This window comes from Salmo salar, chromosome ssa28 (assembly GCF_905237065.1).
Source record: "Salmo salar chromosome ssa28, Ssal_v3.1, whole genome shotgun sequence".
Lineage (NCBI taxonomy): Eukaryota > Metazoa > Chordata > Actinopteri > Salmoniformes > Salmonidae > Salmo > Salmo salar.
Window position 1 is genome coordinate 19,812,243 of NC_059469.1, and position 108,653 is coordinate 19,920,895.

At 41.8% G+C, this 108,653-nt stretch overlaps 4 protein-coding genes and 1 long non-coding RNA gene across 9 annotated transcripts; 3 read left to right on the top strand and 2 right to left on the bottom strand.

Moving 5' to 3' along the window:
• Nucleotides 1–30,236: 30,236 nt before the first annotated feature.
• LOC106589656 (ras-related protein Rab-4A) lies at nt 30,237–35,768 on the top strand. Of its 2 annotated transcripts, none has more exons than XM_014179897.2 (8): nt 30,237–30,421; nt 30,856–30,936; nt 31,105–31,219; nt 31,993–32,055; nt 32,375–32,529; nt 32,956–33,051; nt 33,233–33,377; nt 34,638–35,768. In XM_014179897.2, the coding sequence occupies exons 1-7, from the start codon at nt 30,406–30,408 to the stop codon at nt 33,346–33,348; spliced, it is 642 nt and encodes a 213-aa protein (XP_014035372.1). In that variant the 5' UTR covers nt 30,237–30,405; the 3' UTR covers nt 33,349–33,377; nt 34,638–35,768. The 2 variants fall into 2 exon arrangements, with proteins under 2 accessions (XP_014035372.1, XP_014035373.1); XM_014179898.2 differs by having other exon boundaries at nt 33,236–33,377.
• Nucleotides 35,769–54,236: 18,468 nt separating this feature from the next.
• On the bottom strand, nt 54,237–57,326 carry LOC106589658 (actin, alpha skeletal muscle 2). The gene is made up of 7 exons (XM_014179900.2): nt 57,164–57,326; nt 56,214–56,350; nt 55,727–56,051; nt 55,440–55,601; nt 55,114–55,305; nt 54,834–55,015; nt 54,237–54,709 (listed from the first exon to the last, which is right to left on the bottom strand). Exons 2-7 carry the CDS (start codon nt 56,340–56,342, stop codon nt 54,566–54,568), a joined length of 1,134 nt encoding a protein of 377 aa, XP_014035375.1. The 5' UTR covers nt 56,343–56,350; nt 57,164–57,326; the 3' UTR covers nt 54,237–54,565.
• Nucleotides 57,327–57,339: 13 nt separating this feature from the next.
• On the top strand, nt 57,340–72,461 carry LOC106589659 (uncharacterized). 4 transcript variants are annotated; one of them, XR_006762527.1, is made up of 6 exons: nt 57,353–57,598; nt 58,544–58,601; nt 59,302–59,353; nt 63,226–63,319; nt 71,415–71,572; nt 72,210–72,461. It is a non-coding gene; the product is annotated as an uncharacterized lncRNA (long non-coding RNA). The 4 variants fall into 4 exon arrangements; XR_001324870.2 differs by lacking the exon at nt 59,302–59,353; XR_006762528.1 differs by lacking the exons at nt 58,544–58,601; nt 59,302–59,353 and having other exon boundaries at nt 57,340–57,598; nt 71,371–71,572.
• A 2,412-nt stretch (nt 72,462–74,873) lies between these two features.
• On the bottom strand, nt 74,874–82,429 carry LOC106589657 (ATP-binding cassette, sub-family B (MDR/TAP), member 10). The gene is made up of 13 exons (XM_014179899.2): nt 81,486–82,429; nt 81,061–81,261; nt 80,707–80,909; nt 80,036–80,170; nt 79,722–79,868; nt 79,359–79,494; nt 79,096–79,191; nt 78,741–78,950; nt 78,556–78,635; nt 78,263–78,443; nt 78,004–78,047; nt 77,873–77,907; nt 74,874–77,688 (listed from the first exon to the last, which is right to left on the bottom strand). Exons 1-13 carry the CDS (start codon nt 81,910–81,912, stop codon nt 77,436–77,438), a joined length of 2,148 nt encoding a protein of 715 aa, XP_014035374.1. The 5' UTR covers nt 81,913–82,429; the 3' UTR covers nt 74,874–77,435.
• A 1,804-nt stretch (nt 82,430–84,233) lies between these two features.
• On the top strand, nt 84,234–101,858 carry LOC100286441 (URB2 ribosome biogenesis homolog). Its single transcript, XM_014179901.2, has 10 exons — nt 84,234–84,319; nt 85,046–85,185; nt 85,304–85,480; nt 86,086–89,425; nt 89,805–89,965; nt 90,290–90,400; nt 91,303–91,545; nt 98,272–98,368; nt 100,153–100,292; nt 101,350–101,858. The coding sequence occupies exons 2-10, from the start codon at nt 85,060–85,062 to the stop codon at nt 101,545–101,547; spliced, it is 4,593 nt and encodes a 1,530-aa protein (XP_014035376.1). The 5' UTR covers nt 84,234–84,319; nt 85,046–85,059; the 3' UTR covers nt 101,548–101,858.
• Nucleotides 101,859–108,653: the final 6,795 nt, after the last annotated feature.

A 108,653-nucleotide genomic window follows, 5' to 3' on the forward strand; every position in this document is an offset into this window, starting at 1 on the left:
AAATATAGTTTTGTAACTTGCCTGTTGAAGTGAATGTAATGGTTTTGAACAACATCGTAATTGTATAACTTCGTACTCGACAGAAAATGCATGTCGAGTGTAAAATTAAATGATAGCGGTGCATTCCTTTGATCTAGAAATGAAAAATGTGTTAACTCCTGAACATTTTTATTTTTTGAAAAAGACACTCCTGACAATATCCTAAGGGTTTAGTGAATTTTATGTTGTAACTGTGATGTTTAAGAACTTTGTAATTGTTGTACTGTAAATGTTAGAAAAGCTGCGAGCTTAGGGCTAGCTCCGGTTAGCTTTTGGCTAGCTCCGGTTATCTGTTTGCTAGCTCCGTTCAGTTGGTTGCTAGCAACAGTTAGCGCTATGCTAGCTTGTTCAGTAATTTTTCAATAATTAGCATTAATGTCACTTGCAATAGCCTCATCTTTCTATTCACCCTTCTTACACTGGTTGAATGTATTTTGAACATGGGTATAAAGTAACTTCTAATGAGGTAAACCAATCTTTAAAGGCTTTCATGTTTTAGAGTCTCCTATGGGGCTATAGTGGGTAACAGTCAACTACATCATTTTAACCTAAACAGGTGTATTGAAGTTAAGAGTAAATGTGTTTGGGGTATAAATGTAAAGAATTTTAGGATGTGAATTGGATTGGAATTTAATATTTTTGTTGTGTAAATTGATGTACAGTCGAGGCCAAAAGAATGAGACAAATATTAATTTTCACAAAGTCTGCTGCCTTAGTTTGTATGATGGCAATTTGCATATACTCCAGAATGTTATGAAGAGTGATCAGATGAATTGCAATTCATTGCAAAGTCCCTCTTTGCCATGCAAATGAACTGAATCCCCCAAAAACATTTCCACTGCATTTCAGCCCTGTCACAAAAGGACCAGCTGATATCATGTCAGTGATTCTCTCGTTAACACAGGTGTGAGTGTTGATGAGGACAAGGCTGGAGATCACTCTGTCATGCTGATTGAGTTCGAATAACAGACTGGAAGCTTCAAAAGGAGGGTGGTGCTTGGAATCATTGTTCTTCCTCTGTCAATCATGGTTACCTGCAAAGAAACACGTGCCGTCATCATTGCTTTGCACAAAAAGGGCTTCACAGGCAAGGATATTTTTGCCAGTAAGATTGCACCTAAATCAACCATTTATCGGATCCTCAAGAACTTCAAGAAGAGCGGTTCAATTGTTGTGAAGAAGGCTTCAGGGCGCCCAAGAAAGTTCAGCAAGCGCCAGGACCGTCTCCTAAAGTTGATTCAGCTGCGGGATCAGGGCACCACCAGTACAGAGCTTGCTCAGGAATGGCAGCAGGCAGGTGTGAGTGCATCTGCACACACAGTGAGGCAAAGACTTTTGGAGGATGGCCTGATGTCAAGAAGGGCAGCAAAGAAGCCACTTCTCTCCAGGAAAAACATCAGGGACAGACTGATATTCTGCAAAAGGTACAGGGATTGGACTGCTGAGGACTGGGGTAAAGTCAATCCCCTTTCCGATTGTTTGGGGCATCCGGAAAAAAGCTTGTCCGGAGAAGACAAGGTGAGCGCTACCATCAGTCCTGTGTCATGCCAACAGTAAAGCATCCTGAGACCATTCATGGGTGGGGTTGCTTCTCAGCCAAGGGAGTGTGTTCACTCACAATTTTGCCTAAGAACACAGCCATGAATAAAGAATGGTACCAACACATCCTCCGAGAGCAACTTCTCCCAACCATCCAGGAACAGTTTGGTGACAAACAATGCCTTTTCCAGCATGATGGAGCACCTTGCCATAAGGCAAAAGTGATAACTAAGTGGCTCGGGGAACAAAACATCGATATTTTGGGTCCATGGCCAGGAAAATCCCTAGATACTTAATCCCATAGAGAACTTGTGGTCAAACACCCAAAGGCGGGTGGACAAACAAAAACACACAAATTCTGACAAACTCCAAGCATTGGTTATGCAAGAATGGGCTGCCATCAGTCAGGATGTGGCCCAGAAGTTAATTGACAGCATGCCAGGGTGGATTGCAGAGGTCTTGAAAAAGAAGGGTCAACACTGCAAATATTGACTCTTTGCATCAACTTCATGTAATTGTCAATAAAAGCCTTTGACACTTATGAAATGCTTGTAATTATACTTCAGTATTCCATAGTACCATCTGACAAAAATATCTAAAGACACTGAAGCAGCAAACTTTGTGAAAATTAATATTTATGTCATTCTCCAAACTTTTGTCCACAACTTTATTTTTTTATATGTTTATGGAATAATATGTCAGGGATTTATGAGAAAAATTATTAAATACACTTAGCAAAACAAAACTTTGTGTTTGGTACTTGAGAGAACCTTTAAAAGAGAAGCAACAATTTTCTGTTTCATCATTTATCCTGTTTTAAAGGATCTATTATCTGCTGCACCAGACCCACAACTGGGACCTGTAAAACAAGGCACTCCAGCTTTGAAGATAGGGCAGCAGATGTGTTGTCATGTCATTTGGAGGGGGTAAAGAAAACTCTCTATAGAGTGCACTAGTGTGCGTGTGAGTGCGTGTGAGTGCGTGTGTGCAGAGGCGTCATGCCCATAGGGGGCACAGGGGCACTTGTAATGGCCTTGGCAAACTGCCATCTCTTTCAACCACCACCAACATAATTGGGTCCAGGCTTTTCAATTGTGTGGGACAGTATCCACTTGAAATCATGAAAGAAAGGCCTTAGCATTGCCACTAGCGGTTCTGGGGGGGGGCATTTTCTAAAGGGACGGCTTTAGGCGGAACACAACAGTATCATACCACATGCGAAACGATATGACAACAATAACGTCTAATGTAACTGGCCCCTCTTAACAGAACAACTGGCCCCGGCTTGGCCCCCCCAGTTGAAATGGTCTAGAACTGCCACTGAGCATTGCCCTGTCCTACTTGAGTTCACTGTGTTTGACAATTCCATGTAACAGACAATATGCCATATAACAATAATGTGTTTAGCACAACCACATTACCTGGATTGCAGTTGAGATTATATATAAAAAAATACATAGTGCACGTCATCAACGCTGTTCGAGATTCTGTGCAGATTATTAAAGCCATTGTGAAGATCTCCAGACCTGCGACCTTTGCATCCATGATTACATAAGAATACATTTATAGTTACAGTAACCTCAAAATATGGCCGTGGATGTTACTCATTTTAAGTTTCAATAAAAACTGTTACATTTGTTTGTAAGATAGCCTTAACTTTAGGCTATTTACTGTATTACAAATGTCATATTGAATTGTGTTTGGTAAATATCAACATTTAAAGAAGATGTATCTCATGCTTGGATAGTTTCGTCTGAGCCACTGGCTTAAAACCTCTTAAGGATCCGCCCTTTTTTTTAAATGTTCGCCTAAAATGACATACCCAAATCTAACTGCCTGTAGCTCAGGCATTGAAACAAGGATATGCATATTCTTGATACCATTTGAAAGGAAATGCTTAAGTTTGTGGAAATGTGAAATGAATGTAGGAGAATATAACACATTAGATCTGGTAAAAGAAAATACAAAGAAAAAAAACAACAATTGTTTTGTATTTCTTTTGTACCATCATTTTTGTGATGCAAGAGAAAGGCCATAATGTATTATTCCAGCCCAGGCGCAATTTAGATTTTGGCCAAAATCAGAACTGTCTATGTCCTGGGAAATGTTCTTGTTACTTACAACCTCATGCTAATCGCATTAGCTAACGTTAGCTCAACTGTCCCGTGGGGGAACCACCGATCCTGAAGAAGTTTTAATCCTATTCTTTAACTTACATTTTTTGTTTAGTTGGAGATGTGAATCCAACATATCAACTTGTCGACAAGATAATAGGCTATTTACTGTATTGCAAAAGTGATATTGAATTGTGTTTGGTTGTCAACACAACCAAATATCAACACTTAAAAGGACATGTATCCTTTGTGCCACTGACTTAGTCTGGCTTTAATTCCAGTTTGTCTACAAATTCAAAATTGTTGTGTTGGATTCAAGTCTCCATCTCAACTAAAAATCTAAGTTACAGAATAGGACTAAATCAAATCAAACTTTAAATGCACTTTAACATAGATTTTTGGTTGAGATGGAGACATGAATCCAACATTTATATTATTAACTTGAACATTACATGTGAAATAAACAAAACCTGCAAACTCTAGGCATATGGGGCGGCAGGGTAGTCTAGTGGTTAAAGCGTTGGACTAGTAACCGAAAGGTTACAAGATCAAATCCCAGTGCTGACGAGGCAGTTAATCCACTGTTCATTGGCCATCATTGAAAATAAGAATTTGTTCATCACAAGATGCCAAGCCTCTTCCACCCTCTTGTTCATTCCATACCTGAAAAATGTAAATTGCATCTCACGCTTTTACACTTGTCTTTCCATCACGAAGGTAAACAACTCGCTGACCTTGCCCGCTCCATAGCAAGCTGCTCTATCAGCACTGCATGATTGGAGAAGCAATTCAATGTTGAGCTAAATAAAAATATGGTTTCAGATGTCTAAAAAGGAACGATATAAACCATTACTTCATTTGCTGGTCGGAACAGTGGAGCGGAACAAAATAAATAATGGTTCTGTTCAGAATGTAATAATTGGAAAATAACTTCAGTTCCAACCTCTGCTAAATATTATTATTGACAATATATGACTCTTAAATCTACCCTTTTGAATGACTTCGATAGCAACAGTGATTCTATTTAGTTATTAGTAGATCTTTGTCATGTTGTCTAATGATTGGAGACAGGCGCAGGAATAGGTAATAGGGTTTTTTATTTTCTCCAGCCAAACAAATGAGCGAGGTGTCAACCTCTAAATAATACACGGGACGAGACCCGTAAATTAAGTGCGCAATAACACGTAGCATGGAAGCCGATATAATAGCACAGATACTCACAGGACCAACGGACATGGTAACAATAACCGACAAGGACAATGGGGAACAGAGGGCACATATAAAAACTCAGCAAAAAAAGAAATGTCCTCTCACTGTCAACTGCGTTTATTTTCAGCAAACTTAACATGTGTAAATATTTGTATGAACATTACAAGATTCAACAACTGAGACATAAACTGAACAAGTTCTACAGATGTGACTAACAGAAATTGAATAATGTGTCCCTGAACAAATGCATCGCCTCCTCATCTCCTCCTCATGGACTGCACCAGATTTGACAGTTCTTGCTGTGAGATGTTACCCCACTCTTCCACCAAGGCACCTGCAAGTTCCCGGACATTTCTGGGGGGAATGGCCCTAGCCCTCACCCTCCGATCCAACAGGTCCCAGACGTGGTCAATGGGATTGAGATCCGGGCTCTTCGCTGGCCATGGCAGATCACTGACATTCCTGTCTTACAGGAAATCACGCACAGAAGGAGCAGTATGGCTGGTGGCATTGTCATGCTGGAGGGTCATGTCAGGATGAGCCTGCAGCAAGGGTACCACATGAGGGAGGAGGAGCGACGGTGGGTTTGTGCCCATAGGCGACATTGTTGCCGGTGATGTCTGGTGAGTACCTGCCTTACAACAAGCCTACAAGCCCTCAGTCCAGCCTCTCTCAGCCTATTGTGGACGGTCTGAGCACTGATGGAGGGGTTGTGCGTTCCTGGTGTAGCTCTGGCAGTTGTTGTTGCCATCCTGTACCTGTCCCGCAGGTGTGATGTTCGGATGTACCAATCCTGTGCAGGTGTTGTTACACGTGGTCTGCCACTGCGAGGATGATCAGCTGTCCGTCCTGTCTCCCTGTAGCGCTGTCTTGGGCGTCTCACAGTACGGATATTGCAATTTATTGCCCTAGCCACATCTGCAGTCCTCATGCCTCCTTGCAGCATGCCTACGGCACGTTCACGCAGATGAGCAGGGACCCTTGGCATCTTTCTTTTGGTGTTTTCAGAGTCAGTAGAAAGGCCTCTTTAGTGTCCTACGTTTTCATAACTGTGACCTTAATTGCCTACCGTCTGTAAGCTGTTAGTGTCTTAACAACCGTTCCACAGGTGCATGTTCATTAATTTTGTATGGTTCATTGAACAAGCATGGGAAACAGTGTTTAAACCCTTTACAATGAAGATCTGTGAAGTTATTTGGATTTTTACAAATGATCTTTGAAAGACAGGGTCCTGAAGAAGGGACGTTTTCTTTTTTTGCTGAGTTTACAATTACTAATCAGGGGGAATGGGAACCAGGTGTGCGTAATGAGACAAGACAGTCCGGGGTTGGTGGTAATGAATCCATTTCAGTGACGCCTAGAAGGCCGGTGACGTAGACCTCCGGAGCTGGTGAATGAAATGAGCACCAGTATTGGGGGGATCCGTGACAATCTTATCATTCACACAATAGTACATTGTTAGTAGTCAGTTGTAAATATTAAAGCTAAGCAGGTCTGGGCATGGTTAAAACTCTGGATGGGAGACCAAATTGATGGCTGTCGATTGATCAGCTCTCTAGTAGGAGGTGCTGTTCAGCTTGTTTTTTTTCAGATAGTGGATATAATGTTGAAGATCTGACGTTGTTTCAAAAGGTGCAAATTCAACATATTTTATACAAGGTTTGTCTATGTTGAAAATTGGTTACCATGATGCCATAATCCTGTGGTTAAAATTTCACCCTCAAAACACTTTTTTCAAATCCAATCTATTTTCCATATAGATTCCATGTCACAATACGTTGGTAAATTACGTTGAAACAACATTGATTCAACCAGTTTGTGCCCAGTGGGAAACCCCTGGTTACTGTATGATAATTAAGGCTCAGTTTAACGGACCATTGCCCCTTTTGAGATGTGACTGATCAGTCTGTAAAGGTCAGAGTGAGTTTTAAAAGTAAAATCATCTAGACATCAAAAAAAGAGAGAGGGAGAAGGAGAGAGCGTTTATCAAATCAGCTGGTCTGCAGTCATTTGGGCTTTTGCCAATACATTTATTTTGTTGCCAAGAGCATGGTTTCTAAGAAAACGGTTATCAAATCTTCAAACGCCACTAATAATGGTGCACAGCTGTTTTGCAAAGAACATTTGATGATTAATTTATTAAACAAGAAATCTCTTTAAAAAATATATCTATCTTTATCCCTTTTGCCCCCCAAGCTCCCTCCCCTTTTCCTAATAAACTGTGGGGAACCTCAAATGTTGTTTGTCTTGGATGTGATGATTACATAGACTTGAGGTTGTTTATTTCTAATGTGTGACGTGTGCATGTTTACTGTATAAGGGGAACAGTTGGACTGTGTCCCACACCCTTTTTAACAGCTTGCCCTAGCCTTTATGATGTCACTATGTCTACTTTATCTTAAACCTGTCCTTTGTCATGCTGTCTCAGCAGTCAGCCCAATAAAACTTCTGTAAGCTTGTTATAGTTTATCATCCCCAGAGAAACGAGGTGAGGATTCTAACATATTCACCTTTTTAAGTAGAAAAGTGTCTCAATGTGTATACACAAAGTGCTGCTGGGAAATGAAGACAAGAAAATGACACTGAGAAGAGAAAACAGACCCCCTCCGGGTTTCTTATTAAGTTGTGGCCTAGAAACCAGATGTAACCAGCCTGTCGACCCCCCCGTCCCTCCCCGTATATTCCCACTACCCCAGTCAGAGTCAAGGCAGTGGGCCAGAACCTTTGTCTTGTTTTCCAACTTTGTGAGCCGACACAAATTGGAAAACAGGCAAGGCTGTTGAGGGAAAGGCGAATCACCTACTTTCTCATCCTGTAACCTCATAGCTTATGGCTCTCACATCCTCAAAAAATAGGCTCTGCAACAAAACAAGCAAGAGTTAAAAAAATAGGCGATCCTATTTGCATTCCATGAAAATAGTTTGCCCATGACATACATATTTTAAAATCACCATATAATGCCTCCGTAACTTGAGCAGGAATTATTTTCAATTAAAGATTATTGCTTGGAACTATTGTTGTAATGACAATACAATGCATTAAAGAAGATGAATTACATTATAATACTGACTGAGACTGCTGTGTTTTGTCTTGAAAACTCTATCTGATCCTTTTACCCCATATGGCCAGCAAGTGGTTTACGATCGGTTGCCCCCATGTTCTTACTGGCTAATACTTTAAGCCACTGAGCCTCCATTAGACTGTCAGTGGGGAACTGATGACCCTGGTATTGAATGACTGATCTTGTGCTGATGAAAGGCAGGCAGGCATTGGAAAGGTTTTAATACATCATGGGACTATGTGAGTTGAATTTACAGTTTGAGCTGAATTTGACCGCAAGTGTGGGAGGAGTACATTACAACCTCCTGGAGTTGCCTTGACATCAACATGTTCAGTTTGGTTTCTATATGGGTCAGTGATCAGACTTCAAGCTCAAAAGGAGCAAACCTGATACTGTGAGCCTTACCAATAGAAAATGAAGTATGAAAAAACATATTTCAATTACTCTAGCACAGTAGTACCTTGGGTCAATAAAACAAAATTGAAATGTCAATGCTTTCAATTATCATATTTCCATGCAGATAAGTATGGTTGTATACAGATACATACAGAAACAGACTACAAGCAATACCAGCTTAAAAATGTCCACATCACTGGCACATTTACTGGAAGTTGGACCTCTCAACGATGAATCTTTCCATTCTGTTCCTTTGATCCCATGATTTGTCATAAGTATCATTCTTTTCCATGGGCTGCACCCAGCTCCTCTCTTTTCGTGACTTTGCCCAGCACAGTGTGAGGGGAAGGGAGCTGCAGGCAGCTGTTATTTGCAAAGATATTGCAATGACATAACCAGGAGAACTGCGATGGGGCCACGGTTGGGAGGCAGGGGAGGGCTGCTGGGCGCATTGGATGAAAAGATCCCTCAGGGGACACAGACATTGTCTGGAGGCTGCTGCACATGTCATTGCAGTCTTCACAAACGGATGTATTCCAACACTGCTCACAGGACCCAATCTTCTATCTGCAATGAGGTGGCTAATACAGTCATTCCACTGTTGTTTGCTATCTAATTGGGACATTTTTATCTGGTGGTGGTTTGTTGTTCATCAAAATAAAGAGAGGGGTTTTGTAGATGCCTGTTGAAACCTGAAAGAGAAAAAAACAACATCCTGTATTTTTATGGTGTCTTGTCTTCTTTCAAGTGTCGACTGTGATGTGTCTAAATTTAATTTCACCCTCTGGTTTTATGAACATTGATCTACTATGACCTGTGGGGTGAGAAACCTGCTGGCGTGATAGACTGATTATACACAAGGATACCCTCTTCTCTTTATTTCTTTTTTTTTTTTACAGATAAAAGCGTTTGCTTTGTCACATAGCATGCGATTGACACGACAAAGGAAAATTTACACTCCATCTTGTTGGAAAAGAGATATGCTTATCACAAGTGTGCATTAGACAGGTCTCTGTGCGAACAAACCCCTCTGTATGTCTGCTATGTGGTGCCTTAGTAAAATGGGGTTGAACTTAGGAGAAGGAGGAAAAGTTGAAAACAAATTGTATGGTTTACTGAAACCATCAACATCTCAGTCAAAACCACTTCAGGGAATAATAAAGATGTCTGTGATTATATTCTGGAATCAATTGTGCAATAGTCTGTCTGTTTGTTAAAGGGAGTTTGTAAAAACAAAGGAAACCTCACAAGTTGAATGTTCTTCATGCCACTGAATATTTGTTATTCACTGTGTATTTATTCCTATGTATTTATTGTCACTATTTCTACTTTTTATTAGATTTTTATCTTTAACTCTGCATTGTTGGAAAAGGACCCGTAAGTAAGCATTTCACTATTGGTCTACACCTGTTGTTTTTCGAAGCATGTGACAAATAACATTTGATTTGATTTTATCCATATTCATCCAAAATTCTCTGTGGCCCCAAGGTTGTCTCATGATCAGTCTTATCAAATTGCATTGCTAAGTCATGGTTACACTAACATCATAAAATTGAGAAATCACTAATGTTTTTGTATGTGAACAGATCAGGTCATAAAGTCGCAATAGTTTCTAAAATAAAGTCACAAAATCATTTCCAAAGAAGAACGCTTCCGTTTCATGTTAAAGAACTGAATGTTGTAAATTACAAGTCTGTTTCAGGGCATAACATCATAATTTCATAAATAGCCTACATCATCAATTATTATTCTTTTTTTTAATTCACCTTTATTTAACCAGGTAGACCAGTTGAGAACAAGTTCTCACTTACAACTGCGACCTGGCCAAGATAAAGCAAAGCAGTGTGACAAAAACAACAACACAGAGTTACACATTGGATAAACAAACGTACAGTCAATAACACAAAATAAATATCTATATACAGTGTGTGCAAATGTAGTAAGATTAGGGAGGTAAGGCAATAAATAGGCCATAGTGGCAAAATAATTACAATTTAGCATTAACACTGGAGTGATGGATGTGCAGATGAGGATGTGAAAGTAGAGATACTGGGGTGCAAAAGAGCAACAACCAAAATATAACGATATGGATACCCGGGCCAGGTCGATTAGAAAGGCCTGCTCACTGAAGTGTTTAGGGAGCGTTTGACAGTGATGAGGGGTGGTCGTTTGACTGCAGACCCAATACGGACGCAGGCAATGAGACAGTGATCGCTGAGATCCTGGTTGATCAGGATGATATCTATGAGGGTGCCCATGTTTACAGATTTAGGGTTGTACCTGGTAGGTTCCTTTATAATTTGTGTGAGATTGAGGGCATCTAGGTTAGATTGTAGGACGGCCGGGGTGTCAATATGGTATACGAGAGCTCTATTTGACTATGTAATAATCTGTAGAAATGTATATTAGATGTGTTTTCATGTACCATCTGACCCCTTTTGGAACATGTTTATGTTTTACAAGACATTGTTTATTACATTATCATCAAGACACAGTCTACACATCTTGCCCACTCTTGTGTTTGTGTGTTTTGGAGTGAGAGTCAGAGAGCGGAAAGCTTAGGACATGACATAATCTGCCAAGCACGTCCACAACAGATCTGTTAGATGTTTTTATTTCCACATACTCCATCTTATCTCCTGTATCCAACACACACACCCTGCCATGCCCTGTACTTCCACCCAACCCCTCATCCCCTCCCAGCCTAATACAGTCAGGCTGATAAGTGGGACGGACATTCCAACAACACGACTCAGGATTTGTTCTCCCAACGGATTGGAAGTTGAAAAAGCAACAGTGGTGCTCTTCAAAATATCAGCCACTCAGTCAACGCGCCATCTCTGCCTGAGGCTCTGCTCTCCAAGAAACCCAGCCTGGTCTCATAGACTACACGTAACATAGTAAATATAAATCGGGACACACAAATTGGTATGATAAGTCATGTTTTGTATGGTTACATAAAACAGATTAAGATAAAAACAAAAATAGGGGGGTTGGTAGCGGTGGATAGGTAGGCGTATAACGCGAAAGTGTAGCAACACAAAGGTTGTGAGTTCGAATCTTATCACAGATAATTTCAGCATCTTAGCTAATTAGCAACCTTTCAATGACTTACTACTTTTTAGCTACTTTGCATGTTAGCTAACCCTTCCCCTTACCTTAACCCTTTAACCTAACCTTAACCCTATTTTTTTATTTATGATTTATCTAGGCAAGTCAGTTAAGAACAAATTCTTATTTACAATGACAGCCTACCCCGGCCAAACCGGGCCAATTGTGCACCACCCTATGGGACTCCTAATCACGGCCAGATATGATACAGCCTGGATTTGAACCAGAGACTGTAGTGACAGCACTTGCACCTCTAGGCAGTGCCTTAAAATGCTGCACCACTCGGGAGCTCTAACCCCAACCTGATTAACATTATCCAGCTACCTAACGTTAGCCAACTAGCTAGCTAGAACTCGTAACATATCATATGTTTTGCAAAGTCGTAACATATATGATTTTGTAATTCGGAACATATGATATGAAATGGGTGATGGACATCCACAAATTAATACATGCCATATCAAACGTAACATATCCTACTAAATTGAGTCTCGGATTTACATATAGAACAATACGAAATGCTCTGAGACCAGGTTGAGAAACCAGCTCCATTTGCTTGGTAAGACAAGAAACACTGGGGGGAAAGCAGAAGACAACTGAGCTTCATGAAAAAAAGCAGCAGTTTATAAAGACAGCATTTCAACAAATCATGAGACACTAGTTCCAATGACTGATGAGTCCACTGCAAACTAGACACACATTTTATCCAATAAATGCAAGAGGTGAGGCCAATAACAGACAGCCATCCTCACACATTCTTGTAATTTTATTTAACTAGGCAAGTCAGTTTAGAACAAATTATTATTTACAATGACAGCCTAGGAACAGTGGGTTAACTGCCTCGTTCAGGGGCAGAACAACAGATTTTTACCTTGTCAGCTCAGGGATTCGATCTAGCAACCTTTCAGTTACTGGCATACCGCTCTAACCTCTAGGCTACCTGCCACCCCATAATGGGAGGGTGGAGCCCGTAACATGTGCCACATGTGCCACATTGGGGACAGAGGATGGTTAGCCATGAATGGAGGGAAATGAAGGCAGGCTGTGATGTTGTAGACCCTCTAATCTCATCATCTTCGTTGTCTACTGTTTCCATGTCATCTTTATGCTCCGTTGACTCCACCAGGCTCTCCCCTAACGCTCCCTTAACGTTTCCCTCTTAAGATTCTAATTACAGCACAATGGTCCTGTTCCCCCAGCCTCACTCCCCCTAACGCTTAATGAAATCTGAAAGGTCAGTGCGTTCTGCAGTGTGACGCTCTTTAACGTGTTCGCATGGAAGTGGCAGCGAGGACTTTGTAGTCTCAACGGCAGAGCAGCACATCTGCTGTGCTTCAGGGGTAGATTGAACCCAATGGAAGCCTCTGAGCCTCTTTCCTACTCTTTACAGCAGTTATAGATTTATTTATTTGACCATTTAAAACACAATACAACCAGACATGTGGATAATGCATTTACAATAATCGAGAACAACACAAAAAAGTTAGAAAACGTAATTTCATTGGGGTCTCCTTAAATAAATTATTTAAAAAATGCATGAACTTAAACCTAGTTGCCTAGGTCTAGGCTACACAGTAGACCTAGCCTACTAGGCATCATTTGGTTACACATATAACACATAACAAAACAAATGACGACATTGTCATTGCCTAGAGCACTACATACAGACATAAAAATTAAACAAATCTATTGCTCGATCATTAGTCAGCTTTGACATTGTTTTAAAATGAAGTTATGGTTGGCATGGCTTTGAGTTACTGTGGTAGTTTGTTCTATTCAACAGCGCCGGTATGTAAAAAGGTGTTCTGACCAGATAGATTCTTAAATTTAAAACATGCAATATCAGAGTCTCTGGCTCTGGTGTTGTATTGGTGAACATCTCTAATATCAGTAAAATAATGAATAATTACTACTATTACTATACATTTCTGTACTGAATGAAATATTACCACTACCATGTCTATCTTATTTCCAAAACACAATTCAACACAATCACAATTGCTTTTTTGTCATTTAATCATTTTAAACATCTTTTAACACAGGCTTAACACCTAACAAACACTTTGTACTTTTTAAAACACTTTTAACATAGGCCAGGCCCTGTTGTCACCTCATATCCCAGCGATAATGCCTTTCATTATGCCTGGGAAGAAAACACTTTCCTTTGCTCAATTTGCCATTGGAGCAGGTAGCGTTCTCCTGGCGGCATCCAAACCCAGATTTGGCCAGAATGGTGAAGCGCGATTCATCACTCCACAGAACGGGTTTCCACTGTTTTAGAGTCCAATGGCGGCGAGCTTTACACCACTCTAGCCGACACTTGGCATTGCGCATGGTAATCTTAGGCTTGTGTGCGGCTGCTCAGCCATAGAAACCCATTTCATGAGCTCCCGGCGAACACTTCTTGCGCTGACGTTGCTTCCAGAGGCAGTTTGGAACTTGTTAGTGAGTGTTGCAACCAAGGACCGACGATTTTTACGCACTACACGCTTCAGCACGCTGTGGTTCCGTTGTGTGAGCTTGTGTGGCCTACCACTTCGTGGCTGAGCCATTGTTGCTCCTAGACGTTTCCACTTCACAATAACAGCACTTACAGTTGACAGCTCGAGCAAGGCAGGAATTTGACGAACTGACTTGTTGGAAAGGTGGCATCCATGTTATGACAGTGCCACGTTGAAAGTTACTGAGCTCTTCAGTAAGGCCATTTTACTGCCATTGTTTGTATATGGAGATTGCATGGCTGTGTGCTCGATTTTATGCACCTGTCAGCAACGGGTGTGGCTGAAACAGCCGAATCCACTAATTTGAAGGGGTGTCCACATACTTTTGTATATATAGTGTATGTTACATTTGGTATGTACTGGTTTGGTATGTATTAATTTGTGGATGTCCATCACCCATTTTGCATGATATGTTATGAATTACAATTCATATTATATGTTACAAATTTGCAAAACCTATAATGTGTAACAAATTTGCCGAATGTAGGATATGTTACGAATTCTAGCTATGTGGCTAACGTTAGCTAGGCTAGGGGTTAGGGTTTAAGGTTACATTTAGGAGTTAAGGTTAGCTAAAAGGGTTAGGGGAAGGGTTAGCTAAAAGGGTTAAGGTTAGGGTAAGGGTTCGCTAACATGCTAAGTAGTTGCAAAGCAGCTAAAAAGTAGTAAGTCATTGAAAAGTTGCTAATTAGCTAAAGTGCTAAAGTTGTCTGTGATAAGATTTGAACTCGCAACATTTGGGTTGATAGACATTTGCGTTATACTCACAGTCATCCACTCCGAAGTAACCATCTGTCTTTTGTAACCATACCAAACGTAACATATCATGCTAATTTAAGTGTCCTGAATTGACGTTTACTATGTTATGTCTAGTTTATGAGACCAGGCTGCCTCTACCTAAGTCAGGCCCTTTTCACACTGCAGATCTCCCATTCTAAAAAAGGGTCTCAATAGGGCCACCAGTGCAACAATTGACTTGTGGATCAGTAGGTTGACAGCTGCACCTGCACCATTTCGTATTCACATCTCAGATCAGGCGGCCCTTGCTTGGTCACCTTTTTTTGCGCAGTGACCAGTGTTCAACTTAATACACATTGTTCATTGCAGGGGGCAATTTATCATGGTGTCCTTGGTCCTCTTGAGAGTTGAGGGGGTTGGTGTGGTAGACAGACAGGGCAGGGGCCATTCCTGTTATTGTGGAACCCTCAGCTGGACTTTGTAACGGGCTCAGGCTTGCTGATAATGATGACACACAAACTAGATATTCCATCCCCCGACCCCTTCAAACACAGGGTGTGACATGACAGTGACAGGATGGAAATCTACCCAGGCTGGAGTTTTACAAAACAGCTCACATGACAACTTCCTGTCCGACCTCTTAGGATTAGCAGTGTCAGGGTTCCCTTCAGGGCCCAGAATGCTCTCTGTGACCCACAGCAGACATGCCAAGTGATTCTTAGCTCTCTTTGTGTGTGTTTAGTGAACGCTGACGCGATCAAAAAGAGCTAAGTCCCACCCCCTTGCCCTCCTCCATGGGTTAGTCTCTCGCTGCTCTCTGTCCACTGCCTCCCAGGCTGTCCGTCCCCCAATATTGATGTGAGGGGGAACAATGGCAAACTCTGTGTACCATGAAGGACTGTGGAGGCATCGCCGCCTGAAAGAAGGCATTCAACTTGGGGCTTACAGAGCAGTAGGAGGGAATGTTTCTTTGTTTCTTCATTTTTTTTCTGGTAATGTAACTCTGTGCCAATTTAATGGACATACAGTAGGAATTGATTAAAATGGCCATGTACTGTACAGTACATGCATAAGTGCTAAAACGTACTGTACTTGCAGTTTGCCAGAATGAACCTCTAAGCTACAAATCTACTGGTCATCATAGCACATCTAATCCGAGTGCTTATATGTATTACATAATAAAATATATCATACATCTCATAAGGTCTTTAAGGCAGATAGTGTATTATAATGGACTTTGTGACTGAGAGGCCCACAGATTACAGTGACTATGCACATCAAGTCTTATTTGCTTTTATCTGTCTTGAGCATATTCAGCAGACTCTTACCTTCTAGCTGAGTGGCCTAGAGGAAAGCATTTCAGTCATAATTCTCTCTAAATCTGGACTGTTCTGGGCTTGAGAGGGGATGTACTTCCTCGACAAGGTTGTTATCCAAGTAGGTTTAAACAAAATGACACACTACTGGTTTAGAGTGATCTTGACACCACACCATTTCAAGTCATTGTAAAATTACAATATTAATGTCCAGGCATTACAAACTGTGCTAGGCCTCAGCTCCACATCAGTTCCACAGGAGCCATTCTTCTGTAGGGTAAATACAGGTAAATACCATTAGAGTTGGCCAGTTTCCCTGTGGGATACACAGTGGACCAGTATATCCCAGCAGGGATCAGCCATTTCTGCAGGCAGCTCAACTGAGAGCCATCATTGTTAATATACTGCCAGGAGTCTCAAGGTCTCCCCCAGTTTAAGTAACAAGTACTGTTTTGTTCAATGTGGTATCGAATTACCACGAGTCATCTATCTTGCATGGATGGTGTCTTTTCTCAAATCAGTCTCAACTCTTAAACATGGCCAAACAACGATCATTCTTTAGCTAGGTTGTTTGGAATGTCTGTCACAATGCTGATACGGTATTGTTGACTGTCTGGTCCCTTGTGGCCATCTGTTGTTGAGAGCTGGTTGTTTTGGAGGGGCTATTTGTTTAAAGGGAGAAAGTCCATTGGTGTGTTTATTTTCACACAATTATTTCAAAAACATTTCTACAGTAACCCTAACTACAGATGGCTTACAGTATTATGGTACAGTACCCAAGTCTGTGTGGTGAATGAGAGAAAATATCAAACATACTAACATACCATCTAAAGAAATGATATTAGTTAGTTATATTTATACACACACACACACACACACACACACACACACACACACACACACACACACACACACACACACACACACACACACACACACACACACACACACACACACACACACACACACACAGAGAACAAAAATATAAATGTAACTTGCAACAATTTGAAAAGATTTTACTGAGTTACAGTTCATATAAGGAAATCAGTCATTAGGCCCTAATCTATGGATTTCACATGACTTGGCAGGGGTGCAGCCATGGGGGAGCAAGGCCCAGCCAATCACTATGAGTTTTTCCCCACAAAAGGGCTTTATTCCAGACAGAAATACTCCTCAGTTTCATCAGCTGTCCGGGTGGCTGGTCTCAGACGATCCCGCAGGTGAAGAAGCCGGATGTAGAGGTCCTGGGCTGGCGTGGTTACACATGGTCTGCGGTGGTGAGGCCAGTTGGGCGCACTGCCAAATTCTCTAAAACGACATTGGAAGCGGCTTATGGTAGAGAAATTAACATTCAATTATCTGGCAACAACTCTGGTGGACATTGCTATAGTCAGCATCCCAATTGCACACTCCCTCAACTTGAGACATCTGTTGTATTGTGTTGTGTGACAAAACTGCACATTTTAGTGGCCTTTTATTATCCCCAGCACAAGGTGGACCTGTGTAATGATCATGCTGTTTAATCAGCTTCTGGATATGCCACACCTGTCAGGTGGATGGATTATCTTGGCAAAGAAGAAATGCTCACTAACAGGGATGTAAACACATTTGTGCACCAAATCTGAGAGACATAAGCTTTTTGTGCATATGGAAAATGTCTTGGATCTTTGATATCAGCTCAGGAAACATGGGACCAACACTTTACATGTTGCTTTTATATTTTTTCTCAGTATATAGTTACATAAATTGGCCTACACAGGTAAAGGAACATAATTTACACCTCCATTCCCTTGCTCTGTTGCTCTTTGTCTGTAGCTGGAATGTATTATCATATCTCAATTTAGATAATAGACCAAAAATAGATGTGACAAATAGGAGCATAGACATTGTCCACCGCCCAGTCATTACCATTGTCTGTGTGCTCTACCCCAGGGTCTGACCTGACATGCACACAGATGCTAGCCTCTCTAATCACTGATTCGCAGAATAAAAACAATCCCACATTTTGGAACAACATCCTGGCTCTGAGTGTGTGATGACATTTTTAGATTCCAAGGACAGTTTATTTCCCCTCTTCCTGGTTTCTATTGTTTTCTAGTGATGCCATTGGTCCTCAGGGAGGAGCATGTTCCATGGTGTTAAGACCAGCTTACAAGTTGTAAAAGGGAAGGCCTCCGATTTGATTTTCTGAATCTACAGTAGGCCTTCTTTATAGGCTGTTCACTGTTGCCACAGTATGGCAGAAAGCTAGTAGTTTAATGTATCAACATGCTGGTTGTAATATGGCCAAACTGCAGCATGAAGTAGGAGTCAACATGATACATTTTCCACTAGAAATTGATAGCGTCAAACTATTTTCTGTTGCAATGAGAAAATAGAGGTCAGGAGGTAGAATGAGCAGGAGGGGAAATGATTGGTCATCAGGATGTAAAACTACTGACTGACTGAGGTCCTGCCTGGTGGGGTCCTATGCTAAGTCCAGGGAATAAAGTCTGTTGATTGGATAATAAATAATGATTTGGCGTGGCGTTAACCTGTTTGGGATAGGGGGCAGTATTTTCACGGCCGGATAAAAAACGTACCCGATTTTATCTGGTTATTACTCCTGCCCAGAAACTAGAATATGCATATAATTAGTAGATTTGGATAGAAAACACTCTAAAGTTTCTAAAACTATTTGAATGGTGTCTGTGAGTATAACAGAACTCATATGGCAGGCCAAAACCTGAGAAGATTCCAAACAGGAAGTGCCCTGTCTGACAATTTATTGTCCTTCTGTAGCATCTCTATCGAAAATACAGCATCTGTGCTGTAACGTGACATTTTCTAAGGCTTCCATTGGCTCTCAGAAGGCGCCAGAAAGTGTAATGGGGTGTCTGCTGTCTCTGGGCGAAGAACAGCAGGATAATTTGTTAGTGGTCAGCCTGGGAACAGTGACACTGGAGATGCGCGTCCACGAGACTACTCCATTTTTTTCTTTCAGCCTTTGAATGAATACAACATCACCCGGTTGGAATATTATCACTATTTTACGAGAAAAATAGCATAAAAAAATATTTTAAACAGCGTTTCACATGCTTCGAATTACAGTAAATGGAATATTTTGAATTTTTTGGTCACAAAATGCGCTCGCGCGTCACCCTTCGCATAGTGACCTGAACGCACGAACAAAACGGAGCTATTTGAATATAACTATGGATTATTTGGAACCAAAACAACATTTGTTGTTGAAGTAGAAGTCCTGGGAGTGCATTCTGACGAAGAACAGCAAAGGTAATCCAAGTTTTCTTATAGTAATTCTGAGTTTAGTGAGCACCAAACGTGGTGGGTGTCAAATTAGCTAGCCTGTGATGGCCGAGCTATCTACTCAGAATATTGCAAAATGTGCTTTCGCCGAAAAGCTATTTTAAAATCTGACACCGCGATTGCATAAAGGAGTTCTGTATCTATAATTCTTAAAATAATTGTTATGTTTTTTGTGAACGTTTATCATGAGTAATTTAGTAAATTCACCGGAAGTTTGCGGTGGGTATGCTAGTTCTGAACAAAACATGCTAATGTAAAAAGCTGGTTTTTGACATAAATATGAACTTGATTGAACAAAACATGCATGTATTGTATAACATAATGTCCTAGGAGTGTCATCTGATGAAGATCATCAAAGGTTGGTGCTGCATTTAGCTGTGGTTTTGGTTTTTGTGACATATGCTTGCTTTGAAAATGGCTGTGTGATTATTTTTGGCAGAGTACTCTCCTGACATAATCTAATGTTTTGCTTTCGTTGTAAAGCCTTTTTGAAATCGGACAATGTGGTTAGATTAACGAAAGTCTTGTCTTTAAAATGGTGTAAAATAGTCATATGTTTGAGAAATTGAAGTTATAGCATTTTTGAGGTATTTGTATTTCGCGCCACGCTCTACCATTGGATATTGGTGAGGCGTTCCGCTAGCGGAACTTCTGTCCCTAAAAGGTTTTAACCAATGAGAAAACTAAAAGCCGTTGGGTCTTGTGAGCTGGCCGTTTTTACAGCCGCCCACAAATGTGTTGAACGGATTTTCTTCAACTGTTAGGCCAGCTAATAGTCGGTAGCTTCTTGAGGAAGGGCGGGCAGCTGGATAAGCCGTGCGACGGGCCTGACGTAGGTTCTGTCCTTGACTTGGATCTCCACTGTTGTCACTTTCCTGTCTGTTCCAGGGATAACTGACTTGACAGTTCCAATTTGCCAGAGCACCCTAGGAGGCAATCCCGACTGCAAGGTCCTCCTTATCTTTTTTTGCCACTTCTGACGGGTGCAGTAAGTAGAGCCATGTGAAGCAGTGCTAGAAATGGTCAGCTAAACTCTGTCTGTGTCTCCATCTTTTGCGACTGAGCAGTTCTGACCCAATCAGGTTCTACCTGGAACCAAAAAGGGTTCTTCAAAGGGTTCTCCTATGGGGACAGCCAAAGAACCCTTTTAGGTTCTAGATAGCACTTTTTTCTAAAAATGTAGTAAGGAGTCTTGCTGCCCCATGAGAGGAGAGTTAGAGGTGATTGGATCTGGATCCGCTATGTCGGGGGACAGATATCACCAGGACTTGGAGTTCCAACTTTCGTTCTATTTCGATTAGGACATTCCTCAGCATCTCTTTGGAGTCTTTCTGCGCGCCGAGGGGGTTTGCAGGGCAGCCTTGATGGATGTAATCTCCCTCCCCCAGCATCCTCCAAAGTGTGGCTCACTTGGTGGGTTGAAGGTGAAGCAAATCTTCTGACTGGCCAACTGTTCCTGGAGCTGTGGGTGGAGAGCTGTGAAAGCCTCCTTTAGCTCTCGCTCTCTTCCCTTGATATTTGTTCCTTTTTTACATTGTGTTTTTTACATTGGATAAAAGTAGAAACTCAGAGCTACAAAATGGTATGTCATACACTATAGTTGAGGAACAATGGAAAAGTAATTTGGCTTTGAAAGTTGATAAACTTGTAAACTCACTTTTGAGAAAATTGCCTTTGAATGTTTTGGTACTTCCATTGGAGAGCCCTTCTTTTTCTACACCCATTCAGCATCGTTCACACCCTCTTAAGCTTTAGCCCCACCCATCTCTTTAAGGGTTGATCCGAATGTACTAACAGCAGTCAAGCACCCAAGCTAACTTGCTAGCTACTTCCAGACATCTAAGTGAGAGAGAGAAAAGCTCACTGAACATTACTCGCCCTAGCAGAGCTGGTTAGGCGGTTATGTTATCCAGAGCATTGGTTACTGCAACTGTGCTGTCAGATTGTCGTTCGTAAATTCAGAGCTTACAGCGTTCAGAGCGCACAGCGGACGCTCTGGCCGATGAGTTTACTGACGTTTACTGACACCGGCCATATTCAACGGGTGTTGAGCGTTCAGAAATGCATCAGTTATTCTGCACTCTCTAGCACACTCTGACGAGAGTGCTCTGAAATCAGAGTAGATGGTCAGACTGAATTTATGAATGCACCCGAAATGGTTACTTGCATAGTGGAGTCTTTTGCTAAGACATGTAGCTAGCTAGGTAAACAATGAACCATAATCACAACTCATGATGTTACTACCCTGCATGAATCTGCAGGTAGCTAACCAACCAGGTTCAACGTTAGCTAGCTAACATTGGGCTATAGCTAGCTAAGCAATTAGCTCTGAGATACGAATAATAAGGTCATACACGTAACGTTATCCAGTGAGCCATTCAGCTAATGTCAGCTAGCTAGCTAGGTAAACAATTAACCATAATCACAACTCATGACGTTACTACCCTGCATGAATCTGCAGGTAACTAGCCAACCAGGTTCAACGTTACCTAGCTAACATTAGGCTATAGCTAGCCAAGTAAATGGCTCTTTCTGTCAAAATTAGAAACATGTAATATCTGATAATGTAGCTAGCCAGACTATCTTACCCATATACACTATCGTTCAAAAGTTTGAGGTCACTTAGAAATGTCCTTGTTTTTGAAAGAAAAGCACATTTTTTGTCCATTAAAATGACATCAAAATTGATCAGAATTACAGTGTAGACATTGTTAATGTTGTAAATGACTATTATAGCTGGAAACGGCTGATTTTTTTATGGAATATCTACATATGCGTACAGAGGATCATTATCAGCAACCATCATTCCTGTGTTCCAATGGAACGCTGTGTTAGCTAATCCAAGTTTATCATTTTAAAAGGCTAATTGATCATTAGAAAACCCTTTTGCAATTATGTTAGCACATTATTGATTATAGAAGCAATAAAACTTGCCTTCTTTAGACTAGTTGAGTATCTGGAGTATCATCATTTGTGGGTTCGATTACAGGTTCAAAATGGCCAGAAACAAAGAACTTTCTTCTGAAACTTGTCAGTCTATTCTTGTTCTGAGAAATGAAGGCTATTCCATGCAGGAAATTGCAGAGAAACCTCAAGACATCAGGATACAAAACAACTGTCTAACTGAGGCCCTGCCTGGTGGGGGTCCTACGCTATAAATTCTGGCAATAAAGTCTGCTGATTGGCTAATAAATCATGATTGACGTGGCCTTAACCAATCAGAAAACTAAAAGCAGTTGGGTCTTGTGAATAGGAGATAATGAACTGGCTGTTTTTAGAAGTACAGAATATAAGACCTACACCAATTTACTCTACCTAGACTATAGATCTAGACCAACGGGACTTGAAGTGGAACGTACTACTTTGCAGATATGAAACAAACAGATAATAATAATAATATCAGCCCAAAATATAAAATTCACACTATATGCTTCAAAACCAACTTTATAAACGTTTTTAAAAATAGTTTATATTTGACAAAAAATTCCAGGCATTGATGGCAGAATAGATGGATGTAGTTCAATGCATGATTAATAGAATTAATATAATTTTGGTAGTCCAAAAAATATTGCTATCAGGTTGTAAATCACAGCTGGCCTGGTACGTTGTTTGCTGCCTCCACCCATTTGGGATGCACCGTTTCAGTTTTAATGACTCAATAATTTGAACAAAAACGGACAACTGTAACTGAGGCTGTGAATGTCAATACAATCAAACTAGCAAGGGCAATGATCACAAGTCATTTATAACATGGCTAATAGCCTAGCGCACATGTGTCAAGCACAAGGCCCGCGGGCCGAATAGGACACACAAGCAAGTATAAATGAGTCAACAGTTGAGTCATCTACTTTATGAAATTACAGCCTGATGCACTTGCATGGTGAATTCAACTTCAATTGCGCTGCTACTTTCATATGTCCTGTTTACAGCAACTTCAATTGCTGGTTTCGTGTGCCCCGTTTACAGCGCGCAGGGGAGGGAAAGTGTAAAGACACATGCCACAGTCCTAGCTAGGCTACTAAAATGTTGCAGGCTGGCTTCGGTTTTTAAAGCTTACCAATGAATAATGAAAAACCAAAACCTGCAACAAAACACCATGCAAAGGAGAAACATGTAGGCCTGTTACAGCGACATTTGAGCAGTAGCCTAGGCTGGCTACTCAACTACAATACATTTTGATTGCACTATACTGCAAGTCTGCATTTAACTGCACCGGTGATCCATGCAGTTACAGTTAAATGTTACAACAACCCTATAGCTAGCTACGTTTTTGTTATTTTGAGCTATTAAAACCACCTAATGGGAATGTCCGTGCCCCCGTGGAAATCAAATTAATAAAAACATCCATATAAAAGTCTGTAAACTAAAGATGTCAGTTTTTTTGCATTGCATCTCAATCCACCACATCGCATCTGCGGTGAAAGATGACAGAGCTAGAGTGGCTCTAAGAGCTGGCTCTTGTAGGTGAACGTTGGTAGCCGGCTTGCATATCAGAAGAGCCGAATCTATTTATAAAAAATAAAAATAAATTAAGATATGAATAATCAAAAGATTTAAATGAATAGAATTAACTAATTCAAAGAACAAAAAATATATAATAATAATATAGGCCTAAATGCTCAAGCGCACACACACGTTCTGACTGTCTGCTCAGACTAACAGCCTCACCTGTTGTTCCTCTCAATCAGGCACGCAGTGTCAACCAATGAAGCAAAGATGCGTGAGGGAGGACCGAGCCAACTCACAGTCACACACTTAGCAGCCAAGGAGAGAGAGGAAAGAGAGCTGTGAAAACAACAGCTGGAAAATGAGTCGGAAGCACAGTAGCATTTGGATGCATTTTAATAATGTAGACGATGTTAGAGCACAGTGTAGAATTTGCCAAAACAAAATCTCATATAAAGCCGGTTCTACGCCCAACCTACACTGGCATATGCGAACTGTGCACCCAACTGTGAAGCTAGCTGTAGCGGAGCTTCGAGAAACCAGCGGGCCTGCTAGTGATAGTGGTGGAGCCAGCGTATCCACTCAGTCAAGTAGGCCTACTCCGCGACCCATAGCAACGCAGTCTTCTATGGACCAGTTATGCAAAAGTTTATGTCTGTTGAAAAACAAGGCCAAATTGATATTGCATTGGCTAAAATGATTGCCACTGATTTCCAGCCATTTTCGATCGTGGAGGACAGAGGTTTTAAAAAATTATAGCAATAGTCTAAATACAATATACACAATTCCAAGCAGGAAAACCCTTTCAAAATCAATTATTCCACAACTGTACGAGAGCACACAGGCTTCAGTGCGGGAAGTCAGCGACAGACACACCTCAGAGAACTTGGCAGAGGAACTGTGAGAGTGGCCAGAGATTGGCAGGTGATGGAAAAGTGGTCTGTTGTGTTAGCGACAATGCAGCTAACATAACCAAAGCCATGAAAATGTTTAAATGGACCCATCATCCATGTCTTGCCCACACAATCAACCTGATTGTAAGAGATGCTCTGAAGTTGATGAAGGCCACTGTGGACAAAGTGAAAGCAGCTGTGGAATACTTCCACAGGAGCAGAGTAGGTGCTGAAAAACTAAAGTCTACACAACACCAGATGGGGATGCCTGATCAGAGGCCTAAACAAGACTGCACTACAAGGTGGAATTAAACATTTTATATGTTTAAGCGGTTTCTTGAGTCAAAGGATGCCATCTCTACCTTGGCCATTGTTAATGCACCTGTTGATGCTCTGACCCAAGAGGAATGGGAGGTGGTGGAGGAGGTGTGCAGAGTCCAGGAACCCTTTGAGCAGGTCACTGTGGAGATCAGTGGAGAGAGGTACAGTAAGCAGTTATTACTACATCATTATTTAATACAGTATTATATATGTATATGAGCAGTAGATGAGAATGTAGTGTCAGTAGACAAAACATGAACCTGAACTAATAAGTTACTGTTCTCTCTTTTCAGCTATGTGACAGCCTCAAAAATCATACTCCTGTGTAAGGGTCTGCAGCGAAACACAGCCAGCCACCAGAGAGAAGCAAATGTAACCACAAGGCATGTGACAGAGTTAATGGACACCCTTTGTTCATCAATGGACAGAAAGTTCCACAGAATGGAATATAATCACGTGCTATCAGAAACCGCTGCACTTGACCCCAGGTTTAAGAAGTTAGCCTTCAGTGATGCCAGAGCGATTGATGAGGCTCTTCAAAGAATAACCTCAGCAGCAGGGAGGGACAGCCCCAGCAGTCAACTGGCTCAGGCACCAGGGAACAGGAAGAAGAGGGATCAGATGGAGCAGAAGCACCAGCAGTAGTGCCACAAACGTCTGCTGTTTGACGAGAGAGCAACTGGTGATGCAGCACGAAGGAATCCCTCAGCAGATGCCATAATGGAGGTCCGGTCCTATTTGGAGGAGCCCCTCCTCCAAAGATCTGCAGATCCTCTGAGCTGGTGGAAGAACAAGGCCTCTGTCTACCCACGGCTTACTAAAGTCATGACAGGGAGACTCTGCATAGTGGCCACATCCGTTCCCTCTGAGAGGGACTTCTCGAAAACAGGACAAATAATTACTGAGAGAAGAAACCGCATCAGCCCCTCAAAAGTGAGGCAGCTTGCATTTCTGAATGCAAATCTCTCATAAAAGCAACATATGGTCAACATTGCTGTGTGCTGCTGGTTATAACATGACAATAAAGAAGAGAGAGAAAAGAGGGACCAGTTTAATGTTTTAAGTGGAGTGCTGCAGTTGGTCTAGGGTTTCTGGGATAATGGTGTTAATGTGAGCCATGACCAGCCTTTCAAAGCACTTCAGGCTACAGACGTGAGTGCTACGGGTTGGTAGTCATTTAGGCAAGTTACCTTAGTGTTCTTGGACACAGGGACTATGGTGGTCTGCTTAAAACATGTTGGTATTACAGACTCGGTCAGGGACAGTGTGAAAATATCAGTGAAGACACTTGTCAGTGGGTCAGCGCATGCTCGGAGTACACGTCCTAGAAATCCACCTGGCCCTGCGGCCTTGTGAATGTTGACCTGTTTAAAGACCTTACTCACATCGATTACGGAGAGCGTGATCACGCAGTCGTCCGGAACAGCTGATTCTCTCGTGCATGCTTCAGTGTTGCTTGCCTCGAAGCGAGCATAGAAATTATTTAGCTCGTCTGGTAGGCTTGTGTTATTGGGCAGCTCGTGGCTGTGCTTCGTTTTGTAGTCTGTAATAGTTTGCAAGCCATGCCATATCCGTCGAGCATCGGAGCCGGTGTAGTAGGATTCAATCTTAGTCCTGTATTGACGCTTTGCCTGTTTGATGGTTCGTCGGAGGGCATAGCGGGATTTCTTATAAGCTTCCGGGTTAGAGTCCCGCCCCTTGAAAGCCACAGCTCTACCCTTTAGCTCAGTGTGGATGTTGCCTGTAATCTATGGCTTCTGGTTGGGGTATGTACGTACGGTCACTGTGGGGATGATGTCATCAATGCACTTATTGATGAAGCCAGTGTCTGATGTGGTGTACTCCTCAATGTCATCAGAAGAATCCCTGAACCTATTCCAGTCTGTGCTAGCAAAACAGTCCTGTAGCTTAGCATCTGCGTCATCTGACCACTTCCGCATTGAGCGAGTCACTGGTACTTCCTGCTTTAGTTTTTGTTTGTAAGCAAGAATCAGGAGGATAGAGTTATGGTCAGATTTGCCAAATGGAGGGCGAGGGAGAGCTTTGTACATATCTCTGTGTGTGGAGTAAAGGTGGTCTAGAGTGTTTTTACCCTCTGGTTGCACATGTAACAAGCTGGTAGAAATGAGGTAAAACGGATTTAAGTTTTCCTGCATTAAAGTCCCTCGGCCACTAGGAGCGCCTCCTCTGGATGAGTATTTTCTTGTTTGCTTATGGCCTTATACATCTCGTTGAGTGCCATCTTAGTGCCAGCAGCAATTTGTGGTGGTAAATAGACAGCTATGAAAAATAGCTGTTGGTAAATAATGTGGTCTACATTTTATCATGAGATACTCTACCTCAGGCGAGCAAAACCTTGAGACTTCCTTAATATTAGATTTCGTGCACCAGCTGTTATTTACAAATAGACACCCCTTGTCTTACCGGAGGCAGCTGTTCTATCTTGCCAATGGACCGAAATCTAAGCCAGCTACAGCTGAAGTCGGAGGTTTATATACACCTTAGACAAATACATTTAAACTCAGTTTTTCACAATTCCTGACATTTAATCCTAGTAAAAACTCGTTGCCTTAGGTCAGCTAGGATCACCACTTTATTTTAAGAATGTGAAATGTCAGAATAATAGTAGAAAGAATTATTTATTTCAGCTTGTATTTCTTTCATCACATTCCCAGTGGGTCAGAAGTTTACATACACTGAATTAGTATTTGGTAGCATTGCCTTGAAATTGTTTAACTTGGGTCAAATGTTTCTGGTAGCCTTCCACAAGCTTCCCACAGTAAGTTGGGTGAATTTTGGCACTTTCCTCCTGACAGAGCTGGTGTAACTGAGTCAGGTTTGTAGGCCTCCTTGCTCGCATGCGCTTTTTCAGTTCTGCCCACAAATTTTCTATAGGATTGAGGTCAGGGCTTTGTGATGGCTCCAATACCTTGACTTTGTTGTCCTTAATCCATTTTCCCATAACTTTGGAAGTACGCTTGGGGTCATTGTCATAGTCCGTGTATGTAGGTGGCAGGGAAGTCAGGCGCAGGAGAAAACAGAGTGGTTTAAAAATGGAATATTTATTTCCAAAACCAACGTAGAAAAAGAATCCGGGTAAAACAATAACCCGTCGCACACCGATACCGAAACAACACGTACATAACAAACAAACAATCACCGACAGAGAAATGAGGGGAAGCAGAGGGTTAAATACACAACATATAATTACTGGGATATGAAACAGGTGTGTAAAGAGACCAGACAAAACCAATGGAAAATGAAAAACTGATCAATGGTGGCTAGAAGGCCGGTGACGTCGGTCGCCGAACACCACCCGAACAAGGAGGGGCATCAACTTCAGTAGAAGTCGTGACAGTCATTGTCCGTTTGGAAGACCCATTTGCGACCAAGCTTTAACTTCCTGACTGATGTCTTGAGATGTTGCTTCAATATATCCACATAATTTTCCTTCCTCATGATGCCATCTATTTTGTGAAGTGCACCAGTCCTTCTTGCAGCAAAGCACCCCCACAACATGATGCTCCCACCCCCGTGGTTCACGGTTGGGATTGTGTTCTTCGGCTTGCAAGCCTCCCCCTTTTTCCTCCAAACATAACGATGGTCATTATGGCCAAACAGTTCTATATTTGTTTCATCAGACCAGAGGACATTTCTCCAAAAAGTACAATCTTTGTCCCCATGTGCAGTTGCAAACCGTAGTCTGTCTTTTTTATGGCGGTTTTGGAACAGTGGCTTCTTCCTTGCTGAGCGGCCTTTCAGGTTATGTCGATATAGGACTCGTTTTACTGTGGATATATATACTTTTGTGCCTGTTTCCTCCAGCATCTTCACAAGGTCCTGTGCTGTTGTTCTGGGATTGATTTGCACTTTTCGCACCAAAGTACGTTCATCTCTAGGAGACAGAACACGTCTCCTTCCTGAGTGGTATGACAGCTGTGTGGTCTCATGGTGTTTATACTTGCGTACTATTGTTTGTACAGATGAACGTGGTACCTTCAGGCGTTTGGAAATTGCTCCCAAGGATGAACCAGACTTGTTGAGGTCTACAATTTTTTTCTGAGGTCTTGGCTGATTTCTTTTGATTTCCCCATGATGTCAAGCAAAGAGGCACTGAGTCAGAAGGTAGTCCTTGAAATACATGTGCAGGTACACCTCCAATTGACTCAAATGATATAATGACGTACTGTTCTGGAATTTTCCAAGCTGTTTAAAGGGGCAGTGAACTTAGTGTATGTAAACTTCTGACCCACTGGAATTGTGATACAGTGAATTATAAGTGAAATAATCTGTCTGTAAACAATTGTTGGAAAAATTACTTGTGTCATGCACGAAGTAGATGTCCTAACCGACTTGCCAAAACTATAGTTTTGTGGTTGAAAAACAGTTGAAAAGTGGTTGAAAAATGAGTTTTAATGACTCCAACCTAAGTATGTGTAAACTCCCGACTTCAACTGTAGGTAGGAAGATTTGGAAATGTGGAGATAATGTAGACCAAGATTGACAACACACTCCAGCACAGTAGGTGGCAGCATGCACCTTTCATGTTTGTTTGCGGACCGCCATTATATCATAGAAGAATAAGTACACTAGATCCGGTCCAACTAGATTGAAGAAAGCTTCAATTCCAGTCTGTTTGTGCTATCTTGCCAAACGTGTACGGCTTGACAATGATAGCAATGGCGCACAAAGAGATCTGAGACCAGGCTAGCACTGTGTCAATATTAAAGATGATCTATTATATTGACATTATAGTCTAGTGACCGCTCTAACAATGGAAATACATGTCCTTAAAGATGGATGGTAGGTGGGAGGGGCCATTCTAGCCAGTGAGAGGGCAGATACGCGTGTGAACAACAGGCACAACTCCAATTACATTTTTTTAATATAACATTTATTTAACTGACCGATACAATGTATTTTTTTTTTTTTTTTACGAAGTTGCGGAAAGGCGACGTGCGTCCACTTATATCAGTGCAATCGTAACAACCTAACCATTACTAAACGTCTATTCTATCAAATAAGCAATTTAATTTTTTGTTGACAAAATTAGACACTCATTGACCATACACAAAAAAACAAGCAGTAATAGCGCAAACAAGTGCACATATTTTCTTCAGAAAATCTAAATAATGCAAAAGTAACCAGATTTGTCTATTTTACAAGTAAAAATGATATTTCAATATAACTAGACATGCAATAATAATGCAATTATATTTAACTATATTATTGATAATCGATTGTTTTATGTTGATTGATGAAGCTTTTATTTTGAAAAAGCGTTCTACGGGAAGTGAGAAGGAAAATCCAGTAGGATTCACGGCTATTAGGGATTTTTCTTCAATTAATTTCGAAGCTGCAGTGCCTCAAGAAAAACAATAGGATATTGCTAGCAAATACAACACAACCATTGCCATGTCTGAGACATACGGTAAGAAATCTTGACTAGTCAGGTTGTGTTACACAATAGATAGCCAAAGGCGATGGAGCAGGTGTATTGTAATGCCATCAAAACAAATAGCCTATGTGCTATGCTTTCTCGTTGTTGGGTGTATAGCTAGCTAACATTAGCTAGCTTGCTAACTTTAGTTTCGCTAGATAGCTTGCATCTCCGTCAAATGTCATCATTAATTGGTTTCTTAACTAGCTATCTAGATAACCATCGGAATGTCAGACAACTAACAAAGTTAGCTAGCTAAATGTCGACGCAAATGTAACGTTATGCATGAAGCAATAAAATAGCTTATGTTCTGCTAGTATTGCGCCTGTTACTTAAGTTACGTTATCCAGCTTTCTATCCAACTAGCCTAAGATTACGCATTCTCTAATGATTAAAATGAACTTTGTTTGTTTTTCCTCTGCTAGATTTCCTGTTCAAATTCCTAGTGATTGGGAATGCAGGAACTGGAAAATCATGTCTTCTTCACCAGTTTATTGAGAAGAGATGTAAGTTATGTTCAATTGATTGTGTTGACATGTATTTTCTATCTAGCTATGACTTGTAGTTTATTTTAGGGACAGGCTACAATTTATGATTAACTTAACTTTGAATACATTAATAGGGATTGTTGTGATCTAGCTATGTGTTGTGGAATTATTTCATTTAAATCACAGTCAAAGACGATTCGAATCACACCATCGGAGTTGAGTTTGGCTCAAAGATAATCAACGTGGTAAACAAATATGTCAAACTCCAAATCTGGGACACTGCGGGACAAGAGAGATTCAGGTACTGTACATTATGTGAGTGCATTTCACATACTTACTCCTACTGTGGCAGGGCATTAGACATTTTTCTCAAACCAGCTTGGTCTGTTTCATGCGTGCCCATCTCCAGCTGATCATTAGAGAACTTGTGCCAGATCCTTAGAACAGCAAGTAAAATGAATCATGGCCAGCCGTTGTGGGGGAGTTTAATAATGCATAGCGCATCTAAAATTCTGAAACACTACTACTGCTCCCAAGTGACGCGTCTGTCTGGGGCACTGCATCTCAGTGCTTGAGGCGTCACTACAGCCACCCAAGTTTGGAGCCAGGCAGTGTCACAACCGGCTCTGATTGGGAGTCCCATAGGGCGGTGCACAATTGGCCCAGCGTCATCCGGGTTTGGCGGGTGTAGGCCGTCATTGTAATTAATCATTTGTTCTTAACTGACTTGCCTAGTTAAATAAAGGTTACTGAGCACCTTGAGCATTTTGTTTTGCACATTGACCAACTCCTTATTCAGCTTTGATGGCACTAAATGCTGTTATGTATAGCTAACTATAGATGGAGATGGAGAATGTCACATTTGAGAATGTCAATTTAATAAATGTAATTAGGATGTGTATGTAACAGTGTAGGTTCCGTCCCTCTCTTCGCCCCAACCTGGGCTCGAACCAGGGACCCTTGCACACATCAACAACTGGCGCTAACTAGCCATTTCACATCGGTTACATGTAGAATGTTTATTTATGCCCTTACGTATTTTCAACTGATGTTACAATCGCTTTCCTCTCCCAGGTCTGTTACACGGAGTTACTACAGAGGTGCTGCTGGAGCCCTGCTTGTATATGACATCACCAGGTAGGCTAAATTACCTACTCATAGGTGATCAAGAGAGTTGAGGAGAAATAATCCTTGCCTCATTATGGGTGGACCTTCAAGGGGCATGTTGTTTTAATAAAACACAAATGTTTCTAAAAAGACAAATGTTCAATGTCGTACGTTTCAAAGGGACCTAGATATGATTTGACTCATTGGTTGCACAGTGGCTCCCGATTGACTGTTTTGGAAAACACTGCTCTAACCTTCCGAAAGCCTACTGTGATTTTAGTGAACAGAACCACCAAGTCTGATTTGTGTGTCTACACTGCTCTCGCTCCATTGACCTGATCATCCTCAGCCGGGAAACCTACAACGCCCTGACCAACTGGCTGACAGACGCCAGGATGCTGGCCAGCCAAAATATTGTCATCATCCTGTGTGGTAACAAGAAGGACTTGGACGCAGACCGGGAGGTCACCTTCCTGGAGGCGTCTCGCTTTGCTCAGGAAAATGGTGCGTTTAGTATGAATGATGATCCCTTTACAGCTGAATTCCAAACTGCTCACTGTGTAAAGCGTCTTAGACTGGGAGTGCAGATCTAGGAGCAGATCCTCTATGTAGTCTTATTAATTTTGTTCAAAAAAGGCAAAACTGATCAAAGATCAGCACTCCCACTCTGAGAAGCTTGATGTATTCGGACCCAAATCTACCCCCTACCCTCTGATGCAGACCTGAAATCCTAAATTCTGATTGTTGCACTGTGAATACTCCACTAGAGGTCACTGTAGGACAACTCACTGGTGTGAACTATTGCCCACAAAACTGTTGCAATTCATGTCCTCCACAGCTAAATGCTGACTAATTCTCTTGTGTTCAAATGTTACCAACATTGAGGATAAACATTGTTATTATTGTGTCCTGCTGTCTTGTCTGTTTTAGAGCTTATGTTTTTGGAGACAAGTGCTCTGACAGGGGAGAATGTAGAGGAGGCCTTTGTGCAGTGTGCCAGGAAAATCCTCAACAAGATAGAGTCAGGTATCTCTGCATTCAGTATCTTCTCACCTTATCCAACAGCAATGAAATCGTAGTTTACCAGCTGAACTCTGTTTCAGCTCAGGGGCTTATCCCTCCCTCCATCTCATTCTTTTCTCTCTCTCTATTGCTCTCTCTCTCTCTCTCTCTCTCTCTCTCTCTCTCTCTCTGTGTTCTCTTCCAGGAGAGTTGGACCCGGAGAGGATGGGATCAGGGATCCAGTACGGAGACGCCGCGCTGCGCCAGCTGCGCTCCCCTCGCAGGGGACAGGCCGAGAGCGCCCAGGAATGTGGCTGTTAGTGAACACGCTCAGTATGCCCAGGACCAAGGTGAGACTCCTCCCCCTCACTGCTGCCTACTGCATAGGATTCTGCTCTGTGACTTACTAGTGTGATAACACAAGAGTAACTCAATTAATAGCTCAGTTCAGTGACATCCAAAATGCTCCCCCTCAAAATAGCAGGCAGAAATACAGTTGTAGATGGTGCTTTTCACATTCACATGTTATGTAAGAGGCCATTCAAAAGTCCTCTCTATTTTACAGTTGACTGTGTTGCATTGCATGGAGCAGTTAAAGCATTCATGTGCTTCTACACCTGCATTGCTTGCTGTTTGGGGTTTTAGGCTGGGTTTCTGTACAGAACTTTGTGACATCAGCTGATGTAAGAAGGGCTATATAAATACATTTGATTTGATTCATTTGTCATTTTGAGAAGAACCAAATGCTGAAACATGACTAGTTTTATCAGCATTATTGGAGTCAGGATCATCACATGCCCCCTCGGCGATGGGGAGTTCAAGCCCTGGCTGGGCTGACTGTCTGTGCCCTTAACTACTTTCCGTACCCCTCTCAAATGTTGGTACTTACATATGTCCTGTCAAAACAAACAATCAGAACTAAAATAAAAGATAATCACAATGCTGATCCATGTTCTTCTCAAATGGTTTCCCTGAAGGGGTTTGTAATGATTACTTTTCTATTGCTGCAAGGTGATCTCTGATGCTACTTTCACTAGTATCATCATACTGAATTCAGGGTAAAGTTAATGCCTGTGTCCCACATGTAACTCCCTAAGTCCTGAGTTTTATTCTGTCGTACTGTATCTCCGCCTTGGGTGGGTGGGTGTGTGTGTGTGGTTGGATAGGATCCAGAGGGCTATTTTTAGGGATCTCACAGAGAGGAAGGAGCCATCTATGCCTATTTCTGTCCACCAGCTCCCAAGTGCCTGATGTGTCGATGATACAGAAAACCATAGCCACCCAAAATGACTCAGCCTCTTTTGTGAAGGAAGAACCTAAAAGGGGCTCAACAGTTTGAGAATGGTCGAATGACCCTGCTTAGAAGCTGTCTGGATGTGGCTCCACACAACTGTTGTCAATACAGTTTTCTATCTGGGCAGATCCATTAATTTGTAAATTACAGTGTAAAGTTGAGTACATGCCAAATATTGCCAGCACGCAATTGTAACAAAATGTAACTATTAACCTCACGTTGACACAGGTTTCTTAGCTAAAGGGGCTAATTTACAACATCCCCACACATTTCTGTGTGTGTATGGTTTCAAACCTCTCTCTGTCCTTGTTTTCAGGCAGGTTGGTGAAGACTTCGAGGAAAGATGAGATGTAGGGAACATGATACAGGGCTCGTAATGGTGGAGCGACTCTTTGACCTTCTAACTTCCCAACTTCTGGATGTTCCGTCAGAGACCCACAGAGTGTCCTGGATTCCTGGCCCTACTCTGGACTCCTGCGCTTGTTCCTAGGCCCCTCAGACACAGGCAGAGAGTCCTGTTTCATCTTACTCAAGCCCTTTAATCATCTCGGCTGTATTCATAAAGTGTCTGAGTAGGAGTGCTGATATGATTTGTTTTTCATTTTAGATAATAATGAACAAGATAACAGGGAACCCAAATCCTAGATCAGCACACTAATTCTGAGATGCTATATGATAATGAGACCTGACATCTTACTTTCACCCCTGTACTTCTGCCCTATGCTACCCATAGTATATTGCATTATGTACAGTATTATCTGTATAAAGAACACATCATATAGTCCCTCAAAGCAGTGGTTCCCAAACTGTGGGGCGCGCCCCTGTCGGAAGGGGAGTTGCAGCGATGGGACAAGACTGTGACTACCAATTGGATATCACGAAAATTGGGGGGGAAAAATGTCCAGATCAACTAGCCCATGTCAGATCAACTAGCCCAAGTTTTTTTAGCCCATTGATTTTGTTGTAATGTTTGAGTCACTCAGATATCACATGAACACACAAGACATGGTGGAATGTGTAGAATTGCAGGAAATTAGCTTTAAAACTGCCAACAAGGGATGTGAACAGTTTCTGTCATGGACAGTGCTTGTGCCCATAGAAATAGACGTGGCGTGCCAGGGGGCACTTTGGATGTTCCCCAGTGAGGGGAGGGGGAGGGGGGCTCAGTGAGTTTGGGGACCACTGCCTCAAAGCATATTTTATGGACTGAATATCAGAGAATTTTATTATTAGCTGAATCTATCAATTATGTCATGTTATGGTGAGAATGATCAATCAGCGCTGTCTCACGCCTGCTGGTTTCATTGACCCGTTGTTTGGGTTGTTCTTTGTGTTGGTATTATTAGTTGTTTTTCCCCCCTAATTGTTATGAGTCATGCTTTTTTAATTTATTCTCAATAATATAGACGTTGTTTTTATAATAAAGTATTAAAAATTGATGTTTGTATATTGTTCTAAGGTGATTCCTCTTTGTTATCTTTATTATTTAAGTGTGTAATATCCATTTAGAATACTTGGTAACATTTCATGTTAAATTGTTGTTATACCTATAGTAACCTAATAATTATTCATAGTTGTGCAATCGTATATTTATGGAGTTGTGTAGGTTTTGTTATTACACAGGTGGATAAGCTGGCTCACAAGCTGGCTGCACGGTGAGCTACTTCCCTTTTGACACCTTGCACCAAAGTTAATATGATTGACGACAGTCATTTAATTCATTGACCATTTTCCTAATGCAGATCAGTGCACTCTGACTGTGTTTAGAAAGGCAGCCAATTCTGATATTTTTCTGAAAAAGATCTGATGTGATTGGTCAAAAGAACAATTAGTGGGAAGAATATCAGAATTGGGCTGCCTGTGTGAAATGGCAGGCTCCAGAATGTCATTGTGTCTGTCTGCTTAGATTGACCGTTTGCTGGAGCAAGATTGCTGTGTCATATTAATATAGTTCCTGAGACCTAAAACTAATCCAGGTTTGATGCGACTGCAGGAAATAACCTACAATGCCACCCTTGTGTTGAGATGACTGACAGCAAATCCACTGATCCCCTCTCCTCAGGGTAGGACCCAGTTCTACAGTATTTTGAAGATTGACGTTTTCCATGGGGAGAAAAGGCACTGCCAGCTACACTTCTGAAAATGCCCGTCAGTCCTCCATGATGGTACTGTATGTCCTCTTCCCTCTTGTCCCGTTTGTTACATTTGAGCGTAGTACAGTATGGCATTTATCTGTATCTTTGTTTAATGACACGCTCCAACAGATTTTATTTTGAAGAATATTTGTCGTAGTGCTGAAGAATTGATTTGTGTATCCAGGTGAAATATGCCTTTCAATCTCATTACTATAGTAGATATTTACTGGCATGTGTTTCGACAGGTAAATCAATCAAATAAGTCAAACGATTTAGTAAAAAGTAGTTTATGAATTTTGTTAAGCCTAGCACACAATGTCAAAATACTTGTACATCAAATTGCAATCTGATGCCTGTATCGGTTCCATTTGAATGAGTAAAAGCGTGAACATTTAATCATACAAAATAGGGATATTTTTTATCAGTTGGAGATGGACATTTGCTCCCTCCACACAAGTGTGCCATTCATGTTGACTGTGATCCCAACTCAACTCCTACAGACTTTTTTCTAAATAATTTATACTGAACAAAAATATAAACGCAACAAGTGTTGGTCCCATGTTTCATGAGCTGAAATAAAAGATCCCAGAAAGTTCCTTATGCACAAAAATCTTATTTCTCAAATTTTGTGAACAAATGTAACATTTTTACGTCCCTGTTAGTGAGCATTTCTCATTTGCCAGATAATCCATCTACCTGACAGGTGTGGCATATCAAGAAGCTGATTAAACAGCATGATTATTACACAGGTGCACACTGTGGTGGGTACAATAAAAGCCTGTTCTAAAATGTGCAGTTTTATCACGCAACACAATGCCACAGATGTCTCAAGTTTTGAGGGAGCATGCCATTGTCTTGCTGACTGCAAGAATGTCCACCAGAGCTGTTGCCAGAGAATTGAATGTTAATTTTTCTACCATAAGTCGCCTCCAATGTCGTTTTAGAGAATTTGGCAGTACGTCCAACCGGCCTCACAACCGTAGACCATGTGTAACGACGCCTGCCTAGCCCAGGACCTCCACATCCGGCTTCTTCACCTGTGGGATGGTCTGACACCAGCCCCCCGGTCAGCTGATGAAACTGAGGAGTATTTCTGTCTGTAATAAAGCCCTTTTGTGGGGAGAAACTCATTCTGATTGGCTTGGCCTGCCTCCCCAGTGGGTGGGCCTATGCCCTCCCAGGCCAAACCATAGCTGCGCCCCTGCCCAGTCATGTGAACTCCATAGGTTAGGGCATAATGAATGTACTTCAAGTGACTGCTTTCCTTATATGAACTGTATCTCAGTCAAATTGTTACATGTTGCTTTTCTATTTTTGTTCATTATAGTTTCACATTAACGTTCTTCACCATAGCACCGACAAGCCATTACACTGACAGGAAGATGTTCCAAAGCTTTTAATGAATAAAGGCCTTAATGTTATGACTGAAATAAAATTGTTATTGTGCCATACTTCACAATAACATTTTGTGTACTGCAGCTTATTTTCACATATCAGTGAATAAATTGTTATCTGTAGCTGGTAGATTATTACAATTAATGCACACATCCCATGGCTATGATCACTGTAAGCATTGGCCCGGTTGCAGCTATTTGAAACAGAATATTGCACAAACTGTCAACAATGGTTTAAGAAGAAGTACAAGTTATCTACGACTTATTGCATCTATTTATTGCTCATTATTTAACCCTTGTTTGGGTATGTGGGACCCATTTTCAATGTTTACTGAAAGAGAAATGCTACAGTGATTTATTTTTTCAACCTGAGATTCATTGGCCTTGGCTCATTTTCTGTGAAGAACATGTAAAATAACACATTTTCATTGAGTGCACACTGTGCACCACCTACACATTTATATCACATATGTGGGCTCCCGGGTAGCGCAGCGGTCTAAGGCACTGCATCTCAGTGCAAGAGGCGTCACTACAGTCCCTGGTTCGAATCCAGGCTGTATCACATCTGGCCGTGATTGTGAGTCCCATAGGGCGGTGCACAATTGGCCCAGCGTCGTCCGGGGTAGGCTGTCATTGTAAATAAGAATTTGTTCTTAACTGACTTGACTAGTTAAATAAATGTGGTGGTCGGAGGGTAATGAAAGTGTGTGTGGGTGAAAACAAGTAAAAATGTAACAAAAAGGTGTTCTGTGTGCGTTCACTCTGTCTTCCTCCTTCCTGGGCCTGCTGTTTCAACATAGGCAGGGAGACAGACAGGTTATTGGTGCTGTCTGTCTTCCGCTTTTCTCGCAAGTTTTAGTGTGTGAAACAACACAATGTCTTGCGGGAACCTGTGCAGTGTTTTTACAAAACATTATATTGATACACTTGGTTACTTGTATGCAGGACATAAAGTCTTCTTTTGAACTGTTCATCCCAGACACCATCCAGAAAATCATTCTGACCTGCACTAATTTCGAGGGAAGGTGTGTTTTTGGAGGGAGATGTATCAAACTAATTTACACGTATACTTTGGAGTTATTTTCCTTGCTGGTGTTTTCAGATCCAATGGGGAATCCACAGAATCCCTATGGGATGTAGAAACTGGCAGAGAACTTTTCCATACAACTTTTCCATTCCACATTATTTCCAGGATTATCCTCTTCGATAACCGAGACAACAGACCAGCACTGCGGCAGAGAGACAAGCTAGCTACAATCAGGTCATTGTGGGACGAGTGGGTGGACCGCCTTCCCCTGTTTTACAACCCTGGGTCCCCAACGTTACTGTTGTAGAGCAGCTTATGCCATTTAGGGGCCACTACCCCTTCAGGCAGTACATACCGCCTTGGAGATCAACTGGTCGATCTCCAAGGCATTCCTAGTCGATTGACAAACATTTCTGTACATTTTTATTCGTCTCGTGCTGTTGGCGGTAGTTACACCCAATTCAGCTGTGCTCTGGGTACGCAACTGTTGCCATTTCGAACCATTTCATGTGTCTGAAGATACAAACTCTACCTTCCCGGCAAATCAAGTGCACTATAATCTTCTACTGCTGGCCAATCGCATGGCTTGGATTACCTTGTCTGCAGTCATGTAGCAGGCTTAAAAGAAAGCTACAGCAAAGTTGTTACTGTGAGATTTCAAGTAGCGGTGCATGGGTGAAATCACTGGGGAAGCCAAGCCATATTACAACCTATGTCTTGTGATAATTGTGTTGTTTACTCTATAACCTGTTAATTCATATGCCTTGCGACCGTGAAATATAGACCTAAAGGCCTAGACAATAAGAAGAGAGTGGTAGAAATTTAACCACACCTTTGTTTTATTACAAAACCGGATAGCAACCCCTGTCCAGTGAAGTCCACAAAGCAGATTGCATATACAGTAACAAACAGTTACATGACCTACAGCATGGTTAAGCAAGTTAATGTTTCCGACAGTTTCGGACCACTAAACAACTATTGATTTAGAACCACAGAGAGTTTTAACGCAAGTCGCAAAGAAAACAGGAGCTGCCTCCACTATTCCAGCACCATTTCAACTTCATCATTTCAACATCATCAAGTCACCTCGGCTTAGTCTAATACAGTGACAACTAAAAGATACCAAAAACATTTTAGTCCAATCAACATAAGCTAAAAATTATCTGGCTGTCCTTGGTCCTGATTTCTGTGTGCGTTTGTGCAGGTATAAAAACCCTTCACTGTTGAGATCGCTCAGTTTAGCTCAACACTGATTGGCTAACTTTGTGTACTTTTTTTTGTCAAGGGAAGCCTTGCCTTCAATGCAACAGGCAGCAACAAACAATGTCATACTCGTTTGGACCAGATAGTATCAGATAGATGACCTACACGTAGAGATACAGAGGGGCGCTGTTTCGCTCGCTTGGATGCTTTCTCCTGTGAGATACGTTAAGCCTCTTGAAGGAACATTATGAAACACAGAGAGACATAATATATATTCTTTAAAGTAATTCTTGGTCTGATTTTGGGGAATCCTGGCTTCCTGTGGCATCCATGAATACACGCCACTGGATATTTCAAAATGTTTAAAACCATGAGTAGAGAGAGACTGTCAATGAATACAGCAAAGGGCTGCTGTTTTTATGACTAAGTTCATGTTGAAGTTCTTACTCAGCACTTTGTGTTCAACACTTTTATAAGCCATAAAATGCGCGTTCTTACTATTTCAACTCAGCGCTACAACAAGCACTGCAGCAGTAATGAATGAGTAGGAAAGTGTATCGATAGGCTTGCGTTGTTGTTATTATTAGCGGCTTGGGTCTTTTTTAATATCGAGGAATATTTAACTGTCTCTGTTCATAGGAATAACAACATGAATTTGTGCAAGAGACAGCGGTGAGACTCCAGTTTTGCCATCAGCCGGAAGACGGTGTCCGTTTTTGGTCAGTGTCAGTAGAGGAAAGGGAGAGCCGAGGGATGTTGAGAGGCAGGTCAATTCAAGCAAAGCCAATATGCGGTGATAATCTATTGGGCTATAGCTTACTGCACAGTCCTCATTGCAACAGTACTGTTTTTAATTGGTTAATGTTGCATAGGCTTTCATTTTTTTAGTCATGTAAAAAAATTATCTGAGCGTTATATCTCTGCTTGCATTTTGACTCAGAAAGTGATCTTGACTCAGAAAAGGTTGGTGACCACTGTTCTAGAGTTTTCCCTGTTTTAACACTGTCAACGTTTTCCTTTACTGTGGCAATTGTGATCTAATCAATGTAATATTAGCCACTTTCAATGCAAAACACTGAAACAAAATTAACTATGCCCGAGATTTTGTTGTAGGCAGAATGCATCAGAGCAGGATTCCGTTGCATTGACACGCACGACTCAGCCCATACTCTACGTAGACCTGTACAGCATAAACAATCAGAGCTGCTGTAGGCCTACATGCAAATAGACAATTGCCATATATGGATCTGTGCCATTTACTTTGAACTTGACTGCACATTTTGTTCATATCCTTTTCTAGTTAGTGAGTTATTAGCCCAGTTATAGATCATTTGTAGTAAGCAATAGTGGAGTGATTGCTTCCAACAAGAGCACAAAACGTGTACATTTGTAGACATCTTTGAAAAGTGAGTCGGGTAAAGAGCTTTTGTTTGTTTTTTGCTTAAAAGGGCAGAGTTGTATTTTGAGACAGGTTTAAGTAAGTAGCCAATAGGCAGAGGGTAGCATAATTTGTCTGATTCTCTGTAATAATGGTATGGGAATAATAATGCATTTTATTTTGTAAATTGGTTTCTTGCATCAAACACAACATTTTCAGTCAACTCCTTGTCTGAAGGACAAGTGGATAAACATGTTATTGTCAAGCCCTGCTGTAACGTAGACGCAGGGAGTCAGAAAGCAGGTGCAGTTAGTGAGTTTAATGATGACGAGCATGGAGCGATACAAACAAAAGAAGCGTCTGACATGGAAACACAAACAAGAGTGCTATATAATGGGTAAGTAATCAAGGGAGTAATGAAGACCAAGTGTGACAGGATGAGACGTAGGTGTGCGTAAAGATGGGTTGCAAGGACGGGTGGTTAGTAGGGCGGTGACATCGGGGCCGGAGAGGGAGCGAGAGTAGACGTGACACCTGCATGTTTTTTTTCCTTCAAAAGTCTCATGGAATGTAGGTTTAAATTGAACACCACAAATTGGCTGCTTCTGTAGGCTGAATGATAGAACAGCAGTTTCCATGTTTAACTGTTATAGGATGCATTTACTCCATTGTTTGTGCCACTCTTGTAGGCCTACATTATGATCAAATAGCCATGGTAGCCTACATGGCCACTGTTAAAACTTAAAGCGGGTACAGCCTCAGTGTTCACAGTAAACACGCGCTGGAAGTTGCACTGAATTTTCGCAACATTTTAAGTTTGCGCACAACAGACCGCACTCTCTGCCTGTCTTCTTTCAACTTCCCGTCTGGTTTTAGCCCGTAATGCAGACTGGTGGATTTGAGGACCACAACATAAGAGTTGGTGAAATTAAGTAAACTAACACTATGGGCCGGTTCCCGGACATTCTCCATTGAACATGCTTTTAAGTTCAGGACTAGGCTTAATCATGTGTCGGGGAAACCGGCCCCATTGGCCCACTACACGTAATAAAAAAACTTGGCCTTTTAGAATTCATTCTAATTTGCATTGACTGAGTGAGTAATCAAATAAAAGACAAGGTAAAAATCTGTCGTTCTGCCCCTGAACAAGGCAGTTAACCCACTGTTCCTAGGCCGCCATTGAAAATAAGAACTTGTTCTTAACTAACTTGCCTAGTTAAATAAAGGTACATTTAAAAAAAAGTATATTTGTCACGTGCATCAGGTGTAGACCTTAACGTGAAATCCTTACAAGCCCTTAATCAACAATGCTGAGCTTTTTTTTGTACATATGTAACAAAATATTTGCTACTTTTTTACATTTAATATAAAAAGTAACACAACAAAATAAAAATTACGAGGCTATATACAGGGGTACCGGTATTAAGTCAACGTGCGCAGGTACAGGTTTAATTGAGGTAATACTGTATGTACTGTACATGTAGGTCGGGGTAAAGTGACTGCATAGATAATAAACAGTGAGTAGCAGCATTGTAAAAAAAGGGGTCAATGCAAATTGCCAATCCTGGAAGCCTGTGTTTCAGACATAAGGAAGTGGATGGCGGCAAATGTTTTACTTTTAAACTAGGACAAAACAAAAATGCTAGTTCTAGAAACAGAGGCCTACTGTTTGATCTCACAATTCATCTTGATGGTTGTACAGTCATCTCAAATAAATCTGTGAAGGACCTCGGCATTACTCTGGACCCTGATCTCTCTTTTGACAAAAGTATGAAGAATATTTCAAGGTGAGCTTTCTTCCATCTTTGTAACATTGCAAAAATCAGAAACTTTTTGTCCAAAAATGGAGAAAAACTAATCCATGCTTTTGTCACTTCTAGATTAGACTACGACAATGCTCTACTCTCCAGCTACCTGGATAAACCACTAAATAAACTTCAGTTAGTGCTACATACGGTTTCTAGAATCTTGACTAGAACCAAAAAATGTGATCATATTACTCCAGTGCTAGCCTATACTCTGGCTTCCTGTTAAGGCTCCCCTCTCTCCACTGGGAGTCTCTGCCTCTGACCTTATTTACTCACTGGGCTGAGTCACTGGCTTACTAGTGCTCTTCCTAGGAGGGGTGTGTCACGTCATGCCAGGCTTTTTTGCACTATACTCGACATGAGTTGGTTGAGTCACTGACATGATCACCCTGTTTGGTCTTGCACCCCTTCGGGCTTTTGAGGTAGAGGAGATCTTCGTTGGCTATACTCAGCCTTGTCTCAGGGTAGTAAGTTGTTGTGGTCTGTTGATATCCCTCTAGTGGTGTGGGGGCTGTGCTTTGGCAAAGTGAGTGGGGTTATATCCTGCCTGGTTGGCCCTGTCCGGGAGTATCAGACGGGGCCATAGTGCTCCCCCCCATTCCCCCAGCCTCCAGTATCTATGATGCAATAATCTATGTGCCGGGGGACTAGGGTCAGTCTGTCCTATGTGGTGAAATTCTCCTGTCTTATCTGGTTTCCTGTGTGAACTTAAGTGTGCTCCCACTAATTATTTCTCTCTCCCTCTCTCCCGCCTCAGGACTACCTGACCTGATGACTTCTGGCTGTCCCCAGTCCACCTGGTCGTACTGCTGCTCGTTTCAACTGTTCACTGGACATGCTACCTTGTCCTGGAACTGCTGTTTACAACTCTCCCTCTCTCGCTCTCTCTCTCTCTACCGCACCTGTTGTCTCGACCTCTGAATGCTCGGCGTTGAAAAGCCAACTGACTTTTACTCCTGAGGTGCTGACCTGTTGCACCCTCTACAACCACTGTGATTATTATTTGACCCTGCTGGTCATCTATGAACGTTTGAACATTTTGAAGAACGATCTGGCCTTAATGGCCATGTACTCTTGAAATGCTTCTACATCTGCATTGCTTGCTGTTTGGGGTTTAAGGCTGGGTTTCTGTATAAGCATTTTGTGACATCTGCTGATTTAAAAAGGGCTTTATAAATACATTTGATTTGATTGATTGATTGATTGTTTGATTGATTGATGGACCCACGTTGTGGGTATTCTTGCTAGCCATCTCAGCCTGCCTTTCACCCCATCCATACATGGCAAATAAGTGCCTGTTTTCCTTGTCGGTTTCTTTGGGCTTCTGTAGCTGGCTCCTCGCCTTGGGGGGCTTTCTGGACTGTTTGGCTTTAGTTTGAGCCTCTGGCTTCCTCCCCGGCTCAGAAGCAGTTAATCCTTTTCCCAGCTTCTCTTCCTCTGACTCTCCGCAGCCTCCGTCCACAGCACCCTGTACATCTAGGAAGGGATGAGGAATACTTATGAGTTCTATAATTTTATTAGTATACCGTGTGATTTTTATATGTGCAAGTGTTGTAGAAACCGTCAAGACAGTGAGGCCTGATCACAGACAACGACGAGACAGCCTATAGGGAGGAGGTCAGAGACCTGGCCGTGTGGTGCCAGAATAACAACCTATCCCTCAACGTAGCCAAGACTAAGGAGATGATTGTGGACTACAGGAAAAGGAGGACCGAGCACGCCCCCATTCTCATCGACGGGGCTGTAGTGGAGCAGGTTGAGAGCTTCAAGTTCCTCGGTGTCCACATCAACAACAAACTAGAATGGTCCAAACACACCAAGACAGTCGTGAAGAGGGCATGACAAAGCCTATTCCCCCTCAGGATACTAAAAAGATTTGGCATGGGTCCTGAGATCCTCAAAAGGTTCTACAGCTGCAACATCGAGAGCATCCTGACTGGTTGCATCACTGCCTGGTACGGCAACTGCTCGGCCTCCGACCGCAAGGCCCTACAGAGGGTAGTGCGTACGGCTCAGTACATCACTGAGGCAAAGCTTCCTACCATCCAGGACCTCTATACCAGGCAGTGTCAGAGGAAGGCCCTAAAAATTGTCAAAGACCCCATCCACCCCAGTCATAGACTGTTCTCTCTACTACCGCATAGCAAGCGGTACCAGAGTGCCAAGTCTAGGACAAAAAGGCTTCTCAACAGTTTTTACCCCCAAGCCATAAGACTCCTGAACAGGTAATCAAATGGCTACCTGGACTATTTGCATTGTGTGCCCCCCCAACCCCTCTTTTTATGCTGCTGCTACTCTCTGTTTATCATATATGCATAGTCACTTTAACTATACATTCATGTGTACATACTACCTCAATTGGGCTGACCAACCAGTGCTCTCGCACATTGGCTAACCGGGCTATCTGCAATTGTGTCCCACCACATGCCAACCCCTCTTTTACGCTACTGCTACTCTCTGTTCATCATGTATGCATAGTCACTTTAACCATATCCACATGTACATACTACCTCAATCAGCCTGACTAACCGGTGTCTGTATGTAGCCTCGCTACTGTATATAGCCTGTCTTTTTACTGTTGTTTTATTTCTTTACTTACCTATTGTTCACCTAACACCTTTTTTGCAATATTGGTTAGAGCCTGTAAGTAAGCATTTCACTGTATGGTCTACAACTGTTGTATTCGGTGCACGTGACAAATACACTTTGATTTGAGAGTGATACAAAAGATTTATATAATGTAATGTTAACTTATCAAATAACATAAGTTTTATAGTATAAATATTTGTTATATTTTATTAACTGTATTTGACCAGGGACAGTGTACAACAAAAACAGAAGTCTCAGCAGGGCTGGTCTTTGCCATTCTGCCGAAATAGGGAAACCAAAAAATGCACCTGCAAAATTACGTTGAAGTTAGGTTTCATTTAGGTTCTGAATGAAAGCTGAAAAGGTATTTTCTGTATGTTTAAAATACATATTTTCCAGGACGTTGAAAAGGCATTGTCACGTCCTGACCAGCAGAGGGAGTAGTTGTTTAGTATTTTGGTCAGGACGTGGCAGAGGGATGTTTGTTTTGTATGGTGGGGGTTTTGTGTGTGTGTGTGTTAGAGGGGTGTTTGATTTATGTGTTCCTGGGTTTTGGGTGTATGTTCTAGGTTAGTTGTTCTAGGTTGTATTTCTGCATGTTGTCTAGTTTAGGTTTTCTATGTTTAGGTTTGGGTGCTGGACTCTCAATTGGAGGCAGGTGTTTCTTGTTGCCTCTGATTGGGAGTCCTATATATGGGTATGTGTTTGGTTTGGTGTTTGTGGGAGATTGTCTCTTGTTTTGCGTGTGTGAGCCTTACAAGACTGTTTGTTGTTCGTGAGTTCTTCGGTTTTGTTGTTTTTTTGGTGTTCACTTTTATTTAAAATAAATACAAGATGAGCATCCACATTCCTGCTGCGTTTTGGTCCTCCATTCCAGACGACAACCGTGACAGGCATTTTTTCCAGACATTGAAAAATACGTGTTTTCCGGACGTTGAAATCAGCTTATTTTTTTGTTCTGAATGAAAGTTGAAAATTCTTATTTTCCTGATGTTGAAAATAATTATATTTTACAGATGTTGAAATCAGTAAAATTTTTGGTTATGAATGGAAATAAGTAATTTATAGACGTCTATGTTTGGGCCAAATTAAGGCCGGTCTGGACCACACCAAATCTGAACTAAACATAGACGTCTGGACCAAAAACCAATGTCCATGAATATGGAAATCACCCCCAAAATATGTTCAAAAGGCGTCGACGTCGGCCCGTGCTTACTGAGGTGTAGCCTACAGTGTTGCCTGAAATAGAATTTTAGGAATGCCTATCCATGTGGTAAGCCTACTGTAAACACCAAAAAACTTGTCCGGACAAGACCAAAAAAAGACCTCCAGAAGACATTGGCTCGTACTTACTGGGATGTAGCCTTCCATGTCGGCCAGCAATGGAATATTATGAATGCCCATCCATGTGGTAGGCCCACCTTTTGTAAAACAGGCTGTTGCTATTGCATTATTAGTCCTGATTCCTGTGACTAATCGATTTGTCTATTTAAGCTCTGAGTATCAGCCACCCAACTTTATCAGGAGTTATCTCAAGCCTATTTGCAATGTGTTTACTTTACACAGCGAGAAACACAGAAGTATTTTCTTTTTCACTATGATCAGATTGTCAAAAAAGGTACAGATACAAACTTGAAACCACTGATCATGACAATGGGGTGAAACTCCTGGACAACAGTCGTGATTTCTTTATTTATTTGTATTTAACATTTATTTAACTAGACAAGTCAGTTAAGAACAAATTCTTATTTACAGTGGCGGCCTACCAAAAGGCAAAAGGCTTCCTGCGGGACGGGGGCTGGGATTAAATATAGGACAAAACACACATCACGACAAGAGAGACAACACTACATAAAGAGAGACCAAAGACAACAACATAGCAAGGCAGCAACACATGACAACATAGCATGGTAGCAACACAACAAGACACCAACATGGTAGCAACACAACATGGTAGTAGCACAAAACATGGTACAAACATTATTGGGCACAGACAACAGCACAAAGGGAAAGAAGGTAGAGACAACAATACATTACGCAAAGCAGCCACAACTGTCATTAGGAGTGTCCATGATTGAGTCTTTGAATGAGAGATTGAGATAAAACTGTCCAGTTTGAGTGTTTGTTGCAGCTCGCTCCAGTCGCTAGCTGCAGAGAACTGAAAAGACGAGTGACCCAGGGATGTGTGTGCTTTGGGGGCCTTTAACAGAATGTGACTGGCAGAACGGTGTTGTATGTGGAGGATGAGGGCTGCAGTAGATATCTCAGATAGGGGGGAGTGAGGCCTAAGAGGGTTTTATAAATAAGCATCAACCAGTGTGTCTTGCGACGGGTATACAGAGATGACCAGTTTACAGAGGAGTATAGAGTGCACTGACGTGTCCTATAAGGAGCATTGGTGGCAAATCTGATGGCCGAATGGCAAAGAACATCTAGCCGCTCGAGAGCACCCTTACCTGCCGATCTATAAATTATGTCTCCGTAATCTAGCATGGGTAGGATGGTCATCTGAATCAGGGTTAGTTTGGCAGCTAGGGTGAAAGAGGAGCGATTACGATAGAGGAAACCAAGTCTAGATTTAACTTTAGCCTGCAGCTTTGCTATGTGCTAAGAGAAGGACAGTGTCCCGTCTAGCCATATTCCCAAGTACTTGAATTAGGTGACTACCTCAAGCTCTAAACCCTCAGAGGTAGTAATCACACCCGTGGGGAGAGGGGCATTGTTCTTACCAAACCACATGACCTTTGTTTTGGAGGTGTTCAGAACAAGGTTAAGGGTAGAGAAAGCTTGTTGGACACTAAGAAAGCTTTGTTGTAGAGCATTTAACACAAAATACAGGGAGGGGCCAGTTGAGTATAAGACTGTATCATCTGCATATAAATGGATGAGAGAGCTTCCTATTACTTGAGCTATGTTGTTGATGTAAATTGAGAAGAGTGTGGGGCCTAGGATTGAGCCTTGGTGTACTCCTTTGGTGACAGGCATGACCATTCCATATTGTCCATTTTACTTTGACCTGTCCTGGTTTTTATGAAATGTTGTTTGTTAACATGACAGCTCATTTTTTGGGGGATTGAGTGCCATTTAGGTTAGGCTATTTGATCGAGAAACCTGCTTGATAAAAAGTGTCCGTCTCATTACATTGTCATTATCTACAGCCTGTAGGCTACAGAAAAGGCCAGATACTCTTTCTACCATATCCTATATCTTTTTAGATTCTTTTTTTTGGCAGAATGTTGGCAGAGCGCTGCAGAGATGTGTCTCTCCAACAGCACCCTGGATTGGCGTGCTGGGAACAGACAAGCAAAATATTTTGCTCCCCCTGCATTTGACAAAGTGGGCACTGCTTATCAAAGGGTGGCATCAGAGCTCACCTAAAAAGCCCATATGCCACTGGATGAGAGAAATTGTCATTGTTTTGGGGCAGAATTATGTGAGGTTTTATGTGTTGTTGTTGGAGGGGTGTCTTGGTCAGTTTAGCTCAAAATGCCGCCCTCGTCAATCTGCCACGATAGGAGGCCGCCTAATGAGCGGGCAGGTGGTGAGTCTCAGTATTCATGAGAAATTATGTTGTACGAGATTTAGATAACTGCTAATTTCCATCTGCATAAACGTTGTCTTAAACATCCAAAAATATATATAGGTGAAATTGTGCAAGACAATGAAAAAACATGAGTAAGTAGAAATGCTTAATGCAACAAACATTTAAATATGTATATTCTAGCTGACTGATAAGAAACTGTAAACATTAAACATTGACCTTAAAATTGCTTTACCAATAGGTGGAGAGGTCTCTGGAGATTAAACTTTGTGTAGTTCTCCTGAAATGGGGATCTTCTGTTTCAATGGTTCTTTAGGTGGAATATTTCTCTCACGTTCTTGTTGTGATACTTCTTTTAAGACCAATGGCTCAACTTTATTACTTTGAGAATTGGACCTGCTGGATTTCGAGTTACTGTCACAGTTCCAAAACCACAGATGATGTGTAGGTTCTAAAGCCTTCTTGTCAGTCTGTACTTTACCATCTCCTCATAACACTTGGCGTATGTTTCCCATTTTGGGTCCTTGCTGGACCCTAGGAAGAGTAGTGGGGAGCCGTAATAAATACAACATTCAATAGTGAATACAATACAATAACTATAACAATTCAATTACAACGAGTGTTATGGCTAATTGGCTATAGCTTCAAATAAGGATTAATGACAAAACCACCAATTTCTCGTTCACTGAAAATATAAGGGCAGAGAAGAGTTTTTTTAATCTTTTTTGGGCTTTTTTTAGAAACTCACATTTATTTAAAAAAATATGCCCCCCCTCCCCAACGTAAAAAATAGTAAATAGTAATGTGCAGTGAGTTTTTAATTCTACATTAAAAAAAAAAAATCATGGTACAAAATCAACAACTTACATCGCGACATCAAACATGTCTAACAAAACAAAAACACAGGTATTAACAAGAAAATACTAAAACATAAAAAAAATATATCCAGGATTTTGCTCATTCTTCAAGGCAAAACTGCTCCAGCTCCTTCAAGTTGGATGGGTTCCGCTGGTGTACAGCAATCTTTATGTCATACCACAGATTCTCAGTTGGATTGAGGTCTGGGCTTTGACTAGGCCATTCCAAGACATTTAAATGTTTCCCTTTAAACCACTCGAGTGTTGCTTTAGCAGTATGCTTAGGGTCATTGTCTTGAGGGAAGGTGAACCTCCATCCCAGTCTCAAATCACTGGAAGACTGAAACAGGTTTCCCTCAAGAATTTCCCTGTATTTAGCGCCATCCATCATTCCTTCAATTCTGACCAGTTTCCCAGTCCCTGCCGATGAAAAACATCTCCACAGCATGATGCTGCCACCACAATGCTTCACTGTGGGGATAGGTTTCTCAGGGTGATGAGAGGTTTTGGGTTTGTGCCAGACATAGCGTTTTCCTTGATGGCCAAAAAGCTCAATTTTAGTATCATCTGACCAGAGTACCTTCTTCCATATGTTTGTGGAGTCTCCCACATGTCTTTTAGCGAACACCAAACGTGTTTGCTTATTTTTTTCTTTTAGTAATGGCTTTTTTCTGGCCACTCTTCCGTAAAGCCCAGCTCTGTGGAGTGTACGGCTTAAAGTGGTCCTATGGACAGATACTCTGCAGCTCCTTCAGGGTTATCTTTGGTCTCTTTGTTGCCTCTCTGATGAATGGCCTTCTTGCCTGGTCCATGTGTTTTGGTGGGCGGCCCTCTTTTGGCAGGTTTGTTGTGGTTCCATATTCTTTCCATTTTTTAATAATGGATTTAATGGTGCTCAGTGGGATGTTAAAAGATTCTGATATTTTTATATAACCCAACCCTGATCTGTACTTCTCCACAACTTTGTCCCTGACCTGTTTGGAGAGCTCCTTGGTCTTCATGATGGCGCTTGCTTGGGGGTGCCCCTTGCTTAGTGGTGTTGCAGATTCTGGGGCCTTTCAGAACGGGTATATCTATACTGAGATCATGTGACAGTTCATGTGACACTTAGATTCCACACAGGTGGACTTTATTTAACTAATTATGTGACTTCTGAAGGTAATTGGTTGCACCAGATTTTTAGGGGCTTCATAGCAAAGAGGGTGAATACAAATGCACCCACCACTTTTCATTCTTTTATTTTTATATAATTTTTTGAAACAAGTTATTTTTTTAATATCACTTCACGAATTTGGACTATTTTGTGTATGTCCATTACATGAAATCCAAATAAAAATCAATTTAAATTACAGGTTGTAAATGCAACAAAATAGGAAAAACGCCAAGGGCGATGAATACTTTTGCAAGGCATTGTACTACTGTGCGCCTCCCATAGTCTGTTCTGGACTTGTAAAGGATTGTGAAGAGACCTCTGGTCTTGTGGTGCATGGGTGTCTGTGCCGTGTGCTAGTAGTTTAAACAGACACCTCGGTGCATTTAGCATGTCAACATGATGAAGTCAATCTCTCCTCCTCTTTGAGCCATGAGAGATTTACATGCATATTATTAATGTTAGCTCTCCATGTATATCTAAGGGCCAGCCGTTCTGCCCTGTTCTGAGCCAATTGCAATTTTCCGAGGTCTTTGTGTTACCTGACCACATGACTGCACAGTAGTCCAGGTGCGACAAAACCAGAGCCTGTAGGACCTGCCTTGTTGATAGTGTTGTTAAAAAGGCAGAGTAGTGCTTTATTATGGACAGACTTTTCCCCATCTTAGCTACTGTTGTATCATCATGTTTTGACTATGACAGTATACAATCCAGGGTTACTCCAAGCAGTTTAGTCACCTCAACTTGTTGCTCAATTTCCACATAATTTATTACAAGATTTAGTTGAGGTTTAGGGTTTAGTGAATGATTTGTCCCAAATACAATGCTTTTAGTTTTTGAAATATTTAGTACTAATTTATTCCTTGCCACCCATTCTGAAACTAACTGCTGCTCTTTGTTAAGTGTTGCAGTGATTTCACTTGCTGTAGTAGCTGCCTTGTATAATGTTGAGTCATCCGCATACGTAGACATACTGGCTTTACTCAAGGCCAGTGGCTTCTCATTAGTAAAGATTGAAAAAAGTAAGGGGCCTAGACAGTTGTCCTGGGGAATTCCTGATTCTACCTGGATTATGTTGGAGAGAATTCCATTAAAGAACACCCTCTGTGTTCTGATAGACAGGTAACTCTTCATCTACATTTTAGCAGGGGGTGTGAAGCCAAAACAAATATGTTTTTCCAGTACCAGACTATGATGACAATGTCAGAAGCCACCCTGAAGTCTAACAAAATAGCTCCCACAATCTTTTTATCATCAATTTCTCTCAGCCAATCATCAGTAATTTGTGTAAGTGCCATGCTTGTTGAGTGTCCTTCCCTATAAGCGTGCTGAAAGTCTGTTGACAATTTGTTTGCAGAAAAATTGCATTGTATCTGGTCAAACACAATTTTTTCCAAAAGTTTACTAAGAGTTGGTAACAAGCTGATTGTTCAGCTATTTGAGCCAGTAAAGGGGGCTTTACTATTCTTGGGTAGCAGAATAACTTTTGCTTCCCTCCAAGCCTACACACTTTCTAGTTGGCTTAGATTGAAGATATGGAAAATAGGAGTAGAAATATTGTCCGCTATTATCCTCAGTAATTTTCCACTCAAGTTATCAGACCCCGGTGACTTGTCATTGTTGATAGACAACAATATTTTTTAACTTCTTCCACACTCGCTTTATGAAATTCTATATTTACAATGCTTGTCTTTCATAATTTGATCAGATATACTTGGATGTGTAGTAATGTGCAAGAGAACCAGATTATGCATAGTGTAGCCTATATCCGATTTTATTCTGCACAGAACTAGAGAATGTGTGTCTGAAAATGTATTGCAAATTCTAAGACATTCTAATGTCTTATACTTACAGCATATAGATTTACTGGCTCGGTTTTCACAGAAGCAAAACTTTGTGTGCAGTAATCATAGGCTGTCTACGTTTTAGCCCCGCCCATAGTTGAGATGCATTTAAAAGTCAATTTCCTCCTAACAGGTGTTTGAAAGGCACTTAAATATTTTGTCTTGTCCATTAACCTTCTGAATTTCACACATACACAATCCATGTCTCAATTGTCTCAAGGCTAAAAAATCCTTCTTTAACCTGTCTCCTTCCCTTCATCTACACTGATTGAAGTTGATTTAACCGAAGACATCAATAAGGGATCATAGCTTTCACCTGGATTCACCTGGTCAGTCTGTCATGGAAAGAGCAAGTGTTCCTAATGTTTTGTACATTCAGATGGTAAATGTTGGTTAGAATACAATAATCTGTTTGTTAAAATGTATGTCAGAAGAATGCTCCAACCCTGCTCTAACAAGGTCCTGGTGAGCAGCTACTATTACCCTAGACTCAGTGTGCTAGACTAACTAGAGGAATGTTTGGTCAAAATGGTGGGTAGGCCTTTTTCATATTTTTCAAGGATGGGGCGGCGCTTTGGAGAGGTTGAAATGTGTGAGAGAGATTTGCACTAAGTTGGTGGTCAATTATTTGTCCATGCAATACATTCTATACAAGGCTTCTTCAGGCTGTCCTTGGAATATGAGATTGGTATCAAATGTCAAATCTGTGTTGTTGCGAAGTTTAAAGTAGATGTGAAGGAGCAAGCATGGCACATTCCAGCGAGGTCATGCCCGACAGTCACCTTTCACTCTCGCCATGCCAAATGAAGAGTCAAATCTCTTGTAGTAGACTCGACGCAAATCAGGTGCACTATAGCAGTAGCCTATTATAATCCTGCATTTGATCATTCCTTTACTATAGCGTATTCTCTCTAACATTATCCTACAGTACCATACCATATTCAGCATGGAAATCCTCAACATACCATGCATTCGAGTGACCACGAGTATTGGACTGAAGGCCTATTGGTTTATTGTGTGATGATCATGTTATGTGCTTTACAACATAGGCCTACATATTGCGGCATTATGATTATAAAACAGACATATGAAAATACCAAATAATGGACTTTAATAACGTAGTATTTATGTACATTTACATTCACATGTTGAATAATAACATGTCATGTCTAGTTCTTGTTGATGCTGGTTCACATTTGCAGATTTTCTTTCCAGATAACACATGGTTACAAAAAAAAGGTTACAAAAACAGTCCAGTGACAACATTGTGTTGTTCCTCTTGGGGATCCAGAGCAAACCGACGCAGGAGATGATACATTTAGAAGCACTTGCGGTGGACAATGCTGGGGCCTGCCTCGTCGTATTCCTGCTTGGTGATCCACATGGCCTGGAAAGTGGAGAGGGAAGCCAGGATGGATCCACCGATCCAGACGGAGTATTTACGCTCAGGTGGGGCAATGATCTATAGAGAAAGAAGTTGAGTATGAGTAAAAACCATGACATATTTTTATTAAGATTTTATTGTTGACAAATGTTTATTGGAAGGTATAAATACGAATAGTGTTATTGGGTTGTCATATAATTACCTTGATCTTCATGGTGCTGGGAGCCAGGGCGGTGATCTCCTTCTGCATACGGTCAGCAATACCAGGGTACATGGTGGTACCACCGGACAGGACATTGTTGGCATACAGGTCCTTACGGATGTCAATGTCGCACTTCATGATGCTGTTGTAGGCGGTCTCGTGAATACCGGCAGACTCCATACCTGTTTGGATTATAACGTATTAGAAACAGCATGTCTCTATTTTGACCAATATAATTGTCATATAAATTAGCATTACTCGTTATATGATTATTACATACCAATGAATGAAGGCTGGAAGAGGGTCTCTGGGCAACGGAAACGCTCGTTACCGATGGTGATGACCTGACCATCGGGAAGCTCATAGCTCTTCTCCAGGGAGGAGGAGGAGGCGGCAGTGGCCATCTCGTTCTCGAAGTCCAGAGCCACATAGCACAGCTTCTCCTTGATGTCACGCACGATCTCACGCTCGGCTGTAATGAATACGTTTTTGCTCAGAACATGGAACAAATCATTGCAATTACGCACGTCTTGTGCGTTTTAGCGCATGTTACAGATTATGCATGGTCTTTTCATGGTGAGTAAAACAAGGCAAACGAAATCTCACCAGTTGTGACGAAAGAGTAGCCACGCTCAGTGAGGATTTTCATGAGGTAGTCAGTCAGATCGCGACCAGCCAAATCCAGACGCATGATGGCGTGGGGAAGAGCATAACCCTCATAGATGGGTACGTTGTGGGTCACACCATCACCGGAGTCCAGCACAATACCTTTAACACAAACAAAACGTAAATATTCAGTTGACATAACTCATAGTATGGACACATGGTAGGCCACACGTAGCCGACACGTTGTTTTAGGTTAATTGTTTATAAGTAAACGCTGCATTCCTTACCAGTGGTACGACCGGAGGCGTACAGAGACAGCACAGCCTGGATCGCAACATACATGGCGGGGACGTTGAATGTCTCAAACATGATCTGGGTCATCTTTTCACGGTTAGCCTTGGGGTTCAGGGGGGCCTCAGTGAGCAGAGTGGGATGCTCCTCGGGGGCAACACGCAGCTCGTTGTAGAAGGTGTGGTGCCAGATCTTCTCCATATCGTCCCAGTTAGTGATGATACCGTGCTCGATGGGGTACTTCAGAGTAAGGATACCTCTCTTGCTCTGAGCTTCATCTCCTACGTAGGAGTCCTTCTGACCCATACCCACCATGACACCCTGGAGGAAAGACGAGACTCATTGGCCTATATGGTGGCATAGCTTTATCCCAGTCAAAACATGACGTCGGAACGCATAGATAGATAATAGATAATAAAGGATTTACGGGGCAAATTGCGTAATATGGGCCTGTTGCAGGCGTCTTCGGAGTGCAGATCATACCTGGTGACGAGGGCGACCAACGATGGAGGGGAAGACAGCCCTGGGGGCGTCATCACCGGCGAACCCAGCCTTCACAAGGCCGGAGCCGTTGTCGCACACAAGGGCTGTAGTCTCGTCGTCGTCACACATCTTGAGTTCTTAATAATACACATACACAAAAAACGGTCATATTTCTGCAGGGTGCACGCACACATGCCGGAGCTGTGAACCACATCAGAACAACATAACGCACGATGCACACCTAAACGTTGTCTAACATTAAATATTGTACAAGCCACGGATGACAGTTTAACACACAAGCCTGGTTGAGTGAGAAAATCCTTGCATTTACTCTAAAAGTTGTTGCAAGTTAATAGGCTATTATTGTCGATATTATATTGAATTGAGTTTAGGCACAAGTCATTTGAGTTGAGTCTACATTTGGTTAGATTTACGCATTGATATTGTCACCTGTTGAATACCCTACTGGAAATGTTATCTTATGCATGTTACACACTCATTTGTTGTATGAGTGAAATGATCTCTCCGATTATAATGCATTGTTTCTGAACTCCATGAAACCACTCAAATTTCTTTGAATAACACAATGTCAAGGGGCTGTTAAATCGTTAGGTAGCCAAGCCCAGGCAATTTGGCCAGTTGTTTGTTTCAATTAAGTCTACAAACAAGGCCAAGGGTTTATCAAGTAATCTGACAGAAAGGAAAAATAGTATTTTATCTCTTCTACTCTTCCCCAATTTGTTTAATTTCTGTAGCCTATACAATAAATCCATGCGTAATTGGCATGCGCAATTCCTTCAAGTGAAGAGACTGTGACATCACTATCTGTGTATTTTATAATATTAATTGGCTCCGCAGATGTAAAATAAAAATAAGGGTACATCCTTTGATATCAGTCCATGAATAGTAGATCCAGTCTTTGAGGTTTGGGTTGATTCCATTTTTCTTACCTTTGGTGGTGTCTGTCTCAGATTAAGCTCAGAAGGCGGAAAGCAACTGCTGCTGGATCGAGCTATAGTGGCACTTCCAACCTTATATACTCACCGCGTTCGGCCTATTTCCCTTACCCACCACTAAGATTGTCTACGTGTTCCATTGGACATTTTCCCAGCCGTCATCCATATTAGGTTCTTCGGTGTGACGGGGAAACTTCGCAGGCAGGCTAAAGGGCTCCCCGGTTTAAAAGTGAGCAGGGCTCTCCATGTATGGGACTGTGGTCCTGATTCGAAGCCACGGCGCCAGGGCCGTATATGGAGAGCCTGTGATTTGTAAGACACCCTCGTGGCACAGCAAACTACAACTGCATACAGGATCCCGGTTGGAAAGCCCTTATCGAGGAGCGCAACTGTATAGCCATATAGGAACGACAACACGAAGGAAAGAAGGTAGTTTAAATTATTGTTCTGTCATACTACTGCAGGTTGATTACAAACATAGTAATGTTCCTTTGAGCTTGGATTTGCAATTGCACAGCCGTGTTAACAATGGATTGGTCTGTAATGTTTTGCCATTGTGCTCTGTAATCGTTGCTGCTTGGTTCTTGGGGTTTTGCTCAGTTTAGAGCTCTAGAACCCCGTGCATACCTACTGTGGGGTAGCCGTAGGTTATCCAAACAATAACAGAGGCCGCATTAATTCAGGCATAGCATAGGCTACGTTTAATACAACTATTTGCATGGTGCTAATTGCATGCAAAGTAAAACATTTTCAAATGTTGATTTTATGACGAGACCCAATAAAGATTGCATTATTATTATTAGCCTACATCACTGTGCAGCCATAGACTGACCTCTTTTCTATCATCATATGGCCAGCATCGACAGATTCTCGGAAACAGCTGATAACAGCTAGCCTTATAGGCTATTTATTGTTGGTATTGTCACAGGCTATATTTAAAATGAGGGTTGTTAAAAAAACATACAAGTTCCAGTAGGTCAAACACATTGAGAATGTGACTTTTTACTTCTCATATACTTTAGACATTTCAACACATAGTGGCCAGGTCATATGCTCACAGCAACACCCAAGTCAAATCATTTGTTGACAGAGACAACAGGAGCCCAGGGTTAACTCAGTGTTGGCATGAGGACCATGTCTCAAACGTTCAGCTGTGTATCCTGAACATATGACATAATAAGCTATCCAAGAACCTCATATACAACCTTCTAATGTGTTCATAGAAAATGAAAAGCTGCAAAGCTATTTTTTTCCATTGAAATTCGGTGTAAATCACAGTTCTTCCATGAACTCGATCTTATGTGTTGCACAAAATACAGTACATAAAGCATTTTTTTTAGTTGGTCTACATTTGAGGCTTGTTTGGTTTGACAGGGTCTGTTGCCCAGCTGCTGCCACTCCACAGTCTGCCCCAGCAGGTGATGTCTCTGGGGTACGTGCCAGTTTGGTAGGAGGGGAGGAAGCAAGAGGGACAACTGCCACTACGCCTCCCCCTGTCACCAAGGGAAAATAAGCAGCTTAGCCGTTCAGCAGACCACTTCAGCCTGGGGTGGAGAACCCTACACTCTTAGAACCCTTTTTGGTTCTATATATATGTTTTTTCTATATTTGTTTCATATATTATGGCACGCTTAAAGGTTCTATCTATATAGAACCCCAATTAACCCTTTTCTTGAATAGCCTAGAACCTTTAGGGGTGACATATATATATATAAAGCAAGTAATAGAAACCTTTTAGAACCTTTTTTCTAAGAGTGTAATAGGACAAGAATAGACTAAGGCTGGGATTCAATCCGATCGCCTCATGAGATTAGTTCAACTGTCGTACCCCATCAGAACCCAAAATATAAGCTTTTTTTACTCCAATGGTTGTAAACAATGTAACTGTAAACAAACAGCCTCAAAACATGGTTAAAACTAAACTTTTGATATCATGGATGGTCAGTCCTTGCATCCATAGCTCTTTCTATGAATTTGAGTGATTACATTTCTCCAAGCCCATCCCTCAGCGTTTTACCAAAACAGAGGCGGGTTGCCCACTTTGTTATTGTTTCAATTAAGGATTCTAGCTTTAATGAGGTTCAGAGGCCTCTTCTAGTCACATGCATTTGACTCCTCTGTTTTCATGACAGATAGGCTACCCTCCATCACTGGCGTAATGCTGTTTCTCTGGACCCCCACAAGGTCAGAGTTCACTCTCCTCTCCCACCACCTTCCCTAAAATAAAACAAAATCGAATGTCAGCCAGACAGCCACTCACCAAGTTTAGACTGTTGATTTGTGTCCATGGTGCTGAAATTGTGGTATGTCTATACAGCTGCCTATCAAATCGATGATAGCCTTTCTGTGGTGCCATTGAATGTAGCCTATGGCTTTGCTTTAGCTAATGGATAAATGTTGTTTATTAACAAAAAATACAACTGTTCTGTATAGCCTACCTGAACCTGCATGACATGAGCACTGTGCCCAGGTTAATGAGGTCATATTGTTGACAAACAATACCTAAAAAAAAGTAAATGAATCCTTACAACCAAATAATAATTCATAATAGATCAAAAATGTATTTCTCTACATATACATACATTTCATATCAATATTCATATAATCCATGTTTTTCTCATAATAGTAGAAACAAGTGTCATTAATCACCCACGGACTGGTTCATATTTACTGTGCATTCGGAAAGTACTCAGACCCCTTCCCTTTTTCCACATTTTGTTACGTTACAGCCTTATTCTAAAATTGATTAAACAATAAAAAATCTGCCTCCATCTACACACAATACCCCATAATGACAAAGTGAAAAACGGTTTTTAGAAATTTTAGCACATAAAAATAAAATATTTAAATAAATATTCAGACCCTTTGCTATGAGACTCTAATTTGAGCTCAGGTGCATTCTGTTCACATTGATCATCCTTGAGATGTTTGTAAAACTTGATTGGAGTCCACCTGTGGTAAATTCAATTGATTGGCCATGGTTTATATAAGGTCTATATAAGTTCCCACAGTTGACAGTGCAAGTCAGAGCAAAAACCAAGCCATGAGGTCGAAGGAATTGTCCGTAGAGCTCCGAGACAGGATTGTGTCGAGGCACAGATCTGGGGAAGGATACCAAAAAATATCTGCAGCATTGAAGGTCCCAAGAACACAGTGGCCTCCATCATTCTTAAATGGAAGAAGTTTGGAACCACCAAGACTCTTCCTAGAGCTGGCGGCCCGTTCAAACTGAGCAATCAAGGGAGAAGGGCCTTGGTCAGGGAAGTGACCAAGATCCCGATGGTCACTCTGACAAAGCTCCAGAGTTCCTCTGTGGAGATGGGAGAACCTTCCAGAAGGACAACCATCTCTGCAGCATTCCACCAATCAGGCCTTTATGGTAGAGTGGCTAGACGGAAGCTACTCCTCAGTAAAAGGCACATGACAGCCCGCTTGGAGTTTGCCAAAAGGCACCTAAAGGACTCTCAGACCATGAGAAACAACATTCTCTGTTCTCATTAAACTAAGATTGAACTCTTTGGCCTAAATGCCAAGTGTCACGTCTGGAGGAAACCTGGCACCATCCCTAAAGTGAAGCATGGTAGTTGCTGCATCATGCTGTGGGGATGTTTTTCAGTGGCAGGGACTGGGAGACTAGTCGGGCTCGAGGGAAAGATGAACGGCGCAAAGTACAGAGAGATCCTTGATAAAAATCTACTCCAGAGCGCTCAGGACCTCAGACTGGGGAGAAGGTTCACCTTCCAACAGGACAATGACCCTAAGCACACAGCCAAGACAACACAGGAGTGGCTTCGGGACAAGTCTCTGAATGTCCTTGAGTTGCCCGGACTTGAACCCGATCAAACATCTCTGGAGAGACCTGAAAATGGCTGTGCAGCGGCACTCCCCCTCCAACCTGACAGAGCTTGAGAGAATCTGCAGAGAAGAATGTGAGAAACTCCCCAAATACAGGTGTGCCAAGCTTGTAGCGTCATACCGAAGAAGACTCAAGGCTATAATCGCTGCCAAAGGTGCTTCGTCAAAGTACTGAGTAATGTAAATGTTATGTAAATGTATTATAAATGTATAATGTAGTTATGTAAATGTATTATACATTTTTCATATTTCATACATTTGCAAAAATGTCTTAACCTGTTTTTGCTTTGTCATTAGGGGAAAATTGATGAAGGAAAACATTTTTTTAAATACATTTTTGAATAAGGCTGTAACATAACAAAATGTGGAAAAAGTCAAGGGGTCTGAATCCTTTCCGAATGCACTTTATGCATCGTATGCACGTGACCAATAGGGCCTGACCTATAGCATATCATAATCACATCAATAAGTTGGTTGTAGCAAACTCCGAACACCATTACACATTTGAAAGCATAATGGATGCAGAGAATGTGACAAATTAACTCCAAATGGGGATGGTTTACTGGTTGCTCAGGGGGCAAAGAGGAAGTCCAATGTATGGAAGACATTTGACTTAGTTGTGGAATATTACAATATCATTTTTTTTCGGACCTTTTGGAACCGTGTAAACAACACTTAATACATTATAACTGTACCAGAGAGTCTATTCTAACAAAACAAAAATGAAATCCTTTATTACCGCAAAGACTAAAAACAGTCGCATGGATTTGTGAATGCAATTGCTGACATGTTGCAGTAGATGTATTATTTAGGCTAATTATTCGAGGCTCTCTTTCTTATTTCATTTTAAAACAAAAAAGCTTAATGGCATTTCAAAGCATGAATGTGATGACATGCACGAAGGAATGATTGATTAATTGACACTGAAATATATTGAAATATAGGCCTAATTTACATTTACGTCATTTAGCAGACGTTCTTATCCAGAGCGACTTACAAATTGATTACGGTATTAAGACAGCTAAACAGGATGCAGTCTTAGGCCTACAGCTCGATGGTGGTAAAACAAGGCTACTATGCTAAGCCTACGAATGATAATGACATGACTTATTAGTATACTTATGATCATAATCATAATTGTAATAATAACAATAGGAAGGAGATCAAGAAAAAATGAGTGTATAGGAGCAAGAGCTGAGTGGGCAGCCTATTATGTGTGATAAACAGGTGCTTTTAGATTGCAGTATTATTATATTTCTGGCTGTTTGGAACAGTGTAAATAACAATAAATAAATTATAAGGAATAGCAGAGAGCCTTTATTACAGCATGGTAAAGATTCAAAACAGCCGAAATTGTGAAATTGCTTTATCCAACATGTTGCAGTTGCGAGAGGCATAGTGCCAGTGGTGGCCCTTCATTCATGTTTTGAGCCCCACATTTTTAACAAATAATAATAATAATATATGTATTTTTTTGGGGGGGGGGGGGCTTGCCTGTTTTGCATGTTATTTTGACATTAATACATGTCACATATCAGTTTGCAAACAATGTAAAAAAATATATCATTCAGTTAATAAAGCTGCATACACACATGGTCCCTTTATTGTTTTCTTGAGTAAAGCAGCTCCAAAATGCAGGTGTTTCAGCCCAGCTCAGTGCTTTCTGTGGCGGTGGGGCGAGCCAGCAGAAAATAGGATCATTGCGCCTTGATTGGCTCAGTGTTCTGTCACTCATGGGAACAGTACGTCATCGCCAAGTTTATGTCCTTAGTAAGGGTAAACATTGAACATTTCAGCCCTTTGGGTCCTGCCATAGTTATATCACAAGTGCCCTTCCAAGAAGGCTCAAGGTCATTGGCCACAGATAAAATGACGTCAAATCACGTTATATGTACAGTAGCTTTGATTGGACTGATCATGTCAACATCTTACTTTCAAAGTCTTAGCTAGCAGTCATCATCATGAATCAAGTGAACAATCTACTGGCAAATCCTTTTTAATCCATGTCATATGAAGAGAAATAATGAAGACAAATTATAGCTAAAATGTATCGGTGCTCATCGGCCATTGGACATAAAGATTACACAACAAATTCAACAATGGCTTGTTTGGAAGGAATCAGTGGCTAACTGCAAGCATTGCAAAGCAACCACTAATGTTAGCCTGCTATTCAATGGAGTGGCTGTGTTTTTTCCCCCCAGAGTTCCCACCATAAATCCAGAGAATGCCAGACTTTGATGCCAAAGTTTGATGCCAAAATTTGCCCACAAAGACCCGCCGCACCACCTTCACAAGGTGAGTCAAAAAATGTCTTGTATGTTGCTGCATAAATGATGTAATATGCAAGGGAGATATGTATACTGTAGTTAAGAAAGTAATACGGTATTGTAAACACATCGTTCATGGCCCGGTGTGTGCTTGTTAGCAAACTTCTTTTGTACAGCTTTGACAGTGCTACTGATAGCAGTGGGGGCGCTTGGCTTGTATGTGCAAATTCAGCACACACAACATTCTATAATAGAATTGTGTTATTTGACATGTCAAATTAAAAGCTTATTTAACGCGTCAAATAGTGTTATATGACGTGTATGTTTTTAGACACGCAAAGACCCAAACGGTGTTCAATGTGCCTCACCCTAACAATTTGGTCTATTTTCACCTCTTCATTTTGCCTACTGTTCTAACTTGGGGGTGCACATGTAGCCTATAACCCGTTTTAGAGAAATGTAATCATCGAATTTTGGAAGAGCTTTCATTGTCTGTTTATATGCCCCCTTTATTTATCCTACGGTTCTGACTTGTGTACAGGGAGATTACTGTAAGAACGGCCCATGTTCTGAATTCTGTCGCTGTACATTTCAAAAGTGCTGAACAAATAGTTATATTGACTACGTCCGTCGTCGCTCACTCATTAATGTCTTAATCGAAATTACGGATAGCCTCTTATCCGCTTGTCATCCCCTTATGCCATAGCTTGTACATCTCAGTTGTCAGTAGAAACCACATTTGTTTAAGCAAGTCAGCAATATCAGCTACACTACCGGTCAAAAGTTTTAGAACACCTACTCATCCAAGGGTTTTTCTTTCTTTTTACTATTTTCTACATTGTAGAATACTAGTGAAGACATCAAAACTAGGAAATAACACACATGGAATCATGTAGTAACCAAAAAAGTGTTAAACAAATCAAAATATATTTTATATTTGAGATTCTTCAAATAGCCACCCTTTGTCTTGATGACAGCTTTGCACAATCTTGGCATTCTCTAAACCAGCTTCATGAGGTGGAATGCATTTCAATTAACAGGTATGCCTTTTTAAAAGTACATTTGTGGAATTTCTTTCCTTCTTTGTCACGCCTTGACCTGTCTTTGTGCTTGTCTCCACCCCCCTCCAGGTCTTGCCCATCTTCCCCATTATCCCCTGTGTACTTATACCTGTGTTTTCTGTTTGTCTGTTGCCAGTTTGTCTTGTTTGTTACGCTTACCAGCATTCGTCCTGTCAGCTCCTGTGTTTTTCCCTGCCTCTCCTTTTCTCGTCCTCCTGGGTTTTGATCCTTGCCTGTCCTGACCTTGTACCCGCCCGCCTGATCACTTTGCCAGTCCCAGACCCTGAGCCTGCCTGCCGTCCTGTACCTTTGTCCCACCTCTGGATTATTGACCTCTGCCTACCCTGAGCCTGCCTACCGTCCGGTACCTTTGCTCCACCTCTGGATTACTGAACTCTGCCTGTCCCTGACCCTGGTGTTACAATAAACATTGTTACTTCACACGGTCTGCACTTATCTTGATTCCTGATATTCTTAATAAGTTTGAGCCAATCAGTTGTGTTGTGACAAGGTGGGGTGGGGGGTATACAGAAGATAGCCCTATTTGGTAAAAGACCAAGTCCATTTTATGGCAAGAACAGCTCAAATAAGCAAAGCAAAACGACAGTCCATCATTACGTTATGACATGGTCAGTCAATACAGAACATTTCAAGAACTTTGAAAGTTTATTCAAGTGCAGTAGCAAAAACCATCAAGCACTATGATGAAACTGGCTCTCATGACGACCGCCACAGGAATGGAAGACTCAGAGTTACCTCTGCTGCAGAGGATAAGTTTATTAGAGTTACCAGCCTCAGAAATTGCAGCCCAAATAAATGCTTCACAGAGTTCAAGTAACAGACACAACTCAACATCAACTTCTCAGAAGACACTATGTGTGAATCAGGCCTTCATGGTCGAATTGCTGCAAAGAAACCACTACTAAAGGATACCAATAAGAAGAAGAGACTTGCTAGGGCCAAGAAACACGAGCAATGGACATTAGACTGGTGGAAATTTGTCCTTTGGTCTGGAGTCCAAATTGGAGATTTTTGGTTCCAACCGCCATGTCTTTGTGAGACGCAGTGTGGGTGAATGGATGATCTTCGCATGTGTATTTCCCACCATGAAGCATGGCAGAGGAGGTGTTATGGTGTAGGGGTGCTTTGCTGGTGACACTGTCTGTGATTTATTTAGAATTCAAGGCACACTTAACCGGCATGGCTACCACAGCATTCTGCAACGATACGCCATCCCATCTGGTTTGGGATTAGTGGGACTATCATTTGTTTTTCAACAGGACAGTGACCCAACACAAAAGTTTAAGGGCTATTTTACCAAGAATGAGAGTGATGGAGTGCTGCGTCAGATGACCTGGCCTCTACAATCACCTGACCTCAAACCAATTGAGATGGTTTGGGATGAGTCAGACCACAGAGTAAAGGAAAATCAGCCAACAAGTGCTCAGTATATGTGGGAACTCCTTCAAGACTGTTGGAAAATCATTCCAGGTGAAGCTGGTTGAGAGAATGCCAAGAGTGTGCAAAGCTGTCATCAAGGCAAAGGGTGGCTATTTGAAGACTCTCAAACATAAAATATATTTCTATTTGTTTAACACTTTTTTGGTTACTACATGATTCCATATGTGTTATTTCATAGTTTTGATGTCTTCACTTATTCTACAATGTAAAAATGGGAAAAATAAAGAAATACCCTTGAATGAGTAGGTGTTCCAAAACCTTTGACCGGTAGTGTATGTTTTTTAAAAGGCAGTAAATGAGCCTGATTGAACTGTTTCGCTGCAGACAAGGCTCCGTTGAAGCCAGGTGTAGCAGTGGTAAGTTGTTGAGACTGCTGTTGGGTCTCTGCTGTTGGGACAGCTTTATGTAGGCCCTAACAGTTTGTGGGCACCATTTGTCACCGTTATAGTGCAATTAATGTATTGTTTAGTGTTGTGTTGTGTCGTGGCTTCGCTGGCATGCATCCCACATTTTTTTTTTTGCCCCACCAAGATGTACATGCTAAAATCGCCAATGCATAGAGCTCATGGAATAAGTAGGCTATTAATCAAACTCTCAAACAGGCAACAGAAGCAGGATCTACATACACTTAGGTTGGAGTCATTAAAACTCGTTATTCAACCACTCCACAAATGTCACGTTAACAAACTATACTTTTTGGCAAGTCGGTTAGGACATCTACTTTGTGCATGACACAAGTCATTTTTCCAACAATTGTTTATAGACAGATAATTTCACTTATATTTCACTGTATCACAATTCCAGTGGGTCAGAAGTTTACATACACTAAGTTGATTGTGCCTTTAAACAGCTTGGAAAATTCCCGAAAATTATGTCATGGCTTTAGAAGCTTCTGATTGGCTAAATGACATAATTTGAGTCAATTGGAGATGTACCTGTGGATGAATTTCAAGGCCTACCTTCAAACTCAGTGCCTCTTTGCTTGACATCGTGGGAAAATCAAAAGAAATCAGCCAAGACCTCAGCAAAAACATTGTAGACCTCCACAAGTCTGGTTCATCCTTGGGAGCAATTTCCAAATGCCTGAAGGTACCACGTTCATCTGTACAAACAATAGTATGCAAGTATAAACACCATGGGACCATGCAGCCGTCATACCGCTCAGAAAGGAGACGCGTTCTGTCTCCTAGAGATGAACGTACTTTGGTGCAAAAGTGCAAATCAATCCCAGAACAACAGCAAAGGACCTTGTGAAGATGATGGAGGAAACAGGTACAAAAGTATCTATAGCCAAAGTAAAACGAGTCCTATATCGACATAACCTGAAAGGCCGCTCAGCAAGGAAGAAGCCACTGCTCCAAATCCTCCATAAAAAAAGCTAGACTACGGTTTGCAACTGCAAAGATTGTACTTTTTGGAGAAATGTCCTCTGGTCTGATGAAACAAAAATAGAACTGTTTGGCCATAATGACCATCGTTATGTTTTTAGGATAAAGGGGGAGGCTTGCAAGCCGAAAAACACCATCCCAACCGTGAAGCACAGGGGTGGCAGCATCATGTTGTGGGGGAGCTTTGCTGCAAGAGGGACTGGTGCACTTCACAAAATAGATGGCATCATGAGGCAGGAAAATTATGTGTATATATTGAAGCAACATCTCAAGACATCAGTCAAGAAGTTAAAGCTTGGTCGCAAATGTGCCTTCCAAATGGAAATTGATCCCAAGCATACTTCCAAAGTTGTGGGAAAATGGATTAAGGACAACAAAGTCAAGGTATTGGAGCCATCACAAAGCCCTGACCTCAATCCTATAGAAAATGTGTGGGCAGAACTGAAAAAGCACGTGCGAGCAAGGAGGCCTACAAACCTGACTCAGTTACACCAGCTCTGTCAGGAGGAAAGTGCCAAAATTCAACCAACTTACTGTGGGAAGCTTGTGGAAGGCTACCAGAAACATTTGACCCAAGTTAAACAATTTAAAGGCAATGCTACCAAATACTAATTGAGTGAATGTAAACTTCTGACCCACTGGGAATGTGATGAAAGAAATACAAGCTGAAATAAATCATTCTCTCTACTATTATTCTGACATTTCACATTCTTAAAATGAAGTGGTGATCCTAGCTGACCTAAAACAGGGAATTTTTACTAGGATTAAATGTCAGGAATTGTGAAAAACTGAGTTTAAATGTATTTGGCTAAGGTGTATGTAAACTTTTGACTTCAACTTATAATATATATATATATATATATACATGGATGATATATAAAGCCAGGCACATTTAACAGTTAGGCTGTTGATTACAGACCTAACAAATTGGGGTTTCCTCTCTCACTTTTCTTCTTAGACAATTAATGTAAGGGCTGTTCTCTCTTCTCACTCTGCTGCTGCCTCTGCCAAATTGTTCTCAACACCAATATGCTGGTTAACTTTGCTATTATGCACATAGTAACATTTGCTAGGAAAAGGCGCCAATTCAATGACACTGAAGATTAGGCTATGTTCCAGAACCTCAGACAGCGACCGCTATAAAATATAATATAAAATAATATAATTTTTATTAGTGTTGCACACCATTGTTCTTACATCATACTAATATACAATTTCAGTAGCACGTGTCCTAGAGTGATGGACTGTGCCCTCCCCACAGCCTCCAAAATGGATTAGTCCACTGAGACAGGCGCGAATCATGCTGGAGTCTTGTGCACCATGATTATATAGATATATATTTGTGACAACTATCAGTCGATCAAAATGGGCCAGCCCTAGTAGGGAGGGATGTATTTTCAGTTTGTCTAGATTGAAATTGTCGATTATTGTGGTGTTGAGCACGCAAACCATGCCCGTAGTCAGAATGCTTTGTTAGTTGGTTGTGTGGTGCATTGGCACAGAAACCTGTTGGTGGAAATTGTGTTGCATATATTTTATACAACTATAAATATGGGATCAAAATGTAGAAAATCTGATTTCCCCCAAGCTGATCAAAGTGTAATGAAACAGGCAAGAAGAGTGAGCTCACCTGTGGTGGTCGGCGACCCCTCAACCTTCTGGCCCGTAGCCCTGTGTGGCATCAACTGTGCCACAAAAGCAAAGTCGATATCAACATTTATGAACACAGGGCCACTACAGTTATTGTTATTTGTGCTCAAAAACATCATTTTTAGTTAATTATATGAGGGGGGAGGGTGTTCAATTTATTTTACAATACAGGGGGGGGGTCATGTGTAGATATTTTTAACATTGGGGTTGGGGGGTGCATTTCATTTATGACACCTTGAGTTGGACACCTTCAATTTCGATCTGTCCCGAAGCTGTAGCAAAATCTCTGTGGTGAGGCGCATTCAGAAGAGTGGGGCAGAGAAATAAAAATGAATAAATAAGATAAAATTTTAACAGAAAAATGACCTAAATTAAAATATTTCTTTAGTAAAAAAACAGGTGTGGCTGATAATAATTGCCATCATGGTCGAGGCAGAGGACATGACGACGACAAGCCCAAAGACAGGCCCTAGCCAGTGGTGGAAAAAGTACCCAATTGTCATACTTGAGTAAAAGTAAAGATACCTTGATAGAAAATGACTCAGGTAGAAGTGAGTCAGTAAAATACTACTTGAGTAAAAGTCTAAAAGTAACACTAAGATATAATTTACAAATGAAGCACTTGTGTTTAGTGAGTCTGCCAGATCAGAGGCAGTAGGGATAGCCAGGGATGTTCTCTTGATAACTGCGTGAATTGGACCATTTTCCTGTCCTGCTAAGCATTGAAAATGTAACGAGTACTTTTGGGTGTCAGGGAAAATGTATTTTCTTTAGGAATGTAGTGCAGTAAAACTAAAAGATAAATATAAATAATAAAGCAAAGTACAGATATCCCCCCAAAAACTACTTAAGTACTACTTTCAAGTATTTTTACTTAAGTAGCCACTTTACACCACTGGGCCTAGCTAGCACTTCAACAACCGCTAGCACTTCAACCAGCAGCATTGCTGCCTCTGCTGCTGTCGGTGGCTCATCAGCATCTGTAATACCGGCCATCACTAGCAGCAGCGCAGCATTCGCTGATGTCAAACCAGGACGAGAGCTCGGAGAGGAAGATGCAAATCATGCAAATTCGGATTCAGAGTCTGATTCACCCCCAGCCCTTGCTGTTCCAGAGTCACAAAAAGACCAGTTTGTGGACCTACTACAGAACATGAGTGCGTTTAAGTGATGATGCAGAATTGTGGCCAGAGGCACCGTCTGACAAACAGAGGTGTGATCTTGTCAAAAAGGGTGAAAACATTTCAGAGATATTGTATTCCCTCAAAGTGGGGACCCAGTCCCTCTGAGATTTAGTGACAACTATGAAAATGTATGAAAAACTGAAAAAGAATTACACGGACATAGCTTGTGTATTCAAGTATATCAGATGCTGTTTTTAAAGAATTACACGGACATAGCTTGTGTATTCAAGTATATCAGATGCTGTTTTTAAAGAATTACACGGACATAGCTTGTGTATTCAAGTATATCAGATGCTGTTTTTAAAGAATTACACGGACATAGCTTGTGTATTCAAGTATATCAGATGCTGTTTTTAAAGAATTACACGGACATAGCTTGTGTATTCAAGTATATCAGATGCTGTTTTTAAAGAATTACACGGACATAGCTTGTGTATTCAAGTATATCAGATGCTGTTTTTAAAGAATTACACGGACATAGCTTGTGTATTCAAGTATATCAGATGCTGTTTTTAAAGAATTACACGGACATAGCTTGTGTATTCAAGTATATCAGATGCTGTTTTTAAAGAATTACACGGACATAGCTTGTGTATTCAAGTATATCAGATGCTGTTTTTAAAGAATTACACGGACATAGCTTGTGTATTCAAGTATATCAGATGCTGTTTTTAAAGAATTACACGGACATAGCTTGTGTATTCAAGTATATCAGATGCTGTTTTTTGTTTTTGTTGTCGCATTTTTGGAAAAGAGACGCATTTGAGCAGTGACGTTTTTTGTTAGTGGGAGAATACGGGACCATTTTGAAAGCACATGAGCATTGTACTGAGCATTTACAAAACATGGAGAGGTGGCGTCATCTTGCGGAAAGATTGAAAACAGGCACAACAATTAATGCAATCAACCAGATTGGCTGCAAGGTGGATCTCATCCTGACAAAGCCCATGTGAAGAAGTGCTGCCTTGGTTGCTCTGGGTGTTGTCTACTTCAAAGGTACTCGAGGGCTGGGGTTCAAGTCCTTATTTCATCTCCTGAGTTGTTGTCACCTTTAACCTATCGGCTCTTATGTGCGTGTGTGTGTAGATAGATGGATAACTCAGTTCAGTCAAAGTAGAGGGATGGAGGACTTCCAGCCAGATGGGGAGGCACTCACCTGCATTGTCATGATGACCCAGAACCATTCACCAGTGAAACTGGGCTGCACAGTAAATACACAGCCTGGTATAAAAAGTTATTCTTGTTGTTCATAAACAGATTTTTCAATTGATCTGATCTCTCCCCTTCTGCATTTTCTCCCTGCCTCTTTCTCTTTCCCTCACTCTCTCCCTGCAGATTGTTCAGTTGCAGGATGATGTCAGTATGTTTGTTCCTTCCAGATGAGGTCACTGCCAACATGACCCTGGTGGAGGAGAGCCTGACGGCCGAGTTTGTCCAGGACCTCTTCATGACCCTTCAGCCTGTGAAGGTGGCCCACACACTGCCTTCCTAGAGTTCAGCTACTCCACAGACTTGCTGCCTCTGCTCGTTGACCAGGGTGAGTACTCCTTCATCCTACCTTATCCTGTATTTAAATGGTTGTCTCCCTCCTCCACTCCTCCTCTACCCCTCTCTTCTCAACACTTAGGACCAATGAAACTCAAAACTTTAGTAGTAAAGTAAAATAACTATTATAAAAGCAAATGTGTAAGGATGTGGACTATCTGGTCCTTCTACAGTCTTTGATGGCAGGAGTGCATCTATCTCTTATCTCTCTATGTGAGTAATATAACAGACACTTACAGGAGCAATTAGGGTTAAGTGCCTTACTCAAGGGCACACCGTCATATTTTGTTTCACCTAGTCAGTTCAGGGATTCAAACCAAGGACCTTTCGGTTAATGGTCCAACACTCTTAAACGCTAGGCTACCTGGCACACTGTATCTCTATCTGTATCTCTCTCTGTATCTCTCCCTCTTTATCTCTCTCGTATCTCACTCTGTATCTCTCTGTGTCTCTCTCTGTGTATATCTTGCTCTGTATCTCACAACTTTAGAGTAACGTAAGGTAACTATAATTTGTTTTATTACAAGGGAAGATAAGTGTAAGGTGTATGTAAGGTTTAAATATCAAAAGTGGAGGGAATAATCTGTTTCTAACCTGTCAAGTACCTCTCTCTCTCTCTCTCTCTCCAGTACTCTCTCTCTCTCTCTCTCCAGTTCTCTCTCTCTCTCTCCAGTTCTCTTGATTGGTTGCAGGACACAGACCTGATGAAGATCACCACTCAGGCAGCAAAGCACAGCAGCCTCAATCACAAGGTGGCATACACACACACACACAGCACTTAAGAAGATCCTAAGAGGGGAACAGCCAATATATATCATACTATTATTACTCATATCAAATAAATCTAATGAATTTAATAGAGTAATAGTCTCTCATCCATTTTCCTGACTCCTTGTCTTCTATGTGGGGATCAAAGACCTTTACTAGTGGGGAGGGGGGGGGGTGTCTGTTTGCATCTGACAGGTGGACCTGTCCCAAAACATCCTATAGGCTACAGTTAATCTCTTTCCATAACGTTTTGAGGACGGCATTTAAGGAGAATGAGAGGCTCAATTAAAGATGTTACAGAACTGCTGTATTTGAATCACCGTCCTTTCTGCCCTGTTTCCCTGATGTTGCTATGGCAATCAAGCTGTTTTTAACCATCCCTGTAACTGTCGCTTCTGCGGAGAGATGGTTTTCTAAACTAAAACTCATAAAGAACTACCTAAGAACGAAGCATTAGGCTCCCGGTCTGATATGTGCTTTTGAACACCGGAGTAGGCTCCACTCTGCCCTGGCACCATCGTAGCCTTGACCACGGCATTTCTTCACCGAAATCCACTTACTTTCCATCAGTCCAGTTAGGCCATTTCTTTTTCAAGGCCTGTGCAGTGGCGATTTTAGCATGTAGATTTTGGTGGGGCAAACTCTCCCCAAATATTTTGATGCATGCTAGCAAAGCCACTACACAACACAACACTAAACAATACATTAATTGCACTATAATGGTGACAAACGGTGCCCACAAACTGTTAGGGCCTACATAAAGCTGTCCTAACAGCAGAGCTGGAGTGGAGTGAATCCTTACCAATGCTACACCTGGCTATCAGCGGAGCCTTGTCTGGCAGCGAAACAGTTAATTCAGCCTCATTTACTGCCTTTTTAAAAAACATAGATGATATGGCTGACTTGCTTAAACAAATGTGGATTCTACTGACAATTGAGATGTTTGTCAGTTGATCAGAGGCAATCCGTAATTTCGATTAAGACATGAATGAGCGAGCTAGGATGGACGTAGTCAATATAACTATTTGTTCAGCACTTTTGAAATGTACAGGAACAGAATTCAGAACATGGACCGTTCTTACAGTAATCTCCCTGTACACAAGTCATAACCGTAGGATAAATACTTTACTTGGCTTCTCGCGTTCTAGTGACTCCTTGTGGCGGGCCGGGTGCCTGCAGGCTGACTTCAGTCGTCAGCTGAACGGTGTTTCCTCTGACACTTTGGTGCAGCTGGCTTCTGGGTTAAGCGGGCGAGTGTTAGAGTGCGGTTTGACGGGTCAAGTTTCGGAGGATGCATGACTCAACCTTTGCTTCTCCCAAGCTCGTTGGGGAGTTGCAGCGATAAGACAAGATCGTAATTGAAATTGGGAGAAAAAAGGGGTAAAATACAAAAAAAAGACACCTGGGAATTCTGAAACAAAACAAGGTTGAATCATGACATCAGTGATCTTCAGGTCGGAGCTCTAGAAAGAGGCCTGAGTTCCCGACTTGAATGACTGTTCAAAATGTATTTTCCCAGTCGGGGCTCATTTTTTCCCTGAGTTCCCAGTTGTCTTGAACTCACTGACGTCTGAGATTTCCCAGTTCCGAGTTTCCAGTTGTTTTGAATGCGGCAGAAGTCATTCTGGATTGACAGCATGGCCAATGTATTCAACCTTGTCTGGCCCATGGTGTTGCATGTGAATGTTTATCCTTGAAAAGAGACCCTTAAACCCAGACTTGGACCACACACCCTCTCCACTGAGTAGCAGGCTAGTGATTGCTTTGCAACACTTGCAGTTAGCCACTGATTCCTTCCAAACCACTCATTGTTGAATTTGCAATTTCCAACTTGTTGTGTAATGTTTATGTCCAATGGCTGATGAGCAACGATACGTTTTATCTATAATTTCTCTTCATATTGAACAGGATTTGCCAGTAGATTGTTGGCTTGATTTTTGAAGATGTCTAGACTGCTAGCCTAGATTTTGAAAGTATGATGTTGACATGATCAGTCCAATCAAAGCTACGGTAGATATGTGATTTGACACCAAGAAATAAGTACTTAGCTTCCTAGTACATATTGAAATTAAAAAGCTTTATGACAGACTTTTTGAAGGGTTACTGCCTTGCGGGGGCAGCGCAGGTGTCTGGTACGCAACGCCAGTGCATGTCATGGGCACTGAACTGATCTATTTGAACACTGAAAGAGGTGACAAAGGTGTATGAATAGAATGGATGAGGCAAAAATCCAAGGAATTTATTTGGATGGTCCACATTTGTCTCGACTGAACATTTAGAATTTAATTCAGTTGATATATAACTTTTCTAAACACATACAGATTGGAGAGAGAAAACAATAGGTTAATAGTACCCTCTTTTGGTAATTTCGGTTACCCAGAAGTAAAATTATCTTGCGAAAGTTAGTCATTTCCTCATTTTTTCTTGCCATTTCATCTGTCCACAAGAGATTAGGTTAGAGGAAATATTTTCTGAGAAGATATGACTGAGTCTGAGATAATATAAAAAACATTTTACAGTTAATATAACTTTTCCTGCATAGTAAGGTTCTTTATTAATGGGCTTATATTTCAAAAGGAAATCACAGAATATAAGATTTTATTTTTCACAAAGGCCTAATAATTTAGCACACAAAATCATTAAAATATCATATTTGAATACATTATTACAACATAGTGATTTTACCCAGGAGCCTTCTGTAGATAACATTTATATAGGACTTACACACAAAAACATTGGTATGGCATTGGTTGAAGCTCAATGTTAATTCAAATCTCCCTACCATTCTTGTTTTTGCCTTTCTATTGCACAAGGGTGACTACTGAATCCAAGATTCAAATGTGAGGAGCAAAATTGCACAAAACAGAGCAGTGAATGTTTCTTTGCAGTACAATCCAGGCACAGTACATCCAGTGTCACAGGTAAGTGAGAAAAATGTATTCACCAGTGTCAGATAGGAAAATAAATGTTATTTGATACTGTGAGCTTATAATGACACATGTTAAAATCTACATATCCCATTAGTATAAAGGATTGTGCTGAACTCTAAATCCAAATACTAAAAGTCTACAAGGTCTTTCTTTCAGTCATACTGTCAAGATAACCTGGATTTGGTCAAATTCTACCTATTGAATGTTCAGAAATGTACAATTGGTACCAATGGAAGGCCCAAAAACATCTTTGAAGATTCATTTTGTGATTGTATTTTATGTAAATCAAACATCCAGCATACAATCCATCAATGAAATAATAGCCAGTGGTCAAATAGGTGAAATAGCATAAGATTTGCATGGATATGCACATAATTTTGATAACTGATCAGTGGTGGTTTATTGTTTGCTTTATCAACTGCAATGTAAGATATTTGATTATCATCCACATTTATGTCAACGTTCCTTGTATATCAGTGCTCTGTATGTTTGCCATTGTCTTTGAAATAGGCCTACATAATTGACAATGCTAGCTTCACGTTTTGGATAACTTGTTACAAATAAATGCACACTGTGGCTAGTTTATTAGGTACACCGATCTGGTACCGAGTCAGACACCCTTTTGCCTCCAGAACAGTCGGAATTCTTCAGGGCATGGAAACATTGCTAAATTGTTATCAAGGGACTTAACATTCCCGACACCACCCCCATCATCCTCTACCGTTGACACCAGGGCCATGGACTCACGCCGCTTACGCCAAATCCTGACTCTCGCATGACGCAACAGGAATCAAGATTCGTCAGACCAGGCAATGTTTTTTTTACTCCTCAATTGTCCAGTGTTGGTGATTGCGTGACCACTGGAGCTGCTTCTTGTTTTTAGCTGATAGTGAGACCCGGTGTGGTCGTCTGCTGCAATAGCCCATCCGTGACAAGGACGGATGAGTTGAGCGTTCCGAGATGTCGTTGTGCGCCGTTAGTTGCCTGTTTGTGGTCTGCCTGTAAGCTTGCACTATTCTTGCCATTCTCCATCGACCTCTCATCAACAAGCTGTTTTCGCCCTCAGGACTGTCGCTGATTGGATGTTTTTTTGTTTGTCTCACCCGTCTCGGTAAACCCTAGACACTGTTGTGCGTGAAAAGCCCAGGAGGCCGACGGTTTAATATACTGGAACCTGCATGCCTGGCACCGACGATCATACCATGCTCAAAGTCGCTTCGGTCAATCGTTTCACCCATTCTAACCTTCAATTGAACAATAACTTATTGCCTCGATGACAGTCCACCTGCTTTATATAGCAAGCCACGTGACTCACTATCTGAAAGCAAGACCCAATTTTGAGAAAGGGTTGGCGTACCTAAGAAACTTGCCACTGAGTGTATATTTTTTCATTCCGGTAAATAGTTATTTAATACAAAAAAGACAGCTTTTGCTTTCTTGAAAAGGCATAGTGACTAATTTATAATATTTACTTGACATAGGCCGTACTTCAAAGTTTTGGTGTCATTCATATTTTCTGCATATCCTAACCTCAGAGATGCACTATGCAGAACTCGCGCCGCCATTTCCTGGTGGCTGAAACTAATAGTTTGCTTAATTTCAGTTTGTGTGACAAAACTAGGAAGCACCGTGTAGAGAATCATTGTACCATCTAAACCACTGTGAAATATATTTTTAGAATAATTTACAGCTTTTTAAAGCTGGTGTACAAAACCGAAAGTAAAAGGTGTAAAAACGAAACTTAACAGGAAGCATAGAAATAGCACACATAGAACAGATTTACCCCTTAGACTTGCGCTTTCAATGAGTGACTGACCTATAACATTTCTATGCAAATTTGGTCAGGTCACCCAAAAAGTTACATATTGCAGCTTGAAGAATGATACTCAAGTTGGGTGTCCTAAAGAAGAGAATCCAAACCTACTGGCTGTCTCAAAATGAATCCCCGTCAGCGCTACGAGATGGCTCTGCAATATTAAAATCATCCATGTTCCAGTTGATATTCAAATGCTTCCTTGCAAATAGCTTTAAACTGATTCACACACACCACTGACAGACTGAGGAGTGTAGCAGAGCGCAGCGTGATTAGCACATCACCACACAACTAAAGGCAGTTTCTCTACATTTAAGGCCCCCCCTCCCCTACCACAGCTCTTTTCAACGCAACGCTTGCTTTTGCCCCTCTTGAAGGAAGGCTTGTTTCTCCATCAGCTTCCTGAAGAGGCCTTGGCGGTTGCCCAGGAGCTGTGCATGCTGACCACACTCCACCACACGCCGCTGGTCCAGCACAGCCACGGCGTCAGCGTTCTGGATAGTGGAGAGGCGGTGGGCGATGATCAGCACTGTGCGCCCATCCATGAGCCGCTCTAGAGCCTCCTGTACCAGGAACTCATTCTCTGCATCCAGAGCACTGAGGAAGAGGGGGATGGAAAAGAGGGGGCAAAAGTGAATAGAGGTCCATGAGTTATAGCGCACATGTCATTGGGTTGTTTGACCCTGCTTCACCCAGCTGAATGACCTTGCTTAACTGTCCAAAATGGAGGAAGAGCGACTCATGTAAAATGTGATTAGACCATGCACAGTCAGTGTCTTACCTTGTAGCCTCATCAAGTAGAAGTATCTTGGGGTTCTGAGGGAAGGGAGAGAATGCATACATTACAACATTTGTCCATTTGACTAAAACATAAAATTGTTGATGCATGTAATCGGGTGTAATTAAAATTACCTTAAGCAGAGCCCTTGCAATAGCAATTCTCTGTTTCTGACCACCTGTTGGTTAAAGCAAAACTAGTCATTACGTTAAAGCTGTTAAAGAAGCGATGGTTTTAGTTATGAACAATAACTCTGTAGTTAGATCATTCCGGTTTGAGAATGCCCAGTGAAGTCCAACACCATTACAATTTATTTTTTTAGGAACACCTATCAACTACATAATCACATCACAAAATCAAAGAAAATTCCTGATATGCATGCATTTGTCTCACCTGACAGTAGAACACCCTTTTCTCCCACCACAGTGTCAAAGCCTTTTGGGAAACCTTGGACAAACTCATAAGCGTTGGCGATCTGTGCAGCCCGGTGGATTTCCTGAACTGTGACCGTGCCAGAGTCGGGCGCTCCATAGGCAATGTTATCAGCAATGGAACAGGAGAAGAGTACAGGCTCCTGCAGACGCACAGAGGGAGAATACCACAGGGTTAGACCACATGTCAAAGCACAACTTAGCCACAACAATGGGAACATATTGCCTACTAATAATAGTCATGTGACCAATTACCTGACTAACAGTTCCAATGTGACTCCTCAGCCAATAAGGATTCAAATCTCTCACATCATGCCCGTCGATAGTGATCACACCTATACAGCAAAAAAGGATCTCTAAATCAGAAGACTGTTGATGAAATGGAAGACATACAGTGACATGAAGCTGCTGTAAGAGATGTCCTCAGCTGTAGTCCTCACCTGCAACTGGGTCGTAGAGCCTGAGCAGCAGGGAGACCAGAGTGGATTTGCCCGATCCGCTGGGCCCTACCACGGCCATGACGGAGCCAGCAGGCACAGAGAGACTCAGGTCCTGGAAGATGGGGGCGTCTTTGCGGGTTGGGTAGGCAAAGGAGACATTCTGGAACTCCAGTTGACCCTTAAGCTGCTCCGGCCTCAGCACAATACCCTCTTCAGAGAAATGAGGAGGAACATGGACATGTAAGTTTACATGCCAGTTTAGATGCAGAGGACTACTAGACAAGTGTGATGTAATTAAGGTTTTTTGCACAATGCTTTCGCAGTGTGGTCTAGAATGGCAGGGCTTGATGCTGACCATTGAGGGGGAACTCGGGCTTCCTGTCCAGTAGCTCCCAAAGCCGTGCCCCTGCGCCAAAGCCCTTCATCAGTTCAGAATAGAACGAGCTCATACCTGTTCAACGAAACAGACATTTAAACAGCTGCTCAGACAGACTAGGGAATAGAGAGAATCAATTTCTTATTAAAATGGAAATTCTAACAGTGTGATTTGTTCATTGATTAATGAGCGGGGGTTTTCCTCAGAATGCAAAGGCAATGAGACAATTATATATGCCCTACCTGCAATGCTAATGCCCACCCAGAAGGCGTACATGAGGAAGGAAGAGAGCTCTCCCACAGTCATGTGTTCACTGGCCATCAATAGCCCTCCCTTATACAGCACTGACAGGATGATGATGTTGCCACTGAGTCCAGTCTAAAAGACACTCATACAAAACCAGTTACAACCCAATGACCCCCGAAGAAACACAGGTCATAAAAGCAGAAGCTTCCACCACAGATCGCACAACTCTGTGGTTCCAGTCTTTCAAAAGACCAAAAGGGCTTGACTACATTTCAACTAACGTTGACTGAGAAAATGTTAACAACCACTCCATTTCTCTTTAGGGAACATTGGGCAACATTGAATTGTTGGATGCTCACCGCGCCAAAGAAGCCAGCCCTCAAAACGGCTTCCTGTTTGGCCAGGTGGAGAACATAGTTGGCCTTCTCCGTATACTTGGCCACCTCTGTCAGCTCCTTACCAAACGCCCGAACTGTCCTCATGTTGCTGATGCGTTCTTCTGCCAACTACAAGACAACACAGTATCAGTCCGATCAATTGGTTTCAATAATAAAAAATAAAAAGTATGATTAAAAAACCTGGTGTCTATGTAGTCTGCTTGGAGAATAATCTACGGCGCAACAATGCTTCAGTAATGACTAATGTTGTGCAGTTAGAACGGGTCTCGTCTTACCTGTGTGGCCTCAGCCAGAGAGTCCTGTGTACGTTTGGATATGGAGCGCAGGTATCTCCCATATATGACAGCTAGGCCAGCCATAGGAGGCACAATCAGCAGCACAAAGGCTGCTAAACTTGGTGACACGTAAAACTGTTGGCAGAGAACGAGGTGCCAGGAAATGTGAGGAGGCAATTCAGCTCAAGTCTTAAGCCTGCTCGGTTACCTTTTTATAAAGGGATTTTGAACCTGTAAAGCCACTAACGACTGGAGAGGATGTGTGAACATATTTATCATGAATGTTTTCAACTGTACTATATTTACTATGATAAATGAGTTAGGATATTTTTTAGAAATTACATCCTAGGAATATATAGTAACCAAGGAGGAAACTCAAGGAATTAACTCAAATTCTAAATATACTTGTTGTAACATGAAGAACTTGGGTCAAACCAGATCCTATGTAGGGGGACCAGAACAATGACAGTAACCAGAACAATGGAACCGCTAAGGAAAGCTGTACATGAAAGAATGAAAAATCACATCTTCCTAATGTCAAACCAGTTTTACATCTGAATACAACTTGCATTCCCATGTGACTCAAAATCTTAGAACTGATCCCAGTACAGAGTAGAATGGACTTTAACACACCCTTTACAAACAAATGTGGGGAGAGGGCTGTTTCTCACCATCATGCTGACCCCAGCTGTTGCCTGGGCGACAGCGCGGAGCCCATCTGAAAGGTTGTCTGTGACGGAGCGGCCGATGAGCGCCGTGTCTGCAGATAGGCGGTTAATGAGTTCCCCGGTACGGGTCTTATCAAAGAAACCCACCTCCTGCCTCAGAATCGAGGAGAATAGGAATACACGTAGATTTCTCACAATCTGTTGCCCTGCAAGAGTCACATATTTTTGAAATGTTTGATTAGTTCCTCTGTATGGCATCAAAGTCACGATAGTCATAACAAAAAAAATCCAGAGATGGACATCTGTTTAATATGTAAACCCACTCTGCATGCACTGAAAGCAAACGGTGACGCTCACCTGAGATTTGCATGAGGTAGACACGGGCAGCATTAGCGGCGCCCCCACAAAGGAATACCCCTGAGAGCATGATACACAGAGAGCGGAGGGAGGCACTGAAGTCCTCTGAAGAGCTGGTGTAGATAGTGTCAATGACTTGGCCCAGGAAGAAGGGCGCCGACATTGTGACAGCACTGGAGACCATTAAGAAGCCCACAGCCGCTGAGGACGATAGTATAGAAAATAAAATATAAGAATCAAAACAAGTATCGTTACTGTATTATTGTTTAAAAAGGGAAACTTTCATGACAACAAATAGGGCCCAAGTAAGGAATAAACTATGTAATTTAGTCAACCCTCCACAGGCACAAGTTGGTGATAACATCATTATTTCAGTGGTCATTTTCGAAGATATCCCTGTGGTGACCTTAAATGACATGGCCTACCTGACAGTCGCAAGCGCTCAGGGTGGGCAAGTTGTAAAATCCTTTTGACATCCTCAGTGGGTATCCGAGTTGGGGATTGTTTTGTTTCCGTTGACTGCAGATCTTTGCTGTCAACTTCTTGTTGTGTTGCTTGTTTTGAGTCTGTTGAAGAGCTGTAGTTGGCCAAGTTTACAGTTGTTGTCCATGACCTCCTCAACAAATGGGGGGGTATGGTGAACTGTCTAAGTGGTACACAGGGCACAAGAGAGTTACATCTCCTCGGGTGTAAAAGCGAAGAGCGTGCCACAGGTTCGAACCTTTTCCCACTCACCTCTCGCCCCTTTCGTTGTCCCCTGGACGTCTGGCATTCTAACCAAAATAGTTTATGTACACGGGAGTGAAGCGCGACGCCTGGACATTTTGACAACTGCAACAGCAACAGTCCCATTCTGCAAGACAGCTAGTGAGCGACTCAGACACATAAAAGCAAGAAAAACAAACTCCAGTGCGTTGTTTTGCCAGCTAGCTACCAAATGACCAGAACATAGCAAGAAAGTGCGAACGAGCATGTTACATTTCACATACGATGAGGCCAGCGAATTCCAACATAAGAACACAGTTAGGTCAACGTCCTCCTTCGTGTCCAGCCAACACTAACGACAAATGATAATGTCTATTATATTGTGGGTTCCTGGCGGTTATTCATCATTATCTGTTCGTAACAGCCACATTTAGGCGAAGTTATCTTTATCGCGCTGGGAGCGCCCTGTCACAACAATATGTCTGTCGATAGGAGTGACATGTCGACACAATCTGCAGGCGACAAGGCAGCCTAACGGTAACCGACTGTCAGAAGTGCACAACTCTACGAAAAGAAAAACCGCTCTGTTCAATAGAAAAGGTGACCCCCGGAAAATAACCAAGCTGCTTCTTGTTAAAGTCCCTGACGGAAATCAATGGCCGACGATATAAGAAAAACTTTGAAAGACATTGCTAAGCGAACTCGATTAATCGATGTCATCTTCCACAGAAACATATAAACTCAGCAAAAAAATAAACGTCCTCACTGGCAACTGCGTTTATTTTCAGCAAACTTAACATGTGTAAATATTTGTATGAACATAACAAGATTCAACAACTGAGACATAAACTGAACAAGTTCTACAGATGTGACTAACAGAAATGTAATAATGTGTCCCTCAACAAAGAGGGGGGGGGTCAAAATCAAAATTAACAGTCAGTATCTGGTGTGGCCACCAGCTGCATTAGGTATTGCAGTGCATCTCCTCCTCATGTACTGCACCAGATTTGCCAGTTATTGCTGTGAGATGTTACCCCGCTCTTCCACCAAGGCACCTGCAAGTTCCCAGACATTTCTGGGGAGAATGGCCCTAGCCCTCACCCTCCATCCCAACAGGTCCCAGATGTGCTCAATGGGATTGAGATCCGGGCTCTTCGCTGGCCATGGCAGAACACTGACATTCCTGTCTTGCAGGAAATCACGCACAGAACGAGCAGTATGGCTGCTGGCATTGTCATGCTGGGGGGTCATGTCAGGATGAGCCTGTAGGAAGGGTACCACATGAGGGAGGAGGATGTCTTCCCTGTAACGCACAGCGTTGAGATTGCCTGCAATGACAACAAGCTCAGTCTGATGATGCTGTGACACACCGCCCCAGACCATGACGGACCCTCCACCTCGATCCTGCTCCAGAGTACAAGCCTTGGTGTAACGGTCATTCCTTCAACGATAAACGAGAATCCGACCATCACCCCATGTGAGACAAAACCGCTACTCGTCAGTGAAGAGCACTTTTTGGCAGTCCAGTCTGGTCCAGCGACGGTGGCTTTGTGCCCATAGGCGACGTTGTTGCCGGTGATGTATGGTGAGGACCTGCCTTACAACAGGCCTACAAGCCCTCAGTCCAGCCTCTCTCAGCCTATTACGGACAGTCTGAGCACTAATGGAGGGATTGTGCATTCCTGGTGTAACTCAGGCAGTTGTTGTTGCCATCCTGTACCTGTCTCTCAGGTGTGATGTTCGGATGTACTGATCCTGTGCAGGTGTTGTTACACGTGGTCTGCCACTGCGAGGACAATCAGCTGTCCTTCCTGTAGCGCTGTCTTAGGAGTCTCACAGTACGGACATTGCAATTTATTGCCCTGGCCACATCTGCAATTCTCATGCCTCCTTGCAGCGTGCCTAAACCACGTTCACGCAGGGACCCTGGGCATCTTTCTTTTGGTATTTTTCAGAGTCAGTAGAAAGGCCTCTTTAGTGTCCTGTTTTCATAACTGTGACCTTAATTGCCTTCTGTCTGTAAGCTGTTAGTGTCTTAACGACCGCTCCACAGGTGCATGTTCATTCATTGTTTATGGTTCATTGAACAAGCATGGGTAACACTGTTTAAACCCTTTACAATGAAGATCTGTGAAGTTATTTACAGTTTTACGAATTATCTTTGAAAGTCCTAGAAAAGGGACGTAACTTTTTTTTGCTGAGTTTATTATTAATAGTGGAAAAAGTAACCAAATAATTTTTATAAAATTATATAAAGTAATTTATCCATCATTTGCTGTAATATTTCTCAGTATGTTCCACTTTTAAGTGCTTTAAAGATGGTTAATTTCTCAAATGTATATGGACAAATGGCATAATTTTTTCCCGTGAATAACTATGAACTAAGAATAAGAATTTGTTCTTAACTGACTTGCCTAGTTAAATTAAGTTTACGTTTAAAAAAAGTGAGCAATCATCAGCACTCGATTGTTTTTGTCTGGAGACAGTGGAGTTCAAAGGGTAAAGGTTAAAGTTTGTCTGTAAAAACACCGGAACACGTGTTGGTGTTAAAATAGTAAGTAACATCTAACATAATTTGCTAACAAAGTCGGTTTATAATTCATAATTTTATTAAAATGAGTAGTGTTTGAATTGTTCAGACATTGCCTCGTGTTTTCTTAGTTAAAAGCACAGCTGAAAGACCCATGATTAGCTTAACATGATTTAGCTTAGCCGTGCATGCTAGCCGTTGATCAAGTAGATTCTCGCTTGTTCTTTCTAGCGTCTCTTTCGATTTTGTTACAACCTCATGACACACTAAATATGAATGACTTTAACTTGTATTATTTACTTCTTTCGACTTGACATGTCATTTTTGACAGATGTTAGCATTGCAGAAACAACCGTGGCGAGTTAGTAACTAAAGCTAGTACTAAATATTTGTATATCTGTACTAGAACAGTAATAGCTCATCATGTAGTAATACTATGTCAATGCTACTTGCTATAAAACAAATCTGATTACACGTTTGTTTGACCAGTGCACTCCAGGCATCGTACATTTAGCATTTCACGGCAAGGTCTACCTACACCGGTTGTATATGGTGCATATGACATACACATTTATTTTATTTTTATTTCACAATCATATGGATTCTTGCGGTTTCAAGTCCATTCACTAGCTTGCTCCATTATACCAAGCAGTCAGAATTTAACTTTAAGTAAACGTCTCCCTCTACTGGCCAAATAAGATAAGTCCTTTAGTCTGAAGACTGTATTGACTCAGGTCAATTTCTCCACAGGCCAGGCTTCAGATATGGCTGCCATGTACTCTGGTATTCACTTGAAGCTCAAAAACCCCAAGACACCCTGGGTGGACAAACTGAAGCTTGCCCGTTTTGCATGGATTTCATCACAGTGCTTACTTCCTAACAAAGAACAGGTAACACATCTGCCCGTCATCAGATATTAGGTGAATTACACCAGCATGTTTATCGTATTGTCTCTGTAAACCTTATTTGTTTTTATATTGAAGTGCTGTGTCCTATATCTCCTTACAGGTACTCTTTGATTGGATAAGTCATGCATTGACAGGCTTTTACAGTAAGAAAGTGGAGTTGCCACAGGTGGTGGTGGAAGGCTTGTGGATCTACCTGGATGATATTTTGCACAGCAAAAAGCTACACAGTGTGTTGAGCCAAGGAAAAACCATCAGCCTTCGTTTGGCAGTAGCGCAAGTAAGTTGGTCGTAAGTGCCGATGATCAGTATGTAATCGCTACACTTTTAACAGCTTAAGTTAGTTTGATGCTTTTCAAGATAAGGACATTGATGGTACAGCATACCACCCTGCATCTCACTGCTGGCTTGCTTCTGAAGCTAAGTAGGGTTGGTCCCTTTATGGGAGACAAGATGCTGCTGGAAGTGGTGTTGAATGGGCAGTAGGAGGCACCCTTTCTTCTGGTCTAAAAAAAAATTACCCCAATGCCCCAGGGCAGTGATTGGGGACATTGCCCTGTGTAGGGTGCCATCTTTCTGATGGGATGTTAAACTCTCTGTCGTCACTAAAGATCCCATGGCGCTTATTGAAGGAGTAGGGGTGTTAACCCCGGTGTCCTGGCTAAATACCTAATCTGACCCTCATACCATCACGGTCACCTAATCATCCCCAGCTTACAATTGGTTCATTCATCCCCTCTTCTACCCTGTAACTATTCCCCAGGTCATTGCTGTAAATGAATGTCTTCTCAGTTCACTTACCTAGTCAAATAATTGTAAAAAAAAAAAAAAGCACTCCTGTTTTATTGAATGTATTGATTTTTGACAGGTGATTTTTCTTTCCAGGTTATTATTGAAAGGATTCAGGAGTTTGCCTCAGGGACCTCCTCAGCGTCTGTCTCCACCGTGTTGAGCTGCTGTCAGGGCATCCTTTCCTCCTCAGTCCTCTCTGTCACATTCACCACTAAGTACGAGCTACTGGTGGAGCTGTTGGCCAAGCTGTGTGCCCTGGGCTGCTCCAAGCTCAGTCAGCAGCAAGCCACAGACCCCCTGACACCCCAGGTGTTTGAGGTCCTCCTCCTTACCCTGAGTAGCTACCTCGCGGTCCAAAAGCAGCAGGCCAACGCCAACCGCGTGTTTGCCCAAGTCACAACACACCTGCTCCAGCACCTCCTCCTGCTCAGACACCTACTGACTTCCAGGGCCTGGATGGCTGAGGATGACCCCCGTGTCCGCCAGCACCTGAGTAGGGACATCCGTGGGAAAGTGGACACCATCCTGCAGTCTGCCCTCTTCCTGCCAGACCACCTCCAGGCCTATAAGGAGGAGCTCCTCTCAAAGGAGGAGCCAGGGATGAAGAAGGGAGCAGCAGGGAAGGGCCTACTCTCCCCAGTCAACTCAATACTCTCAAAGCTTTGTGCACAAGGGTACTGTGACACTGATCTCCATTTTGCGGTCAGGTCGAGTTCCCTCCCACTGCTCTTCAAGTTCTCTCTGGATGCCTACTGTAAAGGAGGAGATAATAAAGTACTCTGCTTTCACATGTTAACACAGTTAATCGCTGCCTTGGATTTCACAAATGAGGTTACTCTCAAAGACCTGTTTGATGGTGAAAACTGGAGCTTAGCTCTGCTGGCTTTGGAGAACCTCTTGAATTTATGCTTGACGGCAGACATTTACAATGTGGCGGCTGACAGGATAAAGTACAAGGAGGTTCAGTTGATTTTTTACAGGAAGGTGGTGAGGCTGTTGTTCGACAATGCCCAGCCCAGCATATCAGCATGGTACCGCTGTCTAAAAGCCCTGCTCAGTCTCAACCACCTGATCATAGAGCCGGACCTGGACGAGCTGCTGTCGGCAGGATGGATTGATTCCGACTGCACAGAGCCACGGGTTAGGAAGGCACGTGAGGCCCTCATCTCCTCTGTTCTCCAGATCTACGCCAAGTTGAGGCAGCTCCCCAAGCTCTTCGAGGAGCTCCTGGCTGTCATCTGCCGCCCAGCAATGGATGAGCTCCGACAGCCCGTTCTCCCAGAGGCAGTGCATAGAACGCTCAGTACATGCCTTCTGGACAACCCCACCAGCCAGAGTCTGGAAATATGCTGCCTCATTTTAGAGAACGTAACAAGCAATGTACTCCCGGATCTGGAAGGAAACGGAGACATGTCCCTGAAGTTGTTCTCCTTGAGTGTGCTCTTGTACTCTGTGTTGTTCAGCCTGAAAACTTTGGACAACAGCACACCAGTTCCTGTTGTGAGGCAAACCCAGGCTCTGATGGAGAAGATGCTCCAGGTGGTGAAGCCAGTGCTGCAGCTGGCTCAAGGCCAGGCCCCAGACGTTCCTGGGTGTCAGAAAGTCCAAGACGCAGGCCTTCTGCTAAAGTACACTTGGGTGGAGGTGGACACCCTCTTTCAGATTCACTGTACGAAATACACATCTCCAGTGGACCCAGCTAGCGTTAACATACTAGACGACATAGGTATTCTCCTCTCTGGTGTGATGGCGACAGGTGAAGATCAGGCCTCTCCCATCGGCCAGGACTGTAGCCCCATGACCCACCTCCTGCAAAAACTGCTCACTCTCCAACAAATGAAGAAAGTTATCCTAAGTAACGAGCTCTTGGCACAGAGTAGAGCTTCAGATGTTCTCCGCTTAGCAGCCCAGTACATTGTGGGGAGAGGAGATCCTCAACTCTGCCAGCAGAGTGACCAGCTATGGGACCGTCAGGTCAGTAGTGTGGATGCCAGCACGTACCCAGTGGCTCATTGGTACCTCGTTACCACAAACCTACCAATGATCTCGCCATTCCTCACTGAGGAGGAAGTGTGTCATATAGCTGATGTTCTCCTCAGCTCCCTACTTCAGAAGACACCAGATGACACCACTGAGAGGCTGTCTGTCTCTCTCATTTCCAAAGATCTGCTTGAGAGCCTTGTTCTTGTCGAGTTACCCACTATTTACTCTGCTGTTGTCAGATGTGTCACTCAAAGGATTTTGGGGATTCTCAACGGCAACCCAGACATGGCCTCTGTCTGTCCTGCACTCATGAAGTTGAGTGAATTAAGCTGTTCAACAGCCGGAGACAAAGGAAGTGCAGTAACTCAGTCAGACGGTGATGTCAGTGAATCCCATTCTGCTTTGAAGAGACTGGAGGCCATAGCCCAACACATACTGAACTCTAGTACGACTGGAGCCTCTATAACCCTATCTCAACGTCAAGCCGATAACCTTTTAAGCTTACTTCAAGTCACCAATGCTCTTAACCCAGATGGAATGTCCTCTGAAGACTTTTCAGGGCTCTTTTTGCTCTTAATCCTCATGGTCACAGACACACAGCTACATAATGATGTGAAGCCTGCCGTAACAATACATCTGCTGAATCAGCTCTTCAGTCTCATGGGGTTGCTTCTGGCAGGGAATAATTCCCATCATGTTTTAAAGATTGTGCATGGGAGTAGCCTCTTGGAGGCAGCTTTGACAGCTCTCTTTTCACACAGCAATAAGGGCCTCTTTCAAACTGTAGACAGCTCTGCTTGGCTGACTTTCCTAAAAACCGTCCAGGATTTCATCCAGTCCCTGATCCTATTGATAATCCACAGAAAGAGCAGTGTCCGCCTTAACCTGGAGAAATTCACCACCTACTTGGTCAATAGTGAGGTGGCCGTTATGGCTTTGTCTTCTCTCCCAGGAAACATTGAAACAGGGGGCCTGTTCGCCATACAGCTCCTGCTTGCGTCTATGAACACACTGTGCCAGGCCATGACATCCAGCCTCAGGACAACCAAGCAGCTAGATGAGACCCTGAGTCAATTACTGGGGAAGACCACTGCTGTCATGGGCCCTGCCATCCAGGCCAGCCTGAGGGCTCAGACAGGCAGTCTGCTAGACCAGGCCTTCTCCGTGGATGTGGTGACCGGGATGGTGAGGAGCGAGCTGGCCTGTGCTTACCCCCAAGATGAGCCTAGCGAGGGCATCACACAGGAGAGTCTAAGCCACATGGGCATGTACAGGAGCTTCAGCCAGCAGATCCTCAGAGAGCTGTGCCCGTCCCAGCGCCCCATGGACTTCCTGGTCTCATCGCTCCACTTCCTCTCAGCGTACTACGCTGCTGCAGAGATTACCAAAGCACTAGGCCAGGAGGAGCTCTTTGTGGCAATTCTGCAGAATGTCCACAAACTGCTTGCAGGTACGCGCTCTTATTCCACAACAATGAACATTTTTTTTTATCAGACTTGGTACAGTGTATTCTGAGATGCTCACCTGTGTGTGCGTTGTGTGATTTCCTGCTGCTCATAATATCTGTAAAATAGCCCTCAAGTAAATGTCAAAATACATTTCCTGTACCATCGCTGACAGACATTGATAACTAAAACAGACATAATTAAGAATTTGCACAGAATTTCTCTTGAACACAAAATAATAATACAAATTATTATAAAAAAATATTATTCAAAAGAATTGTACATTTAGAAACCATCTCAATTTCCCAGTAATGGATAAATTAAAATGATAGCTTTATGGATAGATACTATTATTTTATGTTAACCATAACTCTTCTGTGTTAGCCCCATGGCTGTCAGTATCAGAGGTGAGGTACCTGGAGGAGCCAGTAAAGGAGCTTCTGGACCAGCTGATGGTCAGGAGTACCCCAGAACAGTTCCACCTTCTGCTGCTGCTGCTCCGAGACGGACTGGATACCTCCAAGTTCAGGAGCGGCTGTCATAGGGTAAGTGTTATATTTACTGCAAGTGTTACTGTACAAGTTGTGATATTACTAGCTTCTGTAAAATTATGCTATCTGAGTTACAAGCTACTGTATTTGGTGTCCTGAATACTTAAACACTGAAGTCTGGATAACATTTTCTATATGGGCTACTAAATTGTAGTTAACGCCACCTTTAAAACCTAGCCATATAGTTTTCCTAATAAATACTTCAGCACAGGAATCCCTCAATTTTCCCTCTTCTCAGTTCTCCTCTACAGAGATTTTCCCAAAAATGTTTATGTGGGCTTTGTTGACACACTACAAAGAGCACACTGTATTTTGCAGGAAGTCCTTTCAACTGTGACGATAATGAAGTTGCTTGCCAGCAGCCTGCTTCCAGAAACCTGCTTAAAGGCATTCTGGCTCATTGCACCTCAGATCATATCTGCCTTAGTAGTAAGTATTCACTGTGACATTTGATGTGCTGGTTTGGATCAACAAGGATTGTTTATCCAAATCAATTGATGCCACTGAAAAATATTATTTGAGCTAGAATCACTCAAAATCCAATTATGTTGAAGGTACAATGTATCCTTCTCACTTAAAAACCTGCGTCTTTCTCACTTAAACCTGCATCCATGTTTCAAGAGGGACAAAGCATTGGCTTTGGCATAGACTTATCATCGACTTAAAGGGTAAATGTGTTTCCTATCTAACGTAGAAACCCCCTTTGGGCATTGCAGAGAGCACTGTAATTAGAACCACAGTCTGGCTGTCCGTTACAAAGCATGTCACGCTTCTGCTCTGCTGCACTGTCTCCTGTGTCTTGGATCTGATACAGGGGAAGAATTTATTTAGCTGGGGAAAGCCAATTTTGGGCTGCAGCAGTAAGTGTCTCTCCCTCCCTGTTGCTGTCCCATTTAATCAAGCTGAATCTGGTTTAATTTATCAATATTGCCCCTTCTCACCTCATTGCAACTCTGCAGGAATAACTAACGTTAGGTGTTACAACACAACTACAATCCCTCACTGTGTTCACAACACTTACAAACAGGAATGTTGTCTCATACCTTAATTGGTCTACCAGTATATCAGTTTTTCTCTGTTCTCTCTATGGGTTACTTAGCCCTATTGCCAAATCCAAATGTAAACTTTCATTGCTTAATTGACACATTTATTTACTTATTGTTGTCAACAACCATAGTAAAACATTGAGACATCACATTTTGAGAACCCATACAGGATGTAGTACTTCACTCCTTGCTAGTTTCTCTCTTTCTGTCCTCCATCTTAAATCCATATTCCTCATTATATTCATCTCTGGTTCAACTCCCACTGTCCTCTCTGCTCTCTCTCAGTTTCTAGTGAAGGAGGCTGGCAAGGAGCCAACCCTGACTGCTGCTCTGACCGTGCCAGTGTTGGACACTCTGACAGCCATGCTCCGTCAGGGGGAGGGGATGCTCTCCAACCCCCACCACGTGACCATGGTGCTGGGGGCCCTGCAGTTTGTCCCCCTTGAGCACCTGACGATGGAAATCTACCACACTACCTTTGAGGCCATTCACGAGGCTCTGTTTGCAGTCATCCAGTGTCACCCGCAGGTTAGTGGCCTGGGTTCGATAAATGTCACTTCATGCATCTTTTATGTTTCTACTTCAACCTTGGGCACACGGATGGTCAGTGGTGGAAAAAGCACCCAATTGTCTTACTTGAGAAAGTAATGATACCTTTTAAAAGAATGACTCAAGTAAAAGTGAAAGTCACCCAGTAAAATACTACTTGAGTAAAAGTATTTGGTTTTAAATATACTTAAGTAGCAAAAGTACTGTAAATGTCATTCCTAAAATATACTTAACGATCAAATGTAATAGTATAAATCGTTTCAAATTGCTTATATTAAGCCAACCAGACCATTTATTTTATTTACGGATAGCCAGGGGCACGCGCCAACACTCAGACATAATTTACAAACAAAGCATTTGTGTTTAGTGAGTCACTTTCATAGCAGCCACGTTGTATTCCTTCTCGCTTCTAAGCGCGCTCCTCCTCACCTTTTCCCTTCGCTTGTGGACTTCAATGCACAACACATCAGCTGTATGTGACCAAGCAAAAAAAAAAGACTTTCCAAACCATAGCATAACTGCTACACACAGCCTACATCGTTGTTACCATATTAGCTAAAGTAACATCATAGCCAACGTAGCTAATATAATTAACGCATTAGTAAATCTGCTACAATCGTGCAGTAACGTTAAGCAAAATCAAAAGCTTACCTTGGCTTGGAAGAGTTTGTGTTGTTGGATAGTCATAGCCAGCTAGCTTACATAGCATCCCTCTGTTTGAACTGGGTGTTTGGGTAGGCTAAACTAGCTAGCTGCATTTACTAGCTTTGTAAGTGAAAATTATGAAATATAGCTCTTGCTTCTTCATTTTTTAAAGAAATTTAATTGTTAAACTATTGTCTGTCTTTGAGTCAACTACCCACCACATTTTATGCACTGTAGTGCTAGTTAGATGTAGTTTATGCTTTCAGAACTAGATTCTTTCTCTGGTCCTTTGATTGGGTGGACAAGTCAGTTCATGCTGGAAGAGTTCTGATAGGTTGGAGGACGTCCTCTGGAAGTTGTCATAATTAATGTGTAAGTCTATGGAAGGGGGTGAAAACCATGAGCCTCCTAGGTTATTTATTGAAGTCAATGTACCCAAAGGTGGACGGAAGCTTGCTGTCCTCCGGCAACACTATGGTGCTACCCTTGTCTCTCAATATGCCCTTTGCCCACTGTGTTCTTTGATATATTTTGGAGGGTGGCTTGTGCTGAATTACACTACAGCAGAGCACATTTTGCCTGGGGTTTGCATCACATTTCCCCTCTGAAGTACAACACAAGAGTCCCTGTTTTGTGCTCTTCTAATCTCTCGTTGTGGATTAGTTTCATATTCACAAATATGGCCTTCTCATTTGTCCCTTTCACCCAGACACCCTCAGGGTGTGAGGATGAATCATTGTCAGTGCTGGGGGATTGCTCCATTTCCCTCCTTCCCGTATGCTAAAAACTCAAGCCTGGCTTCTCGGTAATCGAAAGCCTGAACACTTTAAAATGTCCATGCACCAAGTGCCTGATTTGTTTCATTTGCTGTTCACGTCGAACAAAACAGCATTTCCTTTATTGTGTCATAAACAATGTAATGCAAGGTTTAGACGTGTAGATGGATACCACGGTTGCATGCTAAGATGCTAGCGCAGACGTGCACTGCAGCAAAGGGAATATTAGTTTCTCTCCTGGCAAGCGAAACAGTTGGCATGCCTTGTGTTCTTAGCAACGCACATGCACCGTCCACCTGAGGATGTCTTTTTCAGCCATCTATTTACTGTGCTCGAGGAGTGCAAAATCCACTTGTCACTTCAATCGCATTTGGATTGATTGCTTTCATTTTAATCCTGTGACTTTCATATTTTTGCTTGTTCCTGTTGTTTTTTTCCACCCGTTAACGTTACAACCGCGGAAACGTTTGTAATTACCTATCAAACACACTCCAGTAATGGCTGAAATGGTCTTAATAGAATAGATTGTTTTTCTGTTGAATCTATAAGAACGCTAAAGCTTCTCAGGGATTTAACATACCGTCTCGACACTTAGACCGTACCCAAACCGGCCGTGCACATGCCATCGTGCGCAAATTGATTTTGTCCCCCCACACCAAACGCAATCAAGACACGCAGGTTAAAATATCAAAACAAACTCTGAACCAATTATATTAATTTGGGGACAAGTTGAAAAGCATTAAACAATTATGGCAATTTAGCTAACTAGCTTGCAGTTGCTAGCTAATTTGTCCTATGTTGCTAGCTTGCTGTTGCTAGCTAATTTGTCCTGGGATATAAACGTTTATTTTACCTGAAATGCACAAGGTCCTCTACTCGACAATTAATCCACAGATAAAACGGTCAACCGAGTCATTTCTAGTCATCTCTCCTCCTTCCAGGGTTTTCTTCTTTGGACTAATATAGCGATTGGCAACTAACTTACATAAAAGGTGTATTACCACCACCGATCTTTCAGTCACCCACGTGGGTATAACCAATGAGGAGATGGCACGTGGGTGTCTGCTTCTATAAACCAATGAGGAGATGAGAGGCAGGACTTGCGCGATCAGCGTCACAAATAGAACTGAGTTCTATTTTAGCCGTTGACAAATCAGACGCTCATTGGCGCACACGAGCAGAGTGGGTGCAATAATTGAATAACATGTATGTCTACATTTATTTTGCAATCGCACGCGAGGAAAGCAGTGTAGTTAGCATGTTAGAGTGAAAGAGAAGAAAGATCACTTTATTTTGATGGGTGTTCATTTTTTGTGGAATTTTAAAAACATACAATTGAAATGTTTACAAATTTAGATGCGCTGAATTTAAAACAACTTCCGAAAATGAACACTCGAATTATAATGATATGTTTGATCTCGCAAACAATGTAAAGTATAGGTGTGATTTAAAAAAAAAAAAATTATTAGGGAGAGATCTAATTTTAATGGGGCGAGGGGTGATCCAAAATAGGGGAGGGGCAAACTTTTATTTTTATTTTTTGCTGAAGTTTGGGTTTTTTGGGGGGCACACGGGATGGTACTGCGTTTATTTTCCCTGCTTTACATTTGCTTTCCTGCTCGTTTTTTCCCTATAAACAATAGCTTGACTTACTTTTGATATTACCCTAATAAAGTTTAGAAATGTTTGTGAAGGTTTGGTATGGTGTGGCTATTATTAAGCTTTAGCTACTGCAGGCCTATTTAAAAAAAAATATATATATATATATTATTATTATTTACAATGACGGCCTACACCGGGCAATCCCGGGCGATGCTGGGACAATTGTGCGCTGCCCTATGGAACTCCCAATCACGGCCGATTGTGATAAAGCCTGGATTCGAACTAGGGTGTCAGTAGTGACGCCTCTAGCGCTGAGATGCAGTGCCTTAGACCGCTGCGCCACTCGGGAGCCCCAGCGCTCCAACTGATTTGAACTTCAGGTGAGGAAGACTACAAGAGTTACACCTATAATCTAACAATATTATGCTTATCTCTGTACAAACTATTTGGATCGAAAATCTGTACGTCTGTCCGTATAGCAGACGCAGTAGCCGTCTGATGAAGTTAGTTTTGATGTCTTCACTATTATTCTACAGTATAGTGAAAATAACCCTTGAATGAGTAGGTCTCCAAACTTCTTTTTTTTAATTGATAAATAAAATGAATCAACCAATCCAAACTGTATAGAGGCCAATTGATGAATGGAAAGAGACATCTGTTACGAAACACCAAACATTTTAATGACATTCGGAGATTGCCAAGCCTTCAATACTGGGTAAGCCTACAAGGTAGGGAGGGATGTATTGTCTGTTTGTCAAGATTAGAGGTCGCCCGATTAATTGGCATGGCCGATTTAATTAGGGCCGATTTCCAAGTTTTCATAACAATCGGCAATCGGCATTTTTGGATGCCAATTATGGCCGATTACATTGCATTCCGCGAGGAAACTGCGTGGTAGGCTGACCACCAGGCTGACCACACGAATGCAGCAAGGGGCCAAGGTAAGTTGCTAGGTAGCATTAAACTTATCTTTATAAAAAACAATCAATCTTAACATAACTAGTGATTAACTACACATGGTTGATATTACTAGGTTAACTAGCTTGTCCTGCGTTGCATATAATCAGTGCTGTGCTTGTTAATTTATCATCGAATCACAGCCTACTTCGCCAAACGGGGGATGATTTAACAAAAGCTAATTCGCAAAAAAAGCACAATCGTTGCACGAATGTACCTAACCATAAAAATCAATGCCTTAAAATCAATACACAGTGGTATATTGTTTTTAAACCTACATATTTAGTTAAAAGAAATTCATGTTAGCAGGCAATATTACAGTTGAAGTCGGAAGTTTACATACACTTAGGTTGGAGTGTATGTAAACACTCATTTTTCAACCACTCCACAAATTTCTTGTTAACAAACTATAGTTTTGGCATGTTGGTTAGGACATCTACTTTGTGCCTGACACAAGTAATTTTTCCAACAACTGTTTACAGACAGGTTATTTCACTTATAATTCACTGTATCACAATTCCAGTGGGTCTGAAGTTTACATCCACTAAGTTGATTGTGCCTTTAAACAGCTTGGAAAATTCCAGAAAATGATGTCATGGCTTTAGAAGGTTCTGATAGGCTAATTGACATAATTTGAGTCAATTGGAGATGTATCTGTGGATGTATTTCAAGGCCTACCTTCAAACTCAGTGCCTCTTTGCTTGACATCATGGGAAAATCAAAAGAAATCAGCCAAGACCTCAGAAATAGATTGTAGACATCCACAAGTCTGGTTCATCCTTGGGAGCAATTTCCAAACGCAGAAGGTACCACGTTCATCTGATCAAACAATAGTACACGTTTAAACACCATGGGACCACGCTGTTGTTATACGGCTCAGGAAGGAGACATAGTCCTCTAATTCCTATAATAACTACAACCTAAAACTTCTTACCTAGGAATATTGAAGACTCATGTTAAAAGGAACCACCAGCTTTCATATGTTCTCATGTTCTGAGCAAGGAACTTAAACGTTAGCTTTTTTACATGGCACATATTGCACTTTTACTTTCTTCTCCAACACTTTGTTTTTGCATTATTTAAACCAAATTGAACATGTTTCATAATTTTTTTGTTGGCTAAATAGATTTTATTGATGTATTATATGAAGTTAAAATAAGTTTTCATTCAGTATTGTTGTAGTATAGATACATACATGCATATACACTACCGTTCAAAAGTTTATGGTCACTTAGAAATGTCCTTGTTTTTGAAAGAAAAGCAAATGTTATTGTCCATTAAAATATCAAAATACCTAATAATGAACCCTTTTGCCCTTAGAACAGCCTTAATTCGTCATGGACTCTACACTCTTACCTGGCAACCTGGTCAGCGTGCACTGCGCTCGGCCCGACACGTGTCGCTAGTGTGCGATGAGACAAGGATATCCCTGCCGGCCAAGCCCTCCCTAACCCGGATGACGCTGGGCCAATTGTGCGCCGCCCCATGGGCCTCCCTGTCGCGGCCAGCTGCGACAGACCCCGAACCCAGAATCTCTGGTGGCACAGCTAGCACTGCGATGCAGTGCCTTAGACCACTGCGCCACCCGGGAGGCACCCGTTTTCTTTATTTTAACACACACACACAAAATACCTGATACAATAAGAAAATATACAAGTGCATTTTAAGGGGAAAAAAGTAATACCTGAATTCCCACAAAAATCCCTGAACATTCATTATTTGTCCATGCCAGTAAAAAAAAATTCTGTGGTATAATTCAGTCAATATCTGGGGATTATAAAAATTTTACAAATCTTCACCCATTGTCCAATTGTTACATTTATTAGAATTGTTTTTAACAATTTCGATGACCGTTGCTAGTGTTTTATCATTTACCCAGGAAATCATATTGTGCATTCAGTGTCCACTGATCTACGGACTGACCCTTAGAAAGATTGTCTGGCAACTCAGGTTTATAAGAACAATTCTCGCTGTATCAGAATTTGAATCATACATCCAAATTCACAACATTATCCTATTTGCAGTACTTTGACAACGACTATGCTGCAGGTTTTTCAGTCTCAATCCCGTCGGGCACCAGGTTACTGTAACATATGATGTTAGCTGATACAAAAAATACCTATCCAGACGTTGAAAGATGCGTCAGCAAAGTCTGAGCAGAGGAACACAACCAGAATCTTTCCCTGGCTTGATTCAGCCTTTCACACAAGTACCCAAGGCAGTGACTAGCTTACCCCTTCCCCATTCGCCTCGACTATTATTCTCCGTCAACCTTGGATCCAGGCCAGCACCTAAGTTAGCCTGTTTCAATCTGACATTGAACATATTTTGAGGGTGGTAACCAGGGAAAATATCCCACTGCCTCCCGCTGTAGGCAATGAAGCAGTTTCTTTTCTCAGAGACAAACTTCAGAATCAATTTCTGGAAAGGGCTGTTGGTCTGTGCCAGAGGGGCGCTTAAGTGGAGGCAGATGTGCTCTGGAGAGGGGCACGTCTTTGGCGTGAACACTGGAGGGTGCATGGAAACTATTACCTCGCTGACTGATGACTCATAGGAATATCGCAGCGCCTGAGAAATGTGGCCCAGTTTTTTTTCCTCTCTCTTTCTCTCTTGTTTAGAGACTGATGGCACATGACTAAATCTAATCAAATCTAAATGTCTTGCAAATGCAATGTTGTCAAAGTTGAACTTTTTGTAACGTGGCCCTATTTTGGTATGTACCCAGGTGATGCTGAAAGCGGCACCGTCCTTCCTCAACTGTTTCTACCGCCTGGTGGTCTCCATCATGCATGAGGGGAGACAGAAGGGCGAGGCCGAGAGAGGTAAGGCCATCGGTTCATGCATTCAATCATTTATTCACTCACCCATCCACCACTTCATACAGTAATCTAAGTATTCACCCATTAACTCATAACCTCAAGTGATAGGAATGACATTTGCGTTTACAGGAATTGGCTAAGTGTTCTTCCAGTAAATTATTTAGCAGTTTCTATTTTCCTGTTGGTTCCCATTTAAAGAGGACCAGCCACCCATCTTCATGTGTATTAAATGTATTTTTCAGCATTTAACCATCACACCCCCTTGATAAATATGACACCGCCTGTTGTTTTAAAAGTTGACATGATATTTAGCCTGGGTTCCTCCCAAGGGAGTCCTCTGTAGAAATGTGCTGTCAGTGTCAAACGACGCCAGCATACTGTCACCAGGCTAACCAGTCCTGTTAATTGGGCAAGAGTATTTCAAGGCATTGAATTATGTTATAGGTGAGTCGTATGATGTTATACTATGTAAGAGGTGGTCGTGCCCGCTCCACATTCCCAAGCAGACTACACATGAAGCTGGGCCTATTTTAATCCGCTGACCTTACCCAGTGGGAAGAGAGAAAGGAGAAGAATGGTTTCTCCTTCAGTAATGTTACATTTCTGTTGCTGGTTGTATGCCCTGCTGGTCCCCGTGGACTGGATTAAAAACAACGTGAGGGAAATACAACAACAAAAAATCCCACTGAGGGTGACAGAACTGTCGAAGGAGACATGAAAAGCACAGTGCACAGCTGGAGTCCCAGCCAAGCTCGTGGATGAACACCTTGTTAAAACCCTGTAATCCTGTACTGCTAAATGCATCCCGTATGAGTTTAATCATTGTTGAGGAGCTGTATTCAGCTATGTGATCAGCATATTCAGGATACATTGTTTTCCTGTTTCTGAAAGGAACAACATCAGAGCTTACCTGACGTTATTGACGAAAAGGAAATAATGACGTACTCAATTATTCAACAGTAATCGTCTTCAGGTGGGGTTTATTTGTTTTGATATCATAGATAACACGTTCTTAATGAGAAGAATGTTAGTGTTCGTCTTCCATAGCCAAAGGAGGCCACCACTGCAGACATCTGGGCTGACCTCCCCTGTTCCAGACAGAGGAGGAAGGGTCAAGAAGGAAAAATAGAGTGGAGCAGCTCATTCGTTTTAACTAGCATGTCAGGCTCAGCGCGTCATGTAATTAGTTCCTGGCTGGCTCTGCGAAATATAGTAACCCTCACAGGGGATACATTTCATGGAGACTGGGTTGTTTGGCAATACCTGCCACCCAGACAATGGTGGCCATATTTCTCCTCTGTGGCTATAGCTATACTGTACATCCAATGAGTCACGAGAGGAAAAAAAGGGATGGATAAATTGTTCCAACCGGGCCTTTGTTATCTAATGGGCTAAACTGTTTGTTTTATGCAGACTGTGAGCATAAACATTAGTCTATACACAATTAGAATGGTTAAATGGCTCTTGTTGCTCTATATTCTGCTCTTAGCTATCATGATTGAAGTCTCAGTTTAGACAAAACCCTGTTCTTATTGTACTGCTCTGTCACAATATATTCATTCTCAGCCCGCACCCTTGGGATTTGATTCAAATGCTGCGCTTTCATCAGAAATACAGCCCATGTCTGTTTTAGGAGAACCGTACACTCTGAACACACACTGCTGCATCGCTCAGTCACCATTTCGTAGAAGTTGTACCACTTCTGGAGTTCTGGCTGAAATAAATGTTTAGCCTTCAGTGTTTGGTGTGGTCTAGTTTTCAAAACGCTTTGCTCTTCTATTCCCCAGCTCCTGAGATCGATGCGGAGGTGCTTTTGAAGTGTGCTCGTCTGGTGGAACGCATGTACTCCCACATCGCCACCACAGCCGAGGGCTTCACTATCCTCTCCTCCTTTATGGTAGCACAGTACGTCAGCGAGCTACAGAAGGTAAGATCTCTGGTTTTCTCTCATCAAGGAAGATGGCCGCGACGTTTCACTCACAGTTTTAAAAGGCGATTAGGCTATTTTATTATACTTTTGCAGGTTGAAAACAACATGGATTTTCGGCCTTAAATGGCCTCCAGATCTTCCTTCTTTCCTTTATCATCCCTCACAAGCCCTTACATCTGAAGGAAATACACTATCTGCACATTGAATACCAGGATTTTAATTTGATCCATTGCTGTTTGTTATTGTGGAGTTAAACCATGCTTGGTATTGCATTTAGAGCTGCTAAGGCAAGTCCTCTGGACTTCTCAGATTTGAAGGAAAGAAGTCAACATTTTCATTTCCGCCATAATCTTGTCCCAACCTGCGCCAACTTGTCCTCTAAAGGACTCTACTTACTGTAGACTCTGGTAGAATATTTGTCTGTCTCATTATGTGATGCCGTCTGAGCATATCTGGCACTGTCTCAATGTGGAAAAACCACATTTCTTCCTAGGGTCTACGAGACTGCATTCACATTACATGACTGCGTGTCATAGTCAGCGTTTTCCATGGAACAGGCAGGGAGAGGGAAGAAAATGTATGCCCTCTACTGTAAGTCGCTCTGGATAAGAGCGTCTGCTAAATGAAATGACTAACATGTCATTTAGCAAACTCTAAGATGCATGAGGATTGATTTGTAATAGCAAACTCTTTGAGTAAGGATTAAACAAAGGATTGGTTAAAGCAGTAGTTCAACGCTACCATTGTTCTTTCCAGGTAAACTAAGCCAAGAAACACACCTCCGTATGTGCCTTGGCATCTCTAAGAGGTTTTGTTGAGGCACTGTCCAGTTTCCAGCTGGCAGTACATTATGTTCCTACCAGGCTTTCAGAACTGCTGCAGCTGCATTCACAAATAAAGGTGTAAAAAAGTTGCAAAACACTGATCAGCCAGCTCACTCATCACACCAACATTATGTTTCTTAGTCCATTTTAATACCCCTTCCCCAGCCTCACTCTGTCAAATTGAAACCCTTGCCTCCCTTCTCCTTTCCGCTCTCCTCCACGCCCTCAAGGTTACTCTGCAACCAGACATCAAGAGCCACCTGACAGAGGGAGTTTACAGGATCCTGGACCTTTGTGTTGAGCAGGACGTTAAGTTTTTGAATACCACCCTCCAGATGGGTGTCAGAGAGGTGTTCAACGAACTTTATGGCAGTTATACTCATTACCATAAAACCCAGCGGCAAGGAGAGGAGAAATACACAGCCTGATACTCCCCTCTACCATCTCGCTTTCCAGAAATACTTTTTCTTTATAGCAGCCAAGTTTTTTTTTTTAAACAACTGTTTAAACATGTAAATTTGATTTTTTTATGTTTGTGTGTTTAGTAATGGGACAAAAAAAAGGTAATTGACAACAAATCATGTCTCAAGTGTGTTTATTTGAATACCTTGTTTGGTCTTTCTTGTATTGATGGCTAATGTACTGTAACTTTAGACTGTCCAATTTTCAAGATTTGATTTACAGTGCCTTCAGAAAGTATTCATACACTTTGACTTATTAAAAATTGTTACAGCCTGAATTCAAAATGGATTGAAATGTTTTTTTCGGTCACCAATCTACACACAATACCCCATAATGACAAAAATAAATCAAATATAAAAATAAAGTATTCCCACCCCTGAGTCAATACATATTAGAATCACCTTTAGCAGTGATTACAATTGCGAGTCTTGCTCGGTAAGTCTCTTAAGAGCTTTGCACTCCTGGATTGTACAATATTTGCACATTTATTTTTAACAAAAATTCTTCAAGCTCTGACGTTGGTTGTTGATCATTGCTAGGCAGCCATTTCCAAGTCCAGCCATAGATTTTCAAGTAGATTTAAGTCAAAACTGTAACTAGGCCACTCAAGAACATTCAATGTTGTCTTGGTAAGCAAGTCCAGTGTGTATTTGGCCTTGTGTTTTAGGTTATTGTCCTGCTGAAAGGTGAATTTGTCTCTGTGTCTGTTAGAAAGCAGACTGAACCAGGTTTTCCTCTAGGATTTGGCCTGCGCTTAGCTCTATTCGGTTTCCTTTTATCCAAAACCGTTCAGATGCTCCAGACTATTGTGTGAGAAGACCAACTTTCATGGTCTGACAAACACTGCTCTAGCTCTGTCACCTTTCACCGCAGATGCAGAAGTGCGACATAGGCGGATGCGGTGGATTGAAAGATACTGTTTAATACTATTTAAGATACTGTTTGAAGAAGTAGGGTTTCAGATGTTTTCGGAAGATTGGCAGGGAGGGACTCTGCTGTCCTAGTTTCAGGGGGAAGCTGGTTCCACCATTGGGGTGCCAGGACAGAGAAGAGCTTGGACTGGGCTGAGCGGGTATGTGTGGGAGGGCTAAGAGACCTGAGGTGGCAGAACAGAGTGCTCAGGTTTGGGTGTTGGGTTGGAGCATAGCCTGAAGGTAGGGAGGGGCAGTTCCTCTTGCTGTTCTGTAGGTAAGCACCATGGTCATGTAGTTTCCATTTTGATTACTCTTAAATCTCATAAACACATATTGTGAAGTAATTACATGAACACGGATTGTTTTTGTCTTAGACTTTGTTTATTTAGCCAAAGCTTTTACTTAGCCAGGTCAGATATCTGGCAGGACTGCCATTTCTCCCTGCGGTTTTCTGCAACTGTCATGATTTACAATGCCTGAATCTACCAACTCGCCTGGCAAGGTTTCCTATAAGATTCAATGAAGCTCATTTATTTAATTAAACTGGTTATTTAATTAGAGTGAATGGCAACTGCAGTCACTGACAGTTGGCCAAAAGTTTATATAAAACTTGCAGGCCAGTGACATCCAGGCGAAGTGGAAAGACTTCTGCTTTAAATAATGAAGCAGGGCATTTCTGGCTCCCTTACACATTCCCTCCTTACTTTGCTAAAACGAGCCTTCTGCTGGCATCTTTCCCATTCTCAGTTCTCCCAAAGTCATAACCCTGACATTGCCTCACAACACAAAGAAATTAGAACAATTACTGTCTGCCTATTCTCATAGGTTTGCTGTGTGTCAACAGGGTGCCATATATGGGCCTTATTGTGTTAGTGAATATCCCTTATGGCCTTCAAATGACTAGAGAGGGTAAACGGACAACTTGTACCCATGGTATAGCTATATAAAATGGATGGTCATTATGTAATTATATTATACCTCCTGTCTGGGTAGTAGACCTGGGATGGGGAGAAGGGGCACAGGGGCAGGTGCCCCATCAGATTTGTCCTTTTTTTTTCTCTCTGTAATGCTACTAGCCACCTAGCAATTTTATGAAGTTAGCTTTAGCTAGCCCAGATAGGTTCCCAACCTTATAACTAGCTACCAAGAAGCCATTTTAGGCTATCAATCAAGTTAGAGTAAAAAGCTATCTAAGCTGGCATGCCTGGTGGCAAGGTTGGTAGACTTTAGAAAAGCAAGCAATAACTAAATGTACTGAATAAGACTCACACACCTTTCAATCTTTTACCCAGATTTTAGCAGAGATGCTAAAAAAAGAACCACCAGTCAGGATACAGACGGCTCGAGGTAAACTTCGATTAGCATAATGATTTTGGCTCTAGATTGCAGGAGAATGTTTCAGGTGTTTAAAAAATGCTAAATTCTCCAACTTGAACACCCCCCCCAGTCATCCTCACATATGTTGTGCCCCCTCAGATTTTGGGGGTGTATGACGCCCCTGAGAGAGGGAGCAGTGTGTGCTGGTCCAGTGAGGGCTCAGAGCCCCTTTTCTATATTTCCTGCAGCTGCACAAACTCTGGGGTCTCTGATCTTACTGGTAGACCCTTCGGAGCAGCATGGGTGATGTGTGATTGGGTATGAGTGTGTTAGCCATAACATTTCAGATGTCAGGGGATTGGTGGGTGGAGAACAAGGGAGAAGCTTCAGGCTTATACAGCCAGGCTGGGGGAATGACATGCATCCTTATCACTGTACAGTAAAAAATGGTACTGCCACCCAACCATAGGTACTACAAATAAAGACGAGGCCTTTCTGAACAGCACACTGTCTGTGCAAGGAATGAAGTGCAGTGTTTGTTGGGGTATAGATAGTGTATTGGTGTGGTGTACAGGTACTAGTAAGGGATTGGTGGAATGTGTTTCCCTTTTAACACAAGGCATTTTGTTGTAAATATTTTTTGGCAACGGATGAGATGGAAAAATGTCAGGAAGGATTTCACAATGTGCAACTATGGCCTTTACTAAAGGTGTATTCTAAAAGAGAGGGAAGTCTATGTCTATGTTTAACAAAAAGCAAGGTATTCAGTGAAGGCACTAACCTTCCAAGATCTTATTGCAAGATCTTATTGCATCACTGAAAACCTGTAATTCGTGTTAGTTAAATATTGAAAAGTTAAGCAGAATAGAATGGCTGCTTGTAGGATGTGAATCACTGTGAACTAACATGTTAAATTAATTCCACTCCATAAGGTAAAGCTAAGTAAACTAATCTATCAACTAATATATAATGAGTTGATTTGATTCTGTCCAACTAACAATGTATATCAAGATTGTGTAGGAAGGTCCCAGAAGAAGCTACAATGGCTTCCATTTATGCCATGCATTTGTTATAATGATGTTTGCTCAGGGTGGGAAAGTAATGTAGAATTATAGGGCGGATTTCTGTAGAGTTATTTGGAGTTTGGAAGTCCCGCCTAGAGATGCAGGCCTCTGTGAGTCAGTAACTCTGTAGTAACAGATGCCACCTCACCATAGGTGTTGATTAATTGCATGGAAAAGCTCTCTGACCCTGCATACAGCTTTGTGGTTTTACAACAAGGAACCAAAGTAGGCCTACAAACTAACTTGCGGTATACAGTTTGCTGTCTCCATTTAATCTATCGACAAAAAAAGCCCAATTTAATAATAGAATCTATTTTGACTTGGGCTTACCTCTCACTGATGCTCTAATGTTGATTTGTATGGAGCCTAATTGATTCATTAAGCTGTTTGTATGCGAAGCTAAATTCACTGAGATCAATCAGAGGCGTGTTCAACCTTCTATTCTTCCTTTTCATAATAAGAGATGGAGAGAGATACTAATTACTACGTTGTGTGCCCTGAGCACAAGGGAAAGGTTATTTAGAGAGATGCCTTCTCTGATGTCTGAAAAATGTCATGCAAAAAGAGATTTTCCTTGATACTGCTAGAATGAATTATGTATATATTTGGAAAAAGGCCTCCTATTAGAGGATAACAGGGTGCTATAATCATTTGTATTCTTTTTTTATGTTGACGGAATAGCTGAATACATGTTGTAAAGCATTTAATTGGGAAAGACTTTGGCTATTAGGCAGTGTTGGGCCAAGTATTAGAGAGGAGTACAAAGAGATGTGGTGGCTGCAAAGCCTTGGTGATGAGAATGTTAACTATAATTGTGTGAACTTCTATGATCAGTAGCCTACGCTAGGATGTGATACTTTGAGAGTGAGACCACATGAATTAGACCATTATAATTAATTATATTAGTGCCAGAGAAGGATTAATGCACAGCATTTAAGGTTTAAGACATGAAGTAGATATTACTGCAGCCTTCTCAATCATTATCATGAAATTGTGGGGAAACAAATAGTTGACATACTATTGGCTAGTTACATTAGCCAAAATGCTCAATGAGCCTCTTCACTGTGGGTCAACAGTTGTTGATATGAGAAAACTTGTGAATAAATGTTGGAAATAATACAAATAGAATCTCCAGTTACTAAACAATGCTTTGTTAATGGATTTAGTACCATCTGGCTGTGCTCAACTTACGAGACGACCACAGTGGAAATAAGCCTGCAGGCTTTATTATGTATCCCAGATAATTTGATGTAGGCTTATTCACATGAACAGACTTCTATGTACATTTAATGATCAAATAAAAATATAAAAACATGGAGTAACCAACAGTGGTCCAATTGGAAAGCCAGTAGGATGCTAGTTGTATTTAAAACAACAATCTGTAAGAAAAAAATTACAAAATATAACTATTGTAAAATAGATTGTGTTCGTAAAATGTATACAGTATGTAAAAGCTGGAAGTAGAAGCCTAAGTGTTGGTGTTGATTAGTTTACTCCAATTATGGGAAGGGTAGTAGGGTTAGTGGGAAATAATATAGGGAAAAAATATATATATACACTACCGTTAAAAAGTTTGGGGTCACTTACAAATGTCCATGTTTTTGAATGAAAAGCACATTTTTTTGTCCATTAAAATAACATCAAATTGATCAGAAATACAGTGTAGACATTGTTAATGTTGTAAATGACTATTGTAGCTGGAAACAACTGATTTTTAATGGAATATCTACATAGGCGTACAGAGACCCATTATCAGCAACCATCACTTCTGTGTTCCAATGGCACGTTGTGTTAGCTAATCCAGGTTTATCATTTTGAAAGGCTAATTGATCATTAGAAAACCCTTTTGCAATTATGTTAGCACAGCTGAAAAATGTTGTTCTGATTAAAGAAGCAATAAAACTGGCCTTCTTTAGACTAGTTGAATATCTGCATTTGTGGGTTTGATTACAGGCTCAAAATGTCCAGAAACAAAGAACTTTCTTCTGAAACTCGTCAGTATATTCTTGCTCTGAGAAATTAAGGCTATTCCATGCGAGAAATTGCCAAGAAACTGAAGATCTCGCACAATGCTGTGTACTACTCCCTTCACAGAACAGCGCAAACTGGCTCTAACCAGAATAGAAAGAGTGGGAGGCCCCGGTGCAAAACTGAGCAAGAGGACAAGTACATTAGAGTGTCTCATTTGAGAAACAGGCGCCGCACAAGTCCTCAACTGGCAGCTTCATTAAATAATACCCGCAAAACACCAGTCTCAACGTCAACAGTGAAGAGGCGACTCCGGAATGCTGGCCTCCTAGGCAGAGTTGCAAAGAAAAAGCCATATCTCAGACTGGCCAATAAAAAGAAAAGATTAAGATGGGCAAAAGAACACAGACACTGGACAGAGGAAAAGTGTTATGGACAGACAAATCTAAGTTTGAGGTGTTCGGATCACAAAGAAGAACATTCGTGAGACGCAGAAAAATGTTAAGATGCTGGAGGAGTGCTTGACGCCATCTGTCAAGCATGGTGGAGGCAATGTGATGATCTGGGGGTGCTTTGATGGTGGTAAAGTGGGAGATTTGTACAGGGTAAAAGGGATCTTGAAGAGAGAAGACTACCACTCCATTTTGCAATGCCATGCCATACCCTGTGGACGGCATTTAATTGGAGCCAATTTCATCCTACAACAGGACAATGACCCAAAGCACTGCTCCAAACTATGCAAGAACCATTTAGGGAAGAAGCAGTCAGCTGGTATTATGTCTGTATTGGAGTGGCCAGCACAGTCACCGGATCTCAACCCTATTGAGCTGTTCTGGGAGCAGCTTGACCGTATGTTACGTAACAAGTGCCCATCAAGCCAATCCAAATTGTGGGAGGTGCTTCAGGAAGCATGGGGTGAAATCTCTTCAGATTACCTCAACAAATTGACAACTAGAATGCCAAAGGTCTGCAAGGCTGTAATTGTTGCAAATGGAGGATTCTTTGACGAAAGAATGTTTGAAGGACACAATTATTTCAATTAAAAATTATTATTTATAACCTTGTAAACGTCTTGACTATATTTTCTATTCATTTGGCAACTCATTTCATGTATGTTTTCATGGAAAACAGGGACAATTCTAAGTGACCCCAAACTTTTGAACGGTAGTATATATACATACACACATGCATGCATGCATACATACAATTGAAGTCGGAAGTTTACATACACTTAGGTTGGAGTCATTAAAACTAGTTTTTCAACCACTCCACAAATTTCTTGTTAACAAACTGTAGTTTTGGCAAGTCGGTTAGGACATCTACTTAAACAGCTTGGAAAATTCCAGAAAATGATGTAATGGCTTTAGAAGCTTGCTAATTGACATCATTTGAGTCAATTGGAGGTGTACCTGTGGATGTATTTCAAGGCCTACCTTCAAACTCAGTGCCTCTTTGCTTGACATCATGGGAAAATCTAAAGAAATCAGCCAAGACCTCAGAAAAAACATTGCAGTCTGGTTCATCCTTGCGAGCAATTTCCAAATGCCTGAAGGTACCACATTCATCTGTACAAACAATAGTACGCAAGTATAAACACCATGGGACCACGCAGCCGTCATACCACTCAGGAAGGAGAAGCGTTCTGTCTCCTAGAGATGAATGTACTTTGGTGCGAAAAGTGCAAATCAATCCCAGAACAACAGCAAAGGACCTTGTGAAGATGCTGGAAGAAACAGGTACAAAAGTATCTATATCCACAGTAAAACGAGTCCTATATTGACTTAACCTGAAAGGCCGCTCAGCAAGGAA

What these genes read in the sequence shown, in the direction of transcription:
- LOC106589656 (XM_014179897.2), top strand. An exon ending in TCGCTTTGCTCAGGAAAATG is followed by an intron (nt 32,530 to 32,955) that starts GTGCGTTTAGTA and finishes TGTCTGTTTTAG; the next exon opens with AGCTTATGTTTTTGGAGACA. An exon ending in CCTCAACAAGATAGAGTCAG is followed by an intron (nt 33,052 to 33,232) that starts GTATCTCTGCAT and finishes GTTCTCTTCCAG; the next exon opens with GAGAGTTGGACCCGGAGAGG.
- LOC106589658 (XM_014179900.2), bottom strand. Translation starts at nt 56,342, where the DNA reads ATGTGTGACGACGACGAGACTACAGCCCTTGTGTGCGACAACGGCTCC. An exon ending in TTGGTCGCCCTCGTCACCAG is followed by an intron (nt 56,052 to 56,213) that starts GTATGATCTGCA and finishes TCTTTCCTCCAG; the next exon opens with GGTGTCATGGTGGGTATGGG. An exon ending in CGCCTCCGGTCGTACCACTG is followed by an intron (nt 55,602 to 55,726) that starts GTAAGGAATGCA and finishes TTTGTGTTAAAG; the next exon opens with GTATTGTGCTGGACTCCGGT.
- LOC106589657 (XM_014179899.2), bottom strand. Translation starts at nt 81,912, where the DNA reads ATGGGACTGTTGCTGTTGCAGTTGTCAAAATGTCCAGGCGTCGCGCTT. An exon ending in CTACCTCATGCAAATCTCAG is followed by an intron (nt 80,910 to 81,060) that starts GTGAGCGTCACC and finishes TGACTCTTGCAG; the next exon opens with GGCAACAGATTGTGAGAAAT. An exon ending in AAAGGGTGTTCTACTGTCAG is followed by an intron (nt 78,048 to 78,262) that starts GTGAGACAAATG and finishes TTTAACCAACAG; the next exon opens with GTGGTCAGAAACAGAGAATT.
- LOC100286441 (XM_014179901.2), top strand. Translation starts at nt 85,060, where the DNA reads ATGGCTGCCATGTACTCTGGTATTCACTTGAAGCTCAAAAACCCCAAG. An exon ending in TGTCCACAAACTGCTTGCAG is followed by an intron (nt 89,426 to 89,804) that starts GTACGCGCTCTT and finishes CTTCTGTGTTAG; the next exon opens with CCCCATGGCTGTCAGTATCA. An exon ending in TCATCCAGTGTCACCCGCAG is followed by an intron (nt 91,546 to 98,271) that starts GTTAGTGGCCTG and finishes GTATGTACCCAG; the next exon opens with GTGATGCTGAAAGCGGCACC.